Raw genomic sequence first — 144179 nt, forward strand, 5'->3', positions numbered from 1 at the left:
ATGTAGCTCTGAAGACCAAATAACCAAGATGGAACATCCTGAAATCATACCTAAGAACCATAAGGCAGCATGCAGAGCCACTGTCCACACTGAAGGTGGCTAAAAGAGTTTTGGGCTCTGCAAGTCCTTAAATTATCTCTAAAGAGATCAGTACTTTCCATGTGGCTTCCAACACCCCAGTTGCCCTCCACTGTAGAAGGGAATTATGCTGACTTTTGGGAGTGTCTCAGGGATTGAGCACATTGCATAGGAGTGGTGTTGACAAGCAGGTTAACACTTTTATTTGCACACATCCTCCTATCCACTCAGGAGCTGGGCAGTAATAGGACTTGGCAGAAAATGTGGAGGCCTGAAGTATTCAGGTGATGCATGCTAAACCTTGAAGCTCATGAGAAGCTTCTTAAAAATGCTGAAAACAGCTCTTCCAATGAAGGTAGCAGTGGCTTCACCACAGGATCATCTTCTGGAAGTAGCAGTGGTCTCAGCAATGTCACAAAGTGAAAGAAATAGGAAGATCAGGCCAGACATTCAACATCACTTGGACAAATTTACTCACAGATATTGCTGCTTCTGTCTCTTCAGGAGCCTTCTCAGTACAGATACAATCCAACCTCACAAATGAGTAGGGAGTCAGTGCTAGAACTGAATAGGGCGGGCCCTGGTGCACAAGCTACATTTTGACTGGTGCCCAAAATCCAGATGTAAAACTGAAATTGCCTTCTTTTCATACCAGCATGGCAGGAGAAAAAAGTCTGAGGTAAAGGCAGAGCTTTTAAATTGTAACTAGAGCACTGCTGACTGACCTAGAGCTGTTCATCTGCAGTGTGTGTGCCGTGCTCACCACCCAGCTGCCCGTTGCAGGTTTCAGTGTTGCATGAAAGCACCCTCGCTGTCCGGGGCAGCTGTGCAGTGCACATGGGCTGAGCTCACTGCACCACACGCGAGGGCAGCGGCAGGCTGGGCCTCGGGAGGCACACTCATAGAGCCCTGGAGGATGCCTACAGGGAAGATGGTTGACTGAGCTTGTTCTCCGCCCCAACTTGCTCATGAAGCTCATGCTGAAGGAGTTTGGATGAGCACGGTAGAAATGGAAACTAAAATATGAAAAAAAGAAAACCCAAACAAAAAACCATCTGTGGAAAACAGCAATTTCTTTAGAAATCATTAATTATAGTAAAAGAGCCTTGCTATCACCTTGGCACATGTTTTAGCAGCTATCACTAAAAAGGGTTACCAGAACAGAAGCCATTGCTGCTGGAGAAAATTGAAAGATTCATTTCAATTAAGCTAAAATAAAACTAAAAGCTATCAGATAAACTAAACACAGTTCTAGGATCAATGACTCCTGTTGTCTCTCACTGCAAGACTCTGAACCCTGCTGGTTTCTAAGTATATTTCAAAGCATTTCAGTATCTACCACATTTTCCTTAAAGACTGCAAAAACAAATTTGTTGTTTCTGCTGGAATCCTGAGAAGGTCTCTGGAAAACAGGGAATGTTTACTTAAATATCTAGCAAGGAGAGCTACAGACTGAGCTGATGCAGGCAAAATAGAGAGCCCAGTGGGGACAATAATAATGACAGCAAGTCCAGAAAGGTGATAGACAATGAAAGAACTGGAGTTGCTCTACTGTATGTCTGGGATTTTCTGATAATATTTTTCAAATATATCAAGACCTGCAGGAAGTGAGCAGAATGCTCTTGCTGCCCATACAGGACAAGAAATAACATACTTAGGTGCAGTGTAGGGGTTCCCATGAGACACTTGGAACACTTGCTAACAACGAGAACTGTGAGGGACTGGAGCTGTGCTGGAGAGGTGTGTGCTGTCCAAGCAGCTTGTGGAATATCCCATCTGATGGATGAGGATGGTCATGTCTTATGGTGATGGTTTGTACTAGAAGACACCTTGAAAACCCCTCCAGCCTTATTTTTGTAACCTTCCACAGTGAATCTGCTTTGATGACTTCAGCTCCCTGGATATCTTTGGTTTTATTCTGTAGAATCACCTTACACCTTAGGTAAGGGTGTCTGCAAGGATTCATCCCTCTAAAAACAAAATAGTGTCAAGTATAAGTCTCTGCTATTTGGGAAAAATCAGATAAATGCATTCGGTTTGCAAATTCTTGTCCCAAGTCTGAATTTGATTTTTGTGACTGCAAGAGAAAAGATGCTATAGAATTGATAAAGGGAAATAATTTCAAAAAAGCTAAATTATTTTAATGGAAGAAAAATCATCCTGAACAGCTCTGCAGTTAAAATTCAACAGAAAGTTAATTCATTGGTAAAGCCACTCAAGCTTGACTAATAACAGTCTGAACCAGAAAATCTAGTGATTTAAAGGGAACCCTTAGCTGCGTGCATAACTTGATGCATATGATGCCAGCTGCAGAAATTGCCATTCCCAACCTTGCTCTGGGTTGGCACAATGGGAACAAATAGCTCTCAGCTGCAGGTGAAGCCTACCAGACCTTTCTCCTCAATCCTTGTATAGTGTCAGTTCTTAAAAAACAGCCATTAAATTATCGCCATTGTCTTGGGGGAATGGTGATTGATGCCTCTTCTTTTATGCTAACCCAGCTTGTCTCTCTGCTCTAAATGGCCTTGTCTTTGGCATGGGTATTGGTAGCACATCATTAGGTTTTGGTACTGGCTCGAAGCTCTGCAAACAAGGCTGTCAGATGATAAGGGTGTGCAGGATTAGCACAACTCTCCTCAACTCTTCAATGCAGGAAGCCACAGGCTCCTCCTGCCTGATGGGGCTCAGGCAGGGCATTTTTGCAGCGAGTGTCCTTCCCCCGTGAACGTTAAGGCGACAAGGTAAAATACCAGGGCTTTGTGGTCCTGTTGTATCAATTGGGTGCCATCCCAGCTGCCCCAGGTGGCCTGGGAGGATGCACACGGGAGAGTGGGAGCTGCGGGGACTCCCGTGATGGCAGCGGAGACAAACCCAACCACTTTAGGTGTTTATGTTGGCGTTCAAGCGCTGTTGCTCTGTAGTTGGCTGGAAATGTGAGCTGCTCCCAGCTGTGCTGGTGCACTGCAGAGGGTGGCCTGTGTTTGTGCACAGCTGATTGCTGCCTGTGAAAGTACAGCCATAAACCTGCCAAGAAGAACAGAAAAGAGAAGTGAGAACAAGGAGAAAGCGAAAGCTCTAGAGGTCTGTAAGGAAAAAAAACAAACTCATGTGCAAACACCAGTACAAGCCCTCAGCAAGCACAGAGGTACTGGTGGCTGTCCCCGGGTGCTTTGTGCCATACTGGATTCTCCGGGAAGCACGGCGTGGCTCCAGAGGTGACCCCGACACTCCTGTGGGCAGAGGAGAGGGTTGGCTGCCATGCCAAGAGCAACCTCCCTGCCACACCACACTGCTGGCCTGTGCTGGGACTGGGACTGAGCTGGGAGTCAGACCTGACAGCACTGCACCGCTGGATGAAGAGAGTTTTCAGTCTGGGCTATGATTTCAGCTCACTTAAGTTGTTTTGCTGTGTTTGCCTACAAAGCAAGAGTAACTGTGCCATACTCACCAGGTGACTTCGGAGAGCAAATTTCTATGGAGCTGTGGGGATGTCTGGACAAGGAAATTACAGGGCAGGGAGGACAATGGTAGGAGTGTTTGAAGATACTTTTATTGTGTGAAAAATCTTTCTTCTAAGACTATAAATCTTGCAATAAGAGAGCCAGGCTTTACATCTCTCTGGTCCCATGTGTAGCATCACCCTTCACCTCACTGGTCCTGTTCCCCTTTTTCATCCCTTACCTATTTTTATTGCAAGATCTTCAAGCAGGGAAAATTTCTTGAAATGTATCTGAATCAGCATAACATTTCTCTAGTACTGACTGCAGTTAGTCAGAATAAAATGAGCCTTAAATGCTTTATTTTTTTTGTTTCTGCTCCTCAAACAGCCATAGTTTGAATTAGCTGTAATCTTCACAGTTCATAGGCTTCAAACTTCCAAGTAAAGACAGTAAGTATTAAAATAAATAGGATACATCAAAATTCTCACTTAAATTGATAAAAAACTTAGCCTATCAGTTACACACCCTACCTAGGGAGTGTGTGAGGCTTGTCCATGTTTCTGTTCTTCAGAGATGTGTTGCCTGAGCTCAGGGGTTGTTACCCAGGCTGTTATTTTTAAGCAGCCTGATTCAGGAGGCAGCCGACTGTGCTGCAGCCACCAGGGCATCCAGTAGGTGTCACATGGACAAAATCTCTCCCACTGTGAACCTTGTTTGAGCCAAAGCTACTCACAGGACTAGTGAGGCTAGTACTACTATTAGTGAGATTACTATAACCCTCTATATATTGCATAATGTAGTTTCAATTTATCTCATTTTGTAATATTTTTCTGGGTTTTTTGGGGGGGTTTATTTTGGTGTTTTTGTTGTTGTTGTTTTTTTTTTTTGGAAGAAGAGAGATTGAAAACCTTATTTCTCTCATGCATTGACTATTGTGTGCAGCTCAGGTCTCTGCATTACAAGAAGGATGTAGTAAAGTCAGAAGACACAAAAAGGAAATGAAAATTACTCTGGGGTGAAGCAGCCAATTTATGTGGAGACACTAAAGAGGCTCCTTAGCTTAGAGGGGAGAGGGCTGAGGGGTTATGTACAAAGTTCACCAAATGACAAATGTGATTGGAAAGGCAAACTTGGAACTGCTGTTCAGTAAATCCCTTAATGCAAGTGCCAGAGAGTGCTCAGGGTAACTTGGGGAGATCAGTTTAAAACAGAGATCAGTGCATGGCTGGTAGCAAATATCTGGAAATCGTGTCCATGGGAGGCTGCAAAGCTGAGTAGTATCAGCAGGTTCCCAACTGGATTAGACACATCTGTGAACAGCAGGCTCTCCAGCTGGGATTCAGGGTCTGTGCAGGTACCTCCCACTGACATCCCATCACCTCTGGGGCTGGGGGCTTCCACAGCAAGTGACAGAAATCCTGTGCTGTCCCTCACAGGAGCTCCTACTGTCCACAGCAAATGAGGAGCAGATGGGTGGATGAGGGATGACCAGACCTCTGCCCTAACCCACTAGGGTGTGTCTCAAGTTCACCTTCTGCAGTTTTCTTCCCCAAAGGAAGAAAAACTCTTGCTCTCCCCAGAGCCCAAGGAAAGCTCTCACTGCAAAGGGGACCACCTTGGACTGGCAGGAAAAAGGAGCATGCCATGGACTAGAAGATTTTCACATCTCTCAATGTGGTCCTGGAGCTACTTTTATTCTGCTCTGGTGGTCAGAAACTATACTCCTTTAATAGAAACATTGTTTTAGAGTTACCCTGTTTACAGGCAACTCCAAACAGCTTTTTGCAAATGTTTTCCCAAATACAAAATAATCAGTCTTCTTTGGTGGCATTCAATTCCTTCTTCATCTCATTCCTTTCCAGAAATGTGAGGGCAGTATGGTTTCTTAGGATATTCATGGACACAGAGTCTGGCAAACATGTTCCTCCATGAAAAGTCACAGTAGGAGGGATCATCTGGTAAATCTTCAAAGCTCCAGGAATTGCCCAATTGGACATTAGAAAATAGTGTCTCTAAGTTACCAGTTATGACCCAGTCACACAACATTAACAAAAAAAACCTTGGAAATGTGCAAAGCAATAGACAAGGAATCTGCAGACAATCCAGAGACTACCCAGTGCTGAACAGAATACTATGGGGGAATAATTAAGGCAAAAAATCCTTCTACAGATAATTTTGCAAACAAGAAAATGCCAAATTAACCAGCTCTGTTCAGGACTCCTGTTCTGAACCTTGATTTTGTACAAAATCAGAATAATAGAAAATAATGGCTCAAAGGGCTGTTTCAGATTTGGTTTGGTGAGTTTTCTCCTTAAGTTTGCAATTGCTTCTTTTAAATGAACACTATGTCCTTGGAAGATTTCTGGGAACTACAGAATTCAACCAAAAGCTATAGAAACCTTCCTTCATACCTCCATTTTCCCAGCCAGACTTTCTGTAAGATGATGTCTTGCCATTAGCCAACACCAAAGACTTTCCATGTGTTGTTTCTGCTTCTTCTTTTCATCTTTGAGGTGATGAGATACATAAAATCATAATTCTGTGAACCTAGAAATAGAATCAGAGCCTATTCTTTTACAGACCTACTGCTACATGAAAGGGATTAAACCTGCTCCTGGACTTTCTTTTGAACACTTAAACTCATCAGCAATCCCATATGAGCTGCTGTGTTTACTGAGTTAATTCATTTTACAGACGAGAGCACTGGTTTTGCATCAGCTCAGAGCTGGATGCATTCTGCTGGAAGGTCCCGAGAAAGCATTTTAACTTCTTCAAAACTCCTGAGAGCATTGCTGCTCCTAGGGACCATGAAGAGCTACCTGAGTTCAGAGGGAAAGAAGAAAAAGGGTGGGTGTCGGGATGGCCAAGCTTTGGCTGCACAGGAATCCAAACACAGCACAGGCTAATATCTCTCTGCTCATTCCTTATGCTGTCTTCTCCCTCTTCTCATATTCAGTGCCCCATCTCCAAAGGCACCAACTCCCTCAGCCTTCAAGGTGAGCGGAGACCCTCTTGGCTAGCTGTTATCCCCAGTCCATGGGCCTGGTGAGAGCCTTGTCCATGAGAGCCCTGGAAAAGTCAGGTTTCTCCACCAGGTTATCTTGGTTTACTCCAGTTGGATTTGGGGACTCCTGCCCTGTCATCACTGCAGCTCTGAGTCTCCCTCCTAATGCCAGTCATGAAAACAATTTGTTTCTGGAAGGTTGTGCTGCCAAATACTTGGATCTTGCATGATAACTTTTATTGACATTATAAAACTGCAGATCTTCTTAAGGCAAGTTGTTTTTGAAGATCTGTGTGGCCTGTCATTTGACTAAAGTTCACTTTCATGTTTGCAATTTATTTTTATTTCACTCCACTCTTCCCACTGTAAATAAGCCATGAACCTCTGCCAGGCAAGCAAGGTGACCAGTCCAATCCAGACTCACACAATGGCATCCCAGGGGAAAGACAGGGACCTTGGCTTCTGCTCTCGACCCCATCCCCCCAGGGCAGGACCTGCCTCTGCCCTGCCTCTGCCAGTTTACAGTCAGTCTCCCCCTTCTCAAACCCACAACAACAACTGGGTCAGCTACATGCAGAAACACCTCTGGGTCCTTCTCACTAGGGCTGAGTGAAACCCCAGGTTTCCAGCTGTTTGATGTCTGAGTCCATGCAGAAGCCCAAACTGAGACTTAAACCTATGCTTATTCTCTAAAGGCCTTATGCTGTGGTTTTATGCTGTGTTTCCAGGCAGACTAAACACTAGTTGCAAAATTTGATCTCCAAATGCAGAAGGTTTATTTAATGATACAGTAAAAGCTGATCATTTCTTTCTCCCCGATAGTGCGGTTGACCCTGAGCATGGCAAGACTCTAATGTAAAGCAACAAATCTCATCCCTGCCTGTCTGTGCACTAAAGAGATTTAAATATTATTTATCTACCCCTGAACTTTGCTATGCCCTGTTGAACAGATGACTTGGGGCAAGAAAAAATGGCCAGTGGGACTGTCTGCAAGCTTCAACTTTTTTTGTTCTCATTTAAGAGAGAGAAAGCTCTGATGAATTCCATCAAAGCTCTTGAAAAAAACTGGACAAAACTGCCACTCCAGCTATAGCCCACACTTCAAATGGCCGTGAGATGGCCTTTTCTGTATGTTACATAGTTCAAGGAGGCAGTGAAGTGCTCAGAGGAAGATTTTGTATGGGAACTTTAACTTCCCATTCCATTTGACTTTTGGTCTTTAAAATACAGGTCAAATCAATGAATTTAATGAAGGCCGTGAAACACAAAGGCTTTGCCTTGCATTTTGACCTAGATAAAGGAGAGTCAGTCCAGGTCAAAAGGCTTTAGCAGCACTTTAAGTGGTTAGTACACAAATGTGACAGAGTGTTTAGACTCTCCAAGACTTGCAAGACCCAGTGACAAGCCGTTAAAAGTATTTGAAATAGCTGCTTGAATGAACTTTGATAAGGTATCGCTATTGTCTTCCATTGTCTCTTTCTTTTCATACCAAAACACCCCCAAAAGAACAAGAGTCAATGAATGTATAATGCAGTCCCACTTTTACTGGATTTGGGGCTTCTTTTGGCCCTTTGGACTTTTTTTTGTGAACGGTTTATGCCATTTTCATTCATTTCCTCACATTAAGCCTTTCTCAGAAGCCAGTGATTAATGTGACTTGTCAGTAAGAGCTTTTAAAGTGCAATGATACTTTCAGAAGCTATAACATGTCAATCGAATCTAAGATTAAGAACAAATTAAGAATAAATTTACTCTTAGTGAACCCTCTTGAGAGATGGAGCTACCCTATGTGAAGGTGGTGGTGGCACTTTCCACCCCCTACCTCTCAGATCCAGACATCTGAGGCAGACCTGTATGGTAAATTCTGGATTAATATCTTTCCCCTCTCTGGGATTAAACAATTTGGTGAGACCATCAGGCACTTAAAACACATTCACACACTCTATGCAGGCATCTAGGTTAGGTGTTTGAAATCAGCTTGTTGGTAAAGGTTAAGTTTCTATAATCAAAAATAAGTATATTTTAATGGTGGAAAGTGTACTGTTAGAAAGCACAGGATCTGCCAGATCTGCCAGAAAGCAAATCTCCATTTAAATATGTAATTATTCTTCATTACCAGAAAGCATTTGTCAAAAGAAAACTGGTAAAATGTGTAACAGTTCATTATTCAGGACTAAATTTGTCTAGAAAGACCAAAATCCTAGTTAATTTGTGCCAGGCAGAAAGGTTCAGTTTTGTTTTGCTTTTCAATTTTGTTGTAAAAAGTCTGCTTCTTGAAAGCTTTCCAGGCCAGAGATCAGGTTCCCCCTTTATAATAGGAGCTATTAATGCCTGAAATGGGCCACTCTAAAGAACCACATGTCCGTTTCACATGGTTTGATAGCTCCAAGATTTTGCTCACTGTGCTTTTGGGACTTTTCTCAGTATTCTCTATAGTGAGATTTTTATTGTATTTTACTCCTTTGTCTGGTTTTTGTGTTAGAAATTTTTCCCTTATTCATTGACCAGCAACTTTCTGTCACCCATCTTTGACTTTTCTTCTTACATCTGCATTAAAGCTGTCATTTACTTATGCTTTTTCCCCTCTCTCCATATTTGGCAGCAAAAGCCTTCATCAGCTTTTATCCCTTTTTGTTCACATTATGACATAACCTGCACAAAGTGGCATAGCTCCCCAATTCTTGTATATAAAATTTGCAACATTTTTTGAGACGGGTCAATGCCCATTTTTGGGATCCTTTTCTTTATCTGAGTACCGTGTTAAAACTTTTTGCAGATGTGAGCTATTCAGGAGCAGCCTGCGGCTGCATGCAGAGATGGGGAAAAGAAGAAAAGGCCTTCCTATTTTGTGATTGCCATAGTAACTCAAACATTGCCAGGGTGTTTGTCGGTTTGGTAGGGCATAGCCAGGGAATTTTATTTCCTGTGCAATCAAGCCCTCTACTGGAGATCATGGCTTGTATGACACAGGGTTACAGAGAGGACAGTGGGCTTGTTAGGCCTGGGATTAAGCATTTCACTTTAAAATAATACCCATTTGTATCCATTTTGTTCAACATAACAACAGCTGCTGGCCTTGGGATGACAGGCTTGCCTTTTTAACTGAAGTCTCATATGACATTTATGAATGAGACAGACTCCATTCATTTTCACTTTGAATTCACACTGGTTATTTTTGTTTTTTTGATTCTTCCTTTCTTTAACCATGTGGTCACAGTCAGCATTGTTCTTCCAATTACATTTGTGGTTTATAAGAAGGCAAAATCTAGCCTTATTCAGGGTGTCAAATTGTCATTTTCATCTGGGGGGAAACAGGTTAAAAAAGAAGGGAGAAAGAAGTGAAGAAAGCATTTATATCAGTATAGTGGATGCTTTTTATTAAACCAGTGATACAGATGGAGAAAGAAACCTTCAGGTGTAGGAGATTTTCTTCAGATCTGTCCAGGAGCTGCAGACTTCAGGCAGTAAAAGTTTCTGTCTCTTTTTCTACTTGTTGCTCCAAGAACTTCCCATGTTTCCAGATTGTGACAGACACTACTACTCCCTGCATACTGTGCTTTGCATGCACCCGCCCGTGCCACCCTTTATCCGTGGCTGCTCCAAAGCATCCCAGCTTCACCTGGCCATGGCTTAACTGAGAGGCAGCAGCTCCACCAACCTTGTCTCCCGGCCCCCTTCTGCAGTGGGTCCCAAGAGAGCACTGGAGATGCACTGGTGCCCGACATGGAAACAGCAGCTTTTGGACAGGCTCCTTCAAAGTCTTGATTTCAAAGGGAATTCGATTTTCTGCTACTTCATGGTCATGCTTTCTGCTGACTTCAGGGCTATAGATAAAGGGCTGATCCACCTGAGAATTTCAGATGAAGCTGAGAGATACGCTTTGTCCCTCATCCCCCCAAAAAAACTTGTTGTATTTTGTTTGCATTTGCGATCTGAAGCATGTTAAAAAGTGAGGACCTTGTTGATGCTGGTGGCAAGAGTTCCATCCAGAGAATTCAGGGGAGATCTGCAGCTGAAATTCTTGTGGTCTTTGGCCCTGGTGGGCCTTCACACTGCTGTCAGGTCAACATAGGGCATTCCCATTTCAGTCAGGCAGCAATGGCACTCCTGCCTGGGGTAATGCAAAGGGGCAAGGCCAGGGTGAATCATGGCTGCCTGAAGTCTTCAAAGATCTCAGGACATGGACACAGGTTTCTTGTTTACACCAGCTCATCTCCAGACTTACCTATTCCTGCAGCAGGGCTTTGAGAGACTCACAAAGTTATCTTGACACATCTCTCCAACCTAGACTCTGCATTCACTGTAGAATTACAGCTCTATTTAAGTAGCAGCCAAAGTACTTGCAATCTGGCACATTGGGAAGGAAATCTATAAGGGAAGCCTCCCTTCTCTAAAGCCAGAGGTGAAATTTGACTTTCCTTTTCCTAGACATACTCCCTAGAGAAGACAGTCACCCTGACCTTTCTCCTCCACTGAAGCTCATATTTATGAGCTTCCCTGACCCAGCACAGCAGCACAAAGCAGTTTGGTGCAGGTGACCTTTGGCAGAGCCTTGCAGCTGCCTGCAGAAAAAGCAAGATGGGGTGGGAGAAGGGCGAGTGCTCTTGGTGACACCAGCAAGCTCAGCATCAGATCCCTCCTGAAGGAGAGAAGCTGCCTTACACCATATTAGATCATTAAAAAAGCTCCTCCCTTTCATCCCTCCCCTTTTCCCTCTCTCCCCATCTCCCTCCCTCCCCCATAGTGAGGTTCAAATTTTTTATTCCTGAATCCTAAGAGAGGTTCCAAACTAGGTAAGACCACAAAGCTTCCTTCAGTGCTGGTGACTGAGGGAACAAAGAGGACACCAGAGGGGCTACAGTCTGACTTAGGCAGATTAAGTACTTGCTTGAGCTAATGTAGAATGAATAACAAAGAAAAGAGTCAACATTAAGATGATGGAGGGGCTGATCTTCTTAAGCATCTATTTTTCATAAACTACCTGCTTCCAGATTGAAAAATTTACCATTCAGCTATTCCCCTAAAGCAAACAGGATTGTAGCCCATTGCTACTTCTTTAAAAATACTTAAAAACCTGGATCCAGATCACTCAGTCCACAGTATCTTAGAAGCCTGAACATGCACATTAACCATTAACCCACGAAAAACCTTCCTCAAGGCCAGCTTTCCTCTGCATCACCTGGCTCCACTTTCTGCACGGAGGTGGCAAAGATAATGTAGGGACTCCTGAAGAGGCTGCTCAACATGTGCACCCCTCCTGATGTGCTACCCACTTGGTGGGTGGCTGAATGGGGCTGCAGTCCATGACCTGCCCTCTTAGTGCCCACGGCTGCACAGACCAATACTGTAACCACCTGTAACTAATAACATCACACACAATAAGGCAGGAACATCTGGAAATACCACCTCTTGGGCTGAAAGCAAGATCTATCTGTACTACAACCCCAATTCTGCCCTGAGATCTATCCAGTTATCTCAAAAAGGCTCATATGCATATCTTCCCTCCCAGAGGAAGACTTCCTTCATCAGCATAAAGCTGCTTACATTCTGTGCTATTTTGGCCTCTCTATTTTGCCAATAAATCAAATTTCCCATTTCATCTCTTTCCTCCTCCAAACCAAAGAAATAATCCCCCTGGAAGAGCCACCATTAATAAAACAAACATCTTTATGCTAGCATAGTTGATGATCATAGTATTGTTTAAGATTTTCCCATTTCCACTACCAGGAATTCTTGTTCCATTACAGCAGGTACAAAATATTAGCGGGTTGGCAAGCTTTTATGGTGTCCCTTATCTATGACAGTGAAATCAGTCACACTGCTGCCAGTAAGCAGTTGAGCTAATAACAAATCATCACATCGTGATGCTTGGAGATACTCATAACTCCTTGGAGATATTCAGAAGTCTTCTGGACATGGTCCTGGTCAATGAGCTTCAGGTGGCCCTGCTTGAGCAGGTGGTTTGGACAAAGTGACCTCCAGAGATGCCTTCCAACTTCAGCTCCTCTGTGATGCTAGGTTGAATGCTGAGCATTATAATAATGCTAAAACTCTTTATGATGTTGATAAACTAATGTAAACAGCTTTCAGAAAGGAAAGGTAGCAAAAACCAGCAAAAGATATTGAACTTTAAGGATAAAATAGACTACAAAACAGCTTCACTTCAAACTTGCATCAGCATAAATTCACAGTAACTCTTTGGTTTATGGATTTGCACAGGTGTAAAAAAGGAATCCAGACTAAGTCCCATAGTTCTGAAATAGGGTGTCTTAAAGGTAAGTACAACAATGCATGGAAAACCATTGTTGTGGAAAACTTCATTTGGAAGTTTTACTTCTACTTACATTATTTGCAGAAGAATTTAACTGGTTTTTTTCCCCCACAAGGCGCTTCATTTGTAAGTTTTACAAGCCCAAGCAACTCAAAATATTGTATATGTATGCAGCTGTTTCCATCATGGTCAGACCTATTATCACAGTTCTGTTTAGTGGGATCATGGTCTTTCTTGCAAGTGAGTTGTGATTCACTGAGCAGCAGTAAATTCTTTCAGCATAGGAATTAAGATGGTAGAGGTATACATTTGCCTTTAGGTTAGAAACATTAGAATTCAGAGAGTGGTGATCTCTGAAATAGAGAGGTTATATGCCTTTTATATGAATTCCCAAATTTACTCTCCCAAATTTATTACATAAAATACTGATTCAATTCCAGGACTAAATGATAGGAAAACCTTACTGCAATAGCACAACACAATGGTGTAATCTGGTTCTAGGGAGGGGACTGATGTGTCTCAGAGCTTGTTTGCAAGGTGTGCACATCTTCCTCACTACAATTGTCACATTAAGATTGTTATGTAACAGCTAAAATACACCTCTGAACTGGGAAAACCAGTAGACTGCTATTGTAGCTCAGATATTTTGAATTTAGCAGAGCTTAGAAGCTTCTTCCATGTTTTTATCCTTTGCAGAGAGAAGTTTGCCATGGGATTTAACTAAACCTCAGTACAATTCTTCTCTGTGTTATTGCTTCACCAGGTACTTTAACATGATATAAGCACAATGAAAGCCAAATAAAACCTGAAGCCAACTCCTCCTCAGCAAGGTACATAGTATACAGCTCTGTTTCCACTGCTGATGGAAAGGGATGCACAGAGCAGCTGCCTAATGGCACGGGAGAGAGCAAAAGAGCCTGTGCTAGCCATGGCATGGCTGTAGTTGGCTCTAGCCCTGGAAGGGTTAAATGCTTTGTGGTGAGGTAGGACAAACTTCACTTAAACTCAGTTCTGTGGCCAGTCTGATTGTTTTGACACCTGCACTATGTGAGGGATGGCATGGTCTCCTTTGTGGTGCATAATGACACATCTTCATTATTGTTCTAATACTCTGGAAAAAAAATCCCTAATCTTTCTGTGGTGCCAGTGACTGTAACAATGCCGGGACGTTTTATTTTCCTCCTTGCTCTCTCTTTCCCTTAACCCGCTATTGTTGCCATAGCCACGATGGTGCAGTACTGCTGGTTCAGGGAAGTTTCTGTACTGTACCGCCCTGAGCTTATTGTTTAAATCTGTATTATTCAACTGTTCTGAAGATTTACATTTTTAATGGCTCATTTATGTAATCCCATAAATAAAGTAGCAGAAAAGCATCCCACACAAATGAGTGAATTGGGGTTTGAAAAAAGCTGCTGAAGCAGGTCACTCAGGGTCTCAGCTGCGGGGCCTTGATTGGTATCAGCGATATAACCACTGTGGCAATGGACTTAAGACCACCCAGTCAGCCCCAAAATGGTGCATTACCAGGGAATAGTGGAATAGTGCTATAGTTCAATCTCCCCTATTTAACAGGGAGCAGAGTTCTGCTGCAAAAAACCATTTCAGCCTCAGACTCATTTACCTTATAGCTTTGACAGCTGCACCTCTCCCGCCTCAAAGTTTCGATGATTAGCTTTTCCCTCCTTGCAGCTGATGGCGATAGGTTTTTTTTCCTTAGCCAGTATATTCCCGAAGGCTGATAAATTCCCTCTGAAGAGCCTGTGAATTCAAGCACCTGTCTGAAGAATTCGTTTTACAAACTGAGCACTGAGATGGAGATATATTCTAACAATTCTAAGCTTCTGCCCAGTGTTCCCTTTGCTGGCTCCCTCCCCACACACAAATCCTTCATGAACTGTAAACCCCCTGAGCAGGACAAGTCTATTTAATTAGTTATGCTAATAAAAAGTTGGGAATGATGTTTTGTTTCCAGTCAGTTCTCACCCTTGAAAGTCGATTTTTGGTTGTTAGCTCATAGAACAGCCTCAGGGCTGCTGCATATTTGGGGCACTCCACCTCGGGGCATCCACTGCGGCTCACTGTGGCATCCTGCTCTCAGGACAGGTACAGGCAGACGGCTGCGGGGCTGACACCTCACACCCTTACACTACTCGGCTGAGTCAGTAGGAGAAACCCACCTAATCCCAGGCTTGTGACTCTGGCACAGCCTTGGGTACACCAGCAAGCCTTGCCACAGAGGGTGCCAGGCTGAGCACGGGCAGCTTGCTGGGATTACCCCGTTTATGGTGCTGCAGCCAGGCTGGTGTGAGGCGGCTTTCCTGGGGCTGAAGGATGAACTGATGTCACTGCAGAGAGCTGGTCCTCAGCACATGTCCTCATCACCAGGACAGCCTGGGCTTCGGGGGAGCTCAGGTCACAGCAAGACTAGGTAGCTGGGGCAGGGGGACAAGCCTGACAAATGGACATAGGACTGGCACTCTCGTCACCACAAGAGCTCTCCTGGGGATCCCAATTGGCACAACGTATTTGGAGAACAGTTTGCTCTCCTATCCCCTCCAGGTGGACAGCCTGCAGCTGCAGAGGGAAGCCTGTCAGAGGCACAAGGTGAGACCCTGCCACGGGGAGCCCCTACCCCTAGGACCTGCCATTGCCCACCTCCCAAACGGTACTGACAGGTAACAGTGGGCACCATCTTTCCCCCGGCAGCCAGGCCTGGTCCCACACATTCCCTCCTCCAGGAGAGCTGTGGGAGCACACGGCTGTGAAGACAATGCCATCTATCCTGGCTCTTCCCAAGGCGCTCAGGACAAGTGCCAGCTGAGGCACCGGCTGGAGGACAGACAGGCACCACACAGAGCTGGAGTGCCATGACCTTGTGTCCCCATCTGCAATACCTGGCCTGCTGTTACTGAGACACACCAATGCTTCCCTCCACACACACAAGCATTTCAAATGTGAAGAACAAGGTGTTTTCCCTAATTCCACAAGGAAGTAGCTCTTCACAGAGGTGTATGCCTGCAGGAAGTTCTGCTGGCAGACAAACTGCAGCAATCGACAGGCGAGGGGCAGACAGACAATAGCCATTCCTCAGTTTACCTGCTGGATCTTGTTCTGCCTGGCTGCATGGAGCAGAGTCAAAGGAAGCTGCTCAGAGGCAGGGAGCAGGCAGCAAAACAAAGGCAGGGAGAATACCAGCTAGCCCAAAGGAACAGTGGGGAAGCTGGTAATTGGGCCATGTGTGTTTGGCTTTCGCCAGGCTAGCAGGTTTGTTTTTCCCAGGCTGGAGCCTAGACTGAAAGAGACACGAAATTATTAAAGAACTCAACCTAGAAAGGATAAAAAAAAAAGGAAAAAATGTTAGCAGCAACGGCTGGAGGGGCTCACCGTTCCTTTCCAAGGGCATAGATGCCTGGGAAATTATTTTCAATGGGCAAAGAAAAATTAAGTTTAGATAAAACTCATTCCAGTTGACTTTTATTGCTAATTTAACTCACTTCTTAGCTGGGAGCTTACTGGGAAGGATGCATTAGATCTTGCTGCAGAGAGGTAGAGCTGTGCCTTCCTGATCCCTTTCTTGTTGCAAGAAGTTTCCTGCAGAGATCCAATGAGACCTGTTGATGAGGCAGATGCAGAGCCACCCTCAGGGACTCCCCCACAGTGGGGCTGATCCTCAGTCTTTTTGCCAGGCACACATTGCAAGGAGCTGTACATCTACCTGCAGGTCTGCTGCACTTCTGGCAGGCAGGACATGTGAAGGAGCTCATTGGATTGCAGCAGAACTTCCCCGATTCACACCAGCTGTGGGTTTACTCATTGACCCAGTACCAGCCACTTCCCTAGGAGTCTGTGCTTTCTCACAGAGATTTATTTAACTAGACTAACTCAGGTGCTTGACATGAAGAAGGCCTTTCCAGTAGCCATGACCCACACAGCATCTTGCTGGTGTCCTCAGGGAGGGAGGTGGAGAGCCAGAGCATGGGAATCTTCACCTGCCTCTCCTTGGGGCATCCCCCAACTTAGTAAATGAACACTAGGAGAGAAAGAAGGAAGTAACACTCACACTTTTCTCGGCAAAACATATTCTGTTCTCCAGGGATTTAGCAGGCACCTTCTTTGCATGGAGGGGTTCAGAGAGGTACTGACCATGCAGCAATGGTAGGTAGTGAAAACTGTATTTGAATATAATATACAGAATCAAGACAAGGTAACAGCTCATGTAGGGCATTTGTTTTCCTTCATGTGTTATACTCCTTTCTTAATACTCTTTTATTTAACTCAAACAACAGCTCATTGCCAGTAACTGCTAGTTGTTACAGGTCCTGATGGATTAGCTGCTTGCTGGCATTTTTCTTTGAGAAATTTTAAATGACAAGCATTAGGCAAAATTTCATCTCTCTAAAAGACATGGGCAATTCTTTACCAGGAAAAGCTGGAGAATTCAGAAGACAGAGTCTCAAGCAGAGCAGAATACCAACTCAATTTCCTAAAACCAGACTTTGGTTGTAGTTACACAACTGATATTGAGATGAGTGGTCATATTGCTGCTATAGCACCTTCTGAAGGCAAAATTTTAAGGCCTTCTTTAATTGGACTTATGTGCTCTTTAGCATTTACTCTTGATTATTTCCTATTGATAGTCACTAAAACAAAGCGTATATTAATGCAGACAGGAGTTTCATTCATAGATGGTGAGCTACAACAGGATTATTTGCAAGTGCAAAGATCACTCACATGAATAAAGATTTGGTGGATCAGTGACTCCACTGGTAAAATGACTAAAATCCTTCTCCAAACACAATCCAGATATGTTTTCTTTCTACTTATCCAAACTTCTGTGTTGTTCCAGCTTAATTAACTGAAAACACATAATTATTAGTGAGAGCTTCCACAGGACAGGAGAGGAAACATGCTTCTTGGTGATCAACTTGCAGCCACAACAAAAAAAAACCCAAACGAGCTCTGTGCAGGAAAAGCAACCCCCTCCTGCTACATTATTCCATTGATCTACAAACATTTACATCTCCTTTGTTAACTAGTTTTCTGTAGAAATTTCATGATCACTAAGGAACACTCTTTCAACTGCACCTCAAGAAACTTCTGGTTTAGAGTGATCCAGTCTAAAAAAAGAGTGTGTGTTTTTGCCCTTAATTTGTGTTATACATGAAATCTGTCTGGCTTTTCTTGGACATTCAAGATTCATTGTAAATAATTCAAACTGGATTTACAAAAGAGAAGAGGCTGTACAATGAATGCAAGAACTGCATGTTACTATCTCTGACAGACAAAACTAACAAAAGCATTTCATGAAGGCTACATAAAATGTTTTCTCCTCTTTCACATTGTTTTGTGTTCTACATTCAGTACCAGATTGACGAAAATGAACATTTGGAGGATTTCTATCTAACATAATAATAAAGTCTAAAGAACAAACTGTTCTGACTATGGCAAGAGAATAGTTTCACCTGAATAAACTTTATCCATATAATGTGCTCTGAAACTATACACAGACAATCCTGGTAGCTCAAAGACTAACAAGGAACACCTGTGAAGTATGGCTGCAGCAACACTTAAGGTAACCATGCATTCCCTTCCCATGGGAGTAACTAGGGAAGCTGAGACCAAGAACATACTATTTATTTACATATTTATTTAACAACAAGGGCACAGCAGTTAGTAACACATTTGGAAAAGTCATGTACAAGTCTTAATTTTCAGGGTTAAATTCTATCTTTAGGTTGTCTTATAAACATGATGCTGGGGCTGCACAATATGAGCAACTGCAGACGAAATACAAAACTGACTTTGTGCACCCAAGTTCTTATTAAAAAATCACTGTGCTCCCTTCCAGTTTACCCACTCTGTGATTCTATAAAGAGTTGCCTTAAGAACAGTTAATGAGCAGCAGAGAATTTTGTTTTTATTAAGTAATTACAAAAGAAAGCATTAAAGATGGAATTTACCAGTGGAAGATTAATAATTTGTGTGTATTCTGTAAGTCAGAAAAATGTGGAATTGAATCTGAACCTACCACGACCACTGATGAAAAGCTTTCTCCAGTTATCAGTGCAGGTCATGTCAGATCCTTTAGCTGAGCATTTCCAGTATGCAAGCATTATCAGCAATCCAGACTAATTTTGAGAGCATGCTCTAATCAGTTTCCCTACCTGAAAGCCTGGCATAAATTAATATAGCATCAACAACAGCCCTTATCCCAAAGTGATGTCTGAAGGTCTGAGAGGTGAAATCTTTCAGGACAGTATATACCAGCACTAGCCAGACCAGCAAGAATTCACAAAAATTTGTTCTGTGGAACATCTCCAATCCAAATTCTGACCAATGGTGAGATGAATTCTCTGCTTCAAAGTCACATCAATTCAGCACTGTCGCTGCAGCAGAGCTCAGCCCATGTTATAGCTGTTGTCCTCCCAAAAAGGATTATTAAGGAGTACACAACAGTGATCAACAAAATAAGGACTGCAAACACCATCTGTTTATTTGCACTGAAGATAGTCCTTATATTCTCCAAGGATACTACTTTTTCATTGATCCCACTTAAATAGTTGTAAATTTTCTGAAAGGCTGGGAGGTCTATTTTAGTGCTGTGGGTCTTTCAGGGAAATAGAGGACCTGTACATAACTCCTCTGGGGAAACGTCGAAGCTCCCCACTTCATTGGATATGCTGACCCTGCCAGTCTCCAGAGGGCTCAGCGCCGGTATTTCTACCTTCCCACTGCTCAGAGGAGCAATTCCCAGGTCGTGCACCAAAATCCAGCCGAACAGAGCCCCGCCGTGTCCCTCCCGCGCGGAGCTGGCTCGGCTCTCCGAGAGGCGGGTGCGGCCCATAGGTGGCGCTCTTGCCCTGGCTCCGCACGGGCGGGCCGCGGAGCCGCGCCGCTCCTGCCCCGCAGAGGCACCTCGCAGCTACGAAACCCGGTAAAAGATCCATTCCGCAGGGCACCGTCAATGAACATCTTCCATTTTATTGTCAACACACTCAGAAACAAACCTACGTTGAAAACAATTATTTCTGAGAACAGTAAAATACAAAATTTCACAGAGAAGTTTCTTAAGGTAACACAAACAGAAGCGAGACATAGATGCCAATGTGCACCATTCGTGCTCATGGTCACAAGTTGAAGAACTGTACCACTCCAGAATTGTCACACAGGCTTGGAAAGTGAGCATTTGACAGTTTAAGCATCATCTCTGTATTTCTAGTATTACATATTTACTTGGAAACTTTCTAGCAGTAAACAGAAAAGATTAAAATTTTGTCTTCAGGGTTTGTTTTGAAAGCACCAAGACAACAGACTGTTACAACTACTTCCTTACAGAGGGAAGTCTAAACAGAGACAATTATTGCAGTTGCAGGTTTTTAGGGGTAATGTTTATTGTTATCTATGATAGGTTTGTGAATATACATTAACAAGCAAAATCAGTATTTCCTGACAGTCCCTTCTGGAAAGCAAAACCAGCATTGCCCAATTTAAATTTCTTCTTCTTATATTAAAGAAAGCAATGTCTTATATTCTATATAAAATGCATATGCTTGGCCAGGCACTGACCAGCTTTCTCTTCTAGATTCTAACCCAAATAAGCAAAACTTCTTTATTGGTTAGCAGCAAAGAAGTTCTGCAAACTTCACACAATAAATAGAATTCTACTTAATTTAGATTTATTTCCAGAAGAGTGACATGATTAAATGATTTGTATTAGACAGTGACACACGTAACACGCTCCATCACCAATTCCCTAGGCTTAGTCAGAAGGGGAGAGATGAACAGAGTAAAGGGAATGTCTGTTCTAAAACAACTGAAAGTTTTATGCTTACTTCGATTTTCTCTTAAAGGTCCCAAAGTAAAGTTTCTAAAGCTACCTCAAGGTTACTTCTCACACAGGCAACTTGGTTCCAAACTCAAGTTTGAACATCAACTCTTCTTGAAAAAACTGAGACTTTCCTATACTCAAATGACATTCCTGACTCGTAACAACACATTCTTGTCACTCTCCTCTCCTCATCGCTTGCTTGATCGCTTTTCATGTTTATCCTTTGTGTGCTGGTTCCTGCTTTGGTGCCTTGGAGGAGAGTAGCTGACTCTCCTTCTGGATTGAAAGCTGGGTGTATATGGATGAGTTCTGCGTTTCTTTGGTTTTTCTTCTTTTCTGCTTTTGCTTGGTTCAGACTCCTTATCATCTTCCTTTTGCTCACGCTCTTGGTCTTGTTCTTTTTGAGATGGCAATGTGTTTTTGATGGTATTAATAAGAAATCTTTTATTCGTACCAGCAAGAGGACATTTCAACCTGTAAAGACATTTAAAAATCATCAAAAGACAAGGTAAAAACATCCCAAAATAAGTCTGAGATTTTAACTTCAGTGATTTTAAGACAGGTTTGTGATTTTGGCTTTCCTTGCATGCCACCTAGTGTAAACTCTCAGTACAGAAAAGTAAGTTCCAGATCATCACCATTCTTTTGTCTTACTCTTTATGGGAAGAAAATTATTTTACTTCAACACAGTGAAAATCCACATGACTTTCTCAAGGTAGTATGTGGAGGTGGAAGCAAAGGATGCCAATATATTTTAAGGTTGATGGTGCCTAACTTAGGTTTCAGAAATCAAACATTTAGTAACATACTCTAAGTCAAATCAGAATGTCTTACAGAGATTACAGTCTTCTAAAGTCACCATTATCTAGTGATCTGCAATATTCAGAAACGTAAGATACACATGCAGCAGGAACCCAAATAGCTGTAGCATAAACATGCACGAGACTTAACAATTTAAACTTATACTTAGCAACCACCAAAGTGTTTTAATTATTTTTCTTAAACAGTAAAGATACTTATCCAACTGTTTTCCATTTTTTTAACTTTCTCACTCACAGCTAAGCCCTTCTGCACATAATTTATCAGCTGGTTTTAGGAAACAAGTATTGTAAATTTCATTTATCTTGTTGGTATCAGCTGTACTCTACTTATTCCTAATTTATCATTTCTTAAAGAATGGAATAAAAAAAAAAAGTTTAAATATGTTCCTATATGAAACAGAAATCACTCTGAAGATTTTGTTTATAGTTGGAGTCACCGTGATGTTTCTCTTCACATTTTTGAGACAGATTATAGGATTGCTTTAAAAAAAATCAGAGCTGTTAGAGATCACAGTAATTTACTGACTCAACCACAGAGTCATGGGATCCTAACAGCACAATGTTAAGATCATCTATTCTACTTGAATATTTTGTGTAAGTGTAGAAATTAAACACTAACTACTCAGAAACCTTTGACACTTCTAAACCATTAGAGGAATTAGAACAACAAGCAAACTACAGCACAGATCATGTATCATTATTTAATACACTTCATGACTTAACTGGACATGGAATTTACCACAGTGTTTTGCTTCAGGTCTGCTTACTAAGCATTCCTGATAATTGTTCTTGTGCTAAATCCTTCAAGAACTTAGGAGAGCAATTTTAGAAGTATACAGCCACACTGTTTTATTTCCACTAGGTATTTTCTGATACCCATCTACTGCATAGAATTTTAGAATTTTCAAAACTTTCTTCATATAAATCTACACTATATTTCTTAAATCCTGTTTTTAAATAAATAAGGCCTTTAATCTACTATAACTCTTTTGTAAATTAGAGAAACTATTTATCCATTAATTGTTTTACTGAGTAAAAACATGAGGATAATAAATGCCAGTAGAACAGGGTTCCTATCTGAAGCTACACCACCGATGAACATGGTGCTCAATGAGTCACAGCACAGGTTACACTTAAGACATAAAAGAAACCAGTCAACATTAAAGTCCTTTCTATGTCTTATGAGTGCATAAACTATTGTACCTCAACATTTCCTACAAAGGAGGGTAACCTTCTCTAGGCTGCATCCAGGCAAAATCTATTTCACATTTGTTCTTCCTCTTGTTTTTTCTTAAGAGCTAATGCACTGATTCAAGCACTAATATATAGTTCTAGAATGAGACAGTCCATCTGCCCTATAATAAATCCATCTGGCTGAAGCATTTATTTCTTTTTGACACTATGAGTGCTGGCTGAGCTACACTAAGAATGAAAATTGATGAGAAATGTTGGACTTGAGAGTCAGCTAAGAGATGCCATTAGTTTACCATCATACTGTGATTAAAGCGAGCCACCAGGCTTTCATGGAGCAGACAGTAAATCATGGAACTGAAGAAAAACATTAGTTCTTAGTTTTATTAACTTCAGACTTCAACAAAGCAAATGCTATCTTTAAATCTTAAAGCAATCAAGATGTATGGCATGTACTATATATTACACGCACGCACAGAGCACATGTTTACATATAGCCATGGTATATATGGAACTGTGAAGATTAAAAGTGAACTATATGAATCCACTATTATCTTTGAGATAATAGTGTCTAATGTCTAATGGTGAGGAAATTGACATCTCTAAACACCGACCTTGGGTTTGCTGTAGGGTCTGATCCTGCAGTGTTCAATTCATAAACAGGTTTGCCCTCAGGTGAGTTCTGAAGGGCTGGGAGGCAATCTCAGCCTGGGTATGGTGGAACACAATACTGCTGTGACCAGCAAACAGTGTCACAGAACTGATTTGAAATGCTTTGGTTTAAAACAAACAAACCAACCAACCAGTAAAAATCAAACAAGTTTTTGAGACCAAAAACCCGGTCTCAAAAGAACATTAAAGTTCTGAATTGAAATATGCCCCAAGCAGGGCTGCAGGCATGTGTGAGGCAAGGACACAAACTGCAGTGCTAGAGCATTCCTGTCTACCAGACTCCAGTTCCATAGCATTCACCCATTGTAAGATTCACTTTTTGCTCTGCGTGCTCCAAAAGCTAGACTAAGCTATTCTCACCAACAGAATATTGCCTCCCTCCACAAATAAATCTCACACCCCTCAAAATCTCTCAATGTAATAACCAAGACAATGCAACATACTGCATTTTGACAATTATATTACCTTTTGAGAAAAAAAAAATTAAATCTGTCATTGTGAACATAGGTCAAATATTAATCCTATTTTTGACCCTTTAAGTCAACTTCTGTGCAGTAACACAGAATTTCCAAACAGTGTCTGTCACCCAGAGCAGCAGTGCAGTTCAGCACAGAAATGTACTATACAGGTTCTTAACAGTAAAAACATGCTGACACCACTTAAGACAAGAGCACAATGCCATGTGCCAGTCTTGTCTCTGCTGAGTAACTGAACACACCAAACAGGATTGGCACAGTTAGCTTCATGATACAGAGCCATCTTTCCAAGAAAAAGAGCTCACTATGGATAAACTGACAATTACATTTCTACCATTTCCAAACTACCATAGAAAATATCATATTTCAATATAAGAGTGACTGAAGGGAGAGGGGAAACAGCTGGAGGTTGTTTTGCCAAACCAAGTAATCAATGCTGTCGCCCTGTCATGGGGGACCTTACATAAGAGGATGCCTCAGAGGACACTGAAGGCTTTGAAATATGGTCTTGGCAGCCAGGTACAGCTGGCAGGACTTTGTAGGATCATAGAACCATCTGGTTTGGAAGGAACCTTAAAGATTATTAAGTTCCAACCCCACAGGCAGTGACACCTTTTCACTAGATCAGGTTGCTCAGAGCTCCATCCAACCTGGTCTCAAACACTTCCAGAGATGAGGCATCCAGAGCTTCTCTGGCCAATTTGTTCCAGTGACAGCTTGACTCAGGATGTGCCCTGATTATAAGATTTTAACATACTTATTTTTCAATCTCTATATGTAGCCCGTTTCTCCTCCTCCTCCTCATATTCAAATGAAAGCTGAGGGGAATCCATTGCAGTCTTCTTGCACACAACACCCACTCAAAGACAAGCTGCAACACAGCACATCACAATTTCAGTATCCTCAACATCATCATCATTTTGTATTCTGATGTACTTTTAACAGATTTGGTATTGAACAGAAAGCTATCTATAGGAATGACAGCAATTTTATGATTGCTTTACAAAAATATAGAGTTAAAAATAATGTAATGCTTCCAAAGTTTTTAAATTGTAATTTAATTTGCTCTTACAATGCAGAGCTGAACAAACCATCCAAAAATATAAAGTTTTCCAGTTCTTACTTTACATAAGTTTTTCAAATAACATGAGAAGCTACATTTGATTTGCTCATGTTATCAGCATCTTTGAAGGTCAGACCTATACACTGGGAAAAAAGGCATCTAGAACTTTCTTCACACAGTAATTTTTGTGGCATTTTAACTGCCTTTCTTAGTCAAAGCAGAATACCTGCTTAAAGTCATTGCTATAAAGAAGCTCATGAATTATGTACATAGAACTAAGAGAAACACTTAAAAGAAGCTGAATGTTTGGCTTTATTTTAACAAGAAAAAATGGAAACCCCCAAATATCCTATTTCATCTATGTCCAATAGCCTCTGATGAAACAAATTTATCTAACAATTTCAAATGTTCTTAGACTATTTGTCCAAAACGTCTCACGCTGGATCCAACTGATCTTCCAAATGTTAGCTTCCAGACAACTCCTCTGCTGTCTTTTCTCATCTCAGAAGTTCCAGCATCACAGCATCATCACTAGGATTCAACCACAGATTTTGCTCTGTTCTGATTAACACTTCCAGGATTAAGACACCTTCAGAAGAGGGTTCTTCCTTACCCTTCTCTCACACATTTCCTTATTGTGATTATCTGTACTAATGCTTGAGCCAGATACATTAGCAGCAGGATCTACATCACACGTTATCATAAGGATTCAGGAAACCACCCCCCCCCCCAACAAGAATCACCACGACCAGAGAGTACATATATAAAAGCAACACTGCAGGAACTAGAAATACTGCATTGCTGAATGAAATCTACAAATAAGAATATCCAGCATTTCTTGGATTCATTTACCACGGATCTACATACTACCTATCTGAGCAGTCCAGAGAGTATGGAGGCCAGTGAGCTGAGATTCTCAACCAGCTAAGAGATCATGCAGCCCTCTGGCAATACGTCATTCCACGTCCAGAGAGCCTCAGATAATTTCCCTTCCCAAACAAATTCTTGGGCAGTATCACTGCCAACCTCCCTGCTGGTTACTTGTCCCAAACAAGGACAGGCCTTTCTGCCACTAGCCTCCAAGGTTGCAGCACCTGTCCATGTCATCCACATTAAACTTTTAAGACAATGTAAAACCAGCAAAACATTCCCAAACTAGAGGAAATACTAACAATACTGTCCTATATTTCAAGGCTCAGTCTTTGTATGAAAGACTGGGCTGCAGATTGATTGCTCTGTGCATTTTTTTTTTACCTGTCAGCTAAGCTGGTTTGGATACTTGTATTTTAGGCTACAGCTACCATAATCTATCTCAAATGATGAGACAGCAAATGCTTATGCAGTGTGCTTGGGGAACTTTTTCAAATACTGTACCTGAGCTATGAAGAATTTATCACTCTGGATAGTAACAGAGCAATGGCTTGAACCTGAGAGCAGTCCCAAAACAGTGTTGAGAGGCTTGCTGGCTAAGGTTTTGCTGCTATCAACATTTACCAGGAGACACTACTCCTGTGCAATGGTATGCACAATACAGTCACCCCACCTAGGAAAGCAGCTTCTCCGTATACCTCCCTTTGACCAACTTCTGTCAAATGCCACTGACTCCAGAAATGTATTTCCCAGTATTCAACAGCTGCTGAACAGCAACATAAACTGGAATCAGTGAAGTATGAGCAGTAGTCACCTCTGCTTCTCCTTACCCAAAGACAGATGGCAGAACAAATCTTTTCTTCACAGGTTGAGCTGCTTCAAATTTCCAGTGCCAGTGCAGGACTGATGGCCTTACACTAGATGTCTCCAGGGTGTGTGCATCTCTTCTCCAGGACTCCTCTGACAAAGGGCTGAGGAATCCCAGAAGTCCTCATGAAACACACCTGTAAGCATTTTGAGTTTGGCAAGGAAGGAAGGTTTTGTGTTTTACCTGTTAGCACTGTGCTTTGCAAAGACAAGTTGATGACATTGTCTTTGCTTCTATCACTTAAGATTTCCTCGATCTGGTCTACAAATACATATTTTCATGAACTAACTTTTCTGCTCATTTCATTTGATATCCACAGAGCTCTGAGCAGAAGTTACTTTCTTCTCAGTAGTTTACACCTTGCAAGGTTACATGTCAGTCCCGATGTAATCTCTGAAGCCCTTCAGGATCAGTAGCACTTGACAGCATTTTGTTGGAGTGTGATACTCAACTGGGCATAGTTAAGTTTTCTTCCAAATATCTTAGCCATTATATCTCCCATGGGTTTATGCAATACCTAGTTGTTGGGCCAGTTCAGAAGCACCAGAACAGCATAACACAGCATAAAAAAATATTAAAATATTAAAGAGGTGACAGCAGTGGCAGCTTTTGTTCTATCTGTTGTGCCTGCAGAACTGGACAGCAAAGACTTACTGGGAGTTTGCCTTTGAGGGGCTTTATACTTTCCTTACAGCCACACATGCCAGCCATACACTAGCTTATGTCAAATGCTACAGCAGATTTGTCACAAAAGGGATTACTACCAGTCTGTCTAGGTGAGAGATAAAAATTCAGTGAGATAAAAATCCCTGGAGGTGCATTACATACAAAGAAATCATCTCTAAGAGCATGATATCCTGAGCTGCAGAAGAAGTACGTTGAAGAAGGTATTAGTGAGCATACTCAGAAACAAAGGTATTCAGCAAATCACTTCCTAGGCACTGGGTATGAGCCACTGATGGACACAGGGCACTGCAGGGATGGATCCTTTGTTTGACCCAGTACAGCTGTTTACATGTACCTCTGCAGTTGAAAGTACTTCAACAGCCTCAGTGCAGGATATCACCATGCCAATCCCTATGTCAACAGTCTTCCTCTGCCTGGAGTGGTCTTGACAGCCCTTTCCTTCTACAACTTTAAAAGAACAGTAACCTACCAAGCACCATTCATCTGCAACTGCTCTGAACAACAGGTCACCCTTGCCTATCCCATTCCCTGGCAGGCCTCGGGCATCAGGCTTTAGCGAACTGCACTCTGAGCTGATCATCAGAGCCAGCTGAACAGGGCCACTATCCTCCTACAAACAAAGAATAAGAAGGAGCCACATTCAGGAGCAGATGCCCATACACTCTCCTGGCAGGTATTCCAGACTGCACAAGTGGCAGCAAAATTGTACAGGGGCACCTGATTACCTCCCGGCAGAAATCTTTAGTTTCCATATCTGGATCAAATTGCAAACTCACAGTGACTGGATGCATACATCACTTCATGGTGCTAATTATGTGCACTGAGTTACCTGGCCACATGGCTAGGCTGACAGGATCAAAGCACAGCAGATCAGGACAGCTGTAGCCACTCTGGGAGATTACACCAATTAAGTTATTTTAGCAGAAACAGTATGAACTACATCCCTAGAAGAAATACTGAGTAAAACATACAGAAAATCCCAAACATGTTTGAAAACACAAAGGAGTAACTTTTTTTTTTTCCAGCAAGACACTATTTTAATCTCTTCAGAGCTATTAAAACAGACAACTGAACTGAGACCTTAATGAATAGTGCAGGCTTATCTCTTACTACTGTTGATGGAGGAAGACGAATCTTATTTACAAGTGCACTTAGTGCAGTCAACCGGTGCACTACTTGTGTGAATGTCCCTAGATCCAACAGCTTCTTATCAAAGTCATGTACATTATTTTATGAATGACTGTCCCCAGTATGTTATTACTTCCCTAATTACAATTACATGCATTACATTCCATGTCAATCTAGCTGTAAATCTGGACTACTGCATTGAAGAATAAATGGTATATTTCATTTAAGATTTAAATACTGCAATTTTTTTCCCAATTACTATACAAATTAGCCCCTGGATTTTAGCTTTTTTTTTCATATTAGAAAGTAACCCTCTTCCAAAACTGGATTATATTTTTGAGTTGATTGAGCAGCTTTTTGGCTACAATTTATATATGAATTGTCTACTAAAGGATAGTTTGTTGACTTATTAATAAAAGGCTTTAGGTTTCTTTGTCAGGTTATGGATTCCTTTCACTTAAAACAGAGTCTAACCCAGTAACATGTAGACAACATGTAAGTACATGCACAAAGACTCATGAGATTTCAATCCAAACTTTGCAATTCTATTATAAGAACATATTCCACATTTTCCAATTGTTTTGTGTTCAACACATTCAGACAAACAATTTCATGCCAACAGAATTTACCTAAACTTCTGTCTTATTTAGACTGGATTTTTTTGCCCAAGTAAGTGGATGAAGACAAATTATTTAAACATGAAACCCATAAAAAGGTAGAGACTTCTGTCACATATTAAAGACAAGATTTATTTTGGTATCAGCATTCATTTCTTCCTGGCACAACTTACCAACCCATAGCTCCCATTGTTTCAGCTCTGGTTCTCCCACGTTTGGCCTCTTTAAGTAACTCTTCCACAGCCTTTCTAAATAAAAGAAAAGGGAAAAGGTCACCACTTGTGGAACACAAGAACTTGACACTTTATGTGCTTAGGCAAATAAAACAGACAGATTTATTCACTGAAGTGAATTAAGTAATAAAGAAGCTACCAAAATCACCTTGACTTTTAAGATAATCCAAATTCCTATGCACCATGATTAAAAAAAAAAAAATTCTGAAATATTAAAACCAACTAAAGCTGTTGCAAATACGAAAACTGTAACACTGAATGAAGAACAGGGCTTGGGGTACTTCAAATCCTTTTTAAGCATACTTCTGCTTGTGAGAACAAGTTGGGTATCCTGTCATACTACAGCACTCATGGAAAGGAGTATCTCCCAGGTGAGCCATCATCAGAAGATACCTTCTCCAAGATGCCAAGTTCAGTGCCAGCAACCTCACCAGCTACTGCTGCCTTCCCAGGTAAGAGAAGTGATGGGTGAGGGATGGCTACTTCCAAGAACACAAAAAAAAAAATGGTGCACAGGCACCAAAAAAAAACCCCACAGGCTGTAGCACTGGAACATGAGAGATGTTGCATACACAGGTCTTCATGAAATCACAGCAAAACTTGTTTTTTCTCCAGACCCAGAATTTGCTATCTGAGCATCCTGAGCTAAGTTATAGCCATGATAGTGTGAACACACGGCTTTTATAGAAGCTTGCCCTGAGCCTTCAAACAGCAATGTCAGACAAAGGTGAGGAAAGAGGGGAAGAAAGTGTCTGACTTTTAATTACCAGTTACCAAACTTGGTGATTCTCTTTTTAAGAAACCTGACTGAAAGATTAAAAGCCTGTCATTATTATTGTACTATAAAAGCTGTAACAATTATAATTGAAAAAAGAAACCAAATAATCTGAGCTACAAAGCACTAATAAAGCACAGACATAGGTATTTTAAACAGCTATGATTCAGTTTTAGGGAAAACATCATAATAAATTAACATGGTGAGACCAATTGTATTAACTTAGGTAGGAATTACATACCTTTAAGTATTTTAGACTTTTTTTTGTTAAAGATCAGACTGACTTGGCATCCACCTTAGCAGCCTTCTAGTTCCACACCTTCATTATCATTGTTTCCTAATACTATACTTTCAACATCGCTCTTATTCACTGCAGCTTTACAAAGCCCTTTTAGCTTGCACAGACAAATTAAATGCAATGCCCAGATCCTCTCTGAAATAATGTTTCCACTCACTGAACTTATATCCTCTAGACAAGTAAGCCAAAAGCTACACAAACAAGTTTTTAAAATTTGCTTTTAGAGGCCTCGTGGGACTCCACATTCCTCGCTCTCTTCATTTTTACAGCTTGGTTACAATACAAACAGTTCCATGGCTGCCAGTTTCAATTCTAAAGGCAGCAGCATGAGCAAAGGGAATGCAGCATGTAACTTTCACATGAGAACCATCCAAACACTTGGGGACTGATAGGAGGGAAAATTAGGGACGGGGCACATTTAAGAACTCTGTCATCATTCTGACATCTTTTATAGCAAGCACTACTTAAAACTTGCTGTGGCAATTATTTTTGGGCAATCAAGTTGCAGAATTACAGTAACATGAAGGTACAAGCAGTGATATTTTTATCTTCAAGAGTATGGTACAAGACCTATTTACATTTTTGAGCAATTAGACTTTTTCCTCTCACTGTATTCCAAGGTTACAGGCAAAGTTCCCATTGCATATATCTTAAAAACCAGTATCATAAATGCATGTGTCAAAATAATAGAATAATTCCTAGTCAGGCAAAATGAGAAGTATTTTCTATTCCTCACTCAGGGGAAGAGCTTCATAATTTTTTTCCAAAAGGTCAAATAGATAGACCTAAAAAATGAAAAATTGGTAACAAAGAGGAACGTCTGATAGTTATAGGCAACGAAAACACCATGTTATTACAGAGACCACCCATGGTTTGTGATTACAGATGAGAAGATGTACAATGCCACTGAGAGGCCAGGCAGCCTCCATATGAAGGTCCAACCAGTAGCAAGGCTGAAAATCAGCTCCTAGGAGGCAAATGCACACACCAGCCACTTACACTGCTGGCCACATCCATCACAGACATCACAGACAGACATACAGCATGCTCAGACCTACAACCGCATCCTGCTCTTCTCTCCAGCCAGGTGTGGGAGTCCCCAGTACTTCAGCCCAAGTGCACTGCCAGTACAAATCACCACACAGGACTGACTGGGACACCCTGATCCCCCAATATCCAACCCCACTTCAGTCTTGTGTGCAGAGACACACAGGTGCACACACACACATCTCACCCCTAACCCTACAGTCTCTTTAGCAGATGGTCAGGATTCCCTGGTCTCAACAGCTAGCTCCTCCTAGCTCTTGGAGATACAAGCTCACACTCCCCCTCTCTCCTTATTCATCCACTTACCAGCTGTTCCAACTTGATCTTCACCAACAGCCACATGGTCCCTCATACACCCATACTTGCTCAAGTACTACAACACAGATAAACACATGGCACCCAATGTGTTGTACCCCATTTCAGGGGCTAACATTTGGTTTTACTCACTCCAGGAAACGTCCCCAGTTGCCAGCGCACAGGCCTCCAGCCCAGGGCCCAAGCCCAGCTGCTGGCAACCAAACCTTCACATGTACCAGCTGCTGGCACCATGGATCCACCGTCTGTAGCTGCTAGCACTGCAATGTACACCCTCTCCCCTCAAACAGAGTCCTTCCCCCAAGACAGAGTTAGAAAGGAATTTAACAAGAAGACAGGACATACTGTGATGATTAGGAGCAGGGCACGATCAGATAAGAGTACCAACCAGCAGCCTATACACACACAACCAGACCTTATTATTTCCTTGTTCCTTTATTTTCCCACTCTCACTTCTCCCCACATCACTAGAACATCACTAGACTTTCCCTGACTTTGGTTTCTCCCCTATACATCCCATAGTAAGCCACAAGTGAAACAACACAGACTGGTAACCAGGGTGACCACCAAGCCACAGCTGAAACGCAGAGCGTGGATTTCTTTCCTGACCTCGCTAACAAGGCCAAGCAGGGACACACAGGGACACAGGCTCCCTTAGGCTCAGTTCATCTGAGTGGCCAGGGGAGCCCACTGCTCGCCCCAGTTTATCAAAGGGCCTCACACATGCAGTTCATCACCTTGCTGTACTTTATATCATCTCTGGGCTTTTGATCTCTCTCTCTCAGCAGGAGGCTCAAGCCTCTCTGTGAAAATGCCTCGGAAGTCTTTGATAACATTTATGTTATCTCTACAGCTCTGTCAAACCAGAGTATAATCAGCAGCAGGCATAATATGTGAAGTTTTCCCACATTGATATTCTTAGTATTCCCAGCTGCAACATAATTCGAGCAAAACTACTCCCCTCTTGCCAAATCTTCCCTTTTTGACCCTTTCCTCCCAACAAGCCATATGTGATCACAAAATGCTTTTCTTACGCATTCCATAACCCCTCCCGCAACCCTATGCAGCATCACCCTTAAGTTCCAGAGGACTTAAGTCCCAGGACTGACTCATCTTGATGGATATCATGCTTGGAGGCACAGGCTGTCTTTTGGGATAAGTCCTGAAGTGGGAGGGGGGCCCAAAGAAGACCTTATTGTGAGTTCCCACCTACTGTATGTGTCCCATTGCTCCTTTGGTCTCATGGAGATGGAGCTCTGATGGGCTGGTAATTCTTGGCACGGGGATGGGAGAAGCCAGGACTGGGTGACATTTGGGTTCCCCCCATCCATCATGGTCTCTCTGTAGTCCTCACTGGGAGCTTTCAGCACACAACCTAAAAACTCTGCCATCTCCACCCATGCCACCATCTCATTAAAGATCCTGATGAGAGCTCTAATGAAAATATTTCTATTGGGATTGCTTCACAGCACACAGTCAGCTACAGAAGGGCACAGACCTGGAGTAGGAGGGCAGTGCTCATGTCCAACATCTCCCAGTCAGAGAAGAGACATCTTTAACAAACACATCCTCATGAAAGCATTAATAACGGTTTGCAGTCTATTCCACTACTATTAAAGCTCAAAGACCAAGCTTCTCCTCTACTGCAACTGGGAAAAATCACACTTAAGCCTACTTTCTGAGGAACTGCAGGTCCTGACAGCAAGCTGCAAGGTCAATAAAAACAATTAGCAATTTTTAAAATCAATTTTCTCAAAGCAGTTGTATACCAATGATACAACTTATTTTTAACTGTGCATGGGATTAGAAATAGAAGTGAATGTTGGTATTCCAATTACAGCTGAATAATGATTATCAAGACCTTAAATCAAACAAGTGACTGAAGACACTGACTTTGTTATTTAAAATTAAATCTCATGAGCTGGTCCTATCCACTCACCCTTACTAAGAAAACTGATGAAAATGAAAGTCAGGAATAAAAGCTATGCCATAACTACAAGAGCAAGAATGAAAAGAAGCACAATACACCACAAGCTTCCTCACATTTGTTCAAAGTCAAACACATCGCACACTGGGGATAGAAATGCTCTCATTCTTTGCTGATCAGGTTTTGTACTTATTTAAGTATTCTACTTGCCAAGTCTTGTGAGTGTTATTTGCAGCACATTTCTGTGCTAATATTCTCACTGGTCTGAGTAGCAAAGTGAACGTATCACTCCATTTCAAACACCAATCCTAGCTTGCATACCACTTTTTCTTTTCTTTTTTTCCCCCCTTTTCACCAGGGGTAAGGAATACTTAATCCTGACACTTGACTTCAACTGTTAAAATCAATAGTAAGAACCATTAATTTTCTCCAAGGCACAAAGCTTGCTTTTCAAAAAGTGTAGTTGGGCTGCCTTATGAAGCAAAAATATTAGATTATTGATTCTCAACTCAACTAGAGGCCTCTTGTTACAGAATTATAGCATTCTTTGTGACTCAGAGCAGCATCTCCTTAGGAAACACTTAATCCCAAGTAAATGATGCTATAAATAAGCTTGGCAGGTACTTCTAATAAAGTATGATATCCAAGGTTGTGGAATGTTTATAGCTATTGAAAGACAGAATGGATTATGGAAGGATATGGACACACAGTATAACAAAGCCACTTCCTCTGTATTTGAAGAGAAACAACGCATCTTCTGTGCTTCAAACATACAGAACCACAATGGCAATACTTTAGGAAGTAGAGGGGGAAGAAAGATTTCATTTTTTATGCAGGAATGAAAATGGTGACCTACATAATATCTCAGTGTATATTTAGTTGAAATAAACTAGGAAAAGCAGTTTCAGGTGCTTGCAGAGGAAAGAAAGTGAACAGCTCCTACTAGCTGATTCCCTTTTTCCACCTCCTTCTTACGTCATAACTTCAAATACCATTAATCATATGCTAACATAATTTAGAATTTTCTTAAGAATCACATGGAACCTTAAGGCTCAGGGTCTTCACTGATGTACCAGCAAGTTCACAGGGGAAAATCTTAGTTCATACTTCTTCCATCAGAGGTTACTGGGTGAGATGGAGTAGAGGATGTAGTTCAGTAGAATGTAGCAAATATTACTGTTTTACACATCTGTGGTATTTATAGCTTTTAGAGTTTTAAAACCCACAGACTGTTGCATTCTGTATGCAACAGTCACACAGGAACTTATAAGTACTCAGCTTCGAGGAAAACCTCACTTCATATTAAAGTGAGGAAAACATCAAAAGCAAGATCAAGTGAGAGTCAGAAACAGTAAAACTGAAAAATAATATTGGGAAATGTGGCAGTAAGGATAAAAATAAAAGAAGCTAGAATAAAAGACTTCTTAGTAACAAAAATATAGGGCGATTGACTTAACAGATCACTTTTTGGAATACTGGGACACAAAATTCATTTCTGACCTGAAAAAGCATGCACAAAAATATTACGCTTCTTTCTCCCTCATGGTTAATTAAATAAAAAGCACATGTACAAAAACCTTGAATTTTTATTTAAGTCTGCATTGCAAGACAAGCCTGGATTCAGAGACAGACTTCTCAAAATATTCCACATAAACCCATTTTTGAACACTAAAAATGCACTAAAGGAATTAATACTATGGCTACAGAACAGAAACACTATTATTTGTATGTTAAACCCATAATACAAAACCCTTAAAAATTATAAGCCTAAACTGCCATTACTACACTATTCACAGGATGATATGATCAGTATGTTATTGAGTATGAATCTAAGACATAACATCTGTAACACAAAGGATAAAGAAAGATCTCTGTTAGACTGGAAGGGCTCTGTACTGAAGACTGTACAGTGAAGCACTATTTAGAGTGCCAAAGTACACCCTCTAAATGCACACAGCACAAACTGAATTCAGTTCAGGGTGCTACTATCAAAGTAAGCTGTCATGAAAACTTAAGGTATGAAAAAGTAACTGATGATAGGTGGATCGAGGACAGGAAGAGCCAATTGTCAAGTGCACTACACTGTAGTTATAATGTGTTTGGGGCCGACTAAACACCCTCTGAGGTGCACAGTGACACGGATTGGTGACACCAAACAGCTAAACCCTACCGTGCCACTTTGACAAGTGACACTGAGCTTCATCCTCATTATTTACCACACTGCCACAGAACAGGAATAGCAAATCCTAACTTGGAGTGAGCCTTTGAGGAAGGTAAAACTTCAAATGTAGTTTCTGGGAAGAAGAGCATCAGTCAGGAGGTGGCTGTGGAGCAGCTGGCTACAGCTGGTGAGGTCAGCTATGCCCTGAACTGCCCAGAGAACCCCAGGCCCCCAGCACGGCAGCAGCAACCAGAAGACAGCATGGAAGAACAGTGGCATGGTTTCAACTTGCCGTGAATGAAAAAGGTTTAAGTTTAGAATGGCACTAGTAAAAATAACATTCATGCATACACCAAAAGAAGCTTTAATTATTAAACTGATGATCTGAGAACAGAAACAGCTCAGCAAGAATTAAAAGCCTCTTAGAAAGCATTAAGCGCTCTAGCCCTTCCACTGTCTCAGTACTATTGCTTTTGGCACATTTCAAATACCTGCCAGATACAAATAGAAAAAAGTTATTTTCGGTAAGCATTCCCAGATACGGTTTCTTAAAAGTTAAAGGAGAGAACCATGAGAACAGTTCAGAAAGCTTCTGGTCATCACTTCACTGTAACAGTTGTTTTAAACAGCCGTAAGGAAAATGAACAACCCAGAAATAAGCTTGCAAAAACAAATTCCCATCAAACAAATAGCACTGTTTTGCAAAACATTTGTGATATAAACACCAAAAGTCTATTCCTAAAACAAAAGCGAGAGAGGCCTACTTTGAGTATCCTAATATGGAAATCAATGTTTTATTCCTCAGTGTTTGCTTGAGAGCACTACAACTCAAAACGTGCAGCAAGACAAATCCACTGGTTCCAACGAAATGCCAAATAGAAAACAGTTTTAGTTTTTGACAAAATAGCTACCAACTATTTTGTATTTTTCTCATACAAGAACATGACAATTCTAACAACTAGTCAAAGGGCACAACTGAAAATTGAAATCTCTAACAACACAAGGTGTTTTGGGATTTTTAAAATTTATTTTGCCAAGTCCACAACTCATCAAATTGTAGCTAATGAGGGGTGAACCATCCAAGACCTTCCAATCCTGTTTCTAAGCGACATCAGCACGCACCCAAAGCTCTCTGCGGAAGACACGGCAGAGGCAGCCCCAGGCCGCGCTGCCCTCGGGGCGCGCCCTGGCCGCACGCCCACAGGAGGGGCTGTCTGCGGGCAGCGGGCAGAGCCCGGCGGGGCTCGGGGCCGGTTCTGCGGCGCAGAGCGCTCGGGCCGGGGCAGCCGGCCGGCCGCAGCCCCGCGCTGCCCGGGCCCCGCGGCGCGGGAGGCGCTGCCGGGCCCGGAGCGGCGCAGCAGCCGCGTGGAGGCCGCTCGCTCTCGAGACCGCTCCCCGCGCTGTCGCTCCCCCCTCACCTCTCCAGCTCCGGGTCCTCCTCCATGGCTGCCCCACCGCTCCCCGCTGCGGCTCCTCAGGGGCAGGCCGGCGCCATCACCCGCGGTCGGCCGGGGGGCGTGGCAGCGGGGCGGGCGCAGGGGCCGGCGAGGACCCCGGCGGGAGGAGCCGGGGCGGGGCGAGCCGGGCCCCGCCACACCCCGCCGGGCACCTGCGGCACCGGTGGTCGCGCCCCCCGCCAAAAGGAGAGCGGGGCGGTGGGCTCCCTGGCGGGCAGGACCCCCGTGCCCCGCCGGCAGGGCGGGGGAAGCAGGCGCGGGGCGGTGACTGAGTGTGGGAGGGTGGGAGCGCCGCTGGGGCTCTCAGTCTCGGAGACGCCCTGGGTTTGCTCCTTGGGCGCGGCCGCAGGGCTCGGGCAGGCGGGGACAGGTCCGCGGGCAGCCCCGGGCGGGCAGCGCCCCACCCGGCCCCTCCTCCGCGCCGGCCCCGCCCGCGCTCCCCACCGCTCCGGGCTCCGCACAGCCGATCAGGCGAGCGGCGGGGACACCCCGGCCCCGGGCTCCAGCGCGTCCCGCCCCGGCCCCGCTGCCATAGGCTGCGGTTCGGCCGGCCCCGCGCCCGGGGCCGCCGCCGGAGTGGCGGAGCGCCGCTGTCACTTGGGCCGCGCCGCTGCCCGCGGCGGGGGGCGGAGGCGGGAGCACCGGCCCGGCCCGGCCCGACGAGACACGTTCTCCAAGTGCTGCTGCCCGGAGTTTGCTTCCCCTAAGGCGGGGCGGGCGCAGCCGGCGCGGCTGAGGAGGAGAGCGCTGCGCGGAGCCGGCGCGGTGAGTAACTCCCCTGCCCCGCGCGGTGCCGGGCGCTCAGCCCCGCTCAGCCTCCTTCAGCCGAGCGGCACCGGGGGTCTCCGCGGGGGCGGCGGCGCCGGGCTGAGCTCTGCGCAGGCAACAAGTACGGGAGTGGGCAGAGCTCCGGAGCCGCCGTGCTGAGGTGGCTGAGGCTGAGGTGGGATCCTCGGAGCAGCGTCCCCGCCCTGGAGCCCCCGGCTCGGCGGCGGGGCTGAGCCCGGCGGCCCCTGCAGCGCGTCTCTGCGGGGCTGAGCTCCGGGCTCGGGTGCTGGAGACCCGCTTGGAAAGCGCCTGGTTCTGGGTCCCCCGATACACCTATGCTGCTCTCGTGTGGCTTCATTAAAGAAGCTCTTTCTTGGAGAGGAGTCAGATTTCTGCGTGCGGGGGAGGCAGAGAACAGCTGCGAGCGAACCCCTGCTGCAGGAGCGGGTTTCAGGTTGTGTGTTTTACAGCTGCGCCAGAGGAACGCGGGGCTGCCTGCGAAATGCCGCTGAGTCCGTGTGGTTGGCAGCTGTTTCCAAACGTTCACGCTAGCCCTCGCAGCTCTGACCCGCACTCCCTGGTTTGTCCCCTCATTTGTTAGCTCTTAGCACTGAAAATGTGGTTAGAAAAGTTTTCGTCTTTTATACTTTTAACAAGGCGTACTTTAAAATTACCATTGCTCTTGATGGAATCATAGTACTTGGTCAACTAACTGAGAAAACCGTTCCTGGAGCTCTGGTGGGGGTGAATCTGGTAGTCCCTGGTGACTTTTCTTACTGTGTTCATAATGCACAGTACTGATTGTTTGCTTCTCTAGAAATCTATTAAGTACTTCTGAGCTTCCTTTAATTCCTCTTTTAATTACATGATTTAGGGGTTTGGTTTTTGTCTGTGTGCAGAGTAAAAAATGTCTGTGACAGATTAGCTTTGGACTACATTTGATAGTCTCTGGAAATAAATTTCCAATCATAAGTACTTTTAAACTTATATTCAAAATAAGAACTGGTCTGAACTGCGCTCTCATTAGATAAAGACTTTGAATTACTCATTTTTTTATTCCTCTACCCACTTCTTCTGGCTTTATAATGCTTTATTCTAAGCTGCAATCCAGCTCAAGGAGGCTTAGGAAGAAACATCAGATGAAGAAACATCAGATGGTTTTGGTTAGTGTCCCTTCCACTTGGAAAATAAACATGTTAGTACCATATGCTGCCCTGTCTTTATTAAAACAAATTTCCTTAAAATGGAAGCAAGTTATATCAGTGTACTTGCTAGAACTGTAAGACTAAATAGGAGTCCTTTATAATTATTCTTTTTTTCTAATTATCAGATATCTAAGGAATCCTCTCTCCTGAACACAGTACAATATAAAATTATTAACTCCAGAGTCATCAGGCTGCAAATAACACTACTGTGCCCAAGTAGATTTTTTTAAATAAAAAAGGTCATAATATTATGTTTTAAAGTGCTTGTTCTGTTGCAATTTGAAAATGTATGGATCTTAAAACTCATAATTTTGCCATGAGTTTTCAGTTCTGAATTTCTAACTATACTTACCCTTTACATTGCTTGGTGACTTCAGGATGAGGGAGCCCAGGGCCTTGGACTCGGGTCTGAGATTTGCAAAGGTAGTACCTTTTCCTAAGACTGCACCTGAATTTTCTGTTACCAAAACAATAAAAAATGTGGCAGTTTAGGGACAAAACTTTGCAAGAGGAATGTAAGCAGGTGATTGGGTGGAAAAATACTGTTCTCCTGAGATGGGTTAAAAAATAAGCTTACTAAAACCTGTCCTGCCAAAAATGGTGGCTTTGGCATTGCAACATTTGGCATTTGTTTATTATGTGCTACCATGGAAGCACTAATCACCTCAGTGAAAGTTTCTTTTTTTGTAAGCCTTTACCCATACTGAGCGGTCTCAATCTTGGTATATATTTATGGATATATATTTTAGTAATATATTTATATTACTAAAAAACAGCAGAAGTTTGTTAGCTACCAGTTAAAACTATGTCTGAAAATATGCCAAAATACCCCCCTCTTATTTAATCTCATTTTTCTGTACTTCTAAAAAAAAGTTAATATATTTGAAAACAACTGGGAAGAAGTTATACCCGCAATATCAAAGTGAAATGTGTACTAGATGTTAAATAAATACAAATTATTGCCTTGCATCAGCAAAATGTTGTTTGTTTAAAGAGCTACTAGACACGAACGGCTGTAACTAATGAGAAAACAACATTTATTTCGTGTTAAAATGCTCCCTGGTGTAAAAGGCACCAGAGGAAGCTGGTTGTCTATTTGATATGGCAGTGGCTTCTCTGGTATTTGGAAATTCTTTGTTGATTTGGTTTGCAGAAGCATTTTTAATGTGACGCCATTGACTTGCATGCTGTTTAATTGCTTTATTAGGTCAGTGGAGTTTGTCCTTTAGAAATTCTAGTGCCTTTTGAAGATGAAAATGCTTTAAAATATTAGTATTAAGTTATATAATTGATAGGTTAAGGTATCTATGGAGCAGTAAAAATTAATAATATTATGGAGCGTACTTTTTGTGTTCTTTTTGTTCTAATTCTGTAGATATTTATGCTTGCATATGCTTGATTTTAAACATCCAGATAGTTCTTTTGCAATGAGGCTTAATGATAAGCCTGCATGTAAGTGTTTTCGGGATTTATGTTTGCTAAATTCATGGGCTGAACCTGTCATGTGTTTTCATACTGACTACTCTGTATTCTGTATGAGATAGTGTAGGTGGCTGATGGGGCTGGGCTGCACCTTGATGACACGTGTGGAGATGTCCCCAGCCCCAGTGTTGTGTTACAGGGGGTCTCGGTGCTGTACCTGAGCTGGCTTCATTCTTGCAATGTGCTCTGCAGTACTACAGGCATGTCTTTTGTTTCTGAAGCACTTTGGTGGTACCAGAGATGTCAGTCATTTATGTTCTCATGGGTGCTTATTTCAGCTGATGTCAGTTCAGCAAATAATTTGCGGGCTGGAACAGGGGCAGAATCTCTTGCAGAGTCTTTCCTGCTGAGCTGTGTGTTAGGTGGTGGACACAAAACCCAAAGCATGCAGCTGTTTGATATAAAGTCAGATAACTTGTGAATGTACAAGATTTCAAATTGGTTTGCATTTTTTCCATTCAAATAATGGAAACTATTTTTGATGTGGAAACTTGGGGTTATATAGCTCAATATTTGCAGTCTGATTTTTGCTTCAAGTAAGCAAGTTGATATTGCTCTGGAGTTGTGGCATGTTGTTAAGAGTGTCTAGAATTTTCTCACTGTCATCACAATAAACCAGATCAAATATTAGATTATAAATGAGTCAGATCAATGTTATATGGAAGGTAATTTTACCCAGGAAGAGTTGGTTAACTTTGGGATGGAGTGATAGATGTTCTGTTTTGCCTGGCTGTTTTTCCTTTGTTCCACAGAGAGAAATCATTGAGTCATCACGGAATGGTTTGGGTAGAGAGGGACCTTACAGATCATCTAGTTTCAATCCCCCTAGGAAGGAACACCCGCCACTGGACCAGGTTTCTCAAAGCCTCATTTTGGAGGATGTGATCTTTGAATATTAACCAGCTTTCTGGGGCTCCTCTTCCCTCAAGGCCGCTATCCCATGATTCTCAATCAAGCAGATCCCTGGAGAGGCCAGTCTGCTCTCCTGAAGCCTGGGGTACAGAGCCTGCTGTGCTCCCTGCTTGCTGCCTTAAGGTCCTCAAACTCCACCATTCCAAGGTCACTGCAGCCAAGGCTATGGACTAGCTTCACGTTCTGTACCAGACCCTCTTTGTTGGTGACAACAATGTTCAGCATAGCACCTCTTCTTGTTGGCTCTTCTGTCACTTGGAAGAGGAAGTGGTTTCTATTTATTGGAGAGATTTGACACAATCACTGGATGGACTATACAGGATTTTTCAGAAGAACTTTTGTTTGTAGAACTAAATGCAGTTTGCTCAAGTAGTATATCCAATATGAGAACTAATCCAGTTTTAAAATGTTGTAAATTGTAGTAATAAGTAGTTTTAGATAATGAAACAGAAGGAACTATGACTTATTTATCCTTTTTCTAGCAATAGAGCACAATGAAAAGTGGTCCGTGTTAATGGAGAACCTGTAAGTGCCTGGGCAAAGGAAGGCACTCAGTAGCTGCAGAAAGGCAAACCAGGACTTTTGGATTGTGTTGCCTGGAGTGGTGTAGTGCTGTCAGATATTATTCTGCACAGTGGGGAAAAATGAGCTACATGCTTCCTGCTTCTGCTTTGTACATTCCTTGCAGTAGGAGTGATTTTGAAGTGTGATACAGGCTATGTTCCCCAGCCTCTGAGATCACACTACCACTGTGTGTTCCCATGACCTTCTCCAAAGAGGTTGCACAAGCCCAGTGGAAGATGTTAAGATGTCTGTGTTGTGTATTCCCAGAGGCTGGCTCTTTAGAAGACAATTGGGAATAAGCACAGTTTATTATTGGGTTCAAGTCAGTGTTCGTAAATGCTGATGCTTTTATTGACTCTTGCAGTTGTACTCATTGTGTAGATTTTTGTTATGTTCTTCGCATGCAATTTTTGCTTCAATCTGAGCTCTTTGCCACAGACAATCCTCTCTTACTGCAGTATCATTGTCAAAAACTGTGGACTCAAAAGACCAAAGAATACCAGTGATGGAAGATTTTTAAGCTGTTACCTTCCTGTGGCTTTCTTTGTTCTTCAGATTGGCACTAATCCTTCTGTCAGAGTTCATAGGAGAAGAAAGCTGGTGCAGCAGAGGTTTTTTGGCACAACAGAAGAAAATTGAAATGCAACCAAAGCTGATGGCTGCTGGTTTGAGTACCAAAACAAGTTTGTGGGAAGCTATTTTCTGTGATTGCTGTCTTATGCTTGGAAAAACTGTCCTGTTCTGCCACAGGAATGTTATGTTTGCTTTGAAACAACCCACCCAGGAGGATTTTATTATGATACAAAGCAACATTTCAGAATCCAGGTGTTGTGATTTTTCTGGACATGGAGTTTTGGTTGGCATTCCTGAACAAGGTCTTAATTAAAAAAATCTTGGCTGGTATCAGTGAGCCACCTTTGTTGTTGCATTTTACTTTGTGAAAGTGCTTTTGTCGACATACCTCATAGTCCCCAGATGAAATGAGCTATGTCATAGTGGCAGTAGAATAGAGCCTCTGGTGGGGGTTTCTGTGGCTATAGCCATGTAATCCAGATAATTTCTCTAACTGACTGGCAAAAGCAAAAAACCAAGAAGAAAGCCCATAACCCCTACAAGGCTCTTAAGCTAACCACGTTCTGACTTCAACACAGCTGGTTCTTCCATTGCTGTCAGTAACAGCCTGCACAGAACAGCAAGTTCAAAGTCCATCTTAGGGCCAAGTAAGTTAAATTTCAAGGAGGATGCTGGAAACATTAATGTCTGGATGTGCCTCATGGATAGTGCACTGAATATCTGTGATAGATTAAATACTTAAGTTTGCATTTTCTTGAGTTGCCTCTGCGTGTTTGGAGGTTAAAAGTTACAGAAAAAAACCCGAAACCCAACCAGTTACTACTATTGCCTCCTCTGCCTGAAGTGGATTCCTTGTTACTTCCAAGTTATGAATTTATTTATCCGTTGCCCACCCTTCTTTGTCTTCTTGCCTCTTCTTACTGGATCTATTGCCCTGGCCCATGTAATTTTCTCTTGTATTGCCCTTTTTAAATTGAGTTGTTTAACACTTGTTTATAAGCAGAATGAATTAACCATAAGTGAAAGTTGGTCGATGCATCACAAGACCACATAGATCCTGACGTGTTGTGCAAGCGTTCTGATCGTGTTGGAGAGTTTGCCGTGAACCCTGTCCTGATTGAACAGCTCTGAGTACCCTTGGCACTGTGCATGTGTGCCACAGCGCTCAGCCAAACCTATGCTACACCCCATGGGCTGCCCCAGCTCTGAACTGAAGTAACTTGTTTTTTTAAACTTCTCAAAATATATTTTCAGTCAAGCTTCTTCCGGAGCAGGTTGACAAAGGTTTCCTCCTGTCTGGCCTCTTTTTTCCTGTTTTTAGGTCTTGTTTGTTCTAGAGCAGTTTTCTCAGGCTTTTATTGTTATTGACAGAAGCTAATGAAGGCTCACCTACTTAATTAATAAAATAGTTCTTTCCTGCTTTTATGTTAATTAAAAATTAGTACCAGTCAATTCCTGAACTGTTTTTACAATTAATCCATTGCTAAACTGTCATTTCTGCTTCAGATGAAGCTTGAAGTTTTAAAATTCACAGGATTTCCTGCCTAGTATTAAACCAGTATTGAATGCCTTCAGATTTTAGGTTTGCTTCTTAACTATTTCAATGCCTTTTAGACGTTAAAGATATGGTTAGACTAATTCAGATTTGATTAGGCTAAAAATACTTGTGGATCTGTCATTCAAATGTCTTAAAACTGTGTGTAAGTTAGGTCTGTACATACACATTTAGTGACAGCTCCCAAATGTTTTTTTGAAATCGCCAATAAAAAAGGTATCTTTCTACTTTGTCTGGCAAAGTAACTACACTTCATTCCTGTTATGAGGGGTTTGCTCAGCATGTCTGTTCAGCACCGATACTTTTATATTCTGTAGCTGGAAGGGACATGAACTGAATTGGACTTCACCACATGTACAGCAGCAAATATATGTGTTGTGATGTATTTATACAGTTTTGGAATGATCCTGCATAAATAATCTATAAGGATTTAGTTGTGAGGAGGATTTTTCCCCCACTTTGAAATCCATTTTGACTGTAGCTGCTGACTTGCTATTGAATGTGGCTCTACTGCTTTTTTGCAGGGAAAATAACTTTGCGGTGAAGCAAAAGTGAAGGTGATTCAGTGGTGGTAAAAAGGAGAATCAGCAGCACAGCTTGTCTGAGCACTTGACCTGAGCTGTCTTGCCGTGTAAGCAGAAAAAGAGAATCTGTGGGAAAATTAACGCTAAAGTGAGTGGTAACACAATATTTTGGGTTACTGGAGTGTGAAATGAAAACTGTTAACAGTCCTTTCTTTTGCAGTAAGGGATGTGTGCCATTGACCAGAGAAACGCTGTAGAAGTGTAATGCTTTCCTAACTCATTTTGAAAAGTTTGGGAAGCTGTGAAGCCAGAAAATGTTCTGAAGTGTTGTGCTGTTATGAAGTCGAAGATACTTGACTAGGAAATTTCAGGTACAGCTTGACTTGCTGCTTTCTACAAACAATCACACATGAGTTTTACAGCAGATGAAGCCTTTAAGTAAGCTTAAACTTGAGTTCAGCGAAGACAATTTATTTTACACAATAATGTCAGCATTGTGCTGAGATTATTTTTGCCTCAAATTGTCAAAAAGGAGAGAGTTATGTTTTAGCTGATACTAACTTTGAGGTTTTTGGGTTTGTTTTAAAGTGTTTGTAAAGGCAAGTCTGTCTATACCCGAAAACCTGCTAAGCTGGTTAAGTTGATATGCAGGAGAGCAGGGACTTTATTACAATGTACCCACGTGTGTTAGGAGCAATTGCTATGCTGTATATATAATTTTTCAGGTGATGTATCACATGTTGAGGCCTATTATGCCATCCATGTAGCTTGACCATACAATTGAATCCATAGTGTTGATTCCATAGGGTCCTTTATGGGCATGAGGGTCCTTTTGCCTGCTTCTGCTCCCAAGGAAGTCACTGAATTCAGCACAGTTATGATTATATGGTACAACAAAGCATCCCTGGTGGGCTTTCTTTGCTAAGGCTCAATTGCTGCTTGTACAGATCTGGTTAACATTCTGCTTGTCATTGAACTTTACATGTTTGTATATGTAAAATTAATTTCTGCATGTGAAAAAGTAAAACAGCATAAAAAGGGAAACAACAAACCCTTTCTCTTTTTCTTTTTTTCTTTTCAGATCTTGGAAATCCTGCTAGCTTTACCTGTTAGGAATTTTTATGGAAGAATAGAGTAGAAATACAGTAGTGAAAGACATTATAAGAATATGATCCAGGATGTTTTTACGAATTTAATTATTGTTCAGTTCTGTAGTGTTTATTTTTTAGTTGTGAAGTAAATAGTCTTTTGATGCTGTCAGCAGTTACAGCAGTGTGGAGCTTCAATCATGCAGTGTTTAAATAGAAGAGCAGTACTGTTATTTGTCAACACTGATTATAGAAAATATCAGGAACAGTTTATGGGTTTCATTGTGGGGATTTTCACATAAATCGACACACCATAACTTCAGGACACAGTAAATGGGTGATGGAAAAAGATTAACCTTTGTAAGATAAAAGGAGTTATTTTCTTAATTTTCCAGCTGATGAGTAAACATGAAAGGAAAGACATAAAATTTCTTTTGCTATTGTGTTATATTTTTATTAGTCCACAGGTTGTTCTGTCCTTATTTAATATTAAATTTAGTTTTTTACCATAAAATTATCCTGCTTCTCAATTTTGAAATAAATTGGAAGCAATTAATAAGTGAAATAATCAAGCAATCATTTAATCAGAGTTAAAACTGTATGTAAATATATTTAAGTATTCATATATAAAATTGCATTTAAGTATAGTGATAACAGTCTTTATTAGAAAAAGTGCTCTGATTTAAGACGAATTGCCAAGCATTAGGATTTAATAATGAATTAATTACTGTTTCCTATTTGAGGGGGAAGATATTTTCCCCAAAGACTTTGCTTTTAATACTACCATCTTTTTTCCCAGATGTTCTCAAATACATTCTGCATTGTTTTAAAACAACTCTAATCTTTAATATGATTATCTGCAAATTTCCTTTGTTTACGGAGGGATTTTTTCAGATTATCAAATCACTTTATATACAAATCCTCCTTTCCTTGGTGCATACTGTAATTCTCCATTGCATGCCCAAAGCAGTGCTCCATATGAAACCAACTGACATCAATTATTGATGATTACTCTGCCTGCTGGGAAGCAAAATCAAGTCTCCAGTCTCAATTCAGGATTTGTTTCAAACACAGGGTAATGAGAGCAGGTGCAGGGAGACACTGGAGCGTGTGCATTGATTTGCAGTATAAGCATAGGCAGGTGATTTACAAGTACACAAGACTGAGAAGAGAAAATGGTTACAGCCAGAGTTGTCATTGCTTCTGAAGAACTTGGCTGGTGTGTTTTCCTGGTACCAACACCAAAATGAGAGGCACTTTTTTTTCTCATCATGGTGGTAATGTTTCATTACACTGGGGCATGTGATAGCACTTAACAGGAGGGGAGCGCCCCTCTCTCCCTCTTCATCTGCCTAAATTGGCCTGATTTGGTTTGCTCTGACTCCTTCAGGCTTCACAAGCTATAGCTGTACTCCCTATTTCTCATGCACCAATAACTGTCTTTCAGTGGGGTTTCCTAAGTGTGAAATCAAGTAACTTAACAGTGGAAGTATGCTTAAGCATCCTTTATGCCACTCCCTTTTGTGTCTGTCCTTTGTGAGGGATTGAGTTGCGGGGGGGAAAAAATGCTTCAGAACAGAAACCAGCAACTGAGTTACAACATAGGTTCAGGAGAAGTGAGGGAAAATTGAAAGGCAGTAGATAAGCTAAAGCATGACATTTCTTAGTTTTGTAAATGACCTCCATGTAATTGTCGTTTACATGTGATTTTTGACATTGTCTTTTTAATGCATCAGTTGCAGTAACTAATATCATTAGTAAAATCTTTATTGCTTGTGAGGTTTAGAAGGAGCTGGAAATACTGCCTGAGCTACAAGATAGCTTAGAGACAGCTGAAAACTTTATTATCATTTAGGGGAAAATAAGTCTGCTTGATTTGTTTCTGGAGGACATGAGTAATGAGTGAGGATTTGGGTCCAGCCAGATTTCCCTCACTGCAACTTCTTTCCAATGCTGGCAGCACCTTATGGGCCTGCCTGGGTTTCCCTGTAAAGCATTCACTCTTGCCTGTTGTTTTGGTAAGCTGTTTTCAGACTTTCAGAACAACAGACAAAAGAAGGGAAATACTCATTGTTTACAAAACCCAATGTGGAATTTCTTGGGACAGAGCAAGCTGTGCATAAGCATAAGCATTTTCATGTTCGAGGTTGTCAGAATGTCTTGTAGGAAAAAAAGTTTGGATATGAATACAAGAGTCTGATATTTCCCCATCAGGACTGCCCCTCCATTCTCTGGATTCAGGAGCTCCAATGCCAAATGTTAGGCAGGAGTAAGAAGTAAGTGAAAGAGGATGCATCTTCAAAGGGCAGAGCGGTGCGTTGAGAGCTTCCCTTGCTGGCAAAAGCCTGAGTAAGCAGGTGGGGCTGGCAGTGTGCCCTGAAGGATAATGCAGTCGGTCACCAAGCTGGAGGGGAAGGTGAAGCTCTCACTTCTGCCCAGCTTCTCAAGAAGGGTCCTCTGAGCAGGCTGCAGGCTGCTGCCTCTTATTTCACCTTGGGTGCTGGGAGAAAGAAATGGTAGCTAGGACCGAGACAATGTAAGGCTAAAAAAAGCCAACACAAAAAAATCAATGTATATAGTACTGATGGCATTTAGAACCATGTTGGTTTCTTTCTTTGGTGAGCTCCAAGCAGCAGCAGGGCCAGCGTTTCCTTTCTTCTGCAGCTGAGCTGCCCCAGAGAGGCTGCTGTCTGCCCACCCAATCACCCCAGCTGCCTCTTGTGTTGGCTGGGGTTTTATGGTGCCCCGAGGCTATTCCTGGATGACAAGTCTATATTAGAGAAATATTTTTTTAGTGCTAATGCAGGAGTGGTTTAGCTGAACACAGACAGTGGTATTGTTAATTTTCCAGGCTGTTGCTATCTTACTCTCAGCCATCCCTAGACATCCTCACCATTTTATGTTTCCTCTCTAATGGCATGAGCCAGGATGTCATAATATTCAAAATCAAATGTACCAGAAAATATAATAAATTAGAGTTGGGCTAGCAAAGTAATTGAAGAATAAACTGAATTTAAACTGAACAGGATTGTGTTACGAACTGATTGCTATTCATAAAATGCACCAGAGGAGTGTGTCTTCATGTAGATTTACTATTGATGGCAGCATTTTCTAGATGGCTATTGGCAATAAAGAAATGAAAATGGCGTGAACTTTTGGGTTAGTACCAGAACATAATAATATAGTAAAGGAAAAGTACCATTCTTGTTACACTGCAAAGTGATTCTGGAAGAAAAATTTTCCTGTGTTTTATTTATTTATTTAAGATGTTTATGTGTATTTAGAAATCCTTGAGTTTATAAAAAGGGAATGCAGGCCTTGACATAGAAATAACTGATTTTTTCCTCAACTCTTAATGTAATTCTTCTGTAAAAAACTACTTGAGAAATGTAGTGGTAGAGAGGGTTCCCCTCAATTCAAAAAAATGAGTTTAAGGACATTTGATGTCCCTAAGGAATCTTAATGTTGTTTGCCGAGACAGTTTTACAGCAGATAGTGTGTATTTTTCTTTGAGTAGAACTTTCTATTTTGTATTTCGTTAAAACCAGGTAATGTACATACATAAGACATTTTAAAAATAACCCTTCAGCTGTGATGCTAGTAGAGATGTAGGTAGTTGGCATAAGATCTGGATTTGTGAGCTACAAGTTACCTGAGCTGAGCCCTGTGTTCTTCTGCTCTGTTGAAATGTGAAATGAGCTAGAGCTAGTGAAAGGCACCCTGAGGGTTGCTTGTACAACTAGAAGCCATGGAAAGCTTGTGCAAATGGAAGCAGTCAGCAGCAGGTACTTGCTGAAACACAGCAAGTGTTGTCTGAGCTGCTGGGTTGAGGAATCTGCGTGGGTTGTGCGAGGGCCAGCCCTGTGCTGAGCAGGCCTGTTAGTGTTGAGGCAGTCAAACTGCTGGACATTACTTTATTTTCCATTTATTCTGATTTTGAGAATGCTGAAGAAATTTTGGAAGAATGAGATTTTGGGGGGCTACGCTTCAAGCTCAAGGCAAGATTCTGCTCCTTCGAAATTACGTGCTGTGGTGGAACACCAGCAAATGGAAGGGCTGTTCAGTGCTGGAAATTGAACAAGCCTTTGGTGCTGGTAGGGACAGATGGGTAAAAAGCAATATTACTGCACCAAAATAATTAATTTTGTAATAATTAAGCAAGATGATTTGTTTAATTGAGCTCTTTTAAATTTAAAGGTTTAAGTTGTGTTTAAATGTGAAATGGTATTGTTTATTTTCATTATTCCTGTAAAGTTTAAATAAGGTTCTCTACCAGGAATGGCAATGAAATCCATTCAATTTTTAAGCTAATGCTACAGAATGGTTAAAAAAGCAGCTCTTGTGAGTTGATTATATACAGTAAGGTTTAGCATTATTAAACTAATTGAAAATGTTGTTAAATCCCTTGATTTAAATTACTTCACTGTGCCATGACCTGATGGAATTAGAAATTAATCTAGAAGATGCAATTAATAGACTACTTATATCTCTCATGTAATACTTAAAATTAATTATTTTTCACTTAATAACTTATCTCTTTGCATCCATCCCATATCCCATAGAAGTAGGCTGAAGGATCACCCCAGGAAGGAGGATGGGCAGCCAGTCCTAGGCTGACTGGGGAAGGCCAGTGAGGGCCAGTGTTGTAAACAAGCTGCCAACTACCTTGGCTCTCTCTTCAAACTTGTGTAGGAGAGAACTTGGGAGAATGCTGTTATAAAGAAAAAAATAATCTTCCTAACAGTAGGGGGGAAATAGGCAGCATTTAACCCACTTAAAAAGAAACAGGCAGTACAGGAATTCCTACAGGAATGTTTTGAGGAAGGTAGCCTTCTAGATTTGGTATTTCTGCTTGCTGCAATGGGAAGTTCTGGTATTTTGTGAAAAATTAAGAGCTCTTCTGTGCTAGTGAGGACTCCATTACTTTCCATCTGTCCTGCATCCCAGGTGACTTTTGGTGAGTTACAAAACACTGCTTATCTTTGAGAGCTTTCCCCAGTGGAGCACAGCACTTGTAACAAGCGTTGTCTGATTAAGGCTTTTTTCTAGCTGTGGTCAGTCTCTTTCCTAATGCTTCTTACCTTGTTAACTTAGCACATGGAATCTGTGAACTATGGGTGGGCTTTTACTGCAGGTAAGACCACTGGAGAGACACTGAGTGCAGTTGTTAGGGAGAAAGATAGGTAAATGGGGTGGAGCATGATTTTCTTTTAAAATGTGCTGGTGGCATGGAAGAGGGTAATTATTTCTGATAAAGTTCATTTCAGTAGTAAACATTAGAAACAACTCAGTTTGAGGAGTCCATGATTGTTTTGGAAGCTGCAGGCAGTTGAACGATGTATTCGAATTTAAGTAGTATATTTTCTATAACACTTGGAAGCAGAAAATCTAAACCATTTTCACAGGGTGAATGCATCCTGGAAACATGCAGCAGTTACCATAATTAACCATTTGAAAATACTGTAGTGCTCAATCCTGTAGTAATGTGCCCAAAAGTCCTTTGAGGACCAAAAGGTGCTATTGCTGGGGTGTGGGGCACAGGCGGTACTTGGGACCAGCCAGTTTTTGACATGAATGCTTTCACTTAACATGTGAAGGCTGGAAGACCTTGGAAAGAAAAAAGTTTAGAAAAAAATATTGGAGGATGCTTTATGGTATTTATTCAGGAACTCTTCTTTCCTCATCTAATTGGTAAGTAAACCACAGTGCATAAATGTAATGGAAGCTTTCATAATTTAAAAAAGATGTTTACATATGTGGTGGCATCACTGATGGGCAGCTAATCCAGCCAGGTATGCCTGGTAACAGTTTGCTACAGACTGGGTAAATATCATAAACACTTAATGATGGGAAACCCTCAAGAACCATCAACATGACCAGCTAACACCAATAGGTAAAGATTTCACTCTTGGATCCGGAATTGCGGAAGCGTGTGTTTAATGTGTACACATGAACTAATCGCTTCAGATAGTTCCATTGTGCAGTGATGCTGTTGGGATCAGCATTTAATGTTTCAATTTCTGTTGAGGAATGCTTTTTCTGCATTAGGTGGGCAGGGAGACAATGTTATGTACAGTCATTGATGTCATTACATGGTGGCTGATAAAGGGGACAGGTGGGATGAGGGATCTGAGACTGATATGCAAGACACCTGTCTTTGTACACCCTGCTGCTGTGATGGTGTAGGACTGTTGAGGATCATTGTATGGTATGTTGTTGAATCCTTTTAAGGAAAGCCTTTTAAAAGGAAAAGTCTTCAAGGTCTGGCAAGTCAGCTTTGCCATGGAGACTTTTATGCCTGAAGAATCTTTTCAGTCTCTTATTTTAAATTATGAATGCCACAAAGCAAGTATAAGTCATAAAATCAGAAAATACCAGGGTGAAAGGGATCTCAAGGATCATCTGGTCCAGACTTTCTTGACAAAAGTACAGGCTAGGCAAGATGGTGCAGCACCCTTTCCAGATGCATCTTGAAAGTGTCCAGCATTTGGGAATCCACCATTTTCCTGGGGACGTTATTCCAAAGGCTGATTTTTCTCATTGTGAAAAATGTTTCTTTTGTGTCCAATAAGAATCTTCACAGAGGTAACTTGCATCCATTGCCCCTCATATTTTCCATGTGTCTCCTTGTAAAATAGGAGTCTCCAGCTTCTTTGTAGCCACCCTCTAGATACTGGAGCACGTTGATAATGTCTCTCCTAAGCCTTTCCTCAAGGCCGAACAAACTCAATTCTCTCAGCCTCTCCTCATATGGCAGACTTTTCAGTCCTTTGATCATCTTTCCCCTCTCTGGGCCTTCTCCAGTTTCTCCACATTGCTTTTAAACGTTTCTAAGTGTGTCCATTAGATGGGGAGATGAACAGCTCATAAATTCAGATGTTGCTCTGTTTCATGTTCAGTCAAATAGACTTTGATGGTATTAATGTAGCAGCACAAAGGCATTTTGAGTTTGTGAATGCAAAAAGGAATATTAATTCCAGCTTTATCTCTGAAAGGTTCAATGAAAAAACAGGGAAGAGCGTTTCACATGTTTCGCTACATTCTTTTCCAACCTTGATAAGAGCTGCTTCTATTTAGCCTTTATAAAGGATGTTGTAGCTGAAAGGAAGCTTTCTTCATGTGAAAGAAAAGAAAGTGATAAAATGAGTTTAGAAGATCATCAGCAGAAATATTTAATGGGGCTTTGTATGAAAATGGGAGCGCTGCAGATACGAACTAAGTCCCTGAATAAGGCAATATTTTGTTTGAAGTGGCATACCAGTAAAATTCTTTTTTTTTTTCCTCTCAGTCCTTCCACATTTCTGAAGAGGGTGTAGGAAAAGCCCATCAGAAAAGTTCATAAAAATTAAAAAACCTTTAGGATTGTCAGTGACTTACAGATTATTGGGTAAAGGCATTAAGTATGTGGAGTATACAGTGACTTTATCATCGGCAGTATGTTGTTCTGTTACACCTTGCAAAGTTAAAATGTCATGAGTTGAAAATGTGTTTCCTCATATTTATGCACAACATAGACCAGCACAATTGCTCAGCTAAATAAACAGGACATTTTCAATTATAAGGTGCCATTACCTTCGTGTGTTCTTGTCATTTATGAAATCAGTAGGTGGTTAATTAAATTGCTCCTTTGGACTCTCCTGAAGGCTGTATAATAATTATATTTTAGTGGTGGTGTGCACATTTCTCTACTTTATAATGAGGGTAAAAGTTGTTTACCTCTTCTTTGTGAGTGCTTTTTTTTTAGGTAGGTATAATATGAGGTTTTGTGGTAGGTTTTTCTTTCTTTCCTGTAAATCTCATTATTCAGCTGCTCTTTGCAATCATGTGGCATGCCTTAGTTTAAATGAAGTCTTAAAATGTTAAAATTTGTGTTGCTAAGTACTACTAAAGCTACAGAGTCTGTGTGTTAAACTCCATGTTGTTGGAGGGAGCAGGTTCAACACTCAGGAGAACAGGCTTCCTTCAGCCACTCAGGTCTTTTGAAGACACGGCTTCTGAAAGCAGTTCTGGGGCTCACACCCAGAATTCTTGTTCAGCCTGTTGGCTGGGCAGGCAGATTTTGGCTTTCCTCCTCCTTTTCTCGGTAGAAGGAGCAGCACTGATGCTTGCAAGTGCAGAGGGAGGCTTGTGACTGCAGCGCTGGGTTGGGGAGCAGCTTTTGTATAGCAGGGTAAGGGCTGTGCTTATACCCCCTTCCTTTGCTGTGTGGTGTTTCATCATGCTGTTCTATACAGCTGAGATCCTCATGGTAAAAATTGTGCTATCTTAGCAAATGCTGTTTCTAGCTATGACTTTAATTAATGACATGTGCTGAAGAAATCCCCTGTAAGTGTAGTACTGGTGTGCTCACAGAGTAGCTGCGATTGGTTTGTGTTGGTTCTGCAGCTGAAATGGGGCTTTACAAGTAGATGTAAAAACCCAAAGAAAATGCTGCTAGCCTAGCATAAGTATCATTGACATTGCCATTTTAATGCTGTTGGAAGTGTCTCTAGCAGAGGTCAAAAGTTTTCTTAGTGCTATGTTTTTGAAATACCATCACAGGTTTTATCTCATGGGAAGGAGCAGAATGGGCCTCACTTCTGACTGGACAATTTATTTAACTGGTCTGATGGTCTCACCAGGGGTGATGTCTCATCTAGGCCATGCAGCTATTCTGTGAACCAGAACGACATCAGTCCTCTTCATTATGCTGTTTATCCAAGCCTGTTTGTTTAAAGGCATACCAAGCTAGGAAGAGGCAGGAAAAACAGTTTTGCTGCTGTTTCATAGGGATGATTTACTTTGCAGTCATATTTTCTCAAGTGGAGGGTATTATAAAGGCCACCCTGAAGTCTTCTGAAGTATCCACCAAGACCTCAGACTGAACCCTTTGTTGCTGGAGAAAACTCTTCCACTGCTCATTTATCATGCTGTTTGTAGATTGAGGTTGTTTTTTTATCCACTTCATGGAACTAAGTGAAGGAAGAGGACAGTCTTGAGGGATATGGAAGTTATCACATTTAGCTGGCTGACAACTCTGCCGTATGTCGTTTGTATACTGTCCAGTATAAGGGAAAAATAATACTAAAGTATTTAATTTGCAAGTGAAGTTACTAGACTTTATAGAATCTGCTGTGGAAGATAGTTTGTAGTTTGTGAGTCTGCAAATAAGCATGATTTCATAGTGTTCAAAAAGCCAGAAACTTATTTAATTTGAAAGAAAACCATAATTTTTCCCCTCCTTTTTTTATCAACAAAAGTAAAACAATTTCAGGATGTAAAACGGACTTTCTGTGTTGAATACACCTCTAGTATTGAGATACTGAATTATAAAACTGTACAAAAATTTTGACTTTACCAGAAAGTATGTGCAATTTTGAGAAGAGTTTCAATGTTCCACTTTTATTTTCTCTTTTTAAAAAGCAGAATATTCTGAAATAGGGGAGTGGAAGAAAGAAAAAGAATGTTACATAATCTACTTTGTTGTTTTTCTTGTAAACATCATGTTGCTTTACATAATATTTATAGCATATAGCATGACAGGGACTTGAAATGTCCCATCTGTGTTGTAAAGCCACCATACACAGGGAGTTACTGTAAGAATTCCTGCGCAGGTCATCCCCGCATTCTGTGGGGTGTGCTTACAAAACTGTGATGTGCTATGTGGAGTAACAAGGTTTCATTCTGCATTCACCAGAAATTGCTGGCAACATTTTAGCCTGCAGTTAATTTTAATGTTAAGTTTAGGTTTTGCAAAGGACACAGTGTAAGAGATTGCCTGCAGATCTTTCACGCTGGCTTCTGCTCCTTCTACTAGTATTTGCTGAGCCACAGCTGTTAGGGCTTCACTCATATTCGTGTGAGGTTAGGTGAATAATTTACTGCTTTAAGGAAATCAACCCGAGAGCTGCTTAGTGGCTTTAGGAGGAACTGGTCCTGTTTTAATTACCCGTTGGTGAATTAATTTTTGTATACCAGCACGCCGACAACCTTTTTCCTCGGAGTTCCCTGTTGTCATGTGATATCCCCTCCTCCAGGAGATCAACAGTATATTCTTCTTTTCCTGTTGGGCAGGTGTTTTGTGTTGCCTCCTCGTCTCCACTGGGATGGAAGGCTAAGAAATGAAGACTAAAAAGGTGATGAAGGGAAGGGGCTGTCATACTCTGTGTTGCAGGTTTTGTAACAGATCCTGGGTTCTGGCTGCCAAGGAGTCGTACCAGGGTGTTTCCAGGGCTCTGCTTGGCATTTTAAGGATGCTTCTCTTCAGAGGCTGGCTTCAAGTCCTTAACTGCAGGTTAGACCCTGTGATGAGAATTGCAAACAAGAAATGAGGGAGATGCTTTTGATTCATCTTATTTCAAATGCATAGGCTATTCATACATGAAGTGGAAAGTGAGTCTTTTTAAAATTAGCTGGTTTGTTCTTTTTGTTTATTTTTAAAAAATTTCTTTTTCCTAGACTTTTTCCTAAATTATATGGTTCTCTGGTATGTTTTTTTTTTTTGTTGTTTTTGTTTTTTGTTTTTTTTTTTTGTTTTTTAACAGGATGATGCTTTGCAAAATGTTGTGGTCAGGAATCTAGATTTCACTTGACTAAATACAAAGGCTCTTTCTGGTGATTTATATGTATGTGTGTGAATTTTTAAAGATTAAAAAAATTTTAGCTTTCCACAGTGGTAAAATTCAATTTTGAAAACACATTTCCTGCATTACGTGAGATAATTTTACAGAGTATCTTTGTAGTCAGAATGTGAGAAGAAGTGAAATAAAATGAAACATTTAAGCATACAAGCAGAGGTGTGTGTACCTTCTGCCTGAAATGAAACCAAAGTCCTCCTTTCTCATGCCTATTTGTATTATTTATAATTGCATGAGATGTGTATTGAGAGGGTGGCTGGGAAATAAGCTCTTAAATATGAAAGCTCTTTGGTCTCCTAGGATACGTATGTAGTAATAGTTGTACAGTTATCCATAAGGTTTTCCATTGGGCATCCTAGAAACCCTGTAAACTTCAAGGTAGCCTTTATTAACCACCTTGCAAAAAAAAGGTTGCTCATTTTCTAGGAAGAGATGACATGCTTCTGAAAAACAGAATGAGAAACTAAAGATCATTCAGGCATTTGCTCCTTCTATTTTCACTAAATCTGTTTGGCTTCAGGATTTGTTGATGTATAGAAATTTTGCAAAAAATGCACTTAGCATTTCCAAGTGGAAATGTTTGTCCAAAAGAGTACTTCCCATTTTACTGTTTTTCCAGGATTTGAGAAGGAGAAGGAAGGGAAGAGAAAAATGGGGGAGCAAGTGGGGTATCAGGTCTGGCTGTCAAGCACTGTTTTTCTTAATTGAAGCTAAGAAATTGTTGGAGAGGTTCAGTAGTTTTGTTGGTGAATTTTCTTACCCCAAGCATGTTGTGTATCAATGTTAAGCCTAATTATGTGGGATAAGATTTTATAGCGGTGAATAAGGTTTTATAGCAACTTCATTGCATGCTTTGCCCCCAGTTTTCCACTAACTAGGAATCTCTAAGCCAAAACTACCCCTTGGTTGTATCTGAAAGTTTAAAGGGAATCAGGATGCTAGTGGAAAACAGGCCTCCCATTTGAAGGGAATCAGGAGGCCAGTGGAAAACAGGTGTCTCCAGCCAGCTGGAGCCTCAGCCGATGTGCTGTTCTCTAAATCTATCATCTAGAAAAAAACCCACACCTTTTATTATATATGGGAAAGCTGCAGTAATTTATTTCCATGTACTCAGTGGAAACAAAAAGAGACTTTGTAAACCCTTTCTGTTTTAGATTCCATTTAGTAATAAGGTTTGGCTAAAGCAACAGAAGAACATGCTTTAACAGAAAAGTATCAGTTCAGAATTTAACTTTATTGAAATTTAATATTCACTCAAACTGGTCTGTGTGGACAAGCCCTAAATCTGAGTTCATAGATTTCTAGACCTGAAGTTTACAAAGGGAAATGTATGCAAATTACTCACTTCAGCCAAAGTATGGTATATTATTGCAGTAGCTTTCCAGGGTAACTTCTTGGTTCCATGAGCAGTTTTATCTTTTCAGTCTTAAAATTCTTGAGCTAGGATGGCCTTTTCATGACTGTCTTCACTATGTCTTTTATTTACAGTGTCAAGTTGCCTGGGATATTATCTGTTGTTTCTGTATTCTCATCCCATATGTCTGATATTAAAAGGCAGTGTTGTTTGTAGTTGAGTCTCCTGCTCCTTTGAATGAAACTCTTATCGTGTTCTTGCCTGGACTTCTGGTTTTCAGATTGCACACAGAAAGGACAGGATAAAGGCTTTTAATTTCTGTGTTTTCCCTCCTCTTGGTTCATTAAATTGAAATTATTAACTTTTTCACTCTGAAAATCAGTGGAAATCAAGGCTGTTTTCTTACTACAGTATTAAACAGTTCTTCACTGATGTGTGAAAAGTTGGGTTTCTGACCCAAATATTTGTGTCTAGGTGGAAACTGGTAACTGTAGAGCAAACTATTGTTCAGGAGTTTTTGTGTGGGTTGCCTCATTGATGCAGAAAGAACCCTTCTCAGGACAGTGTGCACTTATTTTCTGGGTATTCATTAGCTTTTTTAGTGGCTGCCAAATGAAGATGACTTGTGGCATTGTCTGTGTGACCCATTAGACCCTATTCCTCTGAGTCACTGCACTTGATGGTAAGTTTGAGTTACTTCTTAAAAGCTCTGGGTTTTAGAAACAGGAAGTTTGCAGGTGAACTTCTGAGTAGCTCCTTGAATCCTTGTTGCTGCTGATAGGAGTAAAAAAGCTTGGAAGTCTTCTATTTCCAAATAATCCATTGCATGGTAGGTCTGTTGCATGAAGATATCCTGGCCTTATGAGCACAGCAGCTACTGCTGCCACCTCTGTATGAAGGTAGACAGGTGTCTGCAGTTCATTTAGTCCTTGTGTTGCATTTCTGGCATCCCACAGTCTTTCTGCACAGCACTGCTGCCTTTTTGAGGAAAAGAAATACATCCCATGGGAATGTGCATACTTATCTTGGAGACCCCATAATACTTTGGGATCATTCACACAGCTCCCAGTGGAGCAGGAGTGTTGTTGGGGGTGGTTTCTTACTTTTGGACAATGTAGTAATTAAAAAAAGTTTAGAAAGTTAAAACCCAGAATATTTAATGTAAGTATCTGGCATAAAACATGTGAAAGTGTTTAGTATGAGTTGGGAGTTTAAAAAAGTATGGAAATAAAAGGTGGTTTGAATTTCTTATGTCTGTGAACCTAGCCTAACTTGATGAGAAGTGGTTGGTTTGGGAAAATGAGAACTGTGGTTAGAGAGTGCAAAGAAGATGGACTCACTCCAGAGGGTGAGTCGTCTGCCTTTTAAAGACCTTTTTCCAAAAGCACTGCTAATGAAGTAATATCCTTCAAAGCAAGACTGGCATTTTAAAGCTAGCTCTTAAGGGTTGAATACATAGAATAAATGAGGAAGCAAAAATTGTATCATCCCCCACAGATGCAAAATTTCAGCCTGCTATGAAGAGATTGGACAGGGAGGAGGAGGAGAAGGTTGGCTCCTTCCCGACGTAGCATGTTTCTGTCAGTCTCTGTTGCTGCAACCATTTTGACCATGGATACAGAAAAGTGATGCCTGAAGTTAGGAATCTGAACTGGTAGGGCTCTTTAGCACACCACTCCTTTACCACTGTCTTCCCAAAATGTGGTGAATTGGAATTCCTTGCTGATGTGAGTAAATGTCTTGTATATATTTTGCAGATTTATTGTTAACTATCTTAAGAAGTGAAATAATTTTTCTTTTGTAATTTCCTACTTTGGTATTTTTAACAACTTGGGTTTTGTTTACTAGGTAAATGTAGCAGTTGGAGTCCTGATGCCTCCCCACCCTAGCAAACGTTTGAGCTTTCCCCTGTTTACTTGTAGCCTTCTGTGAGGACTTAACTCTCTTTTATTGAGCAGTTTTCTTCTAGTCTATTTCTTGATTTATAGTTCTATTAATAGATCTCTTTTCTATAATTTCTGCATATGGCTACCAGTTTTATATTTTACATAGATGCTGCCACTTACCTGTTTATAGTGTCTTTTTTTTCTTTAGTTTTAATTTTTGCTACTCACTTACAAGGTTATGATTTTAATTTTTTACCTTTCTTTAGGAATATTACCTTTTCTTAAAGGGAATGAGACTACCAAGGAAAGCGGACAGAAATGCTGTAACAGCAGTTCAACTTTCCCTCTTCCACATTATTCATTCTGCAAGGGGGAGTTAGGAGATTGCTGCTTAACATTTAGCCCCTGTCACTCATGTGAGAATACATAGCAGGGCCTGCTGGCCTGCTTTGTGTGTGCACTACTAGGCAGCTTTGCTAATATTTCTCACTTGAATCTTAAAGATCTATTTTTCAGCAGTGTTACCACTGAGGGAGTTTCTTTCTGAGGGCACTAACAGGAGTCAGAGAACAAGCTAAAGCAGCCAAACTTTGCACCTCAGGTAGGTAAAGAGCTGCACCATAGAAGCCTCCCTATGTAATAGCTAGTATTTTCCAACATATGTGTGTGTATATATATATAAAGTGCAATCAGCTAATAGGGAATGTGAAACAAAAAGCTAGCAAACACAGGGGATAGAGAAGTGTGTTTAGAAAAAGGTCTTTGTTTTTTTCATTCAATAACTGTTGTCTCTACTCTTTCTTGGTGTTTGTGTAATTATAAGGTCTGAAGTGGAGAATATATGATTCTTACAGCAGGACTAAAAACAAATGCTTCCATATTATTTGCTTCATATTATTTATGTCTGTCAAATATGTATAACCAGACTGGATTTTACATAGTCACAATGTCCACTTCCTTTTCTGAATCCTGTCTGGTGGCCTCAGATCAAGCCCTAGTCTAATGTGTATGTAAAGACCTGTTTACATACAAAGTATTTAAATGGGCTTTATTTAAGATAATATTTGTATATTTTAAGACTGCAACTTCTAGATCTAACATGTTCTTATTATGTAAATTTTGCTAATGTGAGGAGCCATTTATTTTCAGTATCTATACAGAGTACCTCTGTTGCAGTATGACAAGTAGCCTAATTGGAAGGTCTCAGTGTAAAGGTTTTAATTTCTAAAAAGCATCTTACGAAATAATATGGGGGATTTTGCACAAGTCATGTTCTGCCTTTCTTTGTGTCCCCAAAGCTGAGTCAGGCAGCTGGCTCTGAAAAGAATAATTTTACACATTTCAAAAGGAAAGTTTCTCCTGGAAATTAACTGGAAATCAAGTTATGTACAGCAGCAAAGTGAAATGTCTTCATCAGACTTAATAGGGAGAGGCACAGCCATCATCCTAAAGGGTTAAGAATCAAAGAACTTGTCTTTATTGTGGCGTTAATTCAAGTGTTGGCTAGTGCATGGCATCCTAACATAATTCCCAGGCACGAGTAGAGACTGCTGAGGCATGCCAGTGCTTTTGGAATGAGTCACCTGCTTGCCAAGGGGTAGCCAGAGCCAGCCCAGCTTTCCCTGATCCCTGGTTGTGCTGGGCTGCAGGCCAAGTGGGGCAGTCGTGGTGGTGAGTCAGTCCCTCTGCGTGCAATACCCCTGCTCATGGGCAAGTTGTAATTTGGCCTGCATGTAGGTAGCCTGAGTTGAATGGTCTTGACTATGGGCTCAAGAAGGCTCTTATTTTCCTCTTTTTTTTGAGAGTTCTGATGTGGCGATACTTGGTTTATTTCATTAGGGAGAAAATAAACAGTCTCTAGGCAGGGCAGACCGGTTTAAGGGGTTGCCTTAGCTCACTAAGTGTTGTTCCTTAGCTGCTGGGGTTTGGCAGGTTGAGGCTGAAAATTGAAGCTGCAAGCTTCAGATCAAGTCTAGACCATTCTCCGTGCTCTTTCTGCTGTACTTTCAAGTTTCTTTCTCTGGCCATGGGTTGTCATGAGCTCCTTGCAGACCATGGGCATGCACTCCTGCAGAGGACTGTGTGTCCTTTCCTGCAGGAGGAGGACAGTGTGTAGCTTATCATTTATCTGAGCTGTCTCTAAACCATGTTCTCTTGGCTCTGTCTTGCACAGATCTTAAGATGCTTGTTTTCAAAGAGATTGAAGGTTTTCGTTAGCTTAGGAGGTAGCTTCATTTTTTTTCACCCTATGTCAAAGCTAAAAAAACTGCTTAGTAACAGCAGAGTTTACCTTTGAAAATAGCTTTCACCATCACTCAAGTTATGATTGATGGGGGAAACCAGCTGTAACAAGTTATGCAAGGTGGCATATGCCTGAAGGAAGGGATAGGATGGTGTTTCTCCCTGAAAATAGTTAAGTCCTACAATTTAACTATTCAGAAAGTTCTTTTATCCTTTCTACCCCTCCACCCCCAGCTTCTCTCTGTCATCAAAGCCATTTCATGATAAATCGCAGTGCTGTCTCCCTGAATTTCCTCCATGCACACCCCTAGGGATGGGGGCTGGTTATAAAGAAGTGTGGAAAAAGGGAACATAACTCTCAAATTCCTTTATTTTCTTTGAATCACTGCTGCCCCTTAAAATTTGAATTAATCAAATCAAAGTCTCTTTGTACATATCCAGGAATGAGCTAAATTTAATCTAGTTAAGTGTATTCTGTTCATCCACAAAAGTCCCTGTTTCAGGGCAAAGTGCATAGGGGAGGGCTTTCCAGAAGGTTTAACATCTTGATGGACAGCTTTCTGCTGCCTTCATCTCTCCCAGCAGAAAGGGTGGCACATATGGCAAGGGCTGGTGGACAGATTGCACGGCAGAAAATATCCATGGCGGATAAGCAAATGTTTTACTCTTTCTTGCTCTTGTCTGCTCCATCAGCAAGAAGAAAGCCTCATTAATTGTCTCCTTTTCTTTTTGACTGTTGGGGTACTTTTCTCACTTCCACTGGATATAAAAGCCTGCCTGTTACAGCAGCAGTAGTTAAATACTGCTTTCCTTATTCTTTTTGTGCTAGGAAGGAAATTTGTTTACAGGTCTCCTGGCAGGTAAGTCTGTTTTTCTTCGCTTTTATTTAATTATGTTTCTTTCTGTTTACTTTTTCACAAAAATCCAGAAACTAGTTTAGGTACTTGGAGGCTTCTTGCAGGCTTTTTTAATACACTTAAGCCTAAAAGTTGCAAACATGCTCGATTGCTGAGTCCTGGGAGCATCTTGAACTCCCCAGGTGCTTGTCTTGTGTTTGGGGGTTCCTGGCATGGGGTAATTTTTGACACAAAGCAGGGCTAGCCTCCAGAAACAGGCACTTCACTTTCCACTTAACAGAAAATTTAATGTACTTACAGAAAATAGATCTTCTTGCAAATTGTAAAGGGAGCTCCTACCTCTTTTATGAAACGTGATGGCAGACGAAGGCAAATACTTGAGCAATACTTTGATAGGGTGGGTAGCAGTGCCTGACGAAGAGAGGGTTCAAGTTCTTTAGTGGGGTTTGTGCTTCCTGCAGACCAGGACATCTAACTGGCCACCCAAACCTGGGTGGCTCTAATTTAGCTATGTTTGTGTGTCATATTTCCTCCTTTTTCAGCATTCCTCTTGTTCAGTAGGACTATGCAAAATTTAATCTGTAGCTGTATCTTGGTTAAAGATTCATACTTGTCTCCTTTTCTTCTATTCTGAGATGATTTATTGGATGTAGCTCTGTATTTGCTTTAAAGAATGGGTATTTCATTGCAGGAACCTCTGTACAGTCACAGTCCTTATCTTCCCTGTCTCATTTGAGACCAATTTGACTAAAGTAAAGCTATTTTAATCTCCTGGTCCCAAAATAGAAGCCATTCCATTTGTGCCATAGAAGATGGCTGCAGCAGGATTTTTGTCTGTTTGAGCAAAACCTTCTGTTCACTTGTTTTATCTCTGGGCACTGAGTCCCTCTTTCCTCTTGTCATCCCCTGATGTCGAGCATCCCTGGCTTTGAGGCGGTGGTTTTGGGAGGTGGGTGTCATCTGTCATCTCTCCTAAGGATGGTTAGTCTTGTGCTGCCTCTCAGTTTCCCCATTCCACACATTCCTTTGCTCACTGCTATGCCAGTAGCTCAGATCCCCTGGACCTCTGCAGACAGCTGTGGGGCAGAGAGGGGAGCAGGCAGTGCTCCTGTGGTTCCCCTGCCTGGCGGTGTCTCACACGCCCGTGCAGCGGGGACCTTTAATGTTGTGATGGCAAATAAAGCCCATAGCCCCCAGTTGCCATGGAAATGCAGCACTCCACAAATACAAAACACAACTTAGTCCTGTTAATTTTCAATGCTCCTTATTTGTCAGATTTAAGTGGGGTTTCATGTCATGTCCTTGAAAAATGCTGGACTGTGAAAATACCCAACAAGGGAGTTTGTGTGCACTTTCTTTTTGAGGAATTGCATATAAAAACCCTCACCCCTGGGGCGGAGAAGGACAGTCGTCACCTGTGACCTGTTGCCTTTGCAGTAATGGTGCCACATCAACACCTGGTGTAGGGCTGACTCCTTGTCTGTGAGGGCATTCCTTTGATGGAACAAAAAGACTAACACAGAGGCAGAAAAATAATCTCTGGAGAGGTGGATTTACTGCAAGCCCAGCGTTGCCTGGTTGTGGTTCAGTGGAACAAAGTTGCCATTCAGGCACAATATTATTTAGTTTGAATACAAAAATTCCAATAATTCTGCTGAACAACTTAAAAACGTGGAAGAGGTTGCTCATCATCACTAAAAATAGATGTGTTGGGTAATTGGCATGTGGGGCTGCAGCAATAGCAGAAAGTGTCCCAGGCTAATTGCTGTGCCCTGTCCATCTCCTGTAGGTTTTTGACTTGGAGCTGCCAGGTGTCATATTTTGACAAATCTTACATTTGCTTGCATTTTCAAAAGAGGAGGAGTCTAACAGAATTATTGCCTCATGAACTTGGACAAGGATTGAATTGGTTTTTGGTGTTTCAAGGCAGTGTAGCCCTTGGATATCACTATAATTAACACGGATATTGTAAAGTCAATACATGTTGCTAGTACTGCTTCACTTGTTTGCTATATGACTTTAATATTAAAGCAGAGATTGTATCTAATGAGCTAGGTCATGCTTACTGGGAGATGGGAAATAACACTTTTCCCCTATGGTGATGTTTGCTAGCTATTTATTCTCATTATGTTTTTTATTAATTTCTTCTGTCTTTTATTCTTTCACTTCAGCTAGGGGTCTGCTTAGAGAACAGTTACAAGTCATCAGCCTGATGCTGTAATTCCTTTGAAGAATTGTGGACTGGGAACTAAGAAGTAATGTTTAATTAATGCTGTGATGTGGTTTTAAGCAATGGATTTAACCACTGTCTAGATTTACTTTCCTGGGGCTTATGTCAAACGCTCCTGACTGCTCAGAGATCCCACTCATAGCTGTGGCATTTGAATAAAGCAGGGGAATTTGAGAATTATGAGACCCTTCCTAGCAAACTTAGGCAATCAGGGACTATTGTCTATGGAGAACGGATTGTGGAAATCCTGTGACATTTTAAAATTAAGCCAACCTTTCCTGAAATCCAGGGTGATGACTATGCTGTTGTTCAGAGTTATTGATTGGTGTGTTTTATGTATTACCCCTCAAGGTCAAATCTGCCAGGACAGGACTGCCTGAATTTAGGTTACATGAAATCTTCACCATAGCTGTTACAATTTTTTCCATATGCTCCCTTGCCACACTGGAGAGGAGTAAGGAAGGGTTATATTAAAATGTTGCTGCGATGCTAGCCAGCAGCAAAATTTTGGGATCTCATCTCCTCTGGGTTGAAGAGAAGAAGCAACCAATACCCAGTGGCCTTTAATTAAGGGGAAAATACAAGTGGACAGTTTTTCACTTGCAGCTGGTTTAAACTGCACAGAAGAAATTAATCATTGATTCAGTGATTGAGTTAGATAGATTTCTGTGCAAATACATCCCTCTGGTTAGAGAGTTCTTAGGTTCAGAACTGAGATTTGCATCCCAGCCATTTTGGGATACAGAGATATTGAAGTCCTCCAAAGAAACAAGTCACTCATCTCAGGGCGTTCTTTTGACATTTGCTTTTGGTCGAGAAAATTGCATAGACAGTTGTAAATGAAATAAAAAATTGGGGTATATTAAAGGTAATTTTTAAAGAGATTAGTTGGCAAGATGGATATTTTGCATAGTTGTTTACTTTTGGGGTATAGTTGGGTTTTTTCGTAAAATTTTGAACAGTCGGTTAATGGGCTGTAAATCTCTAGGATTTTAATAAGATAATGTAGAAGTAGATTGCTTAAATCTCTGAGAGCATTAATTGAAAAATACATGTTTCCATTAACTTCAAACTGGAACCTAGTGTTAACTATTTGTAAAGACAACCACAGTTAAAATCTTAACTTACTGCTATAATTCCAGTTTGCTTGTGGTTTTCTTTTTTTTTTTCTTTTTTTTTTTATAGCACCCATTTGGAGAGAAGAAACAAATATTGTGAAATCTGATGTAGGTATAAAGTATGACATGTAATGCTTTTGTGAAAATATGTTGAGCTTCTCCAGAGAAAGCTCATTGCATCAATGAATTGGAACTAGAGGAAACTTAAGGATAAGGCTGTCTTTTTCAGTCTAAAATCACTCTTGTGCACACTCCACTTAGAAAACTAAAATAAAAATTAGCACATAAAATTTGCAGTTGGGTGTCCAGTCTTGCCCAGTTCTCAAGTGGATTGTAATATAAAACTGAAAGCAGGGCACCACCTGCACTATTTGACTGTTTTAATGAAGTCATGGGAAAACTCTTTTCTAGGGAATTATATGACTTGAATAACAGGCCTGGCTGGCTGTTTTACCCACTTTGTATTTTTTATAATTCTGGTTATTTTTCCTGTTTGCAGCTTTCCTGGGCTATTATCATCCTGTGGAGGTGGTGATCTGCTGTGATAGGAGACAGAGAAAATAATATAAGGGATGCAGAAAGAGGGTTGAAGTAGGGTATTATAAATGGCAGTGCTCTGGTATTGTGGATTTCAGGGATATAGTACTTTACATCAGAGAAATTTAGACCTGACCTGTCATCCCAGCTGTTGCTCAGACCACAAACTGTGTTTGTGAACTTTGTAGATAAACTGATATTTTGCACTGGGAACAGATGGTAAAATGACTTGAGAGCAATAATTAAGCAGCCACAGTATATGATCAATAAAAATCCTGGTGATAGTTTCCTTGGTCATGGAATGGCCTGCCCCAAGTACGGCACAGAAGTGTAAAAGTAAGGAAATCTTGATTTTTCTAAATTTTTTTTTCCCAGTGTAGTAGTGGTATCTTTATTTATTTATCTATTTTTGTTCATTTAGTTTTTTGTTTTTTTTTTTTTTTTTTGCTGGGTTTTCTTTTTTTGTGTTGTTTCGTTTGGTTGGTTTTGGGGTTTTTGGGTGTTTTTTGTGTGGGTTTTTTTTTTTGTTTTTTTTTTAGGTGGCAGTGAGATTTTTCTTTTCTTTTGAATCTTCATTCTGTAATCCACTATCTCTTTCTTCCACAGCTCTGCTGGCAGAGAGGTGGTGGAAGGGGGGTCCTGTCAGCTGCAGAAGAGGTGGTGGGCTTAGTTTATATGGCATTTATTGATGGTTTAAGTTACCAGGGCAGTGGCAGCACTGAGGCAATGTCAGCTGCCACCAGGAGCAGCCTGTCTCTGGCCCGGGGTAGCACCTCTGCAGCAAAGCTCAGCCCAGGGCATCTGTCCCTGCACCAGCAGCATTCATACCCTGGGATGGGTCAGACGTAGGAACAGGAGTGTCTGCTCACCTCCTGCAGTGGTGGCAGACACAAAGGCTGCCTGTGCCAAGCACCTGTGATTACAGTAAGCAGATCCTGTCTCTGGGTATACCTTTCCTAAGAGAGGGGGCTTGTGGTTATAGTTTTTTACATGGTAGTGAATACCTGGTTGCTCAATAACTTCTCTGGTTTTGCATTTTGTTCAAAATTTAAAGGAACTCGTTAAAATTTCTAACACAAAAAATGATTAATTACAACCTCTTAAAAGAGAGGTGCAGATTTCTTTGACCATAGCCAGTTATAGATGTCAGAATATCTCATGGGTATATTTACTCTATGGCTCTGATTCATGCTCTGTCACAGACTGCCATGTGAGTTGCACAGACTTCAAGGGATAGAAATGCTAGAAGCCTTCGAGGAGGTCAGTTTGGGATGGTCACAGTCAGGAGTCCTGACTGGATCTCCATTACAGTAGTGCACAGAATGGTGTTGGGTTTTTCCATAGCGTCAATGATGGTCTTTAATATGCTCATGGTGGGATGGGGAGGGGGAAGTACCAATATCCACATTTTTCATAACCAGTGACAGGACTCAAGGAAACAGCATGAAGTTGAGGCAGGGAAGGTTTAGGTTGGATATCAGAAAAAAGTTTCTTACCCAGAGGATGGTTGAGCGCTAGAATGGTGTCCCCAGGGAAGTGGTCATGGCACCAAGGTTTACAGAGTTCAAGAAGGGTTTGAACAAATGCCCTTAGGGACATGGTGTGACTCTTGGAGTTTCCTGTGCAGGGCCAGGAGTTGAACTTTATGATCCTAATGGATCCCTTCCAACTCAGAATATTTTATGATTCTACATATAGGACTTAGTTCTTTCTTGGGTTTTGGTTGCTTGGAGAAAGAAGAAGAGTCCTGGTTGTAGTCAGTAGTAGAAACAGGTGTACAATTCAGGCAGCACACTTGTACAGTGGCTTTTGCTGCCTGTTCTGTGTGTCACTTTGCTTTGCAGGGCCTGTTGGTGTTGCAGGTACAATGCAATTCATGCCATATATTCCTCCCCTGCCTCGACTGACAAAATAATTTAGTACAGTCACAAATCAATGCTGTGTTTTTCTAGAACATTTATCTGGTTTATTTTGCATTACATAAAGACCGGCCATTAGATGGGTCTCATTCCTTCTGCATTAATCCAGTAGCATGAATGCAGAGCGAGAGAGCTTTGGTTTGAGTATGAGGGCCCTGTGCACTGCTCTCCAATCTTTAAGCTCTTACATAATATGTTTAAGACTGTTTTTTTGACTAATCTCTTTTGGGCTCTCATTTTGTGTTCTTAGTCTCCAGCAACAAAGAACTGCTATGCTCTTCCCTTGTGAAATCCTTTCCAGAAGGTGCACATTATCTGCTACAAGACAGGGAAACGATGAGCATCGATTTCCATGCTAGAATAGAAGCCTGGATTACAAATTACGATTTAATCCTTTTTGCGTCAAAGGATATAATAATCCTTGTAAAATGTGCTCTAAGTCTTGTGCTTGGCTGTGTGAGGTTAAGGGGCAAAAGTCAAAATAGGGAAACTCATAAAAAGTAAGACATGGGGAAATGTGTGCATGAATTTCAGAATATATGTTTAGAACTGCATTTCAACAGTCAGAAATAAAGATGATGAGCTGATGCCTAGACTACTAGTTTTCATTTCTCTGTATCTTTCTACTACACTGCTAGAAAACAGTCTCTGTTGTGAGTGTTGTGTTGTTTGTTGAATTGCAGTAAAGAACTTAGATACATAGTAAGCATTGCTGTAATTTGATTTTTGTTCTCCCTCAAGTAAGAACATTTACCACAACTAACAAATATGGAGGTGTCTTAAGACTATGAGAAATTCTGTTTTATTTTCTAAGTCATCATGCTATGTGTATCAAGCATCATGATTCTGTAAGGGAGAGAAGGCTAAATAAGGTTGGGAGGGATAAGGATTTAGTGTTTGAAGTTGCTGACTGATGGCTGCACAACTTCCTGCCCAAGCAGCTATTTTAAGAGGGGCAAAGTTTAATAAAATGAAAAGTTTAGAAAATAAATTCCATGGTGACAGACCTAGGGTTCTTTCTTGCCACACTGAGTGTGCTGTAACTTTGTTAGGTAAAAAGCAAAACAAATACTTTTTTTGGAACCAGTAGTTTCATATGATTAGTTTCTTCCATATCTTGATTATTGGCCTCTGTACTAAATCAGATGAGTCGTACTGGATACAATCTGTCCTTCTTACTGTGTAGCAAACCTAGAACTAAGTGATGATATATTTGCAATATTACTAAAGGAATGAACCAGGCTAAGCTGTTTCCTGTTTTTTTCAGTGCAGTGTATTTAGAACATTACTAATAACCAAATATTCTGTATGGTCAAAATCAAAAAAACAGTAGGACCAGATTAAAATTGTTATCTCATATTAAAGAACTCAATTATTTGATGATATAACCATAATTCCACAATAGGGTATTTTTGTACCAAATGCTAATTGCATGCTTCTAATTTGACAATGCATAATGTGGTGTCCTTGCTGTCACAAAATAGTCATCTTGCAGGTGAAGACTGTGCACTGCACCAGCCCTTAGGAAGCCATAAAGTGTTTGTGTTGTAAAAGGATTTGTATTTGTAGATTTTTTTCCTTGTTCTTTTCTTTGACAAACTTACAAAAACCAGGACTATTTCCCTGATCTATCTTGGTGTTGTATTTTGGTAAACCCAGAAGTCAAATGCTTTGAAGAGATCACCCATATTTCCTGCAAAATGAATAATTTGTTTCTTTATTTGATACAGAAAATGACTGAAGAGCATATATAAGTCACCCTGGAAGAAGTTGCTTTGCTGTGAGCTTTACATGAACATTCCAATCCTATGAGAAGGAAGAGGAAAAGGATCCATCAGCCTTCTTAGCTGTAAAATGGGGACTGCAGGTGATGACATGGCTGCAGTGGAGCAGAATGCCTCCTTGAACCCTCTGTGCTTTGAGTGTGGCCAGCAGCACTGGACAAGGGAGAACCATCTCTATAACTACCAGAACGAGGTGGATGATGACTTGGTCTGCCACATTTGCCTTCAGCCCTTGTTGCAGCCATTGGACACTCCCTGTGGACACACTTTCTGCTACAAGTGCCTAAGGAACTTTCTTCAGGAGAAGGATTTCTGCCCACTGGATCGAAAAAGACTCCATTTTAAACTCTGCAAAAAATCCAGCATCCTTGTTCATAAACTGTTAGACAAGCTCTTTGTTTTGTGCCCCTTCTCTTCTGTGTGTCAGGAAGTGATGCAGCGATGTGACCTGGCGGCACATCTTAAAAACAGGTGAGCGCTGCAGGTGCTTGCATTGCATTTTCTGTACATGCTTGTTTGTGGCCAGTTTATGTAGCAGTACAAATTGTGGGCAGGAGAAGGGGAGAGAGTTGGTGGTGACTTAAATTCACAGCACAAGAACTGTGAAGAAGACAGTAGGAAATGGTCAGTCTGTAGCTATGCACAGGCAATGCGCTAGATTACCCTTCTTTTGTACATAACAACAGAAAATAGTGAAGACTACTTGGTGATGGTCATCGGGAAAATGACATGGATCATTAGAAGTCTGAAGAAAACCATTTATCAAAAAAAAATACAGTAGTGAGTGATTACAGTAGGGGAAAAAAGGCTGAGGGAATGGGAAAATTAGAGATGTGCAAACTGTCTGCAGAGAGGAGAGAACTGGTGCAGTAGGAACAAAGAAGATCAAGTTCAGATTTTAGTGGAAAAAAGCTTTATAATGGTCAGGCACTGGCATAGCTTGGTTAGGTAGTAGTTGTCTATTCCCTATTTTTAGATGTGATTATGAACACATAAACAAACTTTCATCAGGAATAGTTACATCAGAATTGGTTCTGCTTTGAGGTAGGCAGATGAACATGGTATCTCTTAGGACTGATGGGCCTTCTCTGCGTGTCGTCCAGTCCAGGGACACTGGTGACCACCCAGACAGGTTCACTTGAGAGGTACGTGGACCTGTTCCATGGACTTGATTCCAAGTCTTGGTCTTTGTCCATTTGGAGACTCTTGGAGTCTCTTTCTTCAGGTGAAGAGTGATGTTGCAGAGGAGATGGGGAGTGTGTGTGGTGCAGATGTGCCTGCAGGCAAGTGCTCTGCAAAAAAGGGGAAAAGGACAGAGGCCATCTGTCTTAGAAACTGTTTGCTCACATTCATATTTCCAGTGTGCCTGCCCTCTTCCTTTTTCCACACATCCTGAAGGCTTCTGCAGATTCAGACGTTGGGAGGACCCTCAGTATGCAGAACATGCCCCAGTCCTGTGGACTGTGGTGAGCATGGAGCTGCCTGGCTCCATGATTGTGGTAGTATGGTGTCCATGTCAGGGAGTTACAGGGGCTAATTAGGAGCCTTTCTCTCTAGGTTTTTATCTTCTTTTTTTTTTTTAATTCCCTACATGGCTTCCACGTTAGTTTAAGCACTTGCTTGTTTACTGGTGGCAAGTAGTTTCTGATCTATAAGATGACTTGGGGTGGTGAGGAGGCCTAACTGTTTTATGATTCTATTTTAATAAAAGGCAAAATTTAATTGATTCAATTTTAATAAAAGGCAAAATGCTAGCAAGGCTGCTGCTAAATATTTGATTCCTCTTCTGCTTTCCCACTGTCATATCCCTCACCTCTTCAGTCCTTTTTCCTTGGTTGACATAGTTTTGAATGATATTAGGGCTGTTTAGAACAGGGTCATGTAATTTATTTGTACATAGAACACTATGTATGTACTCTTTAAGTATACGTGAAATATCCATTTACTTAATGCACAAGGTTATAATGGAATTCAAGTGAGCTGAGTCACAAGCTTTTTCTGTTTGTTGGCTGGAAAAAGCTTTCAGTTGCAGAAGGCTGCTCATTTTCAATTCCTTCTGTTGTCTTGGTTATCTTGGCTGATACACGTTTTGAGTATATGGCGATTTACAATTTTCAATTAAGCTTATTTGCAAACATCTGAACACCTATAAATTACCATTGCTGACATAAATGATGGCAGCAACTGCATAATTTGAATTTAATTCTGTAAGGATTAGTGAATCCAGTAAACTTCTACTACTGATCATTACATTTAGGAAAGAAATACAAAATTCAGTATTGTTGTAATTGTCAGCATTGATTAATATAAACCAGTCTCCACAAGCCTTTACATAAGGTGGTTTGTGTTTCTGAAGAAAGCAGTACGGTTGGTTAATTTTCACTGTCTAAAAACCTTCACACTAGGGTTTTCCGGTGTTTTTTTATTGGCTTCATTTGGGCATAAAAGCTGGAAGAAAATGTCATTGTATTCATCAGGTGCCTCAGAGTGTAAGGAGCATTACTGTAAGATGCTCCCACAAAGAGATGAAAGTCATCAAACACAAACCTGATTACTTCAGTCATTAATTGCACTCCATGATACCTCATTGCAGAAAGAAAATATTCTTGATTTCTCAAACTCTTGAGTTTCATTACATTCACTTGCAAACTTGTTTTTAGAGTTAAACACAGTGCATGTAATATGACTTAAAGAGCAGAACCATGTGAGTCATGTACTGTTTTTCAGTCACTTGGTATAGAAAATTTTTTAGTGTTTGGTAAAGTAAGTGTCATTTTCATTCCCTAGAGTTGTTTAAGGAAAGACTGGATGTGGCACTCAATGCCATGGTCTAGTTGACATGGTGATGTTTTGGCATGGATTGGACTCTATGGTCTCAAAGGTTTTTTCCAACCTAGTTATTGCTGTGTTTCTATGATTTCTAGATTATCAAAGGTATATTTATGAGAAGAAAATCTGACAAAAAGTTAATGAGATTTTCTGTGTATGATTTTAATTGTGGTAATTCTTACAGATTATTCAGAAGTGAAAGAAGTCTATTGTACAAAATCATATTGTGAAAATCTTAGAACTTACATAATGAGAGGGTTGAGTATTGTGTTAATGGCTTTTTAGTGGGCCTTTAACTGTCTCCTCCTGCATTTCCCTATGGTATCTTAGGGTACCAGTTTGGATGGAGACGTTTTTCCAACTGGGTAATGTTGCAGATAATTTTATGTCAAATTAATTTTGACCTTTATGTAGGATTGCATTTTTTGGAATTGAAGAAACTATTGAGCTATTCACTGGCTGTCACTTAGCATGCTTAATATATGGATTTAGAGTAACAAAATCCATGGGAAAACAAGCTGTAAAGATACAGAACTTTGTCATTCAAAACCATGGCAATGCCAGTTAATTTGGTGTTTGTCAGTGCTGATGAGCCCTGTTCTTCCCACCCTTTCCCATGTTAGCTATGGGCACTCTCCCTGCCTGGCACTTTGGAGCACCAGAAGTGAAGAGGATCTGTGGGATTTAACCCTCTTTTGAATAAGTGAATAGGCAATAGATTCATATTTTCTTACATGCCATATGGACTCTAGCCATTGCTGGAAAGGTAAACAATCTCTCTGTGGTTGTTCTCTGCTCTGAAGCCACTTGACTCCTTGTAAGCTTCTCACATTGTTGGGTGGGAGAGAGAAGTATTCAACAAAACCACTCTTATTTTTCATTAGTCTTCTCTGATTCCCAAACCTAGATAACTCCTGGTGCTCCATTTTCCCCACTTGCTTTTTTTTTTTTCCTTTCTTTTTTTTTTCCCTGTCAAAAAGAAACTAAGACCCGGACATTTAACTTTCCAAAGCAGCACCAGGTTTTACTTTGAATTGCAGCTGTAAATCTTGCCAGAATTACTGCTTAAGGTCACTTTGCTGGCAAAGTTTTATGAGCAATAGCAAAAGCACTTGGGTTGCTTCTTTGCTTAAATACAGCTCCTGCTTGGAAAATGATTTAGTGCAACTGGTTTGAGGTTATTTAGTGTGTTTGCTTTTATCAAAACCACTGGACTGGGCAAAAGCTGATGGCATAGTTTACAATGAATTCTTTCTTTTCAGTAGACAGTGAGCAAGTGTGTTTTTCAAGCTCCTACTGTTATTCCACAGAAATACCCTGTAAACTACATCTTAATTTTGTATGAAAGCTCTTTTTATCGGCAGAGAGGGATTGCTGCTAGTGTTCCAAGAAGTCAGCTTTTATATGAGAAATCCAGGGGACTTGGCTGTAAAATAAATTACAACAAAAAGCCACCAAACAAAAAGACCCATTTTTCTTCTCTGTCTGATATGAATTAAGAGGAATTGAAGGTAAAAGCTATACTTTGTCACCATCCAGAACTGAGCAGAAGCTGGTACTGAAGAGGGTAGAGGAAAGAAGCTGAACATAAGCAGAATCTAATTTCACGTGCCTAGAATAACTGCCCTTCAATCTTCCCATTAAGTAACATCACTCTGTTGATTTAGCTGGGTAGTTTTATTTTCATAGAACAGTTTGAGTTGTAATCTTACTCTTGAGCATCTTGATTCATGAAAGAAATTAAAGAATTTCTAAAAATTCTTAAAACAGTCCTCCCTTTGTTTTTGCTCCTAGACAAGATGTTCTGGCTTTATTGGTAGATATGAAATACCATTTCTCTAAGTTTGAATTCAACCCTTATTTATACAACTTGTTTTATGAGAATGCTTATATGAGTAAAGGAATCCAATCTTAAGAGCTTGTTTTGATCACAAGATGCCCATCTGTGTCCATAACACATTACAAGGTTCAGTCCAAAAAGCATTTTATCCCAGATATTTGGTGTTAGTGAAAGTGTGCACCTCTGGGGATTTATTGGCATTTAACTGTTACAACTGTTATACGGTTTTGCTGTTTGTGAATAATACATTCTTACTGCCAACAAAAATCTTTTTATGTTGCAAGTGGAAAGAAAAAATCTCTGTATAGATGTGCTTGAATACCAATACAGGGCTTTGCTGCTTGGAAGGTGGGATGCTGTGGACCTAGACCTGGGAACTGGCATCCTATGAATTAATGTCTCCACTAGACTTCTGCTTTCCTGGCAATGCAGTTGCACTGTACTAGACTGAAATTCAGAGTCTATTACAATTACTGGTTAATTTGGGTAAGAATCTGTGGGGTTTTGCCCTTTTTTGCCTCATACAGTGCTGCACAAAAGGGATTCCATTCAAGAGAAGGTGTGCTCAGGAGGCTGTTTAGATTTCTTGGTACTAGCTTTTGAAATTATAATTATACATCATTGGCCAAAATAAACCTCAAATCTATTTATATTTTGAGTGATGACTTTTATCAGCTGCCAGGTAATGATGAGAGAATGTGCTGCGTGAAGGAGGGTGAAGGAGGACCTGGCTGTGGTTTAGGAGGCTTTGACAGAAATAGGATACTTCCAGGGATGAGTTTTATGTTGTCCTGGTTTGACACAGCTTAAAAAACAAATCTCTAAGGTGTGCTTTACCACCTTGAGCAGGTCCTTTGGGCTCCTCAGGCCTTTTGAGATGGCTGAGTCAGAGTCAACAACAATGCAGTGGTTTGTAGGAGGTATTTAAGGAAGTGTCTGGCTCACAGATGTAGTCCAGTAAGGCTGGATTCTGATGGCAGGCTCGGAGGGATTGAAGCATGGTTCTCTGACAGTGTTGGTTTTGAGCTGTTCACTTACAGAAGTGGTGATTTCTCTTTGCTGAGAAATTACCACTTCTATAGCACAGCAGTTCAGGCACAGCAAGGACACGCAGCTTGGGGTGGTTTTGTCCTAAATTCTGGTGAATCAGTGTGGGAGAGCATGTCTGTCAGAGCTCCCAGCAGACAAGTTTTCTCTGCAAGAGCATTTATCCCTTGCTGTGTTGCTGCAGAAATGAGTGATGTTGGAGATGGTTCATTTTTTCCCCCTGTTGCCAGCGTTAACATTTGAGGGACCGTAAGGTATGTTAGAAATACTGAGGAAAGTGATAGCATCTTTCCTTTTCTTGGTATTTTGGGCTGTTGTTTTGAGGTTTGCATTGGGAAATGATCAGTGATAGAAATTTCCTGCTGATTTTCATGTGTAATTGTGTGTCTCTGGCCACCAGACAGATACATTGTCTGATCTGTCCAACTATACCAGTGGTTTTCTGTAGTAAATATGTCTGGGCAAAGCCAAAAAATAGGGTTATATTCCATCATTAAAATAAGAGAAACATTTTCACAAAGCAAAGCCTTTCAATTTTCATCTTTTGTACTTATACTTCCTGAACTTTGAAGAACAAAATGATCATCGGTTGCTTTGGGAAAAACCCCAAAGAATTATTTCTGAAACACATCATGTCATAATAGGAACTGTCTCTAATGTATGTTTTTATGCATATTTCAGAGTATACTTGGGTTACGTTTTTCTACTCTTCTAAACATGGAGAACACAAAGGGAGACAGGAGACAAGGGGAGAATACATGGAGAACTCCTCTGGGAAGGCCATAAGGCCTTTCGGTATCTAAAAGGATATAAGCTGGAGAGGGATTTTTTTTTTTTAAGGGCATGTAATGATTAATTAAGGGGAATGGCTTTAAACAAAGAAAGGGTAGATTTAAGTTAAATCATAGGATGACATTCTGGTGTGGTGAGGCACTGGAAGAAGTTTCCTGGAAAAGCTGTGGATGCCCTATCACTGAAAGTGTTCAAGGCTGGGCAGGATGAGGCCCTGAGCAACCTGGTCTAGTAGAAGGTGCTCCCTGCCCATGGCATGGAGATTTAAACTACATGACCTCTAAGATCCATTCTAACCACAACCCACTCTATCATCTATGTGTACAATAAAAAAAAAAAAAGGTAGTTTAGTTTCATATATATCTATATCTAATGTGATGCATGTATAACGTGGCTGGGGGTCACAAGAGCTTTATCAACATTCTTTGGATCTGAAAACTTTGTTAGCAGGTTATCTTCAAAATCCATGCTGAAACAGTCTATAATAATATATATAACAGTATAACATATAACAGTATATAACATATATAGCAGTCTATAAACCATATAATTACCAGATTCTACTCTAATAAGTTAGGATGTCATTAGGCTTCTGCTGTCTTTTACTCTGTTAACTCATTTCTTCTCTTGCAAGAGTAAATAATTACTTCTTTTTTTATAACAATCTGCCAGATTCCCAAACACTGAATCCTTTCAAGAATGTGGTTTCTTTTTTTCTGAGACTGCTCCAGTATGTGCATTTTGGGATGGTCAGCAGCTTCAGAAGCAGGAACTTTAAGGACATCAAATACCGTAAGAAGTGATTTATCAGACACTGGCAAAACTGTTGCAGAGGCAGATAGATGTAAAATTGGTGTCCACATCTAATTATGTGCACATAAGTGCAAGATGAGTCAATAAATTAAGGCATTACATAAATTTGCAAGATTGTGGCCCTTTTTTGCAAGGATCTATTTTAAACATAAGCAAAAAAAATATACTGCATTAAGAGTAATGGAAACTTGAAAAGCATCAAAAGCATTTGATGAAAAGCATCAAATACTGTTGCATAAGGGAAACAAAAATTGCACCTCCTGTGTGAAATCAGAAAGAAAAAACAGGAAACAGGAGAGAGATAAGAACACCTTCTATTGGCCCAAGAGACAAGTGATGAACAGAGTCATTACTTTTGCTAAACCTCTCATACAGACTCCTAGAGAAGCAGAATTTTATTTCAGTATTTTAACACTTAGATTGCAATACGGGAAAGTTTTAATCTCTTTGCTCCTTTGAATAAGCCCAGGAAAATATGATGCTTGCTTCTTTTGGCTTACTAAGGTGAAAGGAGATGGTTTCTATAGGTCTCCAGTTTTGTCTTGGAACAGGTCTTCTCACGTGGATTTTTTTGCCATCTTTCCAGCAGGTTATCTTCCAGAAACTGAAACGTACAGAATTACCCTTCTAGTGGAAGGTGTCCCTGCCATTCTGTGATAACAAAACAAGTCCACATTCAGAAGGTGTTACGGCACATTGAGTTCATGGCCAAAAAACTACCTAGTAGAAAGTTTGTGAAGAAAGCAGTGTTGAGATTTTGTCCACTAAAACATATTTTGGCCTTAAAATTCAATGTGTTTAATATTTTTTTAATGCTGTGTTTAAAGCTATGGCTTTGAAGAAGACTGATTTAAATTGATGAAATACTTGGGCATTCTGTGCTACAAACAGGGCTGCAGGCTTGAAGCATGATATCAGTGTTGTCCTTACAGGTGTCCTGGGGCTTCTCATCGGAGAGTTGCTCTGGAGAGAAGGAAAACGAGCAAGCTGCAAGCAGAAGCAGAGGGTGAGAGTGGTCTGGGCGGGCCAGAGCAGCCCAGCAGTTTGTCTCCGGACACTGATCAGGGAATAGTGCCAGCTGAGCCAAGCTTTACCTCGCCTGCCCTGCCCGCGTGGACAGATGAGCCCGGCATCGACAATCCGCCTTTTGAGGAGAACACCGTAGCAGACAGTATGTCATCACTTGTCTTCTCAAGTCTCTTTTATCAGATGTGGAAACATTTGTGGTGTCAGAGCTTGTCTCTTACCAACTGTGAATGTGCATCTTTGTCTTTGGCTCTATTCTTTTGCAGTTTCTGGAGAAATATTAGTGGGTTTTGATTATGTGCAAGTTTACAACTGAGATAAAGTCACAGGAAGGGAAGAAGTATCTCAGAGTGTGTGCCAGCTACTGTGGTGCTATATCATCATTTATTGTGTCACAGTGCAGTAGTTAATGTAAATTTGCTAGTGAGACTGGCCTCACAAGTGAGATGGAAGGAGTATAGTTTCTGTAAAATTACAGAAGTTGTTTTCTAAGATGAGATTTGTTTTTCCCTGTTCACCCTTTCCCTCCAACTGGATCTGCATCCTTCTCACACACTGAGTGCTGTTGTGCTCGAGCAAAAAGGCAGCTGAGTTACTCCTGCATCCATCTGCACTGAATGAGCAGTAACACCTTTATCATCTGGGATTTTAGACAGGAAGTGCTGAGCCTTACCACAGAGGAAGGTGGTCCTGTCCCCTTTCTTTATATTTGCCATCCTTTAGCATTCTCCTTTTTCCTCTTTAGTTGTCTCCATGTTTGCTCCCAAGAAATGGGCTCCTTAAGTTGACCCAGTAACTCAATAGCAGCTCCTCATGCAATTGCAAGACAAAGGCATTATCGTGGGCTAACCCCTAAAATACATTTTTATCATTATCACTGAATGCAAATCCCAGGGTGAACCAATGACAGATATGAAGTGGATTATAAAGCGTGAGATCCAAAGGGTTCAGAGTATCCTGTTCCAATCCAAATGATCCCATTTCAGGAAGCATGGATGCAACTAAGTCACTAGCTGCTTTCCAACAAGCTAGGGGTTTCAACAAGTAGTGGAACTGATCCATTTGCACTGGTTTCATTTTTTTGTTAAACTGCTGCTTTGTGGCCTGTCTACATTATCTTTTGGTGATTTATTTGATTGGAAGTGAATGAAATAGAAAAGATAATAATTGTCTTTCTTTTTAAAAATAATTGGCAGCAAATCAACAGCCACCTACCTTGCCTGAAGGAGAGATCACTACTATTGAAATTCATCGGTCCAATCCTTATATTGAATTAGGAATTAGCATAGTGGGTGGCAATGAAACACCTTTGATCAACATTGTCATTCAAGAAGTTTATCGAGATGGGATCATTGCCAGAGATGGAAGACTTCTTGCTGGAGACCAAATACTTCAAGTATGGAACCTAATTACGTATTCTGTCTGCTTGCTTTCTGTTCACTCCTTGCAGAATTGTTGTTAAAATGAAATGGGAGATCTTCCTTGTCAGACTATGTTGTGTCAATGTTAGCTTTGCAATTATCAGTTGAAAAGCAAATTAATATTCAGAGCAGAGCCTGTTGTTCTCATGATAGCACTTTTGACTATCATGCTTTATGTTATTTGTCGGACCAGTCCCTGGAATTATCTTTCCTCCCTAGCATCTGTTATCAACATTTAAAACACAAGTTGTTTTTTTTTTACAAGTCTGTTTTTAAATGCTGTGGGACTTGGTCCTTATTTCAGCTTTACTCATGCATTCCAAAGGAGCGCCCGAGGTTATTTCTGGCTAGCAAGTTGGCCTAACATGTCCTGTGTAAGAAGCAATTTGTGGATTGTAAGGTTGGTTTTATCTAAACTGTTATTTTAATATGGCTTCACTGTTGTCTTCCAAAAGCTGAGGCAGTTGACCAACATCTTTCAATATGTATAAAAGACTTCGTGATAGGCTTAAATAAAAGAATTTGAAGCATTTGAAGAAAAAAAAATGTAAGTTGATTTTGATTCAGTGTATATTTTTATTTTGGTTTTAAGTAATTAACCACAGGCAATAGAAAAAGATCAAATTCTATTAATTTTGAACTTTTAGTTTTATACTTGGGGAAGGGGTTGTTTATATGACACTAAAGTAACCGAGCGCTGCATAAACAGAACAGTCACCCAGCTTCTATTTTTAATCATTCCACATGAAACAAATATATTATTGTCAATTCAAAGTTATTTCAGTAGGAATGCTTGCTTTTGATCTGGCAGCCTAAGATCAACCCAAATGTAGTTGTAAGCCTTCTTCATTTCACTGTTTTGAAATCAAGCCGATAGAAGTAGCTTAAATACAGTAGTTACCCTTGGAATAAAATTAGTTTGCACTTCAGAAAATAAAGTCCCTTTTGAGAAATGTGCCTTTTTCCGCTCTTGGAGTGTAAGCACAGTGGCTGGCCAAGAAAACAACCCAAGAGCTTTCCAAGATGTTTCCTTTTCAACAAGTAATTGCAGACACTGATTGAATGCTGCCTCATTTATTTTTATACTAAGGGCTCTACTTGTTTGACAGAAAAGGGAGCTTGAGTTCCAGTGAAGCTTTGGAAATTCCTGCTGTTTGGGCAGGTGTCAGTTACAGTTTCCAAAGCCATAAATGGCAGTGAATTGACTGTAAATAGGAATTTACTAGCTGCGGTCAGTCCTCGCTATCAACAGCTTGGCAGTGGGGCTGTCAGATGCTAAGTGGGTGTCCATGAGAGTCCTTCTCTTATGCCAAGGGAGAGATACAGAGGGTAAAACGTAAATTTTGAGGAGAGATAGTTATATCTCTATTTCTTTGAATTTGCCTGTGCAGGTGCTGGACTGTTGTATTAAAATGATCAGGTTCAATCTCTGCCATTTGTAATTTGGTACACTTAGGTGCAGCTCAGCATGGACACTTTGGTTGAATATTTCTAAACATGTCTTCTAGGGCTTTTATGAGCTGTAAAGGTCTAAAAAAAAGACTCAGGACTGTGAGATGAAACTCAGCATTTTCTTGCCCAGTCAAACAAGAAATATTAGCCTTTTAAGAGCTGTGGGAACAGCATTTAGTAACAGCTACATAAAAGCTTGTGTTGTCTGCAAGGTGCAGATAGGTGCCTAACAACTTCAAAGTGCTCTACAAATTGTCTCTTTTTTGTGCTGGACTGTGACTGTAATTCATGTGAAGCATGTCCTAATGAGAGTATCTTTCCCCAAGAAGTGGTAAGGCTGTTTTGTTCTGAAATTTTAAACTGCCTTATAGAAAGAAAAATTACATTTTATTGCATATATTCTTCTGTGCCCTTTGAGTGCTCACATATTTTATTTAGCTAGTTAGAGTTAAAAATAAAAATGGATTTAATTTAAAGGCTCTGATGGATGAGCCCTAGTGGTTTTTGCGGGAGGCAGCTCTAAATGTTATTTCTCCTAGCTATGCATGCCTCTTTTCCCTCTGCCCAAGGTCATAGCCTGTCTCAGGGCAGTAGCAGAGCAGGACACCACCATGGTTCTGTCTGAGCTCATGGTGCTGCCAGCAGTAGTGGCTTTGTGCTGGGTTTTGGGCTGAAGGTGTCTCAGGGAGAGTGAAGTCCTCCTTCACCATTGGAAACCACCACAGCCAAGTGGTTCGGCACAGACTCCTGGGAGCCCCTCAGCTCAGATGCATGATGTAAATGTGGCAGCTGTTGTACATAGATTGCTTTATATATTTTTATAGTTTAAATATTACTATTAGATGATGAGAAGATGCATGTTTGGTTTTACTTACTTAGGTTGCAGTGGGGTCTGTTAAAAGGCTTAGGTAAGGCACATCAATCAATATAGAGTGTTTGGTGTTATCTTCTATCTGCTGAAATCGTGGGGACAGGGGTTTCTCCACCAAGGCTAAGGATGAAAATCTAGTGTTAACTTTGAACCCATTCTTACAAAACAAGGTAAACACAGCTTTCGTGCTGAATTTTTGTCACACTCCTCTTTTCTATCAAATCTCATTGTACTGTCAGTTCTTACTTTTATAGTGCAAGAAATGACTGAAGATTACTTATCTTTACATCAGTGAGCTGTAAAACAAACACAATTCTTAATTCTAGGTTGAGAAAGTTTAATCTGTTTTTCATTTACAACTGGATTTTGGGTGATATAGTTTATAAGTCTGAAGCTCTGGCCTACTTGAAATCTGTGGAAAATCCAAGTTTATGCTATGACTATAATTAGTACAACTACCTTTTTGCTACTGTCTTAGCCAATTTCATTATTCTTGACTTCAGTTTTTTAAAACGTTTTTTCACATAATGGAGGTACTGCATATTGTAAGACACAAGCTTGCTTCAGAGATTTGGATGCATTCTTCTTACAGCTATTATTTTGCACTTTTAAGTGATGCTGGGCTTGACACTGAAAGTACATGTCATGTTCTTGTCCTGGAGAGCAGACAATGTAAAGATCTAAGGAAGACAAGTGTAGGAGACAAGGAGGACAAAAAGCTTGACCTGTGATGGCAGAGGGTGTTCACTTTTGGGGACATGTCATCTTTGTGGGAAAAGGCCAAAAATAGTGCAAGGGGAAGCTTAGATTGGATATTAAGAAAAATTTCTTCACAAAAGGGTTGTTAAGCACTGGAACAGGCTGCCCAGGGAAGTGGATTCACCATCCCTGGAGATGTTTAAATGTAGATATGGAACTTGGTGACATGGTTTAGTGGTGGAATTGGAAATGCTGGGTTAACGCTTGGACTTGATGACATTGAGGATCTCTTCCAACCTAAAAATAAGTTTGTAGATTGAACATCTGATGTGAGTTTGCAAGAAAGAATGGAAGGACAAGAGAGGAAGCCTAGTGAAGTCAGACATGTAGTTGTCTCTAAGGCTGGTTTTGCAGCGAGTGAATTCTGGGAAGGACTTTACTAAACATAGGAAAACGTTGTTGTGACTTCTTTTGCTGTTGTTTGCAGGTCAATAGCTTTGACATAAGCAACGTGTCCCACAACCACGCTCGAGCCGTGCTGTCGCAGCCGTGCTCGGTGCTGCACCTGACGGTGCTGCGGGAGCGGCGCTTCGGCAGCCGCACGCACACCCACACGGACGCGCCGGGCTCCGGGCGGGAGGACAGCTTCCAGGTGACCCTGCACAAGCGCGACTCCAGCGAGCAGCTCGGCATCAAGCTGGTGCGCAGAACGGACGAGCCAGGGGTTTTTATCCTTGACCTCTTGGAAGGGGGTTTGGCTGCTCAGGACGGCAGGCTCTGCAGTAATGACCGCGTGCTGGCCATTAATGGGCACGACTTGAAGCACGGCACGCCGGAGCTTGCTGCTCAGGTTATACAGGTAATTTGCTTTCCCTATCTGAGCCCTTAGCTTGGCTTTATTTCTAGAGTCTGTTCCCAGACAGAACAGCTTGTGTGAGGCCTAAAAGCCTATGTCAATGTAATTTAGAATGATGTATGTTTTGAAAATAACAGTGAAGAACAGGATCTGCTCTGGCACCTACCAGAAGAACTTCACCTCCTCAGAAGTGAAAAATGCATTAGTCTTCCCTGGAATGCAGCCTGAAGGCTAGAAGACAGCTCATGTAGCAAGGACAGTAGTCTATTGTAGTGTACTGCTTATCAGGGAAGAAGGAAAAAAAAGAGGATTATTATTATTTCATTTATGTATGTATTGTATTTTAATCTCTCAGTAAGCTCTATAGAAGTGGGCTTTGTTTTTTATTGATTTGCCTGTGTATGGAATTGAGTTAAAACAAGAAAGTAATTTGTCAGACATTAGAGTCAACAGGTAGCAGCTGGGAAGTCAAGTAGAGGTTTTCCATGAGTTCTGCACGGTACAAATAATTTTTTGAGTGTTCAGAAAAGAGCTGTTTCCAATGTCTGGTTATGTCCTGGACACAAATACTACCCCAAGCTTGTTGCAGGTTGACATATGACCCATCTGTGTCCCCACAGGAAAGCCTTTACTCCATGTCTTTCTCCCAGTCTGTAAGGAAACAGATGCAGCACTTTACTACTTCCTGCTGATGGGATGTTGGTGAAAATAGCTTTGTTTTTAGGAAAGTTAGAATATACCAGCAGTATGTTCCTGCAGTCTAGTGCAGTCATCTTTGCTTAAAGTATCACATTGAAAACTCTGGTACAAATGAGTAGTAAATACTTGTTTCAGGAATCATTTCAAGAGTTTTCCTTGCACTGAAATTAAAATAACAACCGTCTTGGGAATTGTAATTTCAGTTTCCCAGTTTTTGTATACAGTGATTGGAATTTAGCACTGGGTAACTTTTACCTTTTAAAAGTATTGCTTTGCAGCAATAAAAAGAGTTGATGTTTTATTAACATCTAATAACTGGGTCTCCCAGTATTCCCCAAGATCCAGAATATTATGATATGCTCATGTGTAACATCTTTCTTGCAGGTATCTTTGGGAAGTACCAGAGGTGCTCAGGGTTTCTGATCAAAAGCTGCAGATCTTGAAGCTATCATATAGGCATTTCTTCAATTTATTGCTATGTGTTGCTAGAGTTCACGGAGGCTGCAAATGGAATGGGGTGAATTTTAATGTTTGGAGCTTTGTTACACAAAGTGAGAAAGGGTGTTTTTGACAAAGGATTTTTAGCTGATGTAAAGGTAACATCAGAGTTGAAGGAGGAATGTTAATTTCTCCTCCATTTTGGGAGAGATTGCAAAAAGAAGCAAGTAAAGGAGTGTGCAGTCTAAAAAGGAGCTGGAAAACAAGGTCTGCTGTTGTCTTGTTTCACATTCTGTCATGTTTTCTTCCCTTTCTAATAATCAATATCCTATCAAACTTGATGACGTTTGATGACCTAATGTATTCAACAGGCAAGCGGGGAGAGAGTGAACTTGATCATCTCTAGGCCCCTGAAGTCACAGACAGTGAGCATTATGCGAGACCCTGGCACCCACAACAGCAGCTCACACCAACACCAGTCCCAGCAGCTGTTTCATAGCAGACCTAACTCACATAAGGTTGGTGCTTCTCCTTCTGAAAGGAAAAAATACTGGTTTACTCATGTGGTGGTGCGTGTAGCAAGGCAAAGCTAGAAGAAGAGATGATATTTTTTAATCTAATAAATAATAAAATGATGATGACTTTTAAGTTCTCAAGTCCTGCATCATATGTGGAGTAGGAACAAAAGATACACAACAAGTTTTCAGTACATTTTTGGATTTGCTGACTGCAGTGAGAAGTTCTGTGAGTTCATACAGCTGTGGTTGTTAGATCTTGTCTAAGACAGTGGCTGGTACTCCTGCATGGAAGGGATGTCATTCAAGACTGTTACACTTACTGTTGCTCTGTGCTGGTTGCAGCCAGGAAAGACATGAGGTGCCCACACCATGCAGCATATAAAGAGCATGTTGGAGGGATGTGTCATCTCCTTCATGAGTCAACAGTCCTGGCTACAAGGCTGCTGAGTCTCAAGCAGGGAGAGAAAGGCAAAATGAAGAGACTTTCATGGAGCTAGTATTATTTGGAAGACATGCTAAAATAGAGCCTGTGCTCAAGATGTTCTTGTAATTATAAAAATGCAACTTCTTACTCTTAAGTTGACTTTGTGAAATAACTGTTATGTTGACCATGTCAACAAATCCACCTTTCCACTTGTCCACTCTATTTGCTTTACTGTTTAGTGTCATATACTTCTGTTGGGATAACTAATATGTGTTGATAGTATTTTCTTTTAAAAATGGGGATCATTTCAGAAAAGAACAAATGAGGCTCTAGGGAGGTTGTTTTCCTCCTGAGGAACAAAGGTGAGGCTCCTGAATACCATGGCTACAGCCCTGGGCCATACCTACACAGTGATTAGTTTGGTGATGTTAGAGCTTGAAGCAAGTTTGCGTGTGCCAGCAGGAGCTGTGCTCTTACCACAGGTGATCCAAAGTTGGATGTGTGGACTTTTCTCATGGATCAATGCTATCTGTGGCCTCTTTTTAAATTGGAAGTCCCATGTAACAGCAAGTGGACATTTCTCATATTTTGTATCAGTTATCTTTCTCTCACTAACCTGCAATTGGCTTTGAAGCCTTGTGGCTCAAAATATGTTTATATGATTGTGTGGCAGCAGCCAGTCCTGAAGCTCTAGAAATAAACTGTCTGTATAAGCTATGGTGTGTTTACATATAGCTGCTTCCATGATAAATGAGTATGTGAGGAGCAGAGCCAGTCAGGAGCACATGACATTGGAGGTCAAAGAAGACAATGTTGTCATTTTAACAAGAGAAGGCAGGAGAATATATACACATACACATTTTGAAAAATATCCCAGGTTGTTTCTTTCATTAGTTTGGATTCCTTGCAAGTATTTTGTCCATTTAAGACGCTACTACAAGTGTATGTGCAGTGGTTTGAATCTTTTACCTTAATAACCTGAGGGAAAGGCTTCAGCAAATAAAATTTACTTTGATTTAGATTTAGATCTTTTTTTTATTGAGCAGAACTAAATATGGGCTGAACTTCATCATTCAGTTGTTGGAAAATTTAATATAGGCTCTCTTCTTATTTCAAGCTTGAGTCTTCATTATAATCATTAGGGAGGCTGCCCAAGGTACCCATTAAAAGTCATTAGAATCAGTTGGCCTTACTTTGTGCTCTGGGAGGTTCTACATACCAGCTGCAAAAGAGAACATGATGCAGAAGGGTTTCTCACTGTCATCATGAAACACATTTTCATTTCTTAGGAGCTTCTTTGTGGTTCTGGAGAATATTCTACTGACAAATGAAGTAATGCTGATGTTCACCAAGACTTTAAAAGATTTTTATCTGGTTTATCTCCAGACTTTTGACCATATGGTTTTATAGTGCAGTCCTAAAATTTAGCCTTTCCAGTGCAGGATGTTAAGAAAAACTAGAGTGAGATTTCAAAATAGGTCTTTATAAGCTTTCTATCTATGTTTAAGTATCTACATCCAGAGGGATTTTGTTGATGATTTGGGGATTTTTTTGGAGGGGACAGGGATCTGACCTAGAAGAAATCCAGCCAAAGCTGAATTTTGTTACTTAGTCCTTTGAAACTGTTCCATTAAAGTGCCAAACTGTGGCTTTGGGGTGTATTTAGTTGGTTTGTTCTAGTTTTCAGTTTTGGTTGCTTGGCTTTTTTCCTTAGTTTTAACAATGTTATTTATCCTTATTAAACAGGATCTCTCCCAGTGTGTTACATGCCAAGAAAAGCACATTACTGTGAAAAAAGAGCCACATGAATCTCTGGGAATGACAGTGGCAGGAGGCAGAGGCAGCAAAAGTGGAGAACTGCCCATCTTTGTGACAAGTGTGCAGCCTCACGGGTGCTTGGCAAGAGACGGCAGGATTAAACGAGGTGGGGTTTGGCTTCCCTGGTGGCATGGGTGCCTCTGGATGCTTTTTGATCACTACGTTCTCTGGAATCAGGTGGTGTCAAAAAATCTTCTTACAGATGTAGGAAAATGCTTGTGGATGCTTTTCTTCATTATTTAATAATGGAAATACAGTATTTAGTGTTGCACTTTAACCTTTTATGGGAGGGGAATGTTTACAGCATGATAGCAGGGGAAGTGGATAAGATCAGGAAATGTATGGTTAAATTCTTTAAAGCTGCTGGTATTCCCCTGAGCTGAGGGTCTGCTGTGATGCAGACACACCCTGTTTTTGTGTTTGATTTAGTGGGTTGTATCACAGCTCTGTCCAAGGAATCTCTGCTCCCTGGTATAATATCTGAACATCAGAGAAGCCCTGATGACAGACCACAGTTCACCCACACAAAATTTGCCCCAGAAGCTACATCAGTGTTAATCCTGGTTCCTAAAACCTTTCTTATCCTCTGGAACATCATGAGTTTGCTGGTCTCTGGGGATGCTGCAACACCTGTTCTTGTTCCCTGGCTTTGTAAAAGTGAATAAGAGGGCAGAGGTTAGGCTCAGCATAGGTGAAGGCAGTCCTGCATAATTGATAGCAAAGCATTTGATAATTAAAACATATTATGTCATATGTGAATCAGAGACTGCCTATGGGATCTCTGTGATTCACAATTCCCAGAATTACAGGATGTTTCAGGAAAGAAATTTAGGAAAAAAACTTCACAGATTGTACATTTAAGAGAACAGTGTGGGAGCATCCTTCTATGCTTCTGAGAAAGGGAGATTTACACCCACACACCAGCAGGTATGCTTTCTTTTTCTGTACTACTATGAAAAACACACTTGATAGAACAATCACTATTGTTCTTTCATTGTGTAACACTAAAGTAGCCACATAAGCTACTGGGAGGAAAAACCTTTCAAAAACTGAGTCTCATACCAAATGTGACCCAGGTGTTTGCACTTTTGCTCTGGTTTTTCTGGCTTTCATTGGTGAGACATTGTGTGAAAAAGGAGTCTGCCACTGGATAGTTAATAGCATTCTGGGGCCTTTTAAAAAACATAAAACTGAAAATGTGGAAATCTTTTTCTGGCTTTGACTTTTTCCAGATTAGCTTTGTAGAGATGCTTCTTTATTTGAATTAACTGAGTTTTGTACCAAACTTGCCAGTAGTTTTTGAATTCCATTTTCTTCTCCCAAGTTATTAAAACCAGATTAATTAAAGCGCTCTGTGGAACCTCACCTGTCTACAATAATTGGTTACTTTGAGGTGCCTGAATTGTTCCTGTGGTCATTCTTCCTTCACTTCTAAAGTTAGGCTGAACCCAAGATCCTCATCTGGAAACAGTTGTGTCATGGCATCTGCAGTAGCAGTTGCAGCTGAACTGGTGAGGTACTTAAGTAATTTCTATTTCAGATTTTCAGGGCATTATACATAGGAGTCAGTATTTGGTGTATATGTGGAATAAATTGCATTAATCCAACTTGATACAAGCTCGATACATTAAAGTTTCAAACTGACAATATAAAGGCTTCAGAGCTACTAGTCTGTTAGTTTAGACTGTCTCAGGTCCAAAGACTCCAGTATGGAATGAAATCTTGGTGTAGGAGGTGCTGTGGGTGGACAGGACTGTTGGATTGATTTGGTCTCCCTTGTGGCTTTGTACAGGTGATGTGCTGCTGAACATCAACGGGATTGATCTCACCAACCTGAGTCACAGCGAGGCCGTGGCCATGCTGAAGGCTAGTGCTGCCTCTTCAGTAGTTGCCCTGAAAGCCCTGGAAGTCCAGATTGTAGAGGAACAACCCCAGGCTGATGAGGAACAATTGAGTACCATCAGTGAAAATGAATACGATGCCAGCTGGTCGCCATCGTGGGTCATGTGGCTGGGGCTACCAAGGTACAGAATTAATCAATTAAGTACTTACTTGGCTGTTTCAAGCTAAGTCCTGCAAGAGACATAAAGAAGCAGAGACCTGCATAGCTGCAGCACATCTGCCCTTGTTTCTGCCTGGCCATCTTGGCTGTGTTCAGTTAGCAGTGTGCTTAGGAAGTGGGCTCTGAACAGGAGCAATGTTTCCTTAGGAAACTCGAAGATTAATAGACTGGATTTATGCCTTCACAAACCATAGTAATGACCCATGTGGAATCTTCTGTTCAGACACAATTCATCTTTTTTATTGTTTCATTGTACTGTAATTTTCTATAGAATATCTAAAACCAGAGCAATTACTAAGAAAACCACAAAGTATGTATCCATCTGTCTCTTTACTAATCTGCTACCTAAGTTTATGAGGCCAAATACTTAACTTCAGAATATTGCATCAGATTTTGGCAATTGTGACAGACTCTTGACATGTCCTGTGCCAAGACTAGCCATGTAACTATAGGTTCACATTGGTTTTTTTCAAGAATCCACTTCCATCTCTGCCAAACACAAAAACGCTTAGAGATTTGCAGCAAGCTCCCTCCCCTTAACGACTCTGCAATCTGCTGGACATCACTTCATTTGTACTCCTCACTCTCTTGAGGCTGCAGCTATCATCTCATTCTGGCATCACTTGTTATCAAGAAGAGCTCCTACTGCAGCTAGTAGAGTTGTTAACTTCAGTCAGGGCATGCAGGTTAATTCCTTTCCCTCTGATGGATTTACCAGATCTGTACTTAAAGTGTAAAATCACAACACAAACTAGACAGACTGGGAGCAGAATGCAGCTGAAAATAACACAGCCATGCATTGGTCCTCCAGAGGTTTAACTTTTTCTGAGTTTAACTGTCAATTAATTTCTCTTCTAATTAAGTATTAATGAGTAATCTTGATAAATGGCTCTTGGTTTTGGTAAATATACTTCCTTTTCATGCTTTAGCAGCAGTTTATTTCTTACCCAGTGGTTTATTTCTCTCAATGCTACAGATGCCCATGTGTGGTTCCATGCATTGTGCTTTAAAGCAGTGCCAAACAAGCATAAAGAACCTGGTATTTTTTTACTGAAAAGTTAATTTTTATGTCTATTTATTTTTTTAAATTACTGTCATTGCCAACTTCACTGGCAAGAATTAATTTTCACTAGGGCTAATAACATATAGTTAGTGAAGTGTAATCTGAATTATTTACATTCTGTGTAATAAAATGGTTAGTCATTTATATTTTCATTACTGGTGATGAATCAGTACAGAGGTAATGAAGATTGTGCATGGACTTTTAATTTTTACTTAAAGTAGTAAAAGCTTAAACTGGCTGGGGGTGGAAGACAAATGCTCTGCATTTTTGACTTGGAAATGGAACACATCAGGTATTGATTTGCCACCCACATTGTTGCCACCTGTGAAAGCCCTAAAATGCAGTTCTGTTACTGTCAGTTTACAGAGTTAACTGTGTTTAAGTAATTATTCTAGTACTGTGTTACTTCTTTTAAAACACTTTTCTTTCTCAAGATTGTGGGGGTTTTCTGGTAATTGATTTGACTATTGCAAAATTACTCTGGAAACAGAGGTCTAATCAGCATCACTCCCCTTCCCTACCACACTTAGCACAGTGGTAATGATGAGATAGCAGATGCTGTACCTACTGTAAAACCATATATGGCTTTTTCTCTTGTTGTCCTGTGCTTCATTCCCCAGCTGCCTGCATAGCTGCCATGACGTGGTGCTGCGGCGGAGCAATTTAGGAAGCTGGGGCTTCAGCATCGTCGGTGGCTACGAGGAGAACCACACAAACCAGCCTTTCTTCATTAAAACCATTGTTCTTGGAACTCCTGCCTACTTTGATGGGAGACTAAAGTAAGCCAAAGTAACAATGGGAGAAATAATAAAAATAGGAGTAAAAGCAACAATAATGAGCCACTTTTAAATAGTTATGTGCAACTAATTGCTTAAGGAGATGCACTGTAGCATCTTGTGCTGCTGGATCATGCAGCCCTGTGTAGTGGAGGGAGGTAACAGGGTGTTTCTGTTGGGGAAGGGGCATCTCAGGGGTGATGGCATCTCCTTTGATCTTCCCCCACTGTGCTGCTGATGTCACCTGCTGTCTCCCTGTTGAACTCCACATTAGGCCAAGAGACAATGTGCACTGTATATGTGCAGAACTAGCTAGTTTTTGTCTTCCTGTAAAATAGCTAAAACTTCACTTCTGCAGAGTGGGCAAAACTGCTTTATGCTTTCACATAGCCTCCTGAAGCACTGGACACTGACACTGAAGATGGGGATGCTGCTTTAATAGAAGGGCAAGAAAGTAGATTATAAAGATTTCTAAAAAGATTGTTAAGGACCCAGGTCCCCCTGTCATTAGTTGGTAGGAAAGTCACGGATAAATGAAGCAAGTTCAGCAGAAGCCCCCGAGATGGTGGAGCTGGAGCACTTGCCCCACAAGGAGAAGGCTTCAGGGGTAGCCAACAGTCCCTTCCAGTACTTACCTGGAGATTGTCAAGGAGACAGAGCCCAGTGGTGCGGGGTGAGAGGATGAGTGACAACAGGCACAAATTGAACTAAAGAGCTTGAGACTTGTGATGAGGAGAAACTATTTCTCCATGAGGATGGTCAGGCAATGGCATAAGTTGCATGGCCTCTGCCCTTGGAGGTTTCTGTGACTACTGGATAAAGCCCTGAGAGTCTTGGTCAGAGCTTACAGCTGACCTTGCTTGCAGTAGAAGGTTGTGCTATAGACCTCCTGAGGTCCCTTCTGGCATTAAAGATTATATGACTTTACTTGCATGTTACATTTGGATCAGCCCCCAGGTTTAGTATCCAGATATACATCTTAGCCTCGTGTAGGATTAGTTCAGAACTAGGACTTAAAATTCCCATTAAGGGTTCTTTTGTTCATACACTTGATTTTTTGTGAAGGTGGTAGTCAAGAATATACAACTTGAAGTTTCATGGCATGATTTTTACATGCAGATTTTCTTACAAAGTGACTTAAGAAAAGAATGTACTTATGCCTAGAGCCTTGACAGTAATTGATTTTTCAGTTCAGTGACTAAATAAATAAATGAAAAAATAACTTGGCTGAACATAAAATTACTTTTTTTTTTAACTGTGGAACAGTTTGGATTAAATTAAAGATCTCAGTTCAACTCAAATTTAATAATTTCAAATTGGAGACTTAATAACTAGATGTCTTCACACAAATGGAAATTCAAGCATCATTCCTAAGAAAAATTGAAGAATCATCATGGTCACATTTACCTCCTTGTAACCTATGGAAAATATGCTCTTGTGTGATAATGAGGTAGTACTCTCTTTTCAGATGTACTGTTCCACCGAAAATACAGACTTAAAAATGGGCCATTAACAAGGGAGAGCCCCTTAGTACCTGCACCTTGAGTTATTGTGCGGCAGGTCTCTTCTAAAGCTGTTCTGTCTTGTTTAAATTATCTAAATGTTAGGCTGGAGAGGAAGGGAATAAATAACTTCACAGGTCAGTAGTTTAGACAATTTTCTGCTTACATGATCTGCCTGGTGGGATTTTATAGAAGGCAAAATGGCTTCCTTGGAAAGGCTGTAGGAGTGAGATGTCATTCAGTGACTGTAGCACTTCGGTTTGGGTAATGGGGTACCTTGGTTCAGGCAGAGAGGGACTTTTGAGTGCACATTTGACTGGTGTTGGTTACTCTGCTCCCTCTTCTTCTGCTCTACCCTAGGGAAAGCTCAGGAGAGTATCTTTTAGCCACCCATTTTGGTGCCTTCAATACTTGAGTGGATCAGTTTCAGGAAAAGTCCTGTTTGATCTTCAAGCCACATTTGACTATTCTGGGGAATGTCACTTACTCAAGTTGCAAAGCAGAGGTGTCTGCTTTTTTTTGTCTGTCTTAGGAACATGCTAAATACAGAAAGAAATTAGGCACAGTATTGAATTTTCTCTTGAGGTTTTAAAAACCAGAACTTAACCCTTTAAGGTCAATTTTCTCAGGGCCGGCAAATGGCACCCTCACAAATTTGTTACCCATTTTAAAATTCAGAGATGCTGCAATTGAACCATCTGCTGAGGGAGATTTCAAGCCAAATGGTTATATTTGACAAAATCATAAGCCACGGAAAACAAGGTTCTTAGTTGGAGTGTGGTTGGTTGGTAATCATAAGTATCTTTACTTACACCTCCTACAGAAAAGGCATGTTTGGGGTAAATGTGTTATAATCCACACAAACAAATAGAAATGCTTCTGTTATGCACATGCTATCTCATCTTCCCTTGACTCCATTAGGTCTTCCCAAATGTCTCTTCTCATGTTTCTGTACAGGTCAGCTCTTAATGCAGAACTATCTTGGTATTAGAATGGAAATTGAGTGATTTGGGAATTTCCCAGATGCATTTCAGATTAATCCTGGAGTATTTGGAGGTTGGAAGGGACCTTTAAAAAGTTACCTAGTCCAACACTCTTGCAATGAGCAGGGCATCTTTCAGTAGTAGGACAGACTTCAGATTGAACTGCTTTGGGAATTTTAAGTAACACTTTCCAGTTTGATGCAAAGGAGGAAAGCATCTACCCTACCACTCCAGCAGTGAAATGCTGTTTGTTGGTGTGTACCAATTACTGCAGGACTCATAATGTGTTTTTTACTTCTTGTGTTTTTTAGATGTGGTGATATGATTGTTGCTGTAAATGGACTATCCACGGTTGGAATGAGTCATTCTGCACTCGTTCCCATGCTGAAGGAGCAGAGGAACAAAGTGACTTTAACCGTGATTTGCTGGCCTGGAAGCCTCATATAGAGTTGTGAATCACTTTGGTTCAAGCAGCATCTTTTTCTAGATAGCTGGCACAAAAATCTCCTCTATCTTTTTTTCCTTATTGATACAGCTGGTTAAAAGCAGGGCCAAAACTGCTGTATGTTCTTTTTTTACAGGACTCTCAGACTTACTCTACCTATTCTGCCATCCTGAAATAGCTATTTCTGTTTGCTATGTCTATTGCTGACACAAATGCAGATATATTAGAGCTCACAGAGAAACCCCCACTCCACTGTGGCTGTCACTGAGCTTTTCCCATCAGACTTGTAGGGTCTGCAGAAGAACTTAGCGGTTCTTTGGGTTTCTCTGCAAAGTCCTCAAGTTGTATCACGATATGTAAATGTAACATTCATGTGCCCTCTCTTCCTGGCAAAGAGAACGTGTCAGTACCAGAAGGACACATCTGTCTGCTGTTGTGAACCAAAACCTGTTTCCAAAGGTTACATCTCTTCATTGCGTAAACCTTTCCATATATATAATACTGATTCAAGTATTCCATCTCACTCATCACAAATTACTTGGTCCCCCAGATTTTTCTTACAGGGCATCAATGTTCATAGAAAATTAGGAAAAAAGCCTGATATTACTAGAATTTTTATAAAGTGCAATAATTGGACTCTTTGTTAGGAAACTTTAATATATTACAGAGTTTGTACCCTATACAAGAAATACAGAAGTAATTCCTGTTGCAATGCTGGCAAGGATTCATGTACCCAAGGTCGCCTTTGAGTGAATGGCTTGCAGTATTAGACTTTACTTTACAAATGAATGTTTTGCTATGTCAGAGAATTTTGATGAACATTTTTATGAGGATCATTTTTACCGTTTCTATTGTAGTTGTCAGCTCTCTTTATTCAAGTGTGGAAACAATACTTTGACTCATACTTTCTAAATGAGAGAATTATTTCCAGGGAGAAAAGCAAGCTATTAAGAAACCATATTTTATGGTTTACAGGTGAGCAGGCTAGAAGGAAAGCTCTTTGATTTCAAGTCCAACTGCAAAGTAAGCTGCAAAATTCACTCTTACTGTCACTTCCTGACAAATGTGCAAATGCCTTGATATCAAATGCTGAAAAGAGCTCTTTTGCATTTCAGGATATTTTTTTCCTTTAGAGAGCACCTGCTATTAAGTTGTCAGTAATACTGTTTGTCTTGGATTGTATTTAATATTTTTACAAACCAACCTGTAACTTCTAGACTTTGCCTTTCCATGGTATTTGCAGGCTAAGCACCCACTTGTTTAAGAAAAGAGGGGTGGAGCACAGAAAGAAATGTGCTGACCTGGAGCTAACCCTGTGTGTTGTCAGTGTTCTCAATATTTGACAAGAGCTTCATTTATAAACCAGGTTCCCAACCTGAACTGATTTTATGAATGACCTCTGTATTGTATTATTAATTACCAGAGAATGTATTTGAGAGTCACAGCATATTTCAATTGTGAAGCATGAACTTTATTTTCAAACTTAGCTGGTGTAATATCGGGGCATATTATCGCATGTCATTAATTCCAGTAGCTTTGTTTTCAAAAGAAATACAAGTTACTCTTTTGCAAAAAAAAAAAAAAAGTTAAAATCTCATATGAATGGTTTTATTCCTCTCTGTAATGTGTACTATTGGTTTAATTTCATAATACTAAAATACAAAAGAATGTCCTCTCCAGTATATTACTGTAGTAAGAATCCTTGTTTCTGAAGCGAGCACCAAATTTATTTGATACTCTAACTGATTTAAGAACCAGTTTTCTCCCATCCCCAGATGGTGTTTTAACTGTATGCTTTGCCCTTAATGCAGATTTTTTTGTGACGTACATCTTAGTGTGTAGGCTCTAGGGAAGCTTTTGACATATGTACTAGATTTAGTGGGTTTTATTTTAAAAACTACATTTTTCATTCAAAATTCTGCAAAAAATATTTTTAGATTTATTTTTCCTTTTATATGTTAAATGTAACAAAAGCATGGGTTAGCTTAAACTGTGCAGTTTTGTTTCTGTGTGCTGTAGCTTTTGATCAGAATATCTAAGTGATAAAACTTCTGAATAAATACACTTTCTGAATCATTTTTCCCCTTTCTCTTGTAGCAACATAGTTGGGTTTGGTTTTCTGTGCCTTCTGTTTTAAATTATTTCAATATTATTTTTTTCCAAATATTGCTATCTAATTGTATGGTATTAATGAAGGATGAATGAAAATAAAAGTTCATTCTACACATTGTAATAATTCAAAAGTGTTGTCTCACTCTTTGCAAAAGATATGGGGAGCTTGGTGCAGGCTTGGTTTAAAGATAATTTTTTTTCTCCTGTGATTTATCATAAATTACAGTTAATGAATGTACCATAAGGGTCTGAGGTTATGCTCATCCTGCCAGGGTGACATACCAGCTGTTTAACCATTAATCCCAGCACCGAGAAGTGTTTCTGAAGTGGAGGTAAGATCTGTGCTTTATGATGCTTTGCCACAAGTAGGGTTTCCTCTTTCCCCCTCCAAGCCAGCTGGTACTGGTCAGCTGGAGGATGTTTTCACAGCAGAGACTTGATGCAAGGAGACAGTCTTGCTGGAAACATCAGTTTTACAGCTGATACTTGAGCCTCCTGGTTATCAGCTCCCATGTCCATCTCCTGCAGGCAAGGATGCTCTATCCTTAGATGTCTGCAATGCTAGAGTAAGTCTAAAAACAATTTCTCAGTGATTTGCAGTAAAATTGCCAGACTCGGTATTGCTGCTCCTTGCAGTAGTTAGGAATAGTTGAACTCCTTTAAAAGAGAACCATGCCTATGTACAGAAATGCAGAAGAAACCTGCCACATTTGCCAGTAAGTAATGAGGTCTTGTAGGAGCCAGACCATCAGAGTTTTGGTTTACAGGCAGATGAATGAGTTCATTGTGGCAGGGAGAGGTGCACAGAGCTTTGTGTAAGGTGGTGGACTTGGTCATCTTTGTGCTGGTGCTTCATGGAAGGAGCATCTTTTCCAAACAACCCTAGGGATCTCCAGTTAAGAATGTGAAAGAGTTCATTCTGCATCACAGCATGCCAATAAAGTGGAATTTAGAAAGATCATTTGCCACAAAATCAATGTCACAGAAGAATTCAAAATATATATTTCCTAATTCCAATATAGAATTGGGGTGGATACAACGAAAATCTAAACTTAATTCTCAGAATGTTACCCAGACAACATCAGAAGCAAGGCAAGTTCCTTTTTTTACAGAAACATTTTTGAGGCAATTTTAAGGGATCATAAACATTCACTAACAAACTAAGGCAGGAGATCCTGATGACTTTAAAAGGTATGTGTATGCCAGGCAGGACAGCAGCAATGGCAAACATTGAGTTAAGGCAATATATGCCACATGGCCTGAGGAAAAAGGTGATGTAATGCCAAGGAAGGTCATCCCAGTTTTCTCAGACAACTTCTAGGTGAGCTTACTTACCTAACAAGTGGTTCTTTGTAAACACACAGAGAGAGACCTTGTCACACATGAAATAAATCTGTCTTGCTAGTGAAGAACAATTCTTACATTACAGTTGCTCAGAGGATTAGAAGATTTTAGACTTTATACTTCTGGAACAATTCAAATAACATTATATGGATAAGAAAGCTTACTCTTAACTAAATGTTGATGTGTCCTTCTGTTTGTTGCCTTACCTCACATGGATGAATCTCCTGAATATCAGCAGAGTATAGATGCAACACCCATGTCAGTGGTGCATTGCAGCTGATACAGTGGTGATGAAATCCCTTCTGTAGAGTCACACAGAAGTGTGTGACTCAGTAGTGTCACACAGAAGAAACACAGAAATCAGTTTGGCTCAAGAGTCTGGTTACAGACAGCCTGTTCAACATGACCTCTGGCATCCACTGGGCCTAAAGCTGGTTAGAAGGAGAGGAATATGTTTGGGTTTGGGGGTTGTTTTTGTTGTTGAGCTATGCTGCTAAAGGCTGGCTGGAGGAGTCTGTGGGTTGTAAGCCCAGCCAAACAAACAGTGTGCTCCTCAATGGGGAAAGCCAAGTTTGTTGCACAAGGAGGGATGAGGGCCAAGTGCTCCCATCACAGGCTGGGGAGGAATTGTGCATGAAATAGAAGGGCAGATCCTGCTCTGTGACTCTAAAGGGCAATTACCGCATCTAGGAGGGGCTGCCCCTCTTGGCTCTCCTTCACAAGTAGTCGCCTTGACTTCCAGACCTTTCCTACCCTGGCTTAGCCACAGCAACCAAGTGTAGAGATCCTGTAGAGACCATGGCTCATGTTTAGAGAGAAGAGGGAATGGCTTTGAGGCCACTTTGCGTCCCACAGCAGCTTGCCATAGTGGTGAATGCCAGCTTCACCTCTATAGGAGCTGGTGGTCCCAGTGGTGACTCAGTTTTGGGGAATCTTAGAGGGAGGTGGTCTGCAGAACAACCACCCCCCACTTTTAAGGTGCAGGGGTTGATACAAACACATCAGGAGCGTTCTCTAACTCAGGTCTTGGAGCTATGCTTGCTAACACTATGGATCCACAGCATACAGAATAACTTCTGCTGTGTAGGGAGTCTGTGTGCCAAATCTCTTTTTACCCCAAAGAAAAATGGTGGTACAAAGCCAGCAGGCAGCAACACCCAAAATGCCTTTTTTTCTGCCCATGAACAGGCAGCTATTGAGCCTTAAGCAGCCTTAGGGCAAGCCCAGGCATCTGGTTCCACAGCCCTTTCTCAGTGAACAGCTCCACTAAAGTCAAACAAGCCGGGTTTGCAGTTTGGACACAGCTTTGTAGGGTAAGGAATTAAGTACACAGTTAAGGAATCAATTTGGTATTTTGTTTGATTTGGGACAAACCAAAGTGCTATTGCTTTGCTCCCACGCTTTGCTATAAAGTGATTGTAGAAAGCTACAGAAGAGAAGCCTTTTAATCAGATTAGAATAGATAAAGAGTATAACCCCTTGGTTATACAATTGAGCTTTCTAATCATATTAAACTTTAATTCCAGCGTCAGTGCCATATTGGAACAACAATAGTAAAAAGCTGTAAGCATAAAATATTACAGATCCTTAAACATATTACAAAATGTCATCCACTAAAGTTGAAAAATGTTATCGTGTCTGGGGAAATGTGCCAGCTGAAAAAAAACAACACCCGTGAGGCTGAAGTCCTGTGTACATGTGCAGATCAAATGCAGCACAGCAGAAGCAAGACTTGACCTTTTTGTTTCTTACATTTCTGTTAATTAAATTGCTTCCCAAGCAGCTACTTCTCTCATGGCTATTACCCACCTTAGCCCTCATCTACCAAGGTTCTAAGTACACTTAACTCTTTTTGCAATCAGTTAAAGTGTCCCCTGTTGTAGGATGCAGCAAGAGGTGGCTCCTCTTTACTGGTGAAACCCCTGGAAAGAAACATCTTTAGACCTCTTGCCCTTGCACTGCTGCAGCCAGTGCTCAGCATCCAGCAGTGCTTAAAGCCAGAGAGAACTGAAGCCAAGAGCCAAGGAAAGGGATGTTAATGCATTTCAAATGCCTGATTTAAGTGGGTTGATTTTCTGGCATCTCTGTGTTCCTCCAGGTCTGAATTTCCTCTGCGAGTCAGGTTTGTGAGTACAAAGGACCCTGCTTGGAGTCATGGTCTTGCACTGAACCTGTGCCCATGGCTGCGAGTCCTGCCAGGACGCCTCCGGGCTGCAGCCGCCTTGAATCGTAGCAGATGATTGTGGCTGTGCCTCCTTGAGTGAAACAGCCAAGCAATAATTCAAAACTGAAGGTTTTCCTTTCTTCTTCCCTCCAGCTGGAGTTGTCTCTTCCCCCAGACGTGCCGGAGGTACGGTGCGGTTTGTTTTGACTGAGCAGAGTCAGGGTACCAAAGACCTCAAATTTCAACCAGGCAGTCTTTTCTGGCTGCAGTGTGAGCGTGGCTGGCAGCTTGGCACGGGGTGATGGCTGAGAGGGCAGTCCAGACAGGCCAGGAGCCACCATGCCACTGCAGCCCTCATCCCATCCTGGACCTGGTCAGGGGTCCTGGGTTAGCTGTCCAGACGCAGCAGGTTTTCTCCTGTTTTCACCCCAGGGTGAAAACCACACCAACCCATCTATGGTTTTCACCTTGGGGTGAAATTTTATTTTGCACCTCACAGTCTTTCTCATCTTTAAACTAAATAGCATTTAGCTTCAGATATTTCTTCCCAAACTTTCCACCGTTTTATAGCCCTTTTGTGTATTTCCTGACCACTGTCCCTCTGCAGTCCCTACAACTGCTGCTTCCCTTCAACATCCCTTCGCTGACTCTCTACAACTGTCTCAAGTGCTGTTTTTTCCAAGGCATCTTCCAGCCCACTAATGCCTCCTCCAGGCTCCCTGGGTTTCCCTGCCTCATCCTCTGACACATAGCACACAGAGAGGTGTAAAGGCTACTTTGAGCTGGGGGTTCAGGGTGGCACCAGGACAACTGCTAGATTTTCTGTTCCCCATCCAGGGCAAGACTGGGACCTATCATAGCTTGTTCTTGGAGAGGTCCCACACCTCTGGTGCCCACCCCAGCACCCCACACATCGCTGGCCCCAGGTTGGGGTGGGGCTCAACATTCTCTATTCTCCATTCTCTAACAGCCTGGAAGTTTTGCTCTTTATGTTTCTTTGCCATTGGTGTCCTGGTAATTATGCACCTTATGAAGATATCCGATGTAATCATACCTTCTAAAAATGCCTCGGATTAAAAGCTTTTCCTGGGTCTTTAGGTGATGGGCCTGCAATTACAGAAAATGAACTGCATTTTAGCGTTCCATTGAAATTAATAACAGTGGTTCTACAGTTGACTCTGTGAGTAGTTAATGGAACAAACGGGATGCTCCACTACAATGAGGGTTTTAAAGCTATTTGAGAGAGATTCTGTGTTTCAAATAGGAAAATAATTCGCACAATGCAAAATCATTTTGTGTTTGCATCTTTGAGAAATAATGGCTATGTGTAGCTTTGAGATGCAACTACTTATCAATAGTTGTTTCTGTGTGCTCTTCTATCTTTTGCTGCACTGGAAAAGAATGACCTGCAAAGAATTAGGGAAAAAGAAAAACAAGTCAATGAATTAATGATGCAGAAAGGAACTCCAGCCTGGGCTGAGCTCCATGAGGGGGTTTTACCATGAACCTTGAAAAATAGATTTTTGTGAGTTTGTGCAGGGCAGAACAACAAACTTGTTGAATTTCAGTTACTCCATCTCCAACTTGGCTCAGTTAAACTCAGCCTCTGAGAGCTGGCAAATTTTGGAGTGCTGCTGGTGGGTTGCGGCCCATAACAGGGAGAGAGGAGCCAGTCCCTCTCCTACATCCCGGTTAACCTGACCCATAAGCAGGGGCAAATAAGCTCATACATCTTCTGCTGCATCAGCTGCCTTTCATAGATTCTTGCCAGCAGAGTAGATGTGTGTTTAGTGCATCATTCTCCAGGGGAGTGGAAAAGCAAGCTGTCCCTCTGTCCCCAGTGCCTTTTTCATATTAACTGGGTGGAGGATGGACCAGGATCCAGCTCTGCACCTCTCACAGTGAAACCAGTCCACTGCTCCTCTGCCCTGGGGATACAGGAGTTTCAGAGCAGGTTCAGACATACTTCCCATGAAGCAGATATACTGCAGAGCCACCCTATCTTTGCAGACACTTTCGGTGTCCCCAGATTTATCTCCCATCCACTGAACACCTCTGCACTGTGATACTGCAGCAGAAAAGCCACTGAGTGGCTCACTGGGATTGACACCAGGGCTGGCTCCCTGATCCTGGTTCCTTTAGCAAGGCAAGAAGAGCCCTGAGCATTCTCACCTCCTGCCCAAGCAGTCCTTCCTTTGGGCTGTCCTCCCAGGGTGTGGGGCTGGTCCTTGCTCCCACATGCTATATCCTGCCAGGAGCTGCTCCTCTGGCAGTACTGCCAGTTTTACTGCCTTTTCCCTGGATGATGGCATCACCTATGTAAGTTTTACTACATTCCCTGACATCAAAAATAGTTTATTTTCAGGGCAAGTGTCACAGCAACCTGTCCAAAGCAACCTGAACTGCAATCTAAAGAAACTGTTTTGCATGGAGTTCCTTGAATGAAACATTCACTCGTCTTTTCTCTCTCTCCAAAAGTATCTGCCAGAAATCCAGTGAGACAATCATCAGTGAGACAGAGGAATAATTTTATTCATCTGAGTCTCCTGGGACTCACAAAATCACAGGAAAATATTCCCTCTATCAGTAGCCATGTATGCAAACCTGTAATTCACCTGCCTCCTCAGATACCCTCAGGAAGGGTGAGAGGCACCAATTTCCAGCAACAAACCAAAATCTCTGGCCTGGGCCCAGAACTACTTGTAACAGCAGTTCTTGCACAAGAACAGGTTTTGGCAATATCTTGCTTCCCAGCCAGGCTGGATGTGATCCAGAATGAGGGTGTGTAACCAACAAAAACCTCAGGACATGAGACTATAGCTAGCTTTCTAGCATGTTTATAGATAATATATTTTCATGGCCTATATGTTACTTATTACCCATATATTATAATTATCCATATAATTAACTTAAACTACCTATATGATATAGGCTAAAAATTGTGGATAATTACCTAAAGGTTTGCAGCTTTTGGGTGGCCCAGTGGGCAAGACTGAGCTTTGCTTGTTTGTTCTCCTTCCAGACTTGCAGTTCCTCAAGGCACAGCTCTGCTTCCTTACACAGCTGTAAATCAGCCTAAGCTAGGTTTAAAAAAGCCACCCACAGTCAGCTTTCCTTTTTTTCCTTCTCTCTTGATTCACCTTTCCCTCACTGTTTGTACAGCCTACCTTTTCCAGAGGGCCAAGACCTGGGAAGGTCTGACCCCAGCACCAGAACTGCTGCTGCAAGTACAGCCGGGACAGGTAACCCCAGCACAGCCTTTGAAGGCATCCAGCAGCAATGCTTCTGTCTACACTTACTTGATTTTATATCTGTGTCTCATTATTTTTGTTGCAAGGAAGGCACAGGGAGGGGTTTTTCATCAGGAGTGGAATCAATCAAGCACCACAGAAACATCTTTTGGCAGCTGCTGCTGCTGGAATCCCATCTTCTGTGAGGCAGAGGAAATCTTGCCTAATCTAATGAAGTCTGATGTGTTTACTTTTAGAAAATCCTTCCTTTATTGCTGTGCTTGGTTAATTTTGTTAGCAAATTCATCAACTATACCCACATCTTCATGTGTGTGTTACAGTCTCGTGCCACACAACTGTGCTGCACCTGGGTTATCACCAGGAGGTCTCTGTAATGACTGTACTTTAATTTGTGCTCTGCCAGCACAAGAAGCCACAGCTCCTCAGCTGCTGCTGGTGGTCATGGCTGGGGCACTCAAATGCCTATTCTTAGAGATATAATTACACAAAAAACATGCTCCCTCAACAAACCCCTCTGTGCAGAGTTCCAAAGCAAATCAAGCTTTACATACATGTGCTAAAGTCCTGGAAAAGGAGGTTTAAGTGGCAATGCTGCCACTCCCCTGCTCAGAGACACTCTGATGACTGGCTTCACAGCCATGACCCTGCCCAAGGCTGGTGGCCTTGTTGTGGCCATTGGCTGCCCCAGGCTGGCAGGGTCTTCCTGGGCACCAGCCACAGCTCCTTCCCTGGGACTCCAGGTAGTCAGGGTGAATGAGAGGTGAGGCTCAGGCTCATCCTTTGGTTGTTATTTTCCAAATGGGCAGGCAGATGGACATCTTCCTTGGTTTAGGGTAAATGCCTTGTCAGCCCTACCCTTCAGATGCTGCATTGCTCTCCCCCTGTCTCTGATTCACAGGAGATGCTCACCTGGGCTTAAGAGTGTTTGATTTCCAATCCTATGGGTTCTGATGCTGGGAATGGGAAACCTATCTACTTTATCTCGGGGTGGAAGGCTGAGCACAAAGATGCATCGTTGTGATGCAAATTTCCCCTTTGTTTAGCGTTATTTTTCATTGTGGAACAGATAAAAGCTAAGCAGGGAGCAAGGAGCAAATCTGGCATGTTGTGACAGGCGCTTGCAAACAGCAGACATAATGTGCCGATTCCAGCTTCAGCCAGGTGTGTCTGACTGTCACTCGGTGAGTCTTTGGAAGATTTGAGTAGCAGATATTTTAATTATAAATACTCAGCCAAGTCAATACATTTTTCAGTCCAGAAACAGTGACAGACAAACAAACAAACAAACAAACAAAAAAGTATTTTCTTAAAATTAAGCATGCACAGCAACATCCACAAAATTTAAAAATAAGATAAGTACATCTTTAAGAAAAATGTAAATTAAAACTCATCTATACAAACCAGGAAGAGCAATAGTACACCTATAAAAGAGTACACCTATAGGGAGACTCCAGGTAAGCTTCAGCCCAAGCTTGGAAAGATACCTTTCCAGCCTTGGAAGCCTGGGAAAACTCGCCATTGTGTAATTATGCTGCACTCCCATACCTAGAAGGAAAACACAGCTGTGCAATCTTTGGGCCTTCATGATGGGGAAGAACTGCAGCAGATGAACCTCTCTCCCACTCAGGGTCCAAGAGTGAGGCACAAGGACAGGGATGCTTTGCCCAGGCACAGGTATCTGTCACGTTGATACCTAATGTTTATATCAGGGAGCTTGGGCTCCCTTTCTCCTTAATGAAGAGGAACTGGCACTTCCAGGTGCTGTTCATCTCATCCTAGTGTAGTTGTCTAAAACAAATCAGATGCCTCCTCTGTGGGCATAGCTCTCCTTCTCCCCTCTCTTGAAAGAGAGTGAGGATGAGCAGAGCAACTTTTGCACAGCAGTGTCTAAAGCTCAGTGAGAGGAATCTTGCCATAGACAGCAGGAGTTTTCCAAGTTAGTCAGATGTAAAGCCCCTGAGAAGGGCTGCTTTAAGAGCAGCCAGGAAAGCATGCCCTCTGACCGATGAGGGGTTAGCTGAGCCCTCAACCCTGAACCATCATCACACTGTCACAACCAGGCAGTAGTGCTGGGATGTGGGCTTGGAGGGCAGACATTTATATCAGGCATAAGCAGTGTGATTTTAAACACTAAAATAATGCATTAGTTTGACAATTGTAATAATTAATGATTTCTCAGGCCACATGTTGCCTGCTGTACCTGAACTGAAGAAATGTCAACTCCCACCTTGAAGATATTCAGAAGCTGGCTGGACATGGCCCTAGAGAGCTGCTTTGAGGTGCTGGACTAAATGACCTCCAGAGGTCCTTTCTCAAACCTTCTGTGATTCTATGAAATAAAATAATTTCATTATTAAAAATAATACAGAAATTAAGAATCAAGCTTTTCCTAAAAGAAAACTGAGGTTTTCAAAAATACTTCCATCACTTGGGAGCACTTTGTGTTTGAGATGTCACGAAAATACACTTTCGTGGAAGCCTGCCAAGATCCATAGCTCACGCAGCACTTTCCAGCAGAAAGGATCATCCTCCTCCCACCTGGCTGGACAGGGGGTCATCACCACCACTGCTCAGCAGGGAGGCAGCACCAGGGCATCACCCTCTCCCTCCCCTCCCGGCCTGCCCCTGCTCCCTGCCCCATGGTGGGGCCGTGGCTGTGGGGCCAGGCATCCCCCCATGGTCACCCCACGGCCACCAGCCTCACGCCTCGCTCCTGCTGCTCAGATTCTCACACACACCACATTCACACCATGAGATATGGACAGCAAAACCTCATCCCTTCCTCTCTTTTCATGGCTCTGCACCTGCAGGGGAAGGGGATGCTGATGTTGTTTAGAGACAAGGGTAAAAAACAAAGAAAAGGAGCAGGAGGCAAAATAATTCTTCCCTGATGGAAAGCTCTTCTGTTTGTTCAGATCATTACCATATCAGCAAACCTACATAAAAGTACTGTTAATTTTAATACTTTCCCAAGACTAATTAGGTTTAAATTGGGTAGAAAATATTGTGCAAATAACTAGCCATGCATAAAATCCTCGGTGAAGTTTAATCAGGAGGAGGAGAAAACAGGGAAAATAGTTTTTATTAATGCATTTACACCATCTTAGAGTTTCCCTGAATTGTGTTTTACCTTGGCTATAAAAATGAAAACATTTAAATTTCTTTAAAATTACATTTGACTTAATTACAGCCAATCCCTAATACCAGCAAACAACCCATTTTGCCTACTTTTCAGCATAAATAGCCACCAGCCTCATCATTTCATAAAGAGTTGTTTTCCTACATGATGTTCTCTATGTGCAGAATGTTAATAGCTACTATAGCTGAATATGAATAGGCTTTGTAGCTCCACTTGAAATATAGAAAAATGGCCCAGACATTAAAAAAGATAAAAGGGAAAAGGGCAGTAATGAATTTAGAGGAAAATGAACATTAATGGTACTAGCATTACCTCATGTTCCACATAACAAATTATTGGAAATCTGTCAAGCACACCAAATTATCTACTCATCTGCTGTTGTGGGGCCCTTTGGAGCCATCCAAAACCAGCAAAAGCAAGACAATTTAAGCTAATTTTACTATTTATAACAATAGAACAGACCATTAAGATAAATTAATGTCATTATCAAGTTTCTATGAAAATGACAAATACCGCTATTTCAAGCAGCTTTAGAAGCTGTTGACTATAATGAAATCTGCTGTACAGGTACTAAAAAGAAACACTCCAAGTAATTATTTTCTAGTAGCTTGTTTGTTTCCTTCACATTCATTTACTTTCACCACAATTAGTTCTGTACACAATATATGGTAACTAAACAGTCAACACTACGCAGCATTAGGACTAATTAGACAATTATGATGCAGTTTTCAGCCTTTTAGGTCCTAAAGAGAGCCAGGAGTAAACATTTTAGAGGCAAAAACAGTGGTACCGCATCGATTTGCGGGTTTGGAGTTTGAAGGAATACAAAGCAATGCAAGAAATAAAGCCAGGTAAAATGCTTTACACAAAACAGCCTGAATTGAGATGGTTATTAAATGATCTAATTGCTGAGCTCCAAGCACGAGGCTGGACATGGCCAGCAGAAGCCAGGCAGGGTCGGGGTGCTGGAGCAGGCTGGCTCCCGGGTGGGCTGTGGGGCTGGGGGTGAGAGCAGTGCCAGGTCGGTGCTGGCAGCCCCAGGCTTGGCTCAAGGCAGCCAGCTGACCAGCAGCCAGTGTGGCACCAGCTGTGGGTGGTGGGTGGATAAAATGCACATCCTGGGAAGATTTGTATGTATTCTTTCAAAACTTCCTCGATGTGGTAACTCCAGGTGTTTCACGTGTGCCAGCCCATCCCCTCAAACCTCCGGCATCACTGCACTGGACAAAGAATCCTGCAATAAGAATGTGTTTTCTTACTGCCAGTCCTGACTCTGCTTCAGGGGATAAAGAAAACAGAAGCTCATGGTGCCTCCTTCTCTACCGCTCAGGATTTCCTGGACAAGGCTAGGAAGGATCCGTATGTACTGCAAACACAGCACATATGCCACTTGGTACATGAGCACATTCCAGCCAAAGTATCCACGTTCAGCTGCATTAACCAAGCACACCGGAGGTAGCCATGGAGGGCTAGGTGTAGACATCACGCTTTCCCTGGCCAGCCTTGAGTCTTCCTCCCCACCTCACTCACTCACACAGAGGGGAAAAAATACAATAAGGAAGCTTAGCATCCCTCTTTGAACTCCTTTTCACTTTCCCCATTTCTGTAGCTGCCAAGCTTTTATCCGCTCTGTGTGTGCCACTTCATGCCAGCGACATAATGAAATAATTTGCATATTTGCACATAATTTCCAGGGAACCATCTCCAGCTTTGAAGCCCCTGTATGGCTGGGTTGTGAGGCCAGCATAAGTTGCAGGGACTGCTTCCCTGGTGTGATGCCTGGGCATCAAAGCTCTGCCTTCATCCCTGCCTGAGGACAAGCAAGTTGGGCCAGGAGCCTCCTCCTTGCTGCAAACACAGCCAGGGGCTGGGCTGGGCCTCCCCAGGTTGCTGTGGTGCAAGGCACAGCCCTCGTTCTCAGCTCCCTGCTGCAAGGGTAATGCTCCACAGGGCAGATCCTGCATGGGGCAAGCTGTGCCAGAGAACTCTCAAGAGCCTGAGGACAGGGTTCCCTGCTCCCAGGGCCACAATGTTATCTTCGGCCCAGGAACCAGTGAGGAAGGCACCAAAAGCAGCTGCTGACAAGAAGTCTCCTCCTTTCTCCTTTTCCTCCTGGCCATTCCCTTGTCCTGCATCTGGCAACACCACCATGACTCCGAGATATCTTAGTTTGGGTGCTTATCAGTTCTATGCTAATGATAATGAAGGGTAATTAGTCTATAAAAGCATTATCACAACATTCATTGTTATTTATGACATTTTATTAGTGCTATCAGGCAGGGATTTTATGAAGCAGAGGTTTTATTTTTCCTTAATTAGACGTTTATGAGAGAATATCAGATCTGACAGTCCATTTAGGAATTTATTACAGAATAAAGAGACTCCAGCTGAAAGCCAGCTTTGGTTTATATGACCAGTTTTGCACTGGATTTAACAGAAGATGCATCTATCTGCAAATTTGACTCAATGTCCCTGACTCATCCATCAATTTAGGGAAAGCTGAACCATCCACCCTGCTCAAAGCTGCTTCTGAAGGCTGGAGATGCTTAGGTTGTGTGGGCATGCAAGAGCAAAGGTCTTGGGAGCTCCTGCAACAGGATATTTTCTAATGCTTTTTTTTTACAGTAACTGCCTACATGAGTGCTTTTAAAAAGTGCTTAAAACCTTCCCAAAGCTCTCCCAGGAGCAACTGGAGCCCAGCAACCATCACACAGCAGGGTCTCAGCGAGCTCTGTCACTTGGATGCCTGAGCCCCTGGGACCTTCACTTTGGTTTCTGTCTTGTTACAGTCTTTGGCCCTTGTTCTTTGTCCTGCATTTTTCATTACCTGGACAGATACTTGCATTGCTCCACGTCAGAAAGGTGCTAAAAGGAATTCAAATTCAGCACCTGAAAGAGGTGATGATCTGGCTGCTGGTGCCTCATCCAGCAGCTGTCAGCAGCACCAGGACACTCAGCAGCCGGGCGCAGGGTGGGGTGGCTGCGACAGGACACAGCAGGGGCTGGCAGTGCCTCTGGTGATCAGGAGAGCAGCACCTTTCCAAGTGGCTCAGGAGCAGCTGCAAGGCACAGGACAGTCAAGCTGGGCTTCTCAGTCTGCCAAGCCCTACAGAGAAAAGGCTTTTGAAGCCTGGAACGAGATGCAGAGCAGTAGGGAAGGGGACAGGACAGCAAGAAGGTGTCCAAACAGGAATGAGGAATTCAGGGGAAAAGCAAGAAAACATGTCCTTTGTGTGCCTAAATTGTCACTGCATACCCAAAGGAGCTCAAAGGCACATTTTAACTGTACACATTGATCACTGTATCCACTTCTCACCCCTGCAGTTCAGGAAGGTGTTCAATATTTAAGAAGTTACAGTAAAAAAAACTTAAACATTTCAAGACTTGGAGAAAACATTACCGTGAAAAACCTGAAGTGTTTGTAAAGGATAGTGACAGCTGACCTTACTACAATTTGTATGAACTTTTGTTCAGGGAGAAAATAGCAGTTGCAAAGGAACAGATAGAGAGGAGAAATCCATAGCAAAAACTGAGGAATGAAGTTGCAGCCACACAAATTCAGCCTGGAAGTGGAGTGCAAACCTCCACCAGCCAGGGTGCTTAACCATTAACTCTCAGTGCCAAAGGCAATAGCTGTTGCCAGCTCAAGGCTGGATGCCTGTTCTCCCACACAAGTAACTGGGCTCCAGACAGAGGTGAGCAAAGGAAATGTAATAGCCTGCGATAGACAGGCAGTCTGTCCAAGTGATTTGAGGTTCCTTCTGCCCTCAAATACTGCGGGTTTGTGAGAGGGACCTGCAGGCTGAAGAGCTGGGTCAGCAAGGAGCTCACCTGGGCACTCACTGAAAACACACACCAGCAAGGACCGTGATGGAAATGCCACAGCAGTCGCACACTTTCTGCTTTTTTCAGAATTTCATCTCTGTAAATCAAATACACGCTGGGAAGTTTCCGAGAAAGCAGGGCTTTTTTTGTGCGGTCCTCTGCAAGCACAGGTTTGTGGCGGAGGCAGGAAGGATTTACCACAGGAGCCAGTTACATGCTTAAATACCAGCTCTCCTTGTTCCACTACAAACAGATGGAGCCCACCGACCCCAGACTCATCCTCGCCTGCGATGAGGGCGCTGGAGGCCGGCTCGGCTTTGGCAGGCGCGGTGCAGAGCATCAGAGCAGCCAGAAAGCGTCCGAGGCGCGGCGGGCCACCAGCGCCGCGTCTCGCACCTCCGCCGCGCTGCCAGGCGCCTGCGGCTGCTCCCTCCTCCTGCAGGCTGCTCAGCGCTTTCTTTGTGCTCTAGTAATAAAAGTTAACACTTTTCGTGCAGCTACGACCCAAGGAGGGGAAGGAATATTCTTCTCCGATCCTTCATCCTGCCTCTTGACAAAACTGCTTTTATCTGTGTGTGTGTGTGTGTGTGTGTGTGTGTGTGTGTGTGTGTGTGTGTGTGTGTGTGTGTTTTAGGGACAAGGACACAGACAGACGATGGAAAAAGGTGCGGGAGCACGGGTGAGGATACAGAGGAAGACAGAACAGAGCTTTTCCCCATTTCTCCATGCTTTAGCAGGAGATGCAGGACACCATGGCTGGCTTTTCCCTCCTGCCCTTGCCTTTGCTTGTGCAAAATCCAGAAAGTCCCAGTTCACCGGGAAAGGCCCTCTGCCATGACATAAAGTACAGAAAATTTTCAGCAGATTTCCTGTCCATCAAGCTGAGACTTTGCAACAGATCCAGCCTGAATAACCCAGAAAACCATGTGGTCACTGGTTTATGTTGTTCTGGACTTTTCTGAATTTGCATTTAAACTTTCCCTTTACACCCCAGAAGCACAACCTGGATAGAGACAAAGAAATTCCTCCTCCCACTACCACAAGCATTTTTTCTTTCCCCCTGCTTTTAGCTGATGCAAGCATGCCGTGATCAAGGGAATGAGATGGTGATCAAAGACTGCAGGCAGCCTGGCACAAGCCACTCCAAGGCATGGGCTAACATGGTAATTTAAGCAGCAGTGAAGTAAAATCCAAAGTCATCAATGTGCACCTTACTGAAAATGGAAGTTTGTGAGCACAGAGACAACACAGGAGTGTACTGGCAAACCAAAGAGCATCAAACTGATCCTATTGCATAGTTACAGTCAGATGAGTTTCATCAGAACTCTCCATTTTAAGAACCAGATGGATTTTCAAGGACTTTTCCATTCAAAGAGCTCAGACAGCAGGAACCTGGTGCAGAGCTGACAATCAGCTCACCGCGGTGCTCTGCAACCTGCAGACACGATGCTAATAGCTGCTTATCGCATCTTTCTCCAGGCTGGATGCAGACACTCAGCCTCTTTTGCAGGAAAATGATCCATAGTACAGGGTGTGCCAGGCTGTACTAAAGGAAAAGCTGTGGTCTCCTTAATTGTCTTTAGGCATCTCTCCTTCTTCCAGGAGAAATTAACCACCATTCCATTCTGAAGATGGACAAAAGTGTGTTCCCTTCCATAAAACCAACAAAAGAGTACAACTACCGAACACAGTTGCCCCCAGATGAATGGATCACCTGGCAGTAATTGCTGTCCCTGCACTGATGGAGCCTTTTAATCCCAGCAATGCTTCCTGCTCACTCCAGAGAAGCCTCCTGAGAAAGCTGCAGAGCTGGGTTTAGAGGCTGCAGCCCACATTTGCTGTCCCTGTGAGCAGGTGACCTCAGAGGCGCTTTGCCATGCGGTGTATTTCATGCCCAGTGGATGACAGTGGATTGCCTTTTCCTTCACACTCTCTGCAGGCAGGCAGTGCCAGGCTGTCCGAGCCCTCTCTGGTGTCCTGCTACCATCAGGAACTTCTGTGCCTTTGATGGCCAAGCTATGCCTGGGATGTCCCAGCACTTCACCCACATTAGATGCCACTGGACTCTGCTGCCCTTGGAGCTGGAAATGCTCTCAGAAAGATCCACCTGGGTGTTCTTGGCCTGAGGGGGATTTGGGGGACAACATGGTCTGTGTGATTTATAGCCAGCTTGGAAAATACTACGTTAAACTGAAAAATTATTTGGTCCAAGAGAGTTTCAGAGCAGTGTTGAGTGACATGGGGATTACTTGACTTGCTTCAGCAAGTTAAGGAAAGAAACTGACACAAAAATTGTCTAGAGAAGCACTTTTCTGATGTACCTTCCTGTGGGGAGGTGAGCAGCTCCTGCCATGCCTGAGGGGACCCTGACCTGCCTGCTCCAGGGCTGCAGGAGGGACCTGCCATCCCAGCCCTGCAGAGGCCTGCTGACAGGCAGGGTACAGACACCTTGCCAAGGCAGAGTGCTCAGGGGCACCCACAGGCTGTCAGCTTCCACAGCGTATCCCTGCGTGTGCCTGAGCTCATGGGGAGGGCTAGAGAACTGATTTTTCTGTCCTCAGTGAGGAAAGGCACACACACACACACAGAAAGCTGACATGGAAACCTGCTAAGCAGCCTTGTCGTGTGTCTCGTGTCCTGGAAATGGCTTCCAGCTGGAGAGCAAAGGGAATGGCACTAGCATGACCACATCGGTGTGCCACTGTGGTGCTTGAATGAAGCACTTTATCACACAGCAGCTGTGGGACACAACAACATGTGCACAAAGACTCTCAGGCATCAGGGGCAGCTACTGATGCTCTGCCTGTGTGCTTGGGCTCCAGAGTAGGGATGGGGGTACATGGATACCCTGGAGGTATCACAAGTCCAAACATTCCCGATTGCAGCACTGTGGGGGGGATTCTGGTATCTCCATGTGAGACATGGTAGGACCTTGGAAACATGGGAAGCACAGAATATGATTCCTGGGCTGTACACATTTCAAATGTATTTGTATTGTGTACATTTCTAATTGCCACTAACAAGACAGTCGATCCATATTTCCTCCCAAATCCATCTTCAGCATTCGCTTCTGCGTTTGGTCTGCCCGCCAATTGTGCCAGCATAGTCATTTGTGCAACACAGGGTGAACAGGATCACTGTGCTTACCTGCATGACAAATAACCCACCTTTTTGCAAAGTCATTTTTCAGCCTTTTGGCTCAGCAGTCATGAAGCTGCTTGTGCCAGTACAGCACAGGTGGTAGCATGGTGGGTGGGCATGAAAGGGCAGGGAAAGGAGAGGAGAGCAGTGGCTGATGAGAACTGTCTCCACATGAGGCTGCAGCTTTGTGGCAAGCAGCAATGCATCTCTGCCCCCTCATTCCTGCAGCACATTCCTTTGCCCTCCTGGCACCCTGTTACATCATGGATCTGGAGCAACCATTTTGCAGCCACATTGTGAACTGAGGTGCTTTTGGCTTCGCCTCTAAAAAAAAAACCTCTGCAAAATATTTATTTTTAAACAGGATCAGCTTTTTAGTCACGATTCCCAGCACAGACGTAAGTTTCCCACTCAATTCAATGGGTGGTGTGACATAGCCTGGGCTGGAACAAGGGAAGTGCAATTTACAGCAGCTGCCGAGACTGCTTCATAGAGTAACACCATTGAGCACTCCAAGTCAGGACCAAAGTGGGATGTGTGGGTCCACAAAAGACTTCACAACAATAATCACAACATTCTTCAACACCCCCACACCCCTTTAAGCTTAGCAAGTGCAATCTGCTGAATGGCTAATGATGTAAGGCTTCTTAAAGGAGTCTGTGTTTCTTTTAAGATTGGTGTGATAAAAACAAAGGAAGCAGGAGATGTACATTGTCACACTTCATGATGGGGACTGAAGAGATAAACATGGGATATAAATTATTTTGTGATTTTGTGGTCCCTGAACTTTATCTCAAAAATCAAGTTCTATAAATAATAAAGCTTAAGAAATAAATTAATACAATAAATAAGGTTTAGCAAATAAATCTTGCCAGCTCCAAGCTGGACCTGCTGCTGACCAAGGCTGAGACAGACTTAGCAGTAACACCTCTGTGATAACCTATTTAAGAAGAAAATGTTATTTTTCAGAAGCAGTTGCAGTCAGAGAAGGGAGGAGTAAAAATATGTGAGAGGAACAGCTCTGCTGACACCAAGGTCAGTGAAGAAGGAGGGAGAGGAGGTGCTCCAGGTGCCAGCACTGAGATTCCCCTGCAGCTTGTGATGCAGACTGTGGTGAGGCAGCTGTGCCCTTGCGTCCATGGAGAATCAGAGAAGAGCTGATGCTTTTTCCTCAGTGGGCCTATCTGCTCACACTGCTGTGCCCTTTCAGTTAAGAAATAAATCCTCTTCTCCACTAGCAGGTGTACCATGATGATGAACTGCACCCTGGAGCCTCAGTCCCACCTGGGGAGCTCACTGCACTCTCCAGACAGAGCATTTTGCACAGCACCTCTGCCACTGGCCTGAAGGACACAAGTCATGACTAAATCATGAAATGGCAGCTTGAATTATATATCAATTCTCTTTCTTAGAGCCCATTAATAGCAAGCCATCTCCAATTGCAATAATTTGTGGTCATAAATGACAATTAATATCAGATTTGACTGGGAGAAAGATAATTTTCTATCTAAAATGAGGGACATGAAATAAATTATTATGCAGGTGCTGCTTAAAGATATGATTTGGGTTGCTCATGGGGACCATCACAGGCTAGGCCAATGCTATCTTCGGTCAGGACAGTTATGGGATATCTTGACAAATGAGACGTTCAGAGTTCCAACTGTTGTGGATGGAGCCTATGGACTTTCCATTGACTGCTGAAAAGTATGATTTAAAATGTGGATCTTAGGGCTTTCTTCAGCCAGAGTCTGAAACTCTGCAAGGACTAAGATTTTCTGGCTGCCTGGGAGAACATTCTGTCTCCATGGAACATCTTTACATCCAAAGAGTTGTTGCCTTAGATATTTCATTCCCCAGTTGCTTTCATCTTAACTCAGGTACAACACGGCCAGTAGGAGCTTTGCTTCAGACACCTCCATAAGTACTTTTCCTTCTGGGCACAAGGAACTTTGTTCCGTTACTTTTTTTCCCTCTTTTCTCCAAAAAGCTCCCTCTCAGGTCCCTCATGAAGAATCTTACAGAAGTGGGGCTGTCACGAAAGATCCTCCTATGAGGATTATGACTAATCTAAAGTGGTTAAAAGATGTGAAACAAAAGGTGAAAAAGATGAGATAGTTTTTCACACTGAAGGAGATAACCACTGGGGAGCTGTGCTGGCCAAGATTTTCATAAGTGATTTGGACAAGGGGTGAATAGCGAGGTGACGAAGTCTGCTGATGTTGCAAAATTGCCTGGGAGTAACAATGACAACTGGGTATGAAGAGCTGCAGATGGATTTTATGCTGTGCAGTGACTTTGAGGATAAAACAGGAGATGAAATCCAACACTGAAAAACGCCAAGTAATGCACATGAGGGAAAACAATCCTAACTATGGATGCTCAGTGATGGGCTCTAAATTAGGTATTATCACCAGGGAAGAGATCTTTGAACAGCTCTCTGAAATAACAGCTCATTACTCAGTGGTGGTCAAGAAGGTAAATATGATATCAGGAGTTATCAGGAAGCAAAGAGACAGCAAAACAGAAAACACCATTATGCTCTGGTATCGATGTACTCAGACCCTGGATATTCCATCAGTTCTGTCTCACTACCCTAAAAGCATGTGCTAGAGCTCAGAAATGATGAGATAAGGATATGAAAGCTATGGAATTACTTTTATGGGAAGCGACTACAAATATGAGAACACTGAAATGTACAAAAAAATTGAAATCTGATATTGATAAATTATTAATAAAATTATTAATAACATTGAGAAAACAATATAGAATGGCTATTTGCTGCTTCTCAAATAACAGGTTTTGAAAGGAACACAAAAATACTTAAATTTGGCAATTGCCACAAGGTATGAGATACATAAAGGCACATATGAGTTGTAAAAGGGATAAAATACAAATAGCATATGAAAAAAATCAAACTCTATTAAAAAAAAAATAAGAAAGCAATGCAATTTTTAGCTCAAGAAAATACAAGTACACATTTCCATAAATGGGAATGGATATGAAAGTACAAACGTGTATATGAATGCACACAAACACAAATATTCCAAAGCCAAAAGGGTACCCCAAGGAAGAAACACCAAGTACTCTGTCAGTACATCCTTCTGTAACATCCACCCTGACCACTGTCAGGGGCCTCTCTCTCCCAAGACTCATTCCCATGTCCCTCCTGCTCCTTTCAGGATCACTGTCACAGATGTCAAGCACTGCTCTCTGCCTTCAGGTCTCTCACTGGAATTGATTCTTCACATACAACTGCTTCCTGGGACACTGGCAGCTGCCTTGAGCATTTAGCAAGAGAAGGTGCTTTTGTTTGTGTTCATCTTTGTTCACAGAACAGCATCTGTGTATTAATAAGAAGGGTGTGGTAAAAAAGGAAAAAATACAATCAACAATTTATTCATTTGCTGATTACTCCTGCCAGAAGGAAGCTAAAATGCAAAATCTTGAGTTCTGCTGGGATCTGACAGATAAGAACATTGCTTTTCTGTCCCCACTTGGAATCTTGTATGACATAATTAAGACCATGTTTACAGAGGAGCTCGGGACAAAGAATCTAGCAAACACCAGGAGGGTCTGAGTCTCCTTGGACCTGTAAGGGCAGGATTGATGCATGCAAACAAATGTTTTAGTATATGCCACACTCTTGGCTTCTGTTATAGCCAAAGTGAGCATCCTGTTGCTCTTTTCCCTTTATGACACAAAATAAACCCTGTGACTGGGAGGTGCAGTCTGGCAGGAAAAACATGTGAGACTGCTCTAATGACACTGCACGTTCATTCCTTCCTCATGATTCAATGGACAGGTCTGGAAAAGGTGAACATAAAAAAGGACGTTGCATTTCCATACTGTTGAGAAATGAATAATGCATTGGAAAGCAAGCGTAAGCATAATTTCTCCTCTAATCAGTATCTGGTGGTTTGACCCGGGCTGGGTGCCAGGTGTCCACCAAAGCTGCTCTGTCATCACCCTTCTCAGCTGGGAAGGGGAGAGAAAATACAACCAAAGATTTATGGGTTGAGATAAGGGCAGGGAGAAATCACTCACTAGCAACTGTCACGGGCAAAACAGGCTCAGCTGGGGGAGGGGGAATAATTTATCACCAATCAAGCCAGAGTAGGATAATAAGAAATAAGCACAAATCTTCAAACACCTTCCCCTGACCCCTCCCTTCTTCCTGGGCCTAACCTTACTCCTGGTATTCTCTACCTGCCCCCAGCAGGAGGCTCAGGGAGCTGGGGAATGGGGGCTGCAGTCAGCTCACGTTGTCTCTGCTGCTGCTTCCTCCCCAGGAGGAGTACTCCTCCAGCTCTCCCCCTGCTCCAGAGTAGGATCCCTCCCACAGCAGACAGTTCTCCATGAGCTTTCCAATGTGAGCCCTTCCCATAAGCTGCAGTTCTTCACAAACTGCTCCAGCATGGGTGCTTCCACAGGGTGCAATCCTTCAGGAACGGGCTGCTCCAGCGTGGGTCCCCTGTGGGGTCACTGCTCCTGCCAACAAACCTGCTCCAGTACAGACTTCCCACAGGTCACAGCCTTCCCTGGGACACTCAGCTGTGGGGCCCTCCATGGGCTGCAGGTGGATCTCTGCTCCTCAGCAGTCTTTGCCACTGGCTGCAGGGGAATCTTCTCTCTGGTGCCCGGAGCACCTTCTACCTTTCCTTCTTCACTGGCCTTGGTGTCTGCAGAGCTGTTCCTCTTCTCTGATTGCTGTTTACTTCTGCCCAACATCTTTTTTCTCTCTCCTTAACTGTGTTACCCCAGAAGCACTGCTGCCATCACTGATGGGTGTCGGGTCTGCCTTGGAGCTGGCTGGCATTGACTCTGATGGATATTGGAGAAGCTTCTGGCAGCTTCTCATGGACCACTCCTGTGGGCCCCCGCTACCACGGCCTTGCCATGCAAACCCAGCACAGTATTATGAAGCACACTACAAATTAACCACTTTCCTCAGACACTTGGTGAATTAAGTAGCTCTAGGCTGGGCCCCTGTCAGGGTGGACCATGCCATAAGCATTTAGAAAATTGCCCATACATTTAGGAAAGTGAAATTCACCCATTAATTAGTCCTGTCAGCATTTTCCCTGGAAACTGTCATTAGCACATTGAGCTAATTACTACTACTAACAGCACTAGTGGGTGTGTGTATGTGCAGGGTGGGGCGGGGGAAAGGTTATTCTAACTAAATAAGGGAAAGGACACCTTATTCTTTTTACATTAAAATCTAAATTCAGAATAACATTGAAATGAGATAAACCTGATATTTTATTTATCTTCCACACTGGAATCTTTGCTTATAGGTGGAAAAAATATTCCAAGCATGGCAGAAATCTTCTGAAGATGATAAACCAGAAGCAACAAGAGTCTTCTAGTTATCCATTTCTACATAACTCTGTGATGTTAATTGTATTTTGACCTAAGAAAAGGAAACTGAATTTGTGTAATACTACTCATTTCGATACCACAGCAATGCTACTCAGGTCCTTTTCTACAGATATCCTTGCTCAGGGTATTTTCCTACTTGCTTGTGTGAAGAACCTGGCTGGATAGGAGGATTTGAACATACCACAAAGCTATCTTGATCTGCCCAATTCCTTCTGAGAGGTGAGCAATGGGTGAATGTGGTAAGGTCTTGGTGTGACCAATTAGCACCATTAGAACCAATTAGCAGCATTAACATTAACCTTTTTCATTGAGGTGTGCATTAGACGATTTTCTTTGTGTTTCCCACAGGTTAGGAGCAGCTGTGCAGTCAGGAAACTGTGGCTCAGTTGATGGACAATCTTTTTTGATGCCATGGCAGCCATGTATCCCTATGATGAAGGTCACTGTATGAACATCAAGTGAAACACAGTGAAAACTCCTTCGGGAGCCTGCTGGATAACCCAACAAGGCAACAGGTGAGAGGGGAAATGGCAGTATAGAGAAATGAAATTACTTTTAAAGGTCTTGGGGTAAGAGGAGGCAAATACTATATCCAGGAATCTTAACTTCTCACTGAGTCAGTGTCATGGTCTTGTCTGGGACAGAGCTCATTTTTTTAGTAGCTGGTACAACCCTGTGTTTCAGATTCAGTGGTGGTAACACAGTGATGTTTTGGTTGTTGCTAAGTAGTGTTTACCCTAAGTCAAGGACTTCTCAGCTGCACAAGAAGCCAGGGGAGAGCACAGCCAGGAGAGCTGACCTGAACAGGCCAAAGGGCTATTCCATACCATGGAGCATCATCTCAGTATATTAACTGGCTGGGAGTGGGGCTGACTGCAGCTCAGAGACAGGTTGGGCATCAGCCAGTGGGTGGTGAGCAGTTGTGTTGTGCATCACTTGTGTTTCTTGTGTTTTGTCACCCTCTCTCCCTCTCCTTTCTATTATTAATAGAACTAGCATTATCATTATATTTTGTTTTGTTTCGGTTATTAAACTGTTCTTATCTCAGCCCACAAGTTCTATTTTCTTTTCTTTCCTCACTCCTCTCCCCATCCCACAGGTGAAGAGTGTGTGTGTGTGGGAAAGGCAGAGGGTGTGTGTGAAGTGAGCAAGGTGCTTAGCTGCCAGCTGGGGTTAAATCACAACAGCCACCTTGCCAGCACACACAGTTGCCCACCCTTAACATCTCACAAATTTTTTCCTTTTTTAGAAATTCACCTTATGCTGCACGTGGATACAAAGGAAGAAGAATTTTAACAACCCCTGCTCTTGTGGCATAAGTGTAACTGCCAGCATTGCCCACAACTCTTCCACATGGACAGCCCTCCACCTGCAGAATGGGAGCAGTTGGGAGGGGAATGGCAATAGTCAGATCATTCACAGCAAAATACAGCTGGCAGATGGACACATTGTCCAGCTGACAGGCCCAAGGCATGCATAGGGAGAACACCACAGGAATACCCACACACGTGGGCTTTCCAGAGTCACATAACAAAAGAGCGTGAGACCTGAAAGCATTTGGTAGAAGTGAATGTTTAGAGACCCAAATGTGAGAACTTATGTGTGTGCTGGGAGAGATGTCAAGCTCCACAGGCCTTGCACCCTCAAGAGAGAGGAAGAACTGCTGGTCATACTATCCATGGATTACATAAGTGTCAGAATTGAGGATCCTCTCTTCTCAAGACACTGCAGAGCACAGCACACATTTGTAAGCGAGAGACTGTATAAAGTCACTGTAAAAACTATTCCCCCCAATTGAACACCATTTGCTTTTACTAATTTCACTGTAGTACAGTCCTTGTAGCTGTAACTATCCAAAGCTCTAAGCAAAGATTTGTGTAGGTACATGACAATGAGCCCCTCAGCAGTCCCAGCTCTTCAGCACTCTCCTGCATACATAACTCTTCTCAAGCTTTATATGCCTTCAAAGTCAGTAGGACAGTCCCTATGCATAAAGCAATTCCAACATACAGAATCAGACCTTAAGTAATGCTTTGTTAGCCCAAAAATATTTTCTAATTAATAAAGACTAGCAAAAAGTGTTTCTTTCTCAATGAAACAAAAATACTTTAAATGAAATCAGGTCTTTGACCTCAAATAGGGAACTGGACTACTTAAACTTGCTAGAACTTTAACTTGCATTTCTTTGCCTTCTAATACTGACACATATGAACTGTATTTCTCTAGCAACAAATTGATTCTCCTGTGGCTAAAATAATGGTATAAATAGAGTTGCTAATCCTTCAAATGCTTTCAGCTGATTAATACCAAGTTGTAGAGACAGTGAGTTCAGCTTGTATTTTTGTAATAATATCTATTAACTTCTGCCCTCAATCTCTATGTGAAGATACTCCAGTAGAGAAGTAACATGAAATAAGTACAAGGTGCAAAACTATTCTGGTGTTGAAAAATGAAAAGAAAAAATTAAGGAAGAACTTAATCTGCGTCATTCATGCCAGATGGCTGCTTATTTAAGTAATCAAGTTAAGCAAGATGTATTTAGGACTATCTTGTTTAATTTGATTATTTAACTGAATAAACTGCCTGTAAGGCAGTGGGGTTTTGCACATATAATCGGGTCACTTCTACTCTGGTACATATTTGCTGATTTTGATATGGTTAGTTCATAATTTCTCTATGTAGCCAAACTGTTTTGCTTGCATGAGGAATGTTTTAGATCAGATGAGAATTACTCCGAGGCACCAACTGATATTATGTTAATGCCTAGCAGATTAATGCTGCAGCAAATTTGCATATAATGAACACAGAGCACAACCCTTTGCTGAAGTGCACATCCCTGTGTGCCTGCCCCAGATAATGGGCCCTTTTCCTATCAGCAGGGAACTGGGAAGGGAGGAGAAGCAGGTTCTTTAATTCCTCTTTTATGCATTCAACAAAACTACCACCCTAACTGCAGAGGTATCAAGTAGTTACTGCTACAGGAGTGATTATGCAAACGACATTATGCAACTCCAGTGACTGAACTAACACCACCCTAGGACTCTACATTTGTTCAGTCTACAGTGGATATTTCCAACCCATATAGTCTTCAAAAGACAAGTGCTTATATGGTCAATAAACAATGATGTTCTGCCCTTTTTCCTGGCAAACTTTGTAAGCAGTTATTATCTAGGGATTTTCCAAAAATTTTCCACTAAAACTGTTTTTATGGAAAACTTCAAGTTAAAACTGCATAGCTTTTTTTTTTTTTTTTTTTTTTTTTTTTTTTTTTTTTTTACTGAAAGGATGTGTCCTGTCTGTGGAATATTGTCCCACTTCTGACCCAGTGAACTGTGTCCCAAAGCACATTTCCACAGGGATATACTATTCTGAATATTCAGAGAAACTCAGAGTGGGGATCCTTTGAGCTGAGTGGGTTGACTCACAACAGGGTAGTCAAACACTGGAACAGGTTTCCTATAGAGGTGGCTCATGCCCCAAGCCCGCCAGTGATCAAGAGGCATTTGGACAATGCCCCTACTAACATTCTTTAACTTTTGGTCAGCCCTGAAAGAGGTCAGGTAGTTGGACTGAATGATTGCTGTATGTCCCTTCCAACTTAAATTATTCTATTTCTATTTCTATTTCTATTTCTATTTCTATTTCTATTTCTATTTCTATTTCTATTTCTATTTCTATTTCTATTTTATTCTTTTCAGGGCTCAGCTTAACTATTGAGGCACAATTTACTGAAATTAGTAACAGGTGTACTCAATGGAATTTAGTTCAGCTAGAAAACCTAGCCTGCAGAGGGCAATGAAGGTATGAAGAGCCTCAGGGCACTTCCATACCAAATCATTCGGCTCTACATTTTGACAAAATATGTTCAAAACTAAAAGATGAGTATCTTTGTCCACTGTACAAAAAATATACTGCTTGCCAACCAAAAGCTAATTTGTTAATTTCATTGACTACATCCAAATTTGGAAATTCTGTATGCTTTTTCTGTTTCTCCTGCTGTTTGTGAACATGGGAATGTGGAAAACTAGGTTCACATACCTTCCTGGAGCAATGAGAGACCACAAATTTTGACATGAAGCTGATAGAGTGAAAACTTGAACCTGTCTTTTGTTCCTCTTGAGCAAAGCCTTTGGCTACAATGAAGTGCTACATAGTATACTATATTTAATTTTATCAGAAACACACCAAAGGAACTATAATTAATACAATTAAAACAAATAAAATACTGTGGGGCAGCCTCTATATATTTATTCAGACATTTCTTGCCTTTTCACAATATGAATCACTTTGCTTGGCTCACGAATGGCTTAATTTTTTTAGAAAATTAGGAGAAACTGTTTACCTTTTAGGGCATCAGTTAATTATACTTCAAGCTCATAAATTACAGTTGTTTTTCATTATCCACATATGGAACTGTAAAAGCAGAGTAAATGCTACTGTTATAACACAGCATTCCTCTCCAAAGTTTACAAAAGCAGGGTGAGCTAATGGAAAAAGAACCACTAAATAAAGCACCAACTGGCCCGGTTTCTAGGCTTGCTTTTAATTTTCTCCCTTTTTTGGCCATTTCAGAAAAGATACTGTGATTTCTCCCACTTTATTTTTAACCAGACATGAAATAGCTAAGAAGAACTCTTATCTTTTTCAGAGACATGTTGAAACATGTTGGTTCAGATTAATGAGATTTGCATCTTAAGAAAGTTATTCCAGCTCTGTTGCTCTATTTCCTCGTAAATAAGCAGACAAACAAGAAACTTCAGTTTCTCTGTGTATGCTCATGCCCTTACTTGTTAGGGCCAGACACTAAATTTATACTACACTGAACATAGAGAAACACTATAACACTGCCGATTTAAAAATTCAGATTTTTTTAAAGATAGTGTTGTGGTCAATAAAACCTACAGAACTACTTATTAGCATATTTTGCAGAATTATTTTCCTTCTGGAAATTTAAACCAAATTAATGTATGTGAGCCTTTACAGCATGAATAAATGCTCAGTCCTTCTAACACCATCTATGTTTGATGGTTACTTGGTCTTAGCTGAATATGGGAATAATTAGTTTGATTTCTGAGTACAGTTACATGCTCTGATGCAGAGCTAGTTTCTGAATTCCTTATAAAAACAATTACCTCCTGCTGTTCTTTAAAGAAAAGATTATGACTCATTTCTGTGGCTCCATCATCCAGGTTTAATTTATGTCAATAACTTATGGTCTGATACCATGTAAGCATCGCTGGCATATGAATCCAAGTAAATATATAAACTGATTGGAATGCAGGGTTGTCTCAGCACAAATGAAGTGCTTTAAAATTTTTAACAAGTCTTCGATGTTCTAATCAAATACAGATTATTTTCTTATATTGAAGTGGACTGAGCTTGTAGGACTGTAATTACTTCTAAGAAAATGTACACATAAGGGTCTCCACCCTTCAATTAGAATGTAAAAGGGTAGCATCGTAGAATCACTCAGATCCTGCTGATTCCTGAACTGATTCACACATAAGTAAGGGGGATTTTTTTCACCCAAGTTGAGGTCATAGTCCAAAATTCTTAATATACCATTGGAGCAGATGACTCCCCTGAGGTCCCTTCCAACCCAAATCGTTCTCTAATTCTGCACTTCTATCACAAAGTATTAAATTGTCTTTGACAGCTCTTTCTCCTGAAGCCAAAAACTTGTTCTTATAATCCTACATGATGTGGAGGGAGGGCAGAAGGGAAAGGGGAGAAAGACTATCAAAGTTAAACATGAAGTAATGCACTGTGGGATCTGGAACCACAACTGCACAAATTCTGGGATCAGACAATTTATGCAGGATGCTGAAAGCTGACACAGCTGTGAGAGGTTTGCTGTAGATGCTGTCTGAGAGCACACCTGGTATAAAGACAAAAGACACAACACTGTAGAAAAATATGAAACACAAAACTCTGGACGATGAGTTTCCCTATGAATTTCATGGAAAAATCCAGTCTGAATTCTGGCTGGAACAGAAGGAGATGCAAGGGCAGATATGGATCATTGGTATGCGTGCTTTGTTGCTGAAGGATGTCATCTTTTTTCCCAAGAGCATAATAGGGATTTTTGATATGATGTTGACATCTTGGACCAGGTAGAGCAGCATATACAAGGAAAGTTGAACTTAAAGAACATACTCAATTTTGCTGAGATCACATTGCAGAGCCAGTTATCCTGGTTCTGGACCCTATCCTTATGGGGATAAAATAGAGTAGATTTCAGAGGTACTGTGTAATTAATTCTGAAGGAGGCTTTGTCCCTAGTCTCAGGCACATAAACTGCACCTCCATAAAAGAGCAAAATTAAGGAAAACCTATCAAAATGAGTAAGATATATAGCAGCATGCTGGTTTATAATTCACTTTGAAGAAAATTAGGCACTGTGAAGTACTGAAGTTACCGCTGAGATTTCAAGAACAAAAAAATATATTACCAATAACCAGGAAGTATGAAATACTATAAATCATTATTTTCTGACAACCCAGGGATCAGAATGTATGTTTGTTCTTGTTCAAGATGCTACAGAAAAAGCAGGCAGTTGGGCAGTAGGCAGGAACACAGTCTTTTGAAGGACTTTTATTTTATTAAGGTTATCAGTGAAGCCCTGAGATAACAGGAGAGCCCTAGTGAAGTGCTCAGTGCAGGATTTTTTTATGGTTCACTCAGACAATAGCAGTGCTTAACCTGAGAGCTGAGCTGCATTCTGATAGCCATGGTCCAGGTGTATAATTAGGGAAAGACACTGCAAGGAAAAAAGGAGAGAGATTCTATGTGAGCAAAAAGATGAGAGGAGAAGCATGGGGATGAACAGACTTGTCCAAGGTCACAGGGCATGTCAGCACTGCAGACAAAACTCACATCTCCTGACTCCCAATCCAAGAATTACCTAGACAACAGAAGCATGAGACATAAGATGTAGCTGAACTTTAGGCTGTGTGAATCCAGGGCTCTCTGGGCTGCTCTAACTCTCCTTGTCTGCTGCTCCATCATTAAAAGCAAGCTATGATCAGTGACTTGTAACAAACAAATAACCTTGCTTCCATGTCTGCAGCCATCACCCTCACAACTTACTTCGCAATTCTCCTCCTGAAGCTTCCACTCAGCCTGGACTGTTTGATGCCTGCTGGTTTTGTGAAGCTTTTGAAATTATGCTTTAAAGCCTGTAAGAGCATCTCAGAAGAAAGAGGAAAAAAAAAAAAAAAAGAAGACAGTTTTTAAAAGAAAAGAAGACATTTTTAAAAAGATGCTCTGATTCTCCTCACAGCTGAGTTTTGGTAGCAGCTTGTGAGCAGAATAGTTAAGTGGGAGTTTTTGTTGTGTTTTTCCAGTCCAGTCTGTCTGGGCTGTGGATATCCATACTTTTTCTCATTTGTTTTTCACCGCAGTTAGGCCTTTTGAAGTCACCTCTTCAGCAGAGGCTGCCCCTATGTGGACCAAAGAGTAGGGGGTAACCAGTGCTCAACTGGTTGAGCCAGATTGTGCCACTTCCCCCATCTTTGTGGACAGAGAAGGCCCTGTATTTCTCCAACTCCCTCTTCTCCTTCTCTAGTCCTTAGCCAGTCAAGAGTCTATACACCTGCCTGTACACCATACCAGTGCAAATGCTTCTGTCCATGATCTAACAGACTTTCTCCAGATGTGATAGCTGTCCCTTAGGGAAGAATCAATTCTACACCAGCAAAAGAGCTCATACTAACTGATTCCAAACAGAACCCTCCCAGAAAAGTCAAAGTGATCATGTGCACCAAAAGGCATAATCCAACCCTCTGGAGAGCAAAACCAACTCTTGGTTCCACAGCTGGGAACCCAGCATTAGCCTGAGTTAACACCAAATGGATTGGAAATTTCAAGCCTTCATCACACTGATAATGACACCACAAATCAGATTAAATACCTTCTCTGAGCAAATGAGCACTGAAATAACTGATACTTGGATTGTTGAGACTTGTCTTGTCAGTTCCCAGCCTTCTTACCTTCTACAGCAGACCTACAGTATCAAATACCAAGATTATAGATTCAAATCAGGCTGGCACATTCCCTATACCTCTCAATTGCTGTCAAAATGCTCTGGCTCCTTCTCTCATCTCAAAATCCCCCTCAGCCTTACGCATCACCTGTACAGCCCCCGAGCAGCTGGTAAGGCAAAAGACGCTGTGGACTGTAGCTGATCACGGCATCATAGAATTATGGAGTGGTTTGGGCTGGAAGGGACCTTAAAGATCATTAAGTTCCAACACCTCTGCCAAAGGTAAGGATGCTACCCACTAAATTGTGTTGCTCAAAGCCCCATGCAACCTGGTCTTAAACACTTCCAGGGACAGAGAATCCACAACTTCTCTGGGCAACCTGTGCCAGTGCCCCGCTACCCTCTTGAGTAAAGAAACCTTTCCTAACATCTATTCTAAATCTCTCCTCTTAGTTTAAAACCATTTCCTATGTCCTATGTCTATCTGCCAGTGTAAAAAGTTAATTTTCCTCTTTTTTACAGGCCTCCTTTAAGTACTGAAAGGCCACAATAGCATCAAGTCTGATAACACCTGTGTGCTACCTGGGCTGCCTACACACACATACAGCCTGGTCAGCTGGATGAACCCTTCTGCCAGAACTAGACACCCATTTGAAGTTCTCTCCATGGTTTTCACAAAACTTGACAGAAATACATATAGTCATTATAAATGTACAGTATCTTTGAGGCTCCTATTTCTTTGCCAAAGAACTTGCAGAGAGACAGATGGATAGGGAGACTTAAGCTTTTTTCCCCCTTGAGGAAAACATGTTAAAAAGAAAAAAGAAACCTACCAAAATGCATTGTTTGTACTTATGAATTGTTATCAGACTTAATTAAATTTTAAACTGAATTTTTTATTTCAGTTCTTTATTTTGTATCAGGATAAAATAAAAAGAAAATTAGTGATTTTATTAATTTTGATTAAAAAAATTGGCAGAAGATGATCTGTGTAAAAGCATACAAAAGTGTGAAAAATGCTACTGAACCTTTTAAAAATTATTTTTCTTTAATAATTTTCAGAAAGACTTCAACTTTCCTCATTTTGCATTCCAAGAATTTGACTGAGAACTGAACACTGCACTACACTGAATGCATTTTATAGTTTCTGCTTCTTCAGTAAACTGGGAGAAAAAAACACAAAAACCCCAGCATTGTACATTATAGACTAAAATATCTTGAAGGGAGATGATGAAGACTGTTGTTAAAGGCATTTGACTTTGATCATCTTTAGAGGGCAATAAAAAAGAAAATAAGATTACCTTGGGAAAAAATACATATGAAATCAGGCAGATTGTAAAGCTTCTGATAAAACAGCACTTTTGGCAAGCTACACTGGAGAGAAAAAAAAAGGCAGTTCCTCTGTCCGTAATGTGTATTTTTTTTAACATTTACAAATTATTTTTGACTTAGCCACGCAGGGAGCCTACTTTCAACCCTCAATTTGAAAATCATGGAGGCTTTATAAAGTCTTCCACCTGCATCTCTTTTTTGCATCACAGTTCTTTATCCTCTAAAGGATGAAAACCCTGGCATATAAAAACTTTGTTAAGCTGTCACTATCAATAGAGTAAAAAAAAATAATGGTTGACAAAGAAGAAACAAATTGCATCTTCGAATAAGTTTCCTTCATGCTCTTGTTAAAAGCTATAACCTCTGATGTTAACTAAATTTAACCCATTCTGACCCTTGCGGTGGCCCTTAACCTTTTCTTTATTCTGCTTCCTGTGGTTGCTGAAGAAAACTGGCCCAGTCATTGGAAAAGCGCTCTCTGTTGCACACAAAGCCCCAGCCTGGCTGCTAGTCTGTCAGGAGGGATAGAATAGACGGGGAGGTCAGCACCTGTGCTGAGAAGCAGGTGACAGGGAACTGCTTGGACCATTCTAGGGCAAGTTGTAATAGTTTCTACCCTTTAAATATCGCACTGTAGTTTCGGGTATTCAAGGCAGTGAAGTTCACATTTTCTTTGTGAATGCAGACTTTAAACAAATTAATCTATTGCTGTTCAACTGACTGTAAAATTAGTAGATTTACTGTTGCAAAAAAAAAAAAAAGAAAAAAAAAAAGAAGACAGCTTTCACTTCCACTTTAATAAGGTCACGGATGTGTCCTAGGCTGCCAACAAAAGCAGCTTTTAAAATCTTTGCAGCTGAGCCCAACAACTTGCAAAGGCTGTAGAACAATGTCTTCAATGTACAGTGAAAACTCCTCTCCCTACAGTCAAGATGTAAAACTAGACAGTTAAAAAACTTTCTATACTGTGAACTTTTAACTCTAATTGCATCTCGCCCCAGGGACCCACAGGCTTGCTCTATGATTAACATTTTAACAAATTCAGTCAGCCTTGCTTTTCAGGGAGTAAAATTGGTTCTTTGCCTGGATTCAGTAATTCAGCCCAAGCAATTTAATGGCAGAGCATGCATCTTCAACAGATTTGTTTTAATTCCCAAAACAGGGGCAGATTTTAGAAATCAAACAAAACTTTATCTGCTTCAACTATATTTGTACATTCTGTGCAGGGCATCAGTTAGCAGTGATCATTTACCACTCACTACAACAAAATTTTGGAGTTTGCTTTAATTTTTTGCTGTCTCTTGCTAGAATAAAAATAGAGGATTTTGTGTAGGAAGCGACTTTCAAAAGCTGTGGATGGAAAAGGAGTAACTGAGCTACTGCAGATCCAGAACTCTGGACCTACTACACACTCAGAATTTCTGTGTCCTTTAAATACATGTTTACTCTGACGTGTTCTCTGCCATATGGCAATGCTCAGCTCAGCACAATGGAGTTTTTAATCTGAGTTATTTGCTAAAGTCTTTCATAAATACTAACGGGAAAAGGAACACTAAGGAGTGTAAAGGGGAGGCTACAGCCCCTCTCTGAACCAGGGGTCTGCAGAAATACACAGCCACGATTATAACCAGCAGGAAGGTGGAGGGGGGCCATACCAGCTGCCAGCAGGACTGGGGAGTGGGGAGGAGTAAGAGACTCTCTCCAAGTCTTCTCCAAAGCTTCCCTGCTGAAACGCCCTGTGAAGGAGGGGATTACACAGAAAAAAAACAGGAAAACAGTGGTGCACAGGGTAAGCAGCCCTCCAGATGCTCAGTATTTTTGTAAGCACAAGTGTGCAGGAGACTAATCACAGATAAGAGTGAGAAAAACCTGCTGTCCCACCCACTGCTACTACTCCGTGTCCAAGGGTCCCAGGCATTGTATAAACCCACAAATATCAGTAATAAATTCCTGATGATGTTATTTGGCAGTTGAAGTTTTTTTTAAACAGATATTTGTATGCACAGCTCCAGTTTGGGAAGCAGCAAGATATCGACCATGCACCAATGAAAGACCAGTCTTCCACCCACAGCCAGTAGGTAAGAGCTCCTTACAGGTGTAAGGCACTTAAGCAGCTTGCTTTCTGCTCCCACAAAATGAGTGATGAAGTCTGAATGACAGTAAACCATAGTGAAAGTCTCAATGACAGTAAACCTCCAGGTGAAAACACTGTCATCCAGCTAAGGACATCCTCACTCTCTGCTGGGTATTAAAAACTGCTCACTGTACCCATAATAAATAACTTGGCACGGGGAGATTTTAAGTGGGGACTATGCTAGTGCTGGTTTGATGGCTAAACTAGATGATCTTGAAGGTCTCTTCCAACTTGGATGATTCTGTCATTCTTTGATTTTGAAATTAACCCCAAAACACAGAAGGACTGGAACTAATTTCCAACATCCTCAGGGAATACTGAAACCATCCCCCAGAGATCAGTTGCTAATGTGGAAGAAGTTTCTCTGTAGCATTTTGAGCCTCACAATAATTACTAACATTAATAACATCCACGCTAGCAAATCCCCGCACTGCTCATTTACGAAGACCAGAAATCTCTCCATCCACCCATCCTTTCCCCTTCTCATATATTTGCATTTAAAATTAGCTGGGGAATGAAATGTCTACAGTTTGGCACAAGGTCTAGCAGAACAGGCCTTAATATGGCACAAAAAATAACAAAGTGAAAACAACAACTCTGTAAGTAAATGGCAAATAAAAAAAAAAAGAAGAAAATAAAAGGCAGGCAAAGATTAAGGAATTAAAAAGCAAATAAATGACTGAGTGTATTGTCAAAGGTGGGTAGAAGATGATATGCATCAGGCAAAGTAGAAGGAAGAAAGTTATTATTAACCACACTTATTATGATAGTGTCTTTCAAATAATTAAGACTGCAGTCTCGCTGTGGCAGGCACATATAAAAACATGGCCCCAGGACAATTACAGTGTAAACAGACATGAGACAAAGAACAAGGAGAAAGAATATAATGAACCCCCAGAAAGATCAAGTTAATTGAGGACAAACAGCAGTAGAAGGCTGCACTTTTTCTTGGCACATATTTAATTAGAAAGGCATGAAGTAAAACAAGCATCAGGTTTAAACTTAACAGAATTAAACAATGGGAAGAGAGAAGGAATGTGAGGTGTATGCTCTGAATACCTTGTTTCCATGCAGGTAGTTTTTACCACAGTGAAGAGGATTATTAGCTTTATTGCTGCTACTAACACTGCTGAAAATTACCTGTCTTGTGGTGACGATTCTCGGTGTGGCAATAGTCTCTAACTGCAAGGGGGCTGCTGACACACTCTCTTCTAATGCATATTGCAGAGCTGATGATGAAAAAAAAAAAATCTCTCCAGGCCTCAGCTCTGCCAAAATTTCCCTTAATGCCTATTCAAATTCCACATTTGATTTCCAGACCATGAAAGGAATAGTAAAAATCTTTTTTGTTTTGCCTTTTCTTATTGAGGAATATTTCACTCTCCACAACTGGATACTGTAGAATTTCAATGATTTATGTTTCAATAGCATCAAACTGAGATCCAGTTTTCTTAGGCATTCCACTGATGTGACGGTAATCTCTGCTCCCAAAGAGCTTACATCTCTAAAGGCATAGAGCCTGAGTGAAATTTAAAAAAAAAAAAAAAAAGAAAAAAAAGAAAGAAAGCACAAAAAAGCACAAAAGAGCAGGTTGGAAAAAATCAGCTCTATTTGCATATAATAGAAGAAGATACAGTTGTCATTCGGGGTCTTAACACAGCTCACCATCTACTTGGCTAATTCTGTTACTGGCATTTTTCCAAATTCATTACTGCCGGCAAGGACTTTTAATGAGGATAAGGTGATGTGAATGAAGTTCATATTGTGAACTGATTTAGGGAAGTTTTCTGGGTTTGCACATGATTACCACATGACATCTTCTGTGAAGATGGAGAGCATTAAGCAATGACAGACTGTTTTTTACATGTATGTACCACAATGACAAAACAAAACCAGCAAGCACATGAAATTAAACCATTCTAAGACTGCAGTTAAGAACAGAAAGCTTTCAGCCCAAAACCATACAGGTCAGGTCTTCATTGCGTTTCTTCTTCCTGAACAGAAGAAGGGGAGAGGAAAGAAGGGTCACTTAGCTGTGGCCTAAAGCATATCAAATAAAAAGTTCTGATTATTTTTAGGCAAGAAGAACAGCTGCTTCCCATAGCTTCATTTTGTACTAAATTCTAAACACAAGCACATGTTGTGGTGTTGCTCTAGCTCCTGCCGGAACGGCTAAGCAGCATCCCTCGATAGACACGAACCCCTGGGCTCCGTTGAGAGGTCCTCAGCAAACTCCCATGCTGTTCAGTGGCTGACTGCTTTAGCTAGCGTGTTCCTTACAGCTGGGGACACGGCGCTTGCACATGAATTTCAGTTTCTTTCAAAGGTTTCCGTCTCCAGATTGGACGCAGGATCTCGCACAGCAGAGGCAGAGCCTCTCCAACCAAAGAAGGTAACAAATGCAAGCAGCCGAGCCGCCTTGGGGCTGACTCGCGCGGCTGCAGAGCCGCACACGCTGCTGACCCCTGCAGCCTCAGCTGCGCCGTGCGCTGCCCGCTCCCCGCGCCGGGACAGGGACAGGGACGGGGACAGGGACAGGGCTACGCTGCAGGGCTGCATCCGCCTCTGGATGCCACCAGCCTCTGCGGCCGCCAGCTCGGGAAGCACACGGATCTGGAGCCAGTCCAGAGGAGGGACACAAAGATGCTCCGAGGGCTGGAGCACCTCTCCTTTGGAGATAGAACTGGGCTGCTCCGTCTGGAAAGGCTGCGGGGAGACCACACAGCAGCCTTCCAGCGCCTAATGGGGTCTGTAAGAAACATGGGAGCAGACTTTCTGGCAGAGCCTGGAGTGACAGGACAATGGGTTATGGTTTAAAACTAAAAGAGGGTAGATCTAGACTAGAGGTAAGGATGAAGTTTTTACACGGAAGGTGGCGAAACATTGTCACAGGCTGCCCCGGGGTATAGTAGATGCCTCATACCAGGAAGCATTCAAAGTCAGGAGACAGAGGGCTCTGCGCAACCTGATCGAGCTGAAGACGTTCCTGCTCTCCTGCTCAGTGAAGAGGATTAGTGTAGATGAGGTTTTAAAATCCTTTCCAACCCAAACCCAAATTCTGTGATTCTGTGCCTCAGCACACACACAATCCCCTCTCGCAGCAACAAACCGCCCTGCTGGGATGGCCCCAGGGCACAGCGGGGCCGTGCCCCAGCTGCAGCCCTCACCCACGGCAGCACAGCGAAGGCGCAGCGGGAACCCAGAGCCGCGCAGGGGAGCAGCAGCTCCCAGCAGCGGCGCGCTCGGAGCCGGGCACGCCGCGCCTGCCGGCCTGGAAATGCGAGAGCGCACAGGGGCCGGGCACAGGGGCCGGGCACAGGGGCCGGGCACAGGGGCCGGGCACAGGGGCCGGGCACAGGGGCCGGGACACACAGGCCCGGGCACAGGGACCGGGCACAGCGACCGGGACACACGGGACCGGGCACAGGGACCGGGCACAGGGGCCGGGACACACGGGACCGGGCACAGGGACCGGGCACAGGGGCCGGGCACAGGGGCCGGGCACAGGGGCCGGGACACACGGGACCGGGCACAGGGACCGGGACACACGGGACCGGGCACAGGGGCCGGGACACACGGGACCGGGACACACGGGACCGGGCACAGGGACCGGGCACAGGGGCCGGGCACAGGGACCGGGACACACGGGACCGGGCACAGGGGCCGGGACACACGGGCCCGCTCCGCCACGCGCGCTCACGCGGCCGTGCGCCAGCGGAGGCGCGCACGCGACCACGGGCACGCGCGGGACGGGGGCAAGAGGCGGAGGCGCCCTCGGAGGAAGAGGAAGAGGAAGAGGAGGAGCAGGAGGAAAAGGAAGGGGGAGAGGCGGGGCGTTCCGCCACTTCCCGCAGGCCGGGGTCGGTTTCTCGGCTGCTGCGGCGGGCCGCGGCCGGCGGTTCGGCCTGGCCCGGCTCGGCCCGGCCGGCAGGTAAGGGGGTCTCAGGGAGCCGCGGGCACGCGCAGTGACCGCCGCGACACGCAGAGCCGGGAAGGCGGGCGCGACAGGGCACGGTCACACACCCACGTACAGCCCTCCTTCCCTGTTCACCGGAGAGACACCCGCGGGAGGCTGGCCGCCTCCCACGGGACGCCACCCCCGTCCCGTGCCGGCCGCCCGGCGTGGGAAGCGCGGCTGCGCCCGCGGCTCCCAGTGCGCCCGCAGCCGCCCGCTCCTCAGAGCTCCCAGCCAGCGAAGGCAGCCGGCCTCGGCAGGGATGAGCGAGACGCGCAATGCGAAACACTCGTGTCTGCCGTCCAAGGCAAAGAAAAACCCTTCCATAAAAAAGGATTTTTTTTTCAGACAGCTATGGCTAGATTTATTAATTTAAATAGTGCCAGAGAATGAAGGAGAATATCAACAACACCATGTGTTTAGCAGAGCAAGGTCAACATTTCCTTAAAACAAGCTGCTGTTCCATTGCTGAAATACTGTTACTTAATTTTATAAATCAGTAGCTCTCAAAGGCAAGCCAGGCTCCTTTGAATGGAAGATGAATTATATAATTCTATAATGGAGCAGTGATGCCCAAATTGAGGACCAAGTCTGCAGTGTATGATCCAGAACTGTTTTATAAAACAATTTTAAAAACAAGGACATCGTGGCTTTTGTGTGGCTATGCACAAAGATACTTGGGTGTTCAGTCATAGAGCTGTAGTCAAAGCCAGACAAAAAGCTGTTTTTACAGGGAAGAAAAAACACTGGTTTTACAGGGATCTGGACTGGGCAGAGGCAGAGTCCAGGGCAGGAAGGGAAGGTAGCTCTAACAGCTGGTTTTTGGCTGCTGTGGAAATCATCTTATTTCTTCTCTGTGCCCTGTGGCTAGCTTGAGTTCTGGATCCAGCTGTAGCACATAGTCGTTAGAGACTACCCTGTTCACAAACTCATCTCGTTCCTTCTTCAAACAGTTTGCATGTACATTGTTCCTACTGCTGAGGTATGCTATCCATGCCAGCCTCCACACTGTCCCCTTTTCAGACTAAGTTTATTCACAGGCAAGTTATCTTACTTGTTCCTTTGCTAACGCTGATTAGAATTATAAATAGATTTTTATCCTTGCTGATGGTTTACACTTTTTCCATGTGTATGTATGCACATGGCTGCATGTTTATACCATGTCATATATGTGTATATATATATGTGTATACATTTATGTATTTATAGAGCAGAGTCACATTCCCTACTGAGCAAAAGGGGTCTCACTCTTGCCAGTTTCTGTGGTATGACACATGTTTGGTTTCCTGCATCATCCTTGGCTTTTCCTGTAATTGCTTCCTTTTAAACATAAAATAGGAAAACTGCAGAGAATACTCACAGATTGCTCTTTATTTCTGTCTTGGTTCGACAAGACAGGAGTCTGTGAAGGAGGGCAAAAGCCTCCTGTGCAATGGAGAAGGTAAACCCCCTCCCTCCGAATTACCAGGATTTTTAAATTAAAAGGCTCTCAGGCAAAGATATGGGAATGGGAGTAACAATTCTTTACTAGGAGAAACTAAATAACAATTTAAAAAGGCAAATGCAATTGGTACAAACAAAACTAGTGATAAAGTCCACAACCTGACACTCTGAGGATTCGGGGTGTTGGTAGCAGTCCGGTTGAAATGATAGCTGCTCCTCTTGCAGTGGATGATAAATTGCAGCTGAAGTGGTGATCTTTAGAAGGGTATAGTTTTCTCTGAAGATCTGGTGCCAGTTGGGCCGGTCTTCCTCTGCGCCGGGGCTGCCTCTGAGCTCCGGCCGTTTCTCTGGGAATCCCGCAAAGAGAGAGAGAGCTGCTCTGTCTCCCAAAAGGTACCCCTTTATACAATAAAAGAGTGCTTGGCTTCCCTCTCTGGGTGGAGCATCTCACAATGGGATGATGTTACGTTACCAGGCCTGCAGTGAGTCAGTCAATGGCCCATTAACAAAACGATTACCTCTTCGGAGCAAACCATCGTTCTTGGAAGAGATAACAAACCTGCCCAACCTCCAACAGATGGCAAATAGAATACAAGCTTATCTTACAAACCAGGACAATTTCCAAAGTTTTTTGCAGCTGTTAGAAAATGGACGGTTTCTGAAGACTCAAACAAAATGCAAATAATGGGCAGCTGCAGCAAAATTGCCAGAGGAATTTCATGAGCCAGGGAAGAATGGGAAAAAAATCCAATGGATGAAATGTCTCAAAGATGAATTTCAGTAGTCTTTAAGCATGGGTATATTTGGAAACATGCTAGAAAGTTTATAGCTTCATGAGTACCATGTCAGGATAGATGTCTGTAACTATTTAGATTAAAAATTGAAAGTGAGGAGAAAGGAACTAAAAGTGTTAGATTCTTTAAAGAAGTTCAGGCTCAGATTTGGTAATACTGAACATAACATCAACTCAAACATTTTACTCATTTGGTTAAATCCCTTTGTTACTGTAAAAGGACTGTTGATCAACGATTCCACATAGTAGCATCATGTATCATTTTAAAAGAGTAGTTACAAACACTAGGGTTTATTGAACTGAGGTCAAGTCTTTCTAATATAACTAGAAGAATCTGACTGATGGGGTGACTTGTTCTTTCTTCTTCCTCAGAATGACTGCCTTGTGCACAATGAAATATTTATGTCAAGTGACCAGAAATGAGAACAAATATGCAAAAAGGTTCTTTGGTACTCTTCTGACACAGACAGCACAAAAGTGGTTCTTTTCTCCACTCTGGATAGTGGTATCTGACCCTAAGAAGTCAGCTGTGTTTGGGCTTACTCAACCATTTTGTACAGATGAAAAATCTCACACACAACAAAAACGAAAAGCAGCATTTGGAAGTGTTGGGCGAAGAATTCCCTATCGCATTTTGCATGTAATCAGCCAGGATGGGGAGAGCTTAGGAAACATGCATCGAGCAGAGGCACTCAAACTTATGGATCAAAATGGCCTCAAGCTGGTTCTGCTTCGTGAGAATGTAGAACCTCCAGTTTACAGACTAATGACTGGGCAGCAGATTCATGAAGAACAGCTTAAACGTGCAGAGAAGAAAAAAGCAAGTCCAAAGCCAGGTATGTGCACTGTAAACACTACAACACTGAGGACTTTGAAAAATGCTGCATTAAAAGTGGTTTCAAGAGATTAAATCCTCTTACTTGTATTTGTGTAAATCCAAAGCAATGTCATTGCAGTCCACGCTATTAAGGATTTGCAGTGGTGAAAATACAATTTTGGATTAGTCCAGTCTTGCACAGAGAAGCCTTCTACTGACCTCTCAGGATTTGCTCTTTTGGCATCTCCTGACTTGTTAAAAAATATCTTTATTTGAATGAATATAACTAGGCTGTGGTTCCATGAAACGCACTGAATTTCTGTTCTTTTACTAAGGCATAGAATGACAGGCGGTTTTTCAAACTAAGGACCACGTACACCAATATAATTATATAGTTTGTCACCAGTAGTCATGAAACACTCTCTTCCTCATTTGCTGCTGGGAAGACAAAGTCTGAAGCTCTTCCTTGTACAGAGTAAGAGAACTTTTTCAGTATTTAACACTTTTCAGTTTGATTTTTTTTTTTTTTTTTCTTAAGACTGCCTGCTCCAGCAGTTTATCAAACTCTGTTTGGCAAAGAGGTTTTAGAAAAGGCATGTGACCTTGTATCCCCTCATATCCTCAGGCTAACAAAGCTGTGCTTTGGGTACAGTTCTAATTTTAGAGTAGTGCATTATTGTGGTAGTGAGTTGCTTTGTTCCAGAAACCACAAAATTATTGAGATAGTAACTGCTTTAGAGAAACTTGAAGGAGGAAGGGACTGTAGATTGTTCAAATATATTACAAGGCATTCTTGTACTTCCAGTTGAATATTGCACTTCACCATCCAATAAAATGGGCTTGAGATGAAGAGCTATCTAACATCAGAGCTTTTACCTTTGGCTATCCTACGTGCTGAACACAGGAATTTGCACAATAAGTCTTTAAGTCCAGATCCAGTGTTTATCTGTTTGTTAGACCTACATTGTGGATCATATGATCGAGACTGTAATTAAAAATACCTTAAGCCTTCTGACCCTGATGAGATTTTCCCTGTGTGCCTCAAACAGGCACTCAGTCTCCCATTTGCAGCAGTGAGTGTGAGAGTGCACCACCCTCTCAGGTGAGAGTGGTGCATGCTGAAACAATGAGATCTCTGAGAAAGCAGCATGGGGGGAGGGAGTCAAGCAGACAAAGCACCATAAAGCTGACAAAAGAGAGCAACTAGTACAGGTTTGTCAAATGTTAAGCCAACAGAGTTTCAGTTCTGTTTTAAACAGGGGTGGTTCAGAAGGAGTTATCCTTTTCTTCAGCTATTGCCAAGAACGACTTAGAGACCAAGACTAAACAGATAGCACAGTGGATTGAAAAGAGACACCATGTTAAAGTTACCATCCGGCAAGCAAAAGGTAGCAGTACAGACATGGTAAGTGCACTCCTGGAAGTTGGACATTAAATAGCTGCAGCAGTATTGACCCTCCTTATTGGGTACACCACAATTTTTAGTATCTCAGTGAAGATCTAGGTCCCATACCTGCCTTAAGCTGCTCCTGTTCAAACACTGGTGAAGTAGTCCCAGAGAAACAGTTCAAATACCATGTTTCCTTAAGAATCCAGCTGCAGTACTGGCTTGGACAGCAGGGTCAAAGCAGCTCCTACTCCTATGCAGCACCACCCTATTAATGGAGCCAGTGCAATTTTCTGATCTATGACTTCAGCCAGTTCACCCACTCTGAAAACTTCAGCAGTGCAGTTAAAAAAAAAATAAATCTGTATTTTAGCTGGATTATTTCACCAACAGTTCTTCTGGAGCTGCATTTATACAACTTTGGCTAAGGTTAGTTGTCCATTCCTACATGAAAAACTATTGGAATGGTGTTCCAAGACTAGCAAAGCAAACATTACTAAAAATGTTAAGCAGCTGATGGCAACTTCCAAGTATAATTGCAAGGCCTTGAGATTTCACTGTCATTCACAAAAATAGATTTTTATAAATAGTCTGTAAGACATTTTTTTTCTCCTCAATGTGTGTAGTGAACTGGGTGTTCTTGACAATTGTCTCAACTAAATTGCTAGGGAGAATTGTGATAGTATTTCATTCAAAAAGAACAAAACTTTTTATAGGAAGTTAAATTCACAGGGAAAGAGTAACAGGAAAAACTCATGATGGGAGGGAACAAAACATTTCATGACATAGTCCTGATTTACATTGTCCTTACAGTTAAAGGCTTAATAATGAGATTAGGAATTCAGTGTGTTACATGAATGCACTGTTACTCAGTTCAATATTACCAGGTCTTGTTAACCTTAGAACAATGCTACCCCTTAAGAAAAAAGCCTCATATAATAACATACCTAAATCTAGAGGAAGAGGAGGGTGCAGAGAAGTCAGATGCAGACCACTCTAATGGACACCCTTAAAGAGCAAAACACTGTGAGTCAGCAGTACAGCCTAAATCTTAGGAAATTGATGAATCCCCCTCTAGTGACTTGCCTAAAATCTGTTTATGAGTAAAGAAGAGTTAGGACCTAAGGACAAGCTGAAGTGCTCAAACTAGGACTTGCAACTAGCTTGTTTCAGCTAATAGCTAAACTTAACAGGTCATGTTATTACAGAGCAGCTTGAAATATTTTTCTACCTCTATTTGGGCATTCATTTAGTTCCATTTTTCTCCTCCTTTTTAGTTCATGCTTTTTGATCAAATTTTGGAGACTGTGTCTGCGAAAGCAACTTACCTTTCCAAGCCAAAAGTTGCTAGAGAAGGAGTGAGTACCTGTATTTTCAGGCACATGTCTGACAAAGAGTTGAAAGAACACCAGAAGATGGAAATCAAGAAAAGCAGTACAGTAAAGAAAGATGAAAACGAAGATCTGAAATCAAATGAGTTGCATCAATGACTTTCTGAAGAAGTGTAAACAATATGTATTTATCCAAAAAATAAAATTTAAGAAAATTAACTTTAGTATCTAAAGTGATTGTTGAGCTTTGTGTTGGTCATTCCATGAAGAACACTGTCCTGGTTAACCTTCACTACAGAGTCTGAATTTCAACAGCTGGTACTCCATTTTCCATGAGCTTATCTGCTGTCTTGCAGATAAGACAACATCACAACCTCATCCTTTCCTGGCTGCGTTTTAGGAGGAATGTAGCCACTGAGACGAGAGGCTAAGCTCCTCTTGGGACGAGAACGCTTTGCCTGGCAGAAAAAGATCCAGAATTAGTAAACTTATATATCTGTGGAGCAGAGAATACTGTTGTGGCGGGGAAAAAAGATATCAGTGTAGAGGACAGGACTGCATTAGCTAAAGGAACTTCATAAATTAGGAATCTCACAAATTACCTAGATTTTCCTGTTGTTTTCCTGCTTGAAGTCACATTCTAAAACAGTAACATTTACCCTCCTCTGCAGTGACAGGGTAGGGGTGAGAAGACTTTTCCGAGAGTGTAACTTACTTTCAAGTTCAGCTTTCTCTTTTCAGGATCATGTACAACTGCATGCCTTGTTAGACTCTGCTGCAGTTACAAAGAGCAGGGGGGGAAAAGAAAAGGAGTTAAGTTTATATTTTCAAATAATGGGATTCAGATCAGAACAGTTAAAAACACATACCTTCATTGCAAACACTTTTCCACAGTCTGGATAATCACAAAAGAATGGTTTTTTCTCCTCATGAAAAGAGAGGATATGACTTTGAAGGTTAAATAAATTTGTGTAAGTTCTTCCACATCCTTCTCTGGGGCAGCGGCAGACTTCTCTCTCCACAGCATGTGTCTTTTGGTGCTGCTTGAGGTAATCCTTCCGTTTAAAAGTTTTGTTACATTCACTGCAGACTATTGGCTCTAAGTGGGAGAAAGAAAGGCAGAGTATAAATAAAAAATTTCTTACAGAAGCTCAGAATCAAACCCTAGTGGTCTATTAGAACAATGCTAACATCAACACGAAATACAAGAAACATAGACTTCAGGAGGATAATGCACTATGAATTATCCAGATCTGAAATCCTACATAAAACAATTTTTTGTTAACTGAATCACAAAGTTAAGTTAGTATACTGAGCAGAATTTTCATCAAAGGTCTAGCTGGAGTGACAGACACTTTACCAATAAAGTTAGTAGACAAGTTTGGAACACACTGATAAGTTATGAAGTGAGTGCAGCAAGGACTCCAGATTAGCAGCTGGTTTCCTATTTGTATCGTAAGTTTACTAAAGCATTTGGAATTTACCTGCATGACTGACTTTATTATGTTTCAGAAGCTCTGTCCACGTTTTTCCTATATATGAGCAGTTTTCCTTCTTGCATGCGTAGCCTGTTGGATGGGACAGATGTTTACAATCACAGGGGGTCTGGCAAACAGTCCAATTTTACAAGGGGCAACTCCACGTCCAGCATATGAAAATTAAAAGCCAGTAATTCCTTCTCTCTTCTCATATTGTACAGTAATGGGATAAGAGATAATAAAGAATCAACACAAATTAGAACAAGAGAAAATCCTAGCAGTTTTAAATAAGAAACCTTGTATCACTGACACCAGAGAGGCTGTGGAAGCCCTAGCCGTGGAACCATTCAACACCACTGGATGTAGTCCTCAACATCTTGGTCTAACTGGCCCCACTTTGAGCAGGGAGCTGGACCAGGTGACCTTCAGAGATCCTTTCTGACCTAAATAATTTTGCGAAACTCTCTCTCCTTGCTTCAGTAAAGCTACTTCCTCCCAGCCATACACTTTCTCTCAAATAGATGAAAATAACTAGGAATATACATTACTTCTACATAAATATTTGTCCTGCATATTAAAAAGAAATACTGACCATGTAGTAGTATTCCAGAGTCTAAAGAGCTTCTACTAGTCTATCAAGCAGGCAGGAACCACAGAAAGTCAACACTATTTAAATCCCTGGACCAGAATCCTCAAAAACCTATGAACAAGTCCTTATCTTAAAAAAAAGGAATCACAGTACAAATCACAGCCTTCTGGTTACTCTTCCTAGTCTGTTTGGTTTACTTGGTTTGGTTTTGGTTTTTTCCTGTCACTGGAAAGCTGGTTATTGTACATGGCCACATTATGATAATTTCACTTAAAAGCTTCTCACATAGGTTAACAACTAAAAATACACATGGTTCTGCCAAGGCTCCACAGGAAATCTGTGGCAGAACTGGCCACTCAATCTAAACTCTGGACATCTAGGCTAATGCCTTTACCACCAGCCCATCTCCAAAAGATGAATTATTTGCAAGGAAGCACCTCAGGAGAAGAAATAACTGAAGTAATCCTGAGCTCTGCTCAGACTGCCACAAACACACCACAACTGAACACTGCAATACCCTGCAGTTATATCCCACTTTGCTATTCAAAACAGGTGTTCTTGTCTAGTCTGGATCACAAGGCCCAGAACACTTTCAGATTCCACGCATACTCTGCACTGGAAGTAGTCCTTTTTCCTTTGCTGAAACATAACTTAAGAAAAACCAACCAGTTTTACCTTCATGTATCTTCTCATGTCGCTTCAGCTGACTTGGAGTAGAGAAACACTTTCCACATCCTTCTTTATTACATCTAGGTACAAAATAGTTGTTTCATTTATTTCACCGTAGCTACATATTTTTTGTTTAATAGTCAAGAACTATTAAAATTAATAAAATAATCCAAGTTTCCCTTCACCTACAGAACTGTGCATGTCTCCTCACCTTGTAAAAGTAAATTCCGTAATAGTTTTTTAATAGACTTGGATGACTTTGAGAGTTAGAACTATAGTATGATTTCCAAATATACAGCAAGTTGAGCTTTAGCTGAAGAGTCAAGCCTTGTATCATCTCTACACAGCAGGCTCTTCAAACACAGAAGAACAAAAAGTGGAAGGTTTTAGTGGCTTGTGCAGAACCAGCAGAGCACTGACATTTCTGTCTGTCATCCAACCATAACAGTGCATTTCACTGAAGTGGAATGAGCACTCATGTTAAGTGTGACCCACCTGTAAGAAATACAAGACTGAACATTGCTTTTAGCAGATCTATAGTCACGCGTTACCCAAATGGAGCTGCAATGCATTGTTTCCAAGATTAGTGTCCAAGTCTCTCCCCTTTTTCTAGGTAGTACTCACTACTCAATGTCAGCCAAGTCACTGCTTCTTACTGGGAAATAAAGGTAGCTGCATTTTTCATTACTGTGCAAGCTCTTATGCCTATATTTCAAACTATGAACTAAAAACTGGGGGGTGGGGGGATGTTGTGTTATTTTTTATAAAACTGCTGGAATGCTGATCTGCTGGATCAGCCTGCATCTCACAAAACAGGATGGGACCCTGACTGGTTGCAAACTTAGGATTTATTATCTGTCTGTATCATACAAGCAAAAAGCAAGAGACACAGAGAAACAAACATCCATGCAAATCTAGATCAAAGACAAGATGGCAGCTTATGCAAAGCCTTTTTCTACAAATTCTTTGAACCAATAGCATAAAAGAAAAGGTGCAAAGCCATTATACTCTAATAAGAAAAGGACCCATGTGGATTTAACATTAACAAAAGGACTTCTATGAACTTCAAACAAGACACAATAATTCATTATATAA

The 144179-nt window shown here is 41.7% G+C and overlaps 4 protein-coding genes across 15 annotated transcripts in view; 2 read left to right on the forward strand and 2 right to left on the reverse strand.

The window, feature by feature from the left end:
- Window positions 1-19754: 19754 nt before the first annotated feature.
- On the reverse strand, window positions 19755-37280 carry LOC110476762 (uncharacterized). The gene is made up of 3 exons (XM_021541986.4): window positions 37189-37280; window positions 29188-29262; window positions 19755-21095 (listed from the first exon to the last, which is right to left on the reverse strand). The coding sequence occupies exons 1-3, from the start codon at window positions 37212-37214 to the stop codon at window positions 20810-20812; spliced, it is 387 nt and encodes a 128-aa protein (XP_021397661.2). The 5' UTR covers window positions 37215-37280; the 3' UTR covers window positions 19755-20809.
- Window positions 37281-37800: 520 nt separating this feature from the next.
- On the forward strand, window positions 37801-97050 carry LNX2 (ligand of numb-protein X 2). 11 transcript variants are annotated; one of them, XM_085580240.1, is made up of 13 exons: window positions 37801-37992; window positions 44811-44958; window positions 45031-45181; window positions 60258-60355; window positions 70387-70911; window positions 78694-78932; window positions 79984-80183; window positions 83718-84089; window positions 85595-85741; window positions 87912-88089; window positions 89776-90007; window positions 91729-91887; window positions 94681-97050. In XM_085580240.1, the coding sequence occupies exons 5-13, from the start codon at window positions 70511-70513 to the stop codon at window positions 94814-94816; spliced, it is 2064 nt and encodes a 687-aa protein (XP_085436366.1). In that variant the 5' UTR covers window positions 37801-37992; window positions 44811-44958; window positions 45031-45181; window positions 60258-60355; window positions 70387-70510; the 3' UTR covers window positions 94817-97050. The 11 variants fall into 11 exon arrangements, with proteins under 11 accessions (XP_085436366.1, XP_021397670.1, XP_021397663.1 ...); XM_021541990.3 differs by lacking the exon at window positions 60258-60355 and having other exon boundaries at window positions 37802-37992; XM_085580207.1 differs by lacking the exon at window positions 60258-60355 and having other exon boundaries at window positions 37802-37992; window positions 44811-44917.
- Window positions 97051-134445: 37395 nt separating this feature from the next.
- On the forward strand, window positions 134446-140581 carry MTIF3 (mitochondrial translational initiation factor 3). 2 transcript variants are annotated; one of them, XM_021542001.4, is made up of 4 exons: window positions 134446-134553; window positions 137186-137649; window positions 138890-139035; window positions 140295-140581. In XM_021542001.4, the coding sequence occupies exons 2-4, from the start codon at window positions 137187-137189 to the stop codon at window positions 140505-140507; spliced, it is 822 nt and encodes a 273-aa protein (XP_021397676.2). In that variant the 5' UTR covers window positions 134446-134553; window position 137186; the 3' UTR covers window positions 140508-140581. The 2 variants fall into 2 exon arrangements, with proteins under 2 accessions (XP_021397676.2, XP_021397677.3); XM_021542002.4 differs by having other exon boundaries at window positions 138923-139035.
- Window positions 140506-144179, reverse strand: part of GTF3A (general transcription factor IIIA) — a 5929-nt gene continuing 2255 nt past the window's right edge. The window contains 6 exon segments of the mRNA XM_021541998.4: window positions 140506-140700; window positions 140702-140806; window positions 141064-141123; window positions 141218-141447; window positions 141833-141916; window positions 143091-143164. Coding sequence (XP_021397673.4) covers window positions 140641-140700; window positions 140702-140806; window positions 141064-141123; window positions 141218-141447; window positions 141833-141916; window positions 143091-143164 — 613 coding nt within the window. The 3' untranslated portion in view covers window positions 140506-140640.

This window comes from Lonchura striata, chromosome 1 (assembly GCF_050655825.1).
Source record: "Lonchura striata isolate lonStrDom1 chromosome 1, ASM5065582v1, whole genome shotgun sequence".
Lineage (NCBI taxonomy): Eukaryota > Metazoa > Chordata > Aves > Passeriformes > Estrildidae > Lonchura > Lonchura striata.

Bases quoted from the DNA above. Each gene is read 5' to 3' on its own strand.
- LOC110476762 (XM_021541986.4), bottom strand. From the start codon at position 37,214: ATGGAGGAGGACCCGGAGCTGGAGAG. The intron at 29,263-37,188 runs GTGAGGGGGGAG...TCTTTTATTTAG, and splicing joins GAGGACCCGGAGCTGGAGAG to AAAGGCTGTGGAAGAGTTAC. The intron at 21,096-29,187 runs GTAAGTTGTGCC...ATGTCTTTACAG, and splicing joins ACAATGGGAGCTATGGGTTG to GTTGAAATGTCCTCTTGCTG.
- LNX2 (XM_085580240.1), top strand. From the start codon at position 70,511: ATGGGGACTGCAGGTGATGACATGGCTGCAGTGGAGCAGAATGCCTCC. The intron at 88,090-89,775 runs GTGGGGTTTGGC...GGCTTTGTACAG, and splicing joins AGACGGCAGGATTAAACGAG to GTGATGTGCTGCTGAACATC. The intron at 91,888-94,680 runs GTAAGCCAAAGT...TGTGTTTTTTAG, and splicing joins TACTTTGATGGGAGACTAAA to ATGTGGTGATATGATTGTTG.
- MTIF3 (XM_021542001.4), top strand. From the start codon at position 137,187: ATGACTGCCTTGTGCACAATGAAATATTTATGTCAAGTGACCAGAAAT. The intron at 137,650-138,889 runs GTATGTGCACTG...TGTTTTAAACAG, and splicing joins AAAAGCAAGTCCAAAGCCAG to GGGTGGTTCAGAAGGAGTTA. The intron at 139,036-140,294 runs GTAAGTGCACTC...CCTCCTTTTTAG, and splicing joins AAGGTAGCAGTACAGACATG to TTCATGCTTTTTGATCAAAT.